Source organism: Peromyscus eremicus, chromosome 4, assembly GCF_949786415.1.
Source record: "Peromyscus eremicus chromosome 4, PerEre_H2_v1, whole genome shotgun sequence".
In the NCBI taxonomy this organism is placed as follows: Eukaryota; Metazoa; Chordata; class Mammalia; order Rodentia; family Cricetidae; genus Peromyscus; species Peromyscus eremicus.
In genome coordinates, this window is record NC_081419.1 from 91,122,441 (window position 1) to 91,266,619 (window position 144,179).

At 44.1% G+C, this 144,179-nt stretch overlaps 2 protein-coding genes across 2 annotated transcripts; one reads left to right on the forward strand and one right to left on the reverse strand.

The window, feature by feature from the left end:
- The first annotated feature begins 15,967 nt into the window (after positions 1-15,967).
- On the forward strand, positions 15,968-37,799 carry Fam98b (family with sequence similarity 98 member B). Its single transcript, XM_059261123.1, has 8 exons — positions 15,968-16,099; positions 22,109-22,254; positions 23,321-23,455; positions 24,468-24,646; positions 27,527-27,607; positions 28,485-28,601; positions 33,856-34,023; positions 36,852-37,799. The coding sequence occupies exons 1-8, from the start codon at positions 16,029-16,031 to the stop codon at positions 37,251-37,253; spliced, it is 1,299 nt and encodes a 432-aa protein (XP_059117106.1). The 5' UTR covers positions 15,968-16,028; the 3' UTR covers positions 37,254-37,799.
- Positions 37,800-42,961: 5,162 nt separating this feature from the next.
- Rasgrp1 (RAS guanyl releasing protein 1) lies at positions 42,962-108,886 on the reverse strand. Its single transcript, XM_059258924.1, has 17 exons — positions 108,489-108,886; positions 103,920-104,104; positions 73,764-73,869; positions 70,056-70,118; positions 66,959-67,090; positions 64,796-64,949; positions 61,687-61,860; positions 60,680-60,796; positions 58,559-58,834; positions 56,950-57,030; positions 55,640-55,744; positions 54,401-54,510; positions 53,610-53,754; positions 51,503-51,539; positions 50,723-50,875; positions 46,076-46,458; positions 42,962-43,828 (listed from the first exon to the last, which is right to left on the reverse strand). Exons 1-17 carry the CDS (start codon positions 108,884-108,886, stop codon positions 43,694-43,696), a joined length of 2,754 nt encoding a protein of 917 aa, XP_059114907.1. The 3' UTR covers positions 42,962-43,693.
- Positions 108,887-144,179: the final 35,293 nt, after the last annotated feature.

A 144,179-nucleotide genomic window follows, 5' to 3' on the forward strand; every position in this document is an offset into this window, starting at 1 on the left:
GAAGAGGGCTTGTTCAGGGCATAGATGTCCACAGGTTCTTGTGAGCATGCGTCTGAGCTGATGCTCCACAGCCACAAGCTGCAAGAGATCGAGGAGCTGCTTAACCTCTTGTAGCAACTTGCACATGTCTTGAGACCCAGGAAACGCACCCCGTTGAACTACACACAGGCCTGTGGAGGGCTAGACTCTCTTTTGTCTTTGCAACTTAGGTCTCAGCATAAAGTCTTACGTATAGTATGTGCTTAACAAACACTAATGAATGAATTAATGAATAGGTTCTTGTGAATAGATGACACCCCCACTCAACTCTAGTTTCGCATGGGAAATCCGTTATTTCCGTTGGCTTGATAGCCCTTCTGTAGTGTCAATGTACACTCAGGAAGAGTCCTTAGATTGATTAAAAAACAACATGCTGAATAACAAACTACTACTGTTTTGCACCCTTTCTTGGGAACAAACTGAATTCTTCAGCTAGACCATGCTTGCTTAGAGGACAATGTTGTCTTAATTTCTTTTAAAAGAGATTTTGTTATTTTTATTTTATGTGTATGGGTCTTTTCTCAGCATGTATGTAAGTTCACCATGATTTTCCTGGCACCCAGGGAAGACAGATGTTGGGTCCCCTAGAACTGGAGTTACAGACGGTTGTGAGCGGCCAGCTGGATGCTGGGAACTGAACCTAGGTCCTTCGCAAGAGCAGCAAGTGCTCTTAACCACGGATGCATCTCTCCAGATCCCTCTGCTCTAATGTCTGATGAGCTCCCAGGAGCAGCAGTGCTACGGAATCTCGCAGAGGTCCTAGCTGTGTGTGACATGACTCTGCTGGCCCCGAGAGGTGATGTCTAAAGAAAGACCTAGGGTGCACACTGTACGTGGGATTTAGGGGAGACCTCACTGAACTCGAAGCTCTCTGCCAACTCAGTGGCATAAAGCTCTAAATTATCTGATGCAAAGCCTCCCGTTAGGGACAGTCAGGTCTTCGGAGCCACTTGCCATGCCGTAGCTTTTGAAAAGCTATACAAGTTTCAGTGAAGGGGTATGAATCAGCGCAACTAAGCTGCAGCCCGAGGCTCGCTCACCCCTGGGGAAAATGGTTCCTTTCTTGTGCTACAGTACCCCACAAATGCTCCTGCACTGTGGCACCCTCTTCCTACTTCTCATCGTCCCTTGCCTCCACCGTCCTGTCAGATAGGATCTCAGGTCAGGGCCAGGCTTTGCTTTTTCTGGACAAAGTGCACCCTCCGCTGTCCCCAACACCCCTCCCCCGACCCCCCCCATGTTGTCCCCATTGACTTGATCTTCTGCTCCACTTGAACCTCCACCCTGATTATGGGAGGCAGGGATGAGTGAGAAAAGAAAGAATGGCATTCTCTGGCCATGCGTGATGGTGCATGCTTATAATTCTAGCAACCTGGGAGGCTGAGGCAAGGTGGTACCTGTGCGTTTGAGGCTAGCTTGATGGATTTCTTACTAACCTGTGTGTTGTGATCCTGTGTGATTGTGGTCCCGCCTTTTAGAAATGAATGAATGAATGAATGAATGAATGAAGCCATTCTCTCTCATAAACCCTGGTCCTGGGCCTCAAGAGCTCCCTCTATCTTCCGATGAAGTCCTTTTCTGCTTCTGGACGTCTTTGTTTGCTGCTGCCTTGGAATTCTGGGAAGCAATCTGAACTAGCTAACAAAGTAAAAGGGAGTATGTGTGCTCTGAGTTCCCCAAAGGCCGTGAAAGATTCCGGGTGTCCTTATATTTTTTCCCCCACAGGGTGAGTTTCTTCGCCATTTCCCCAGAAAGATGCTTGATGGATGGCCATTGTTTCTTTGTTTCTTGGTTGCTAAGCAACAGGGGTGGTGGTAAAGGTCGGACACCAGTCCCATCAGGGCTGATTTCTACCTTCTCTTTTCTATAGTGTTCATTAAGCCCTCCATGTAAGCACAACCCTAGTGGACAGGCTCAAGAGCCAGAACATATCTATATTTATAATGAATATGTATGTAGTTTAGGGCCTGCATGGATATGCGTGTGTGTGTGTGTGTGTGTGTGTGTGTGTGTGTGTGTGTGTATGATATATTTAGCTGATATAGGTGATGTGTTTGTATGTAGCTGAACTGAGATACACATATAAAGAGCTGTAAAAGTTACTTCCTATATTTGCAGGTACATGTGCATATGTGTGTCTGTGTGTTTGTATATGAGTCTATGTGTTTGTGTATGTGTGTCTGTGTCTCTGTGTGTATTCATGCATGTGGATAGTCAGAGTGGAGGTAGGAAGTGCAGAGGTGTTGCTCCAAATGTGAAGCACCAGGATTGCCCCTGTTATATCAGAGAGGCAGGATGGTAACTGTGGAATGAAGCTAAGGAAGGTCCTTCCCCACCACCAATGAGCCTCTGAATCCGTTCAGCTACTCACTTAATCTTCACAGGGCCATGAAGAGAATTAAATGTCCGGTGCATAACACAGTTGTCTTAGTTAGTGTTTCTATTGCTGCGAAGAGACACCATGGCTACGGCAACTCTTATAAAGAAAAGCATTTAATTGGGGATGGCATACAGTTTCAGAAGTTTATTCCATATTATGGCAGGACATGTGGCATACAGACAGACATGGTGCTGTAGAAGGGGCTGAGAGTTCTACATCTTTTAAATTTTTTTAATGATTTATTTATTTTATGTTTATGGTGCTCTATCTACATGTACACCTGCATGCTAGAAGAGAACATCAGATCCCATTATAGATGGCTATGAGCCACCATGTGGTTGCTGGGAATTGAACTCAGGACCTCTGGAAGAGCTGCCGATGCTCTTAACTGCTGAGCCACCTCAGTTTCAAGCAATCTGTAATCTCTTTTCTGCCTTTGTTGACTGCGATGGTTTGAATGAGAACTCTCCCCCGTAGTCTTGGGTGTTCGAATACTTGGTTCCCAGTTGGTAGCACTGCTTGGGGAGGATTAGGAAGCGCAGTTTTGCTAGAGGAATTATGTCACGCTGTGGGATAGACTTGGAAAGTTTGGTGGGTGGTGGGGAAGGAATGACAGACTTTTGTTTTCACAGAGATAACCAGATCACTTCCTTCTGGGAAAATAAACTTGACTGGTCACATCTATGAAGTCTGATTTTGTTGTCCTTTCTGGCTGCTCATTAGTGTTCCTCACAAGTTAGATATCATAATTCACCACGTCTCTAGAGGGATTTCAGTCACGCTGCATTATCTGTGAAGATTTTTTCTAGTTGAATGAATCCAGGGGAAAGCACAACACCCAGGAGGGTGAAAGATCTCCCAGGAATTCACTGGTTCATGATGGTGATCATGATCTTCTTCATTATAAATGGTTGAAACTAACCAAAGAGAACATTGATGGTGATATGGTAGGTAGTTTGTATTCTGTGACTGTTGAGTATTGTTCATTCCATTTAAAATAAATCTGAGGGCTGGGGAGATAGCTCAGTCAGTAAAGTGTTTTCTTTGTAAGTTTAAGAACCTGAATTGGGTTCCCTGGCACCCACATGAACAGCCAGGAGGATAGCAGCATGATCCTGTAATCCCAGCACTGGGGAGGCAGAGACAGCCAAGATCACTGGGGCCAGATGGCCAGCTAGTCCAACCAATGAGACACCAGGTCTCAAAAACCTAAGGAGGAGAATGACCAAGGAAAGTAAATGATATCAGTCTCAGGTCTTCACATTCATGTACACACACATATAATGTACATCCACCCACAGGCCTTCCACATGACCATGTACATGTACACACACACACACACACACACACACACACACACACACACACAAATAAGTCTGGGATCCTCATTTTGAATCTGGATAAAAAGGATTTTTTTAGACATTGAACTGAATAATATACACTGAATGCAACACCAGTTAACAATTTAAATTAATTAAAAAGCAGTGTCTCCTCCTAACTTTATGCTATATTTTTATAATATCTCAAAGAAATACATGATGATGTCATTAGCAGTTTTCTGTTGTGGTCCGAGGCTCCGAATCAACCGAAGCAGGCATAAGAGGTTACCACAAGGCAAGATTTACATCAGGGCAGTCCAAAAGAAAAGGGGAAAGGAGGGGGGCTGATCTATCAGGACCGTAGAACATACTCGACTGCGACCCTGAATGCCAGTTGAAGCAAGTATATAAACACAAAAATCACAAACATGTTGCTGAGTTACAGTTATAATTTTCACCAATCAGGATTTAGAGATTAGAGACTTCCTTGAGTGTTCCATCATTGTCAACTGATATACAATGGAAGCTTTTCAGTCCAACCAATCGGATTCATTTGTTCCTTCTGCTGTTAGGAACAACCATAATGTTTCTAGAGAACTAAAGATGCATAACAACTATTCCTATGGTTTAGGGAGGAGGTTGGCCAGCCATTGGAAGTTCTCAGCTCCCCTAGGGCTTGGGAACTTCAATTTAATTTCACCCTGCAGGTAAAATGGAGTCTGGTTAAAATGGCAGTACTCAGGCCAAGGTGCTTTGGCCTGCTCCCTTCACCTTCCCCTCCAAGTGTCCTCAGACTAAACCTTCTTTTGTGAGCGAGACAAACATCAGAAATGTCCTTGTCAGGAAGGACAGAGCCATGGAAAGGAAAGCCAGGGCCTTGATGACACTGATGACATTGGAAGCATCCCTCAAGCTTCAATATTCTTGGTCTGTGCATTGGCTTGAGCAAACACATCCTCACTTCAGCACCAACCTTCTCAGAATGAGACTTTTGCTGCTGTGGGATGGTCTTTCTGTATGCTGTGAATATGCTTTCCTACCATTGGTTAATAAAGAAGCAGCTATGGCCTATAGCAAGGCAGAATAGAACCAGGCAGGAAATCCAAGAGAGGTATAGGGGGAAAAAAGGCAGGGTTAGAAGGAGACACTGAGTACTACCAGAGGATCAAGATGTATTGGAACACAGATAATGCCATGAAGCCATGTGGCAAAACATAGATTATAGAAATGGGTTGAATTAAATTGTAAGAGCTAGTTAATGACAAGCCTGAGCCATAGGCCAAACAGCTTGTAATTAATATAAGACTCTGTTTGTTTATTTGGACTGAACAGCTACAGGACTAGATGGGACAGAAACTTCTGTCTACACTTTACTGCCTGGAGCACAAAGACCCTAATGTGTGCTACAAGCACAGAAAAAGAATCAGCTTAAGACAAATACCGAGGTCCAGCCTAGGCTTAGCAAAGGCAGATGAATGCATGGCTTCCTGAGGCTGGAGAGATGGCTCAGCACATATTGAGCACAGAAGAGCACATACTGCTCTTCTTTGAGAGTTTGGTTCTTACGACCTACACAAGACTGCTCACAACCACCTGTAACTCCAGCCCCAGGGGATCCATTGTCTTTAGCCTCTATGGTACTGTATGTGCATAGGCCCACCTCCCCCCACATAATTTAAAATAATAAAAATAAATCTTAAAAAAGACATAGCTTCTAGGCCTTTTGGCTAAGATCAATTACTATGAAAGCCTATTGGTGCCCAAGTTGGTTAGTGATGGCTGCTATGCTATACCTGGGCTACACAAATTTTTTTTTCTTTGTTATTAACTTTTAAAGTTATCATGCAAAGGAGTGGGTTTTATTTTATTTTATTTTTTTGCTTTTATTAAGAGCTTTTCTATTTGTTTTACCTATCAACCATGGATTCCCCTGTCCTCCCTCCTCCCACCCCCCAGCATTCCCCCATAACCCACCTTCCATTCCCACCTCCTACAAGGCAAGGTCTCCCTTGGGGAGTCAGCAGAGCCTGGTACATTCAGTTGAGGCAGGTCCAAGCCCCTCCTCCCTGCACCAAGGCTGAGCAAAGTGTCTCAGCATAGGCACTAGGTTCCAAAAATGCCGGCTCATGCACTAAGGACAGGTCCTGGTCTCACTGCCCGGGGGGGCCCCCTAAACAGTTAAAGCTAAGCAACTGTCTCACTTATCCAGAGGGCCTAGTCCAGTTCCACGGGGGCTTCTCAGCTATTGGTTCACAGTTCATGTGTTTCCACTAGTTTGGCTAGTTGTCTCTGTACTTTTTCAAATCATGGCCTCGATAACTCTTGTTCATATAATCCCTCCTCACTCTCGTTGATTAGACTCCTGGAGCTCCGCCTGGGATTTGGCCGTGGATCTCTGCATCTGCTTCCATCAGTCACTGGATAGGAATGGGTTTTATTAGTGCATGTTCTTGCCTGTGTGTCATTATACTTGGCTCTCATTGTGCCCAACCTCTTCTCCATGCTACCCTGGCCCTTTGGCTGGCTCCCTTCCATTTAGCCAATAGTCTCCCTTCTGATCTCATGTCACACGTATTCCATCACCCTCTCTCCCCTCACCTTAATATGTCTCCTTTTCCTCTTACGATCACCTTTCCAGTTTCATCTTCTTGCTCCCTCCCCCACATCTAATTTTAAATCTAGGTTCTACATATGGGACAAAAAACATATAGTAATTGCGTTTCTGAACCTGGCTTATTTCACTTAGCATAATGATTTTCAGTTCCATTTATTTCCTGCAGTTCAACCATTAGAGAGCCCCAACACCTTAGCTAAGAGCCCAGTGACAGTGGAGGTGCCTCTTCGGAGGCCCCCATATTGCCTCTTCCTGTGGTCTTGTCTGTGGCAGCCAAGCTGGCTGCTACTGTGTGTTGCCAGTGTGTATCCCTCCACCATATGTGAACCTTGACAAAGCTGCTGGAGTTATTTGGAGCAAAGCATTTGGTTTGGGGTTGGGGAAGCTGGATGTACAAAGCCATGCAGTGCTGTGGAATTCTCCACATCTGGTTCATTTTTAACAATGCTGCTATGGTTACTGGGATCTGGAGACTAAATATAAATAGGGGGAGCAGGATTGCAGTTGATGACCAGGTTTGCTAAGATTTGAAAATGCCATCTGACACTCCATTTGCTCCGAGCAGGGATGAAAAGTGCGGGCATCAACTCCCACGAGAGGGAAGGACACAGAGACATTGGTTGTGCTGACAAAGCATAGCTCAACCGTCTGGTTTTGAAGGCTGGCTTGCTGGATGCTACCACATGACCTGTGACAGTGACAGATCCAAGCTGACAAGGGATACCCTTGCTGTGGGCTACAGGACTGGAGACCTCTAGCTGTACACCAAGGTCATGATGAAACATTGGAGAATCAGTTGACAGGGAGTCATGTGGAGGTCTCAGCACTTCATGAAGCCTTTTGTGGACACCCCTCCGGTGACACTGGCACTCTCTTTGTCATCACAGCTAAGTGCCATTTGGATCCCAGTGCTCCCATCGCTGCAAAACCCAGCAATGCCACCTTCATTGAGAAGGCATGCTTAGACTCTGAGACCTCCTAGGAGGCTTACAGTACTCAGCCACATGCTGTGGATGAGTGATTGATAAATAAAGTGCTGATTGGCCAGTAGCCAGGGAGGAAGTATAGGTGGGACAAGGAGAGAGGAGAATTCTGGGAAGTGGAAGGCTGAGTCAGGAGACACTGCCAGCCTCCACCATAAGGAGCAGGATGTAAAGTACCAGTAAGCCACGAGCCACATGGCAAGGTATAGATTTATAGAAATGGGTTCATTTAAGATATTAAAGACTAGATAGCAAGAAGCTTGTCATGGCCATACAGTTTATAAGTAATATAAGCTTCTGAGTGATTATTTTATAAGTAGACTGCAGGACTGCAGGGGCATGAGATACAAGACGTAAGGTGCCAGTAAGCCACAAGCCATGTGGCAACTTATAGATTAATAGAAATGGGTTAATTTAAGATACAAGAACAGATAGCAAGAAGCCTGCCATGGCCATACAGTTTATAAGTAATATAAGTCTCTGTGTGTTTACTTGGGTCCAAGCAGCTGGCTGCAGGGCTGCAAGAGCTAAACAGAAGCAGGAAAACTTCAGTTACAGCTACACTAGAAGAGAGCCAAGGCTGGAGGTCACAGACTTGGCCTTGCTTGGGGTTGGAGGTTTAATCCAGCTAAAAGAAACCTCTTTGAATAGATAGCATAAGTCTTAGCCTTAATGTATTTCCACATGACTGGCACCCACTCCTCCACCAAGGTGACCAAAAACAAAGGAAGAGCTGTACAAGAGATGTATTATATCCATTTGGACAGTTACTGGATAGTTTACTGGCCATCATGTGACTGATGCTGTAGTCACCTAGGCATTGTTTAAACATACTTACTGTTAAATGTGCTACCCAGGAATGAAATAGACCTTTGGAAAAATTGCATTTGTGTACATGTTTGATGCTATGGAATAATCCTTCTGTACACTGTGAAAATGTTAATAAAAAGCTGATTGGCTGATAGCTAGGCAGGATTTTTGGGGGCAGAGAGAATGCTGGGAGGAAAAAGGGCAGAGTCTCAGGAGGGCAAGAGAGATGCAGAGAGAAGCAAGAAGGATGTGCCCTGTTGAAAGAAGGTACTGCCACATGGCAGAGGGTAGACAAGAAATATGAGTTAATTTAAAATATAGGAGTTAGCTAGTAACCAGCCTGAGCTACCGGCTGAGCATTTATAATTAATAATAAGTCTCTGAATGGTTATTTGCGAGCGGCTGCAGAGACACAGAGAAACTTTGCCCAGTTTGGTTTTTATTTTTCCTTTAACATTGATGACTGCTGTTGAGATGAGATGGCTGAGTGGCTTTGTAAGGGATGAGTTTAAAGATTTTTGTTATATGAAACTACCAGTAGAGTTCCTTTCACAATCCCCAAACACTACAAATTATGAATTTAAAAAGTATATATTAAGAAATTGATTGCTTTCAAAACTGTTTTATTGAACTACACTGACTAACACACAATGAAGAAACACACATCAAACATGCAACTTCCTAAATTTTGACAGTTATATGTACATTCAAATGCCAATCATCTTTAAATGCTCCCTCTGCAGCTCTGTTGTCCTTATTTCACCTGATAGTCCTGCCTCTCACAGTCTCCAGGCAACAGCTGATCCCTGTCTGTCACTACAAGTTACTGTGTATTTCTTCAAATTTCTTCAAATTAATTTTTATGATGTACTCTTTTTAAAACCAATTTCTTTCACTTTTTATTAGTTTGAAATTCACCCATATTAATTTAGGTATCAGTTGATTTCTTTTATTGGTGTACTGGGCAGTTTTGTGTGTCAACTTGACACAAGCTAGAGTCACCAGAGAGGAGGAGATGCCTCCACGAGATCCAGCTGTAAGGCATTTTCTCAATTAGTGATCAATAAGAGAGGGCCCAGCCCATGGTGGGTGGTGCCATCCCTGGGCTGGTGGTCCTAGGTTCTATAAGAAAGCAGGCTGAGCAAGCCATGAGGAGCAAACCAATAAACAGCATTCCTCCAGGCCTTCAGGTTCCTGCCCTGCTTAAATGAATGCCCTGACTTCCTTTGATGATGAACAACAATGTGGAAGTGTAAGCTGAATATACCCTTCCACAACTTGCTTTTTGGTCATGTTCTCCCCCCCACACCTGGAACAAAGGAAGCTTTAATTAAGACAATTGATAGGTCATATGCTACCACCTATTATATGCTACCATTTCTTCATTCAATCTACTTATCAACGGACATTAATGCTATGAAGTCACGTCCAGTTTGAAGCAATCACAAATACTGCCATGAACATCGCACACAAGTCTTTGGACATAGTTTCCTGTAGTCTGTGTGAGTGTCTAGCTGTAGAGTGGAGATTCATATGACAGATGAATTTTCAGCATTCCGAGGAGTCGTGAGCTATCTTCTGAAGTAGTTCATAGTCACTTGCTCACATTTTTCCTGTGATGTGTAACTTTAGGCTGCTCCATTTCTGGTTTAAGTTTGATATGGCCAGTCTTTTTGAAAAGTTAGCAATTTTGAAGGTACACAATGGGCTTTCATGATTTTAATTTGCATTTGTGAGAAACAATTGAATATAGTTTTGTATGATCTGCTGACGGCTAATATTCTTCAGTGAGATGTATTTATTCAAAACTTTTTGCTATTTTGGAGACTGGACACTTTTTTATCATTGTGATTTAATAGATTTTTTAAAAAATTTAACTTCATTATTGATTCTTTGGAAGTTTCACATCATGCACCCCAATTCTGCTTATCTCCCAGTCCCCCCATCTCCTCCTCTCACCCCTGCAGAGCCCCACCACAAAAGAAAATAAAACAAAGCAAGCAAGCAAGCAAACAAACAAAAACCCTCTTCACTTCTTTCCTGCCTCTTCAACACTCTTCATTCATCATGGTGGCATTGGGAGTCATGGTGTGTCACACAGTAGACCCTTTTGTCCTACCAGCTTTACTAGCAAATGTTCATTGCCATGAGTCACTGATCTGGTTCAAGGCCTCTGGTTTCTGGTACACCATCATCACTGGATCCTCACCAGAACTCCTCTGGGAAATCCTATGGCTACCCTGAGTCTTAGGGATCCTGCAGGTTTTGTTCTATAGAACCAGTCCCTTCAAGCTCCAGCTGGTCCTAGATGGGGTACATGTTAGGGTGGGCCAACCGAAGGCCTGCCTGTGGGCCTGGGTGGTAGCTGAGCTGGTCAGTACAGGCCATTGGGGTCACCTGCCTCAGGCAAAGGGGCGGAGTCAGCTCCCCTATGCCCATGCCTTCAGGGTCAGTTCACTTTGCTTGTGGTGAGGGTCATCTCTCCCGAGTGCAGGGGCCAGCTCTCCTGTGAAGGTCAGGCCATCTCTTGCTGCAGTGTCCAGTGAGAGGCAATGGCAGCTTTCCCTGGGCCAGTGAAGGGCGGGACTGGCTCAGCATGGCCCTCTGATATCATCTCCCATGGTTCCTAAGGCCTCCAAGGTGACATGGGTCATAGACATCAACACAGACCCCAGCTGCAGCTGGTCCAAGGACCCAGACATGGCCCCAGGCAGCAGCTAGGCCTGGTTGACATCCTAGCTCCAAGTGGTAGCCCTGGCCACTAAGATCAGGATGGTTCTGGCAGCAGCATGGCCCCTGGATACCAACAAGGCCATAGGTTGTGGCCCAGGCCCCAGGCTCATGTAGCCTTTGGTGGCAACATGGGCCATGGACATCAATACAGACCTCAGCTGTGGTAGGGCCATGGACCCAGACAGTCCTTGCCAGCAACCTGGGTCTGGTTGTCACCATAGTTCCAGGTGGTGCCCCAGACCACTGGAATCAGCATGCCTCTCAATGGCACAGGAGTCATGCACATCAACACAGAACCTGGCTGCTGTAGGACCAGGAACCCAGAAATGGCCGTTGGCAGCAGCTCAGCCTGGACATCACCAAGCCCCATGTGACAAGCAGGTCTCCAACATCAGCCTACTCCTCACCATCTTCCTCTTCATTTCTTCCTTTCTGCCTCTTTCCACAGCACATGAACCATTCCACTTCTCTTTCCCATTTCTCCACCACATATTTGCTTCTTATAATGAGGCTCATGGATGTCTTCCTCAGGCCATGGCCTTGAGGACCCTGGCTGGCCTGTGGCTAGCTAGTCCCCATCTGAGCAGAACTGCATGGGAGTAGAGGCGTGGATGTCTTCTATTAATAATTCTTTATATATTCTGGATACAGGCCTTTTAAAAAATTAGTCTTTGGTTTGCTTTTCATTTTGTTTTCTTTTTCTTTTCTTTTTTTTTTTTTTTGGTTTTTCAATACAGGGTCTCTCTGTGTAGCCTTGGCTGTTCTGGAACTCATTCTGTAAATCATGATGGCCTTCAGTTTACAGAGATCCACCTGCTTCTGTCTCTCAAGTGCTGGAATTAAAGGCATGCACAACCAAAGTCCAGCTCATTTTCTTAATAGTCTGAAGAGCAAAAATAAATTTTGATAAAGCACAGCTTATCTGTGTTTGCTTTCCTGAATTGTGCATTTAGTGATATATCTTGGGAATCTTTGCCTAATTTAAGATCTCTAAGACTCTCCTTATGTTTTTTTACAAGGTTTTGATTTTTGGCTACATTTAGGTCTCTGAGTCACTTTAAATTTAGATTTGATATATGATCAAACTATAGATTTCTGGATAGTTTAACTGGAGGGATAAATCTTAAGAGAATATTGTGGCAGAGACAATTCAGTGTCTTCTCAATTATGTATTATTCTTCCTAAGCACACAGGAAGAGTGTATCTCTCAGTTTCCTTACACATAGGTAAATATGATTGAGTCTCAATCTACACTAGCAGTTCTCAACCTGTGGGTCTCAACACCTTTGGGGTTGAATGACCCTTTCACAGGGGTTACATATCAGATATCATACATATTTGATATTTACACAATGATTCATAGCAGTAGCAAAATGACAGTTATGAAGTAGCAATGAAATAGTTTTATGGTTGGGGGTTACCACAACATGAGGAACTATGTTAAGGGGTTGCAGTATTAAGAAGGTTGAGAACCAGCCGGGCGATGGTGGCGCACGCCTTTAATCCCAGCACTCGGGAGGCAGAGCCAGGCGGATCTCTGTAAGTTCGAGGCCAGCCTGGTCTACTGAGTGAGATCCAGGAAAGGCGCAAAGCTACACAGAGAAACCTTGTCTCGTAAAAACCAAAAAAAAAAAAAAAAAAAAAAGAAGGTTGAGAACCACTGGTCTATACAATATTGGGAGAGATAATGTGCCATCTTCTAAATTTCACCATGCAACTCTTTGCATAATTATGCACACTCCTCATATATCTTTTTAGGCTGATCTCAGCTGCCACATATCCAAAATAGCAGAACCACAAAAGGATTTCAAATCTTGTACTAGCACACAAAACACCGTTATTTTAGTATTTACTGCTGCATAATAAATTACCCCAAACTTGAGTGATTCAAATAACAATATTCATTATCTCTTTGATTATGAGTTGCCTGGGCTTAGCTAATTGGTTCTTGCTTTGGACCTTGCACAATTACTGGCATTTGTGGACTAGGACTATAGTTGATCATCTGATGGCTCAGCTGGAGATACTCAAGATGATGGCTATGTCCTGGGATCTTATCTGGGTTCACCAAGCAGTATGTTGACACTTGGTCTCTACACATGGCCCCAGAATCTCAGCCTTGTGGTTGGGTTTCTAGAGGAGGCATCCCATTCCTGGTAGCCTGTTTTATATATATGTATATATAACAAAATGTATGTGTATATATATGTATATATATATATATATGCATATGGACAACTATTTAAAGACCATACCTCATAGGTTCAACATCATTTCTATCATATTCTATCGACCAATGTGGTCACAGGACCTGGGTTGAAGAGGACAATAAATATAGCTCTTGATGGGACAGTGGCAAAATCCCATTGCTGAATAGCGTATGTCATGAGTCTCTTCAGAGATACAGTATTTCATGTCATCTCATCAGAACACTCCCTTGGGTTGTTGCTTGTGCTCTGAACTTTTTTAAACATTTTGATGTTAAGTGTGAAACAAACATTTATGATCGTTACAGGTTTCTCTCCTCTTCACTTAAAAAAATAATAATGAAATCTCCCTGCTTATCTCTCCCCACCATACTTATTGTCCTACCAATTATGTTTTCTGGCTTAATGTTGTTACCCAGCTATCTTACATCGTAGTTTAACATTTTATTTTCCATTTTGCTTCCTCTTTAACAGATCCTTTGCATTGTCCTGCCTCTTCTCTCAGTTGTTTGTTGTGTTTGATGATTGTTTACTGAATATCTTAAAGATGATGCTGTACAGCCTTGATTCATTACCATAAATTATTTATTTTATAGTGATGGATGCTGTAGTTCTTTAACTCTGTTTGTTAATTTTCCTCCCAACACTCTCTACATTTTAAATTTCACATGGCATTACTATTGCTGTTTTAAACAGCCAATATTTATCTCACTTTTCTCTTCCTAGGAGTACTTTTCATCAGTTTTTACACTCTTGTGTTTTCATCTGTCATTATTTTCTTTTCACTCAAAGTACCCCGAGATTCCTCTTGACATGAATCTGCTGAAAATAATTCATGCTAAATTTGCTTCTTAGAAGATGTCTTTTTGTGTTTTTCTTTCTTCTTTCTTTCTTTTCTTTTCTTTTCTTTTTTTTTTTTTTGTTGCTGTTCATTTGTTTTGTGAGACAGTGTCCTACTTTGTAGCTCTGGCTAGCCTGGACCAACCTAGCCTTGAACTCACAAAGATATGTGGAGATATGCCTGCCTCGCCCTCTAGGGTATGAGGATTAAGGCATGTGGTGGTCTTGCTTTTCTTTTCTTTTCTTTTTTTTTTGACAGGATTTCTCTGTGTAGCTTTGGTGCCTGTCCTGGAGCTTGCTCTGTAGACCAGGCTGGTCTCGAACTCACAGAGATCCACCTGGCTCTGCCTCCTGAGTGCTGGGATTAAAAGTCTGTGCCACCACTGCCCAGTCTTTGCTTTTCTTTCTTTTTTTTTCTACTCATTCCACATACCACCCACAGATCTCACCTCCTCCCTCCTCCCATTCCCCAGCCCTCTCTTCCAAACCACCCCACATCCCCACATCCCCCAAATCAAGGTCTCCCAAGGGGAGTCCGCAGAGCTTGGCACACTGAGCCTAGGCAGGTCCAAGACCCTTCCCACTGCACCAATGCTGAGCAAGGCATCACACCGCAGGCACAAGATTCCCAGAAGCCTGCCCATGTACCAGCGACAGATCCCAATCCCCCTGCCTGGGTGCCTCCAAAAAAGTTTGAGCCAAACAACCATCTTCTGTATCCAGAGGGCCTATTCCAGTCCCATGGGGCCTCCATAGCCACCAGTCCACAGTTCATGGGCTTCCACTAGTGTGGCCAGTCATCTCTGCACGTCCTCCCATCGTAATCTCCACGTCCCCCGCCTGCAGAATCTCTCGTCTCTCTCATCAGTTGGATTCCCGGAACTCAGCCTGGTACCTGGCCGTGGATCTCTGCATCTGCCTCCATCAGTCACTGGACAAAGGCTCTATGATGACAGCTAGGTTATTTGATAGACCAGTCACCAGAGTAGACAAGTCCAGGTACCCTCTGGACCACTGCCAGCAGTCCAAGGTGGGGTCATCCTTGTGGATTCCTGAGAGCCTCCCCAGCACCTTGCCTCTTCCTACTCCCATGATGTCCTCATCTATGATGGTATCTCCCTAACAGGGACTCTAGGAGGGACACATGGATGACCCAGCGAAGGAGAAGTGGATGAGATCTACATGAGCAGACTGGGTGTGTGTGTGAGGGGGGTGGCAGAGGGCAAGGAATGGGGGATGAGAACATAGGGAAATGGAAGGGTCGAGCTGGAACAGGGACAGAGTGGGAGGGCAGGGAGGGAGATAACATGTTAGGTGCTTTTATTTCTTAAGGACGTTTCTACTGAATCTGGATTTGTAGCTACTATTTGTATTTTGTTACTTATACATCCATAAATGATCAGTAATACAACACAAAATCAGAGTACATACTTGAGGTGATTCTACAGTTAGATAAAAACAACAGATCATCTTACATTTGTAATGAAATAATACTCTTGATTTCTTATTAACGCCAGAGCACTGCTGCATAGATTGGCTCAATGGGCTTATTTACACACATGCTGTTACTTTCTACTGGAGATAATTATAGTTTCTTTTCAGAATTTTTTTTGTAAGAAAAAGTGAGATGTATGTGTATAGGGGGGGCATTGGAAAGTTGACTCATTGGTTAAGAATGCTCTTCTAGAGGATGTGATCTGACGCCCTCTGCTGGCCTCCAGGGCACCAGCACACACATGGCACCCATACACACCATACATAAAAATTAAAACTCTAAGGAGGGGGAGTGTTCAACAACTAGGGTTGAATCATGATACTAAAAAGATTGACTTTGACACGTGGATAAGACCTAACACAAAGATGCCCTTTTATTATGAACATATGCTTATTTTTCATTATTATTATTATTATTATTATTATTATTTTAAATGTCTATTGTTACAAACATCCTTTTTAGGTTGCACCAAGCACGCATTGTTTCCAGGCCTGGGACCCACGTGCTCCTCCACGGTCATCATGGCTACCTGCCCCGGAACCTTGGCGTGATGACGCTGGTTTCCGGCGGGATTTTTAGAGGGACGAACAGTTTGGGGCCAAGCGACCATGAGAGGGCCGGAGCTCGGGCCCGAAACTAGCATGGAGGGGGACGTCCTGGACACCCTGGAGGCCCTGGGGTGAGTGTTCTCGCGGACCCCGCTTCCCAGCGGGGGGGATGTACGCCGGCCCTGCGCGTGGCCGCTGCGGCTCGGGCGCGCGCCTCCCCGGCCCGGCCGTGCGGGGCCGTGCACAGGCCTCTGCGCTCCAGCTAACCGGGACCCAGTGAGCCGGCGGGACGAGCGGCCGCGGCTCGGGCAGGCCGGGCTGGCGCGGGCCTGGGTCCCGCTGCCCTGCCCATCACCTTCACCCCGCAGCCGGCTGTCCCCCGGCCTCCGGGGCCTTCGGTGTGGACGTAGAACTCGCGCGCGCCGCGCCGCACCGCACCGCACCGCAGTCGCCTCTGGACCGTTGTTGTCTCACGCCACTCACTCTTTGGCTTCCTCGGGGCTCAGGAGGACTCACTCCAGCTTCTTAGATGGGGGACGGTCTTTAGTTGAGTGAGAGCCCCAACATTTGAACCTTCCCTCTCCCTAATGCGTGTTTGTGTGGCAGGCAGGGAGATAGGGCAGTTCTCAGCCTGCTGTTAGCTGTTGCAGTTTATCATTCTGAGCGCTAGATGCTATGAGGGAGGATCCCAGGCGTGGCGGTGGTGAGAGGATCTGCACACGCAGTGTTACTCTCTCCCATCCTGGTTTTCTTCACAGCCCTGCTCTTTTTCCACGTTTTGTCTTGTGAACTTTACCGAGCTCCCGGAAAACAGGTGTTGTGTCAGCCTTCTTCACTGATGGATTCCTGGCAACATACTAGAGTGGGGTCTGTCACAGGGAAGTGTGACCGATTGGGTAAATGAATGAAGCAGAAGTTCAAAGGAGGGTGCATACATGTAAGCAAAGGGCCAAACGGTTGAGGGTTGATAACAAACCTCTGACCCCACGTTGGCGCCGTCTACACAATCGTTTGCCTCCTTGCACGCAGCTTCTTTTTATGGTAACTGTTCCTAAAAGAAGCTTGCAACCTGCCCCGTGGTGTGCTTTTGTTCCCTCAAACTTCATTGTCCTAGCAAGTGTCCCTTTTTGGTTTTCCGAGACAGGGTTTCTCTGTGTGGTTTTGGTGCCGGTTCTGGATCTTGCGCTGTAGACCAGGCTGGCCTCGAACTCACAGAGATCCTCTTGACTCTGCCTCCCGATTAAAGGCGTGTGCCACCACCGCCCGGTTCACAACTGTCACTTTTATTGCACTCTGATAATGCATACTTTGCTGTTACCCAGCAGAATAGAACCTTGCATTTACATGATCTTGAGTAAAATGTTTGTTAAATGAAATAACAACCAGGGAATTCCAGGGCCATTTGTACTTCTGTGAAATTCTCTTACCTAGCCTGGGGATGTAATTATATACTAAGTTAAAGTAGCTGGAAGTGTTTAGGCTCCAGTTTGACTCCCAGGTCTGACATTTGAAAATTTTGGGATCTTGTAAGGCGTTTATGAAATGGGAAGACATTGGTTTTTATCCTCCTTTGATTCCTTCAACTTACTGTTCCTACTATAGGGTTTAAGAAAGTGAAATTTGTTGTAATGTTGGCATTTGCTGAGGAACATTAGTTTACATTCAATATGAGAAGTAAAAGAGCTTGCACACTTTAGAACTGTTGGGTTTTTTTGGAATGGCCAAGGACAAGATTTTGAAGTTTGAAAACTCCCTCTATGATGGTGAAATGTGGAAAATGTTACTGATTATATATGTTGTAATTGATCACTGTCTTTTCAGATCTCCATGAAGATTGTGAATAATGTATTTGCTATTGTGTTGAAACCATTTAGTTTATCAGTGAAAGTGCTTTAGGTTGCCATGTACGCTAAGGATTGAATGGACTGACTTAAATAGGAAAACTGTGAAGGCCAATGCAGAGATGCAGCGGTTACAAAAGAAAACCAGTTAGGAATCAGTTTCCTCTTCCATGAAATGAGTATCCTCAAGCAGATGATTTCATGCTTCTTTAGTTATAGTGGTCTATGATTTTATGAACAGCCCAGTTCAGCTAGTTGGACTGGTTGTACATGGCAACCATGCACATAGCTGATGAAAAGGTTCTGGTCTGGTGTACACTACCGACTCCCCGAGTCATCGTTTTCAGAGGTATAGTGTAATGTTGCAGATGTTACAGAGCTTCACAGTCGAGGGTGAGGGCCACAGTTTAGTTCAAACATTTACAGAGCATGGCTTGTCTTGGACACTGTTCTGAGGAGTCAGTGGTGAGCAAAACAGACTGGTGCCTGGCTTTATGGAGCTCACAGTTAAGTGCAAAGACACACGTGGTTGTCCGTTTATACACTATAATAATAAGTACTTCAGAGGAGAGAGCTGGCTGATGTAACAGGAGGCTTATGGGGTTTGTTTTTCTCCCCAAAGTCAGTGTTTTGGTGATTTGATCAGTTTTTATTGAATCTCTTAATTGGGATTTCAGTGAAAAATGACTTATAACCACCGATATATAACTTAGATAATCGCTTTATTGTAGAAATGAGTGTAAGTGGGAAAATGAATGTTTACTCTTAAGTCTCAGTGAGAGGCTTTGTAAGGCCTGGAGTGGCATGTAGAGGAGCAGCCTTTAGCTGGTGCAGTGTCCCAGCCCCAGCTCTGCCTGGTCCTGGCTGCATCATCTGAGTTAGGCTGCTTGTTTTATTTAGTTACAGATGTGGACAGAGGTCAAGAGTTTATGGAGAGTGTTTGGGGTCACATCTGGGCTTAAATCTGAAAGCCATCTCTTATCTGTTGGTATTATAGAATTAGACTAATACAGACTTCAAAGCAGTGCTACAAAGATTAAGTGATTTATAAATATGCATGTCTAGGCCTGTGCCTGATTTGCTATTTAAATCTCATTAAGGCTTAACTTCTTTATCTGCAAAATATAGATTTGAAAATATTCTTCACGAAATACAACTCATTTTTTACTCAATAGGTAGTAAAATACAGAAGTTTGGCAACTTTGATGAGTTATGGAGGAATGGGTATTATTGATACCTTGATGATAAAACTGCAGTAGAGACAATTTATAATTTATTATCAGTAACTGTTGGATTTATATACCTACTTTATACAGCTATATACTCAAGGCTGCATAACAAGTTCTCTGTAGAAAAGGCTTACAAGAAGAAAAAACTTAAGAAGCCCTGAAGATTATGTCTGCAGAAATGTCTGAAGTAAGCCTGTGTGTGTGTAAGGGAGCTTCCAAACAGCATGTAGCAGCTACTTTTTATCCCAAAGAGAAAAAGAAGTATGTTGTGTGGTGGTATTTTACTTGTACTGAAATGTGATTTTAATTGTATGTTAATAAATAAAGTTGCCTGGGGGTCAGAGTTTTAGAGCCATAGCAAGTGCGTGGCGGTGGTGGCGCACGCCTTTAAGGACCTGGAGGGCGGTACATACAGGCAATGACAAGGCAGTCACATGTTTAGGTTTACAACCAATGAGAAGGCAGAACAGCTAGACTATAAAAAGGCATACACACATGAAGTAGGCCCCTTTTTCGGAGAGCTCTCTTGGCTGAAGCAGGATAGCTAAAGCAGGAAGGGTAAGGCTCTTAGTTCTGACCTCTTGGCTTTCTTCTCTGAATTGGCTCTGTGTTTCTTATTTAATAAGACAGTTGGTTACATCTACAATGTTGATTTTTATGTTAAAAATAGTTGCAAGACAGCCCCAAATATTAATAAATATGTTTAACTATGGGGTGGGAGTTGAGTAGAGGAGATAAGATTCAGATGGCAAACTAGGATTGTGGGGGCACACACCTATAGTTCCAGCACTCAGGAGGCAGAAGTAGGAGCATTGAGAGTTGATCATCCTGGACTTCAGTGAGTTCAAGGCCAGTCTGACCTATATATACACTGAGGCCCTGTTTAAAAACAGACAAAAACACGCTAAGCTAGATTTGTGTGGATGTACCTCATTTTGTAAGGTAGACTTTAAACTATATGTTCTATATAATTATACAGGAAAATTATAAATAAAAGTGAAATGAAAACAAAAAGAAATTCCTAAAAATTTAAAAGCAAAACAGAACTGTGGTTATCAAACTGTTGATTAGATGAATTGTCTGGGAATGAACTCATTGTATTTTGAATTAAAGATAACCCCCTAATATAGAAATATCTGACTGGATTGTCAGGAAAGTAAGGAACATAAGACTGATTGGCCATGTGAGTGTGCTTCTACTAGCCAGAGAGAGCAATTTAAATCTCAGAGTGAAAACTGGGTAGTTTCCACTACGTTGAGTGTGCTATAATACTTGTGCATGTATGATGCTGAAGAAAACCTTAGTTGCAGAAAGAGTAAGTATAGAAAATTGATATCTAATACATTTGAAGTAATATATAAGGCATTTTGAAAATTTAGTGTCTTGGCTAATACAACTTGTGGAAATATTTTAAATGATAACTATGAAATAAATAGTATAGGTTAAGATCTCATAGGTCCTTTTAGCTTTATTTTATACACTGGAAATTTGCGTTTATGCTTTTTTTCACTATAGTTCTTACTATTGAGACATACAAGGCTATTAAGACTGTTTGGTATTGTGTCATTTATAATATTTTAAATTGCTAAAAAAATGTCAAAGGGCCAAATACTAGTTACATAGAGTAAGACTAATCAGTAAATTGTCAGCTGTTCCACTCTGCCCTGAAAGCAGCTGCGATCACAAATCAGTGTAGTAAATGTCTATATTCTGATAAAGTAATGTATGAAAACAGGCAGCAGGGCTGGCAGAGAGGACTAGAGGCTCCCCTCCCCCCAGAGAAAGTAAGAGATTAAAAAAAAAAGAACTTAAAAGTAAACAAGACAAATTAAGAGTTCTTTTTGCCCTTCCCTTTCCTCCCTCCAGCAACTCTCATATCCCACAACCCTCAAATTGATAGCCTCTTTTCTTTATTGTTGTTAGACATATATCTCTCTCAATTTACACACTAATGTATAAATACATCCTGCTGAGTCCATTTTTGTTTGTATATAGTTTCAGGGCTGACCACTTTGTATTGGATAACCAGTCAGAGTGTTCATCCCTGGGAGAGGCCAGTTCTCTCAGTAGTCTCTCGTAGACTGCAGTTCTTAGTCTAGGGTGGGGCCCATGAGATTTTTTCTCCCTTCTGCAAGCATGTCTGCTGGTATCTTCTGTTCAGGTCTTATTTATGCAGCCATTTCTAAGAGAAGCAGAGTTCCCTGTATCCTGGCTCTCATACTCCGTGTGCGCTCTCTTCCTTGATGCTCCTGAGCCATAGATACAGGAGTTCTGCTGCAGATGCACCTAGTCGGGCCGGGCTCCTCACAATCCAGTGCTCTCTGCATGTGTCCAGTTGTGGTTTTCTGTGCTGATCTCCATTTGCTGTAGAGAGAAGCTCCATCTATCTGTGGGAATAAGGGTAAGATTTAGAAGGTAGTTAAGGAATTATGCTGGTCTAACAAAGTGATACAGGTTCTCTTCTAAGACTGTGACCCGACAGGCCCCAACTGGCTAGGTTTTGAGTAGCAGGCATGCTTTTCTTCCTATTGAGCAGGCCTTAAGTTCACTTAGATGGCTGGCTGTTGGTTACTGTAAACATGAGTTTGTAGCTTATGGATATCTTGTCATGGTGGTCACTATTGTGGTTCACAGGTGTCGCAGCAGGGTAGGACTATTGATTGCTTCCCTCCCTTGGCAGCTTGTATGGTACTTTCTGGTTCCATGGGAGCTAGATTGTAGGAAGGAGGCTTTGGCTTAGATTCAGTTCAAATAATCCAAGTTCTATGTCTTCAGTGTGTCTTCAGCAGTAGGGGCTTACTTTCAACCTCTGAGAGGCATCCAAAGGCAATAGCAACAGCCTATATTGTTTAGGGAGTCATCTGGCCTACCCTGGGACTATGGATCTGAACATAGGGTTCTCAGTGGAAGAAATAAAAATGGTGAGGACATAACCCCCAAAATGTTCATCATCCCTAGCAATTAGGGAAATGCAAATTAAAACAACTTTGAAACTTCATCACACTCGTTGGAATGGCTAATATCAAAACAACTTTTCTTCGTTTTTAAACTTTTGTTTCTTCCTTTCCAGGTATAAGGGTCCCCTGTTAGAAGAGCAGGCACTCTCCAAGGCAGCAGAGGGTGGACTGTCTTCACCTGAGTTTTCGGAGCTCTGCGTTTGGTTAGGCTCACAAATAAAGTCCTTATGCAGCCTGGAAGAAAGCATCACTTCAGCTGGTACTGCCGCCCGGTCTACCCTGCCCGGTCTACCCCTCCCTCTTCTAGGAAAGCACCTTTGATAGTGCAGAAATCGTAGCTTTATCAGTAGTGCCACCACTACATGAGGGAAAATCATTGACGTGATGAACCTCAGTACTGGCTGTTAAAGTCTGGTTTCATTTGTATAGTAATCCAAAGTTGGTTCTTAAATTTGCTCCATAACTGTAAGCCATCACAGCCTATCTGGAAAAGGTGGTGTGAATTGGCTATTTTAAAAACTGGAGCTTTTCACTGTGACTCGTTTTGAATTTTTAGAAATATGTATACTCTTCAATTTAAATATTACTCTCAAGTCTTTGTCTTAGGACATAGATTCACATGGAAATATTGTGATTATAAACCTCTTAGTACCTTATACTGTTCTTTCAATTCATCATCATCTGGTTACTGGGGTCTTCCTGCATCTGGTAGAATTTCAGATAGTGTGATAAAATGAGAAATGAGTAATTATTGGGTATTCATTGAGGAAAAAAGTAGCCTTTTTTCCAAAGCTATTTTTTTTTGAGTAATTGCTTTTTTTTAATCATACATGACAGAATTCATTTGAAACAAAATAAAATAATCTACATTTAAAGCATGATACAGGTTCCTCATAATTATATTAAAGATGGCAGTGAAGCTAAATTTCATGATTACATTCATTATCTGAGTATAGAGAAGCAGTAGAATTGGACAGTTGCCCTGGAACCAGTTAATAACTGTTGCTCTGATAATGCTTTTGAATATTCTGGTTGCTAACACTCAAAGTGTCTGGCTTATCTGATTTCCTGGAGACTCCATTTGAAGAGACTTATGAAAGATTTAAATGTAGAAATATCCTATGAGCATGCCCTTCATGTTCTTAAACTTAGATGTCACTTTCTGTGTGTATACATTGTGTGCTTGCTTTCACCCAAGCCTTGCAGTTCTAAAGATGAAAGTGAAAATATATAGATTGAATGTAAAATGGAAATAACTGTGATGAATTTTACAGTGGTGGATTATGTGGTAAACGCTCAATGAATCCGTATGACTTCTTTTAAAGGGAGGGATGACCTAGAGAGCTTCCAGCTTGAGATAAGTGGATTTTTAAAAGAGATGGCCTGTCCGTACTCGGTCCTCGTATCAGGAGATATTAAAGAGCGCCTCACGAAGAAGGATGACTGCTTGAAACTTCTCTGTAAGTTGTCTTCCCTGGGACATTTCAGCGCATGTGTTCAACGTACCTTTGTTATTCCCAGATCAGAAGCTGTACTCTTTGATCATTGAGACATCAGATAGCTTACACACTGAAAAGGCCTTTGTGTTGGACGAAAAGGATTGTACCGTCTCAGACGTTCTCACACAAACTCTACTAGCCCACATTAACACTCACAGTGTGGTCAGGAAATCCCTGTGTTTGTGCTTTCTACTGTATTTTTAGCAAGTTTTCCTTTGCCTGACTCATCTCTGTTTATGATGAAATGGTTAACTTCATCGTCTCTGAAGTCTTAATTTTTTTTTTTTTTTTAAGATTTACTTATTTATTATGTATGCAGTGTTCTGCCTGCATGTGTTCCTGCATGCCAGAAGAGGGCACCAAATATCATTATAGATGGTTGTGAGTCACCATGTGGTGTATGGGAATTGAACTCAGGACCTCTGGAAGAGCAGTCAGTGCTCTTCTGAGCCATCTCTCCAGCCCAGTCTTACTTAATTTTTTAAATTCTTTGGGAAATTAAGCTGTTGTGAAGATCTTTACATCTTCTCTGTAGTGATGGGCACTGGTTGACAGTTTAGAAACATTTCTTGATCACCTCTACTCTTAAACCAGGAACTGCCCTAGGCACTAGGATACATCACAGAGAATCAGATAAAATGTAGTTTATGCCTATAGGTTCTTGAGTGAGGCTTGTTTTTGTCAGGAAGGTTTGGAGTATATATCGGTTTGTATTCCTACAGCTGCTCTAAGGGTCCCCCTTGGAATGTGTATTTTGTTGAACTTTGTGCTATTTTGAGAATTCAGTGAACAGTGGCTATTTGTCATTCAAGTTTGAGGTGTTCTTTAGCTGCTGTTCTCATTGGTTCTTTGTAAGTTAGTCTTTATTTTGATATTGTTAATACTTGTTTATGTAAATTAGTTCAGATCTTTTTTTTTCAAGAAATTCTCATGTATGTATTAATGTTATTTTTCTGATTTTTTTTTGTTACAGTGTTTTTAAGTACAGAACTTCAAGCTTTACAGATATTACAGAAGAAGAAACATAAAAATTCTCAGTTAGATAAAAACAGTGAAATTTGCCAGGAAGTTCAAGCTGTGTGTGATGCCCTTGGAGTCCCCAAGTCAAACACTTCTGACATTCCACTCCTACTGAGCCAGGTGGAATCAAAGGTATTTTATATATGTATGTGTATATGTATATATACACACACACACACACACACATATATATATACATATATACACATATATATTTTATCAAAAAATCAACTAAATGCTAACATGTCAATGCTGTATTCCAGTTGTGATTATAGATGATCCATTTCAAGAGAAACTTGTCTTACTAGAGGTTTATATTGGTGGTAGAGCCTTTGGCCTATCATACAGAAGGTCCTGGATTCCCTCCCCAGCACCAAAACAAAAATACTCCCCCCAAAGTTTTATGTGTAAGCTAAGTTTTTTATTCATATTTAATATACATATAATTTAATTTATAATATTCAAGAATCATATCTTGATGAATGAGTCCTAAGGGTTTGCCAAAGTTTTCCATGATAAAAATCACTTTTCAGATTCAAAGATTGCTTTCCTAGCTATGGTTGTAATACATTATAATGAAAGAAGTGGCTATTTTGCAAGGTGAAGGACACTTACCTCGCCACACCCCACGGGATGTTCACACTCTGCTTTCTTTGGCAGTGAGCAAGCATCCTTTCTTGATTGTTTAGTAAGTGTATATTGTTGTGTGGCAAATGAATAAATAAGTGCATTGAGAGGGCAGTTAAAAGCAACTATGATCTTGTACCCCCTGCATCTTTCCTTACCATTTTTCCTTACCATGCCATCTGGGCTGTCTACCTAAAACACCTTCCCTGCCATTCAGTTCCTCTCAGAAGTGAAAATGTCTGTGTTTTATTTTTGCTACATATGATGTTCCTACAGGATACTCTGTTATGATTGTAAAAGATACTTTTTACTTTCTAACTTAAGCTGTTCACTAATGTGACAGCAAATCCATGTCATTTACTGTTCCGAATATTTACATGTTATGATAATGGGTGTTTTTATTGCTTGCAACCTCCACAGGAGGAAACTGAGGTACTGTTTTGCAGTATGGTAGATCTGATGTTTGAGTGTAACAGATCTTTCTCTTTGTCCTGCCAGCTAGCTCCCAAATAATAACACAGAGACTTATTATTAATTATGAAAGCTCAGCTGTAGCTTAGGTTTGTTTTGAGCTAGCTCTTTTAACTTAAATTAACCCATTTCCAGTCATCTGTGTTTTGTCGTGTACCGCCCATCCTGCTTCTTCCATGTCTCCTGGCATCTCTTGTGCACCTAGATTAATCTCTACTTCCTCTCTCTCTGCCCGGAAGTCCTCCTATACCTCCTGCCTAGCTATTGGCTGTTCAGCTCTTTATTAAACCAATCACACAGCATATCTTCACACAGTGTACTAATATCCCACAATATTTGAGTGTAGGCAGTCAGCTCTCAGAGCTGCTACTCTTGGCTCAGTCTATAACAAGTTTTTTACATCTAATTGCATTTTAGAAATCTAAGAAATTATAAATGTATGTACATTTAGCCAGGCAGTGGTGGCACACGCCTTTAATCCCCATACTTGGGAGGCAGAGGCAGGCAGATCTCTGTGAGTTCGAGGCTAGCCTGGTCTACAAAGCTAGTTTTAGGATAGGCTCCAAAGCTACACAGAGAAACCCTGTCTTGGAAAAACCAAAAACAAAACAATAAAAAAATGTATGTACATTTAGTGTCCTCTTGAGTGAGAGATGATAGCTGACCCCTAGTTGTTAAGATATGTAAAGTAACCCTGTAGGTAGTTTCGGTGTTTGGGAAGCTTACAGAAACAGCATGTTTTAAGAAAATAAATGAACTTAGAAATGATGCCACATCCTGTGCACTAACTGTGTGGTAGAAGTAGACGCTCTGAAGACGAGAAGGTTTATGATTTGGGGCAGTGCTGCACAGACTCCTTCTGAACTAGTGTTTAAGTATAACTATAAGATCCAATCTGCATTTCAAAATCTACTCATATTAAATGTACGTTAGTCTATTTTCTATGTTGTATAGCCATTATTACAATTATTGCCTAACTTAAGAGCATTCTTAACACCAAAACCCCTGTTCCTGTTTAGAGTCATTTCTTATTACCATCCCAGTTTTTAAGGTGCTTGTGAATTTTTTTGTTTGAATTTGTTTTATATTCATTTACTTTGTTTTCCCTGCATGCATGTATGTGCACCATGTGCATGCCTGTTGGATCTGTGGAATTGGGGTTACAGATGATTGTGAGCCACCATATGGTTGCCGATCATCAAGCCCAGGTCCTCTGAAAGAGCAGTGAGTGCTCTTAATCATTGAGCTGTCTCTTCAGCCTGATTTTGAATTCTGAAAGAAATATTACTGCTTATTTGCTGTGGTTATTGTATAATAAGACACCAAACCACTCTCTAGTTAGGAGGGCAAGCCTAACTTAGAATTTACTCTGCAGTCAATTTTTTCAGGCTAAATTACTAGTATTGGAATGATCTGTGATGATACTAAAGCAAAAGTGATTGTCTAATATCCTGTTTTCAAAATAAAAAAGATATCCTAACTCAGTGGCTTTGTAAAAGTAATTAGAATGTCTGTGTCAGGACTGACATAAGAGAGCTTGTCTCCTGTTGTCTTGTGGAACAGTGAAATCAGAATAAGTACAAATTATGGTATTTATCAAGGAGAAAAATTGACGAACTTGTTAGATGTCACTGTTTCTCACTTGAGAGTTTAGCAAGAAGTAAAGAGTGCCGTCTTGAGAGGAAATCCCACAGTGATTGTGTATTTGAATGGATGTAACTGGCATTTTTTGTGTATGGGGGATTTGCACTGCCATGACCCTCTTTCCTGCTGGGCGAAGATGTGCCTTAGTGGTTTCACTTTAGCATGTTTATTATTTACTGTTCAAAACAGCACATCAAATAAGAATAAGATGATTTTAAATTATATATGTATGTATTTTTTTTAAAAATAATCTTTCGTATTTACTTTTAGGTGAAGGATATTCTCTCTAAAGTCCAGAAAAACCATGTGGGAAAACCACTGCTAAAGGTTGATTTAAGTTCAGAACAGGCAGTAAGTGTTCCTTTTACTAATTCTATAAATAAATTAAAGCATGACTGTACTGTTTCGTTTTTAACATTTGTTACTGTAAGGAACTACTCGAGGTAGGCTACTGTTGGGAAGAGGCCTAGCTCCCAGCTTTAAAGAGACAAGTTAAACTGCAAGGTGCCAGCTCTGACAAGGGCCGCTTTGGCTGTACTTCCTGGTGGGTGGCAAGGCTGGTGTGTGTGCACAAAGAAGATGCCAGATGAAAAGTCATGGGGTTGGCGTCCCTAAGTCCTTTTCAGGGTCGTCCCTACAGTGGGCCTAAACTTCTCCCAGGGCCCCATTTCACACAGGCTCTCTGTACTCTTTCCTGTCCCTCTGCCACCTGCAGACCAGACCACCAACACAGGAACCTTTGAGGGGACGACCAACATCCAGTCCTTTGTGCTGGTTTCCTTCTGTGAATGGACATTTAGTATTCTAGAGAATTAGACAGATATTCTAGAGTAATCTATCATAACACTTTAATCGAGTTAGTGATTTAAAATATCTACCTATCCAAGAGTATTTATAGTGGCCAATATGTTAGCAGAGCTGGGATTTGAAAGGGGAGTTTGTGAGGCCAGCAAGACGGCAGTTATTGGTATATTATTTCCTTCATGTGCACTGCTTAGCAAATTGATGTTTTACTTAAATAAATGTACCTAATGAAAGATAAGCTCTCTTAATAGCTTCTGAACACTATAAATGCTTTATAATTGTTATTTAAATATTTTCCATAGTCTCATAGGATCATAAAATGATCATTAAGTATAGTATTATTTAAAGTACAGTAATTTTCAAATTTCTTCTCTGAGCAAGATCAAAGAACCTGATCTTGTGGTTTCATCCTCAAATTCTCTAGGAAAAACTGGAAAGAATTAATGATGCTCTTTCCTGTGAATATGAATGCCGCCGGCGGATGTTAATGAAACGATTGGATGTGACCGTGCAGTCCTTTGGGTGGTCTGATAGAGCGAAGGTGAGGCTGCTTTCCCGCTGGTGTCCTGTAGGTGGTAGTGTTGGGCAGCTCCTGCTGCTCTCTGCTCTTAGTACCTAGGCCACTTGGATGCTTTCATTCTCTTCTGGGCCACGTGTTCAGCTGACCACTCCTCTTACATGTAATGATTATAGTCTCCTCCAGGTTCATGTTTGCTGAGGACAGTTTTCTCCTGACTTTCATCTTTGATTTTAACTCGCACAGTTTGATTTATTTTAGTACAAAATGAGTATTTCTGTGAGCTGACTGAGGTAGAGGTAGTGAGTAACTAATGAAGGAAACAGTATAGAAATAGGTTTAGGTAGTACTAATGCTGGAATAGGTTTCTTGAGTTTCTTAGGCTAGCTTATTGTGGCATGTCTTCTCATTGAAAGGAGTTGTGGGGTGGAGCCATTCCCAACTAGAGGCTTTCCAGATAGCTTGGTGCCTTTCCTCTTTCCCTAGTGCCAGTGTGGGGGTCTCTGCTCCTCCCTCATCATAGTGTAATGATAGTGTAATGAAAGTGAATACTTTCCAAACAGTAAATGGGGCAATTGCAGGACTGTCCTTCCTTCAAGGACTGCTGTCCCATGTATGACAATCATTGATTGCCCTGTTCTGTGATGTCCCATGTATGACAATCATTGATTGCCCTGTTCTGTGATGTCCCATGTATGACAATCATTGATTGCCCTGTTCTGTGATGTTCCATGTATGACAATCATTGATTGCCCTGTGCGTCTAGCAGTTTTTAGTTGATACCCTTCAGAGGGTGAATCTGCTGTCAGTTATTCAACTTTGACCGATATTACATTGCTATTATTATTTGGTGCAGTTGAGCAGTTCCTCCTGTGTTATATTACTTGGTGTCACATACCACTATGGTTTGATGTCCCTCAAGGTTCATATTCTAGAAGCTGGTTCCCACCACGGTGGTCAGTGGAGTCTAGTGGAAGACAGGCCATCTGCCCTCCTGAGTGCTCTGTCCTGGCCTTGAGGTTTGGCCTTACAGGAGGGAATTAGTGCTTGTTTAGAGTGCAGCTGTCATGGACCGACCCCTCTGTAACAGTCTTTTTTCTTTCCGTGTCTTCTCTCTAGTCATTATTCTCCTCTGGTCTTTGTTGTTCCTTGCCTTCTGCAGGGCTTGGGATTGGCTGCTGTGTGCTTTTCAGGAGGCTGGAGATGCACCGTTAGGTTGCTGATTTGATACCTTTCAGATTTCTTACTGCGAGAGGACTGCCTTAGAGCCCCAGGGGTTCTGAGAAGTTGTGGTCTCATTGTCACTTGTCACTAGGAATTCTAAATCTCCCTGTATTTCTTAGATGATCCACTGCGACTCAAAAATGTATTGTTTTGTCTCCAAATATTTTTGTGGTTTCTCTTGTTGATTTCTAATTTTATTCCACTGTGTTCTAATAGGACATAAAGGATTATCTCTCTCTTGCTTTTTTCTGTTTTCTTTTGTATTTGTTGAGACTTGGATTTGTGTCCTATGATAGGTTTGATTTTGGAAAAGGTTCTATCTACTGCTGAAAAAAAATATTCCTTGTCTGTTAGGTGGAATATTCTGTATGTATCTGTACGTCTAGTTGATCCATACTGAATTTTAGATCTGAATGTCTTTACTTGCTTTCCATTTGGAAGCTCTATCTACATACAAGAGTGGAATATCGAAGCCCCCCCCCCCCCATTATTGTGTCAGGACTTATGTGGCCTTTTATGCCTTTTGGTGTTTGTTTGTATGAAATTAGGGCCTCCAATATATTCATTGCATAAATATTTACAATTATTGTATCTTCTTGAAAAATTGTTCACTTTATTAATATGTAATGTCTTTTTTTATGTCTTCTAATTCGTCTTGGTTTGTTTTGTGGACTATTTGTTTACACTGTAAAGATGTGTGTCTGCCTAAGGCACCTTCTGATTGGTTTAATAAAGAGCTAAATGGCGAATAGCTAGGCAGGAGAGGATAGGTGGGACTTCCAGGGAGAGAGAGGACTCTGAGAAGAAGAGAGGTGGGGACGGCAGTGAGGCTGTGAAGAAGTTGGACATATGGCACAGAGCAGAGGTGACCAAGCCACGTGGCAGAATGTAGATTAACAGAGACGGGTTAAGTTCTAAGAGCTAGTTGGAAAAAGCCTAAGCTTAGGCCAAGTTTTCATAATTAATAGTCCCTGTGTCATTATTTGTAGGCTGGTGGTCCCACTACAGGTTCGAAGTTTACTTTATCTGATATAAGGATAACTATGCCTGCTTATTTACAGTTTCCATTTGCTTGGTAATTTGTTTTCTATTTTCATATATTTGCTGGCTAAGTGTCAGTTGGAGATAATATAGAGTTGTTTCTTCTTTTTGAATCCAGTCTGTTAGTCTGAATCTTTTTAGTGGTGAATTGAGGCCATTTACATTTTAGGTTATTATAGACAGGGACTTACTATTTCCTATACATATTCTTGGTGTAAGCTCTGGGGTAAGCTCTGGAACCACAGAAGTATTGGCTTTCAGCTCTAGTGAGCACTGCAGAACTTAAAACCTCACAACCACACTGACCTTAGAGACCACTGGAGCCAAAGCTCAAACCCTGCCTGGGTCTCTGAGGCTGCTGCAGCTGGAAATGTGGTCCCATGGTGCTCCTAGATCCCTCTGGAGCATCTTTCCCAGGTACTCTCTGGACCCACTGGAGCAGAAGGCCTGTACCTGTGATATTTTCTGATCCCTTGGAAGTTAGAAGTCTGGGTGCACAGTACTCTCTGGATCCTCAGGAGCAAGGAGCTCTGTCTTTTTGAAGATTGTATTAAATTTACCATATGATGCTACAATTTGCTTAACTCTAATTTTATACCTTTCCCTATATTATTTAACATCAGCAATTTTTATAACTTTCATAATTTACTGTAAATTTCAATGTATTATGGTGGATTCCTAAAATGGTATTTACTACATGAAAGGTTATTAGTTTTAATACTTGAAGCTTCTGTATATGGGTTGTCATGTCTTACTTTATCTTCTGGAGGTATCACCAACTTTCTTGCTAACTTGATAGATAAAAAGATTAACTTACTGATTTGCTTCTTCTTATCAGGAAAATTGTTTTCCATAGGCCCATTAGTCATTTGAATTTCCTGTTTTCTGTTTGTGCCTTGATGCTGTTTCCTGTGTCTTCCTGGGTTCCTTTTGATTGAACTTTTTTGTTAAGGAAGTTCACATATCACTTTAAGAATATTTCCTCAATTGTCTGATGATTCTATTTTAAACCCTTTGATGTATAATATATGGAAACTTTAACCTGTACAATGTGATAAGTTTTAAAATTGAAGATAAAACTTAGACAGCTCTGCTCTCTGGGAAGTCTTTGGTGAATGTGTGCCTCAGCACTGACGTCATCACTGATTTTCTGCTGAGTGTCTATCATCTCATGTCACACCATGGAAAAGAATCTTTCCTTTTTGCTCAGTAATCTGTGATGCTTCTCAGATTATTTTTACATTCATTTATTTATGAGACTCTAAATATCCATTTTCTGTCTTGCTTCATCGATTTTTTTTCCTTCCAAGTTTCAGTTAATCAGAGAGGTAAGGCAGCGGATGTCCTGTGTGTTGTGGCCAGGGTGCTTTTCCTGCATTAGTGTGTGGTACAGCTGGGATTTCTCACTGTGTCTTAGAGACTTCAGTTCCCTCCCTCCCTCCCTTTCTCCCTCCCTCCCTCCTTCCCTCCCTCTCTCCCTCCTTCCTTCCCTCTCTCCCTCCCTCCCTCTCTCATGGATTCATCCATCCCTCTTATTTCTGTAACTTAAGAAAGCTGCAGATGGGGGTGATAAAACAAACAATTCTGGAAGGGTGTTTTGAGGATTAATAACTCCTAAGTTGAAAGCAGTGTAGTGCATTTAATAAGTGTAAATGTTAGCTTTAAAAATGATAAATTCAGCTGGGTGTGGTAGCTCACACCTTTAATCCTGGTACTCAGGAGGCAGAGGCAGGTGGATCTTTGTGAGTTTGAGGCCAGCCTGATCTATAGAGCAAGTTCCAGGAGAGCCAGGGCTACACAGAGAAACCCTGCTTGAAAAAAAAAAATAAAAACAAAGAAACAAAAAGATAAATTCATATTACATATTATTAGTATATGGTAGGACTCTTCTTTAAAAATATTTAAGTCATTCTTCCATACTTAAGTTCTGGATTAACGTTACATTTTTATTTTTTTATATTCTTGTCTTTCTTAAAACCATCCCCAATAGGCTACAGTTGCTCTGAATGTGTAAGCTAAACTGAAGGAAACTGACAACAGCCTGTAGCTAGAGTTTTCCTGCCTTGCCCACAGTCAGGACAAATCTCTGTCACTCGCCAGTCCCACAGCTGCTCAGACCCAACCAAGTAAACACAGAGACTTATATTGCTTAAACTATTTGGCCTAATGGCTCAGGCTTCTAGCTATCTAGTTCTTACATCTTAAATTAATCCATTTCTATAAATCTATACCTTGCCACATGGCTCGTGGCTTACCGGCGTCTTCACATGCTGTTTGTCATGGCGGCGGCTGGCAGTGTCTCTGACTCAGCCTTCCACTTCCCAGAATTCTTCTCCTCCTTGTCCCACCTATACTTCCTCCTGCCTGACTACTGGCCAATCAGTGTTTTATTTACTAACCAATCAGAGCAACACATTTGCCATATAGAACATCCCACAGCACTTCTCCTTTTCTTTTCTTTTTTTTTTTTTTTCCAAAAGGAAGGTTTTAACCTTAACAAAGTAAAATTACATATAATTTGGGAATTTGGGCGTAGCTTCTCTTACTACTTCCTGCTGGAGGGGGGCACTGTATCTTATGGGGACACAAAGAAAATTTTAGGATTATGGAATAGTCCATGAGGCTGTATTGTCTGAGCCAGTTGCCTTCAAACCATTCTGGATGTTGGATCATCTGGGCCATGGTGTCATCGGAGACCTTTCAGAGACAGCCAGCATCCCCATCCAGACATTTGATAGTCCTCACCATTTCTTCAAGTTTGGCTTTTGTTTCTGCAAGATTTATTGCCTGTTGGTATTGGGTTAACATGAATTGTATTATTTTGTTCTATTTATCTGTATTATTTCTTTCTATTTATTTGACTACATACATTGCATCAGGTATTGGATGCTTTCTCTCTTCTCTATTTCCCTGCTTGTATATTGTAAATTTTCTTCTTTCTAAAGATTGTGATCACTACTGCTTTTCATTTGGATTCACTTCTGCTAATTTCCCCCTTCTCACCATCACTTAGGCAAAAACAGATAACATAGCAAGAATTTACCAGCCCAAGCGGTATGCTTTGTCGCCCAAGACAACAGTCACGTTGGCACATCTGCTTGCTGCCCGGGAAGATCTGTCTAAGATCATTAGGACAAGCAGTGGCATCAGCCGGGAGAAGACCGTGTGTGCCATTAATAAGGTCAGTTTTTCTTTCAGCTTGGTGGAGAATGTTACAACTTTCTGCTTTGCTATTTTTGCAGGTTTTAGTCCATTTTTTTGTTCGTGCCCTGATGGATGAGAAAAGAGTGGCAGAGGGCTTACATCCATCTACATTTAATTATCACTTGTGTGCGCCTTTCAGTTTTTGTAGTCATGAAGTAAATCAAAGCTTTCTGAATCAGAGGAGTTGAGGAGTGCTTTTCCCAGTAGCCTTATCAAGTGTTTGCTCTGTCTGTTTGATTTATTAGCATCTGTTTCAACCCTTATGACAGTGGTCTGCATGAAGTTCAGGGTGTCTGTGATTTTGATTGTGTAATGGTGGAGCTGTCACTGTCAGCTTGAGTCGAAAGTTTTCTGTATCTAGAGCGTCCACAGGCAATTATGTGACTAAAGAAAGAAAAAAATCAAAAGCACTGATGCAGGTAGTTGATTTGAGGCAGGATTCCTGGCCAGAGGCCTTAGGTTTCCCCTTCTCCTCCCCTCCTGCATGCTAGGTAAGTGCTCTACCAAACCCACATTGCTGTCCCTCAGAATGGTTGTTTAAAGTCCGTCTTTTCTGAGATTTCACTCATAGCTTGGTCGTTTGAGGGAGAGCTTGGGAGCTGTTTGGGGGCAGCATCTCTATGTATTTAGCCGAAGTTTTATGAGAATAATAGCTAAGAAAGGGTGTTAGTGGTGGTGGTGGCGGTGGTGGTAGTATGTGTGTGTGTGTACGTGTGATTTGGTAATTAGGACTTTATTGCTGAGAGTTAAAGATTCTTATATGTGGAAATTTGTTGCAGAGTGAGAATGTATTATTATTATTATTATTATTACTAGTAGTAATAGTAGTAGTAGTAGTAGTAGTAGCAGTAGTACTAGTGTTACTGTGTAACCCTGGCTGACCTGGAACTCACTATGCAGACCAGGCTGACCTTGTACTCATGGAGACTGGCCTGCTTCTGGCTCCCACGTACTGGGATGAAAAGCATATGCCATCATATTTAGGACATAACTTCTATGCATTCAAATAATTTTTTAAATTTATGGTTAATTATATCAACCCCCTTACCTTTCCTCCCCCCAGTCCCTCCCATTCAACACCCCCTCTCACACACACCCCTTCATTGCTTAGACCCTTGCGCCTCGTCTCTCTCTCAAATTTCTGGCCTCTTTTTCTGTGTGTTTCTTTAGAAGTGACATTGCAATCTACCTGATTCTTTGGCTGCTTTGCTTGAGGGGTGAATATTTTTGCCTTGTCTCCTTGAAACTGTTGGAGTCCCCTGGGCTGAGCCAGGGCTGTGGCGGAGGTTGACACCCTCCATAGTTACCTGTGATTTTTCACCCTGGCATGAGTGTGCAGTGTAGCTTATATCTGTAGAAGGGTGGAAACTATCCTTCCAAGTGTTGCCAAAAGCATGGCTAAGGAGATTGGTGTTTGTGTGCATCCTCTCTCTAAGGGTTTGCTCGTCCTCATTCAAAACACTTGGAAAGAAATGCTTGGGTTTTTAATGACATTTAATAAAGATTTAAATTGTAATTTTTAAAAAATATAGATTTAAAAAATATATTTATTTATTTCGAATAGCCACATAATGATCTTAGGATGAGACCAGTGTTAAAACACAGAATTTGTTTTGTGTATACCTTATACACATACTTTCGAGGTAATTTTGTGCCATATTTTTTTGTGTGCCTGTGCTTCTACTTTGTAAACATTTCATGCCTTGGATTTAGAGTTAGATTGTCTATGCTGTAATATTATAGTAAGTCCATTACTGATCTTAAGTTTCTCCAGAGAAAGGAGTAGATCAGAAGAATCCTCTCTCTGTCACTTGTTATGTGACAAACTTTGTCTGGGGACACTCTCCCCAGATTTGGAGCCCGGGCAGATCAAAATATGGATACCATCAATGTCCAGCCAGTGAGTTTTATTGGGGTTACTTATAGGAGCAGAAATACCTCAGCCAGCTGTATCACCACAGCCCACCCTTGCATGGTGACAGCTCACAAAAGATGGGACCTGGAGCACACTGCACAGCCTGCAGGCCGCTCAACAGGTAGTGGGCGTGGTTTGAGTCCCTTCCAGCACTTCAGCTGGTCTTCATTTCTTCACGCAGTGTTGCTGGTCTCAGCTTCTCCCGGGCAGCGGGGCTTCTCTCTCAGAATGCTCTGTGTAGCTCCGCTGCTCTGAGAGAGAGGCTCAGCATTCTGTTCTGTTTACATAGTGAATCTGGTCAGTTTTAGGGACTTCCTGAACTATTTTGAGTTGCTTACTTCCTGTATTAGTGAGCTTCCTGCAGGATGGAATGCTTTCCTTTGGGAGGAAACTACCACAAAACTGCTGTAACTTGGGATTGCTGTTACATTCAAAGGGAGCTGTGTGTTAGGTACTCTTTACACACTGATGGACTAAAGTGCATTGAGGAGTGCAGACTTCCGGCTGACCCATTGCCAGATCAACCCTTGTGGAAGTCGACTAACAGAGGTTATATAGTTTTATCTGTGAAACATTTTACTAAAATAGTTCTTAATGTGACAGATACCATGTTTGCCATAAATTTTGCTAAACAAATTTAAATGAGAGAAAAGTAACAAGACTTCAACTGTAGGGAATACTGCTTTAGTTTGTTTAAAAATAATACTGTACTCCTAGGAATTTGTTAAACATCGCACATATTTTCAGTATTAATTCATTCCATGTTCAACTGTTTTATGTTCAAAGATTTGGCTTTATTTAGAAATAATAACTTTAATATCATCTAAATCATTTATGTAAATTTTAACTTTGAAAAATAGAAACTTAATGAAAGCTCTTTTTTTACACAGGTGCTTATGGGAAGGGTACCTGACAGGGGAGGACGGCCGAATGAAATTGAACCACCGCCCCCTGAAATGCCCCCTTGGCAGAAGAGACAAGAAGGCGGAGGGAGGGGTGGTTGGGGAGGTGGAGGTGGAGGTGGTGGCAGAGGAGGTGGTGGGGGTGGAAGAGGTGGATGGGGTGGTGGAGGAGGATGGGGCGGGGGTGGAGGTGGGGGAGGGGGAGGAGGGTGGGGAGGAGGTGGTGGGGGAGGGGGTGGTAGAGGAGGTTTCCAAGGCAGGGGAGATTATGGTGGCAGGGGAGATTATGGTGGAAGAGGGGGCTATGGTGGGAGAGGGGGCTATGGTGGGAGAGGTTATGGAGATCCATATGGAGGGGGAGGTGGTGGTGGTGGGTATAGAAGATACTAAAAACTGCAGGATTAGAGGGCACTGCTTCTTACTAGATACAATGTAGAGATAGTGTTCCGAGGAGCATACTTGAACGTCACCCTGAGGGAGACCATGGTAGTGTCTCTAAGGATGGCATTCTTGAATACAGAAGGCCATTTTATACTACCAGGTGATCCTGCAACATGTTTTCCATATTCTGTGTACTCAAGCATGCTGTGTCTTTTTAAAAAGTAAAAAAATGAGAAAAAAAAAACCCAAAAACTATTTTTAAAAATGTAAATATTTATTACCAGCAACTTGGAAAATGGAATGTATTTTATTGTCATGATTGAATTTAGACTGTAAACTGGTATTTTGTTCAAGATTGAGACACACTAATGACTCCAGCTGTAACAGAAAGGAATCTAGACTCTTGTTTGTACTTCTGTGGATCTGTCCTATAGTGTTAATTCTATTTTACAAAACAGAGAAAGTCTCTAATATTTGTGCTTAGTAGGCAGTTGTTATTTTTTAATAGGATGAAATTCCTTTGGTTAGATTTTTATTAAATTTCTGTTAACTGAAGCCAAAGTCTTCTTTATTTCACTATGTATGCGTGGCCTGTCTTCCAGTTGGATATGAAACCCTTGTGATGGACTGAATAGCTAAGTTGAAGGTTGTGAGAACCGAAGATGGTGGGTACCCACAATGAGAGTGTTTTCTGGACACAGGGCGGTTACACATACGGATCCATAGCAGCTGTGACAGCGTGCACAAGCCTTACTTATGCAAGAGCAGGCCAGACAGAGTCCCAGCGTGGAGTGGGGAGGGGCTCACGAAGGCCCACCCCCTAGCTGAGGAGCTGTTGGCAGTTGATTACTGCTAGAGAGGGCGAGCCAGCTTCCTTCAGGGATGTGGGATGTGAGAGGCTGCCCATGTTCTAGTAGATGACAAACCCATGCACCTGGAGGCAGCACCGTGTGGACTCAAAGAACAAGAACAAAAACAGGAGCACATGAGTTTGAGAAGGAAAAGTGTGTGGTGGGGGCAGGAGAGGATTGTAGGGGCCATGGATTTAATCAAAACACAATATGCATGTGTAAAATTCTCAATAAAAGAAAAAAAGATCAAAATTACTTTAAAGGAACAAAGATACATACTGAGTTTACTTGATGCTGTGAAAAATATCTTGTTCCTACTAAGTAGCCTTGCTTTAGACACCAAGTCAGGCTGTGTCACGGGGCTCAGGGTGTCATCTCTAGCTTCAGTATATCAGCGGTTGTGTTAAGGTATCCTTTGGGAGATTCCAGCTTAGGGGTAGATATATGTGATTTGTTAACTGGAGCAGTCAAAGGCTTGGCAACCAGGACTTGTGACTTCACATTCTCAGGGCCAGCTCACCCACACCCCCATGTAATCAGGGTCAGCTCTACTGTGCTGCCCAGGCGAAGTATAGGCGAAGTCTCCTGAGTGCTGCAGCCGGTAAAGGGCACGACCTCAGGGCCAGCTTCCCACCTGTCACAGGTGCCAAGGGGGAAAGCAGAGCATCTCTACCTTGCCCATGCCACCTTATGAGATGAGGGCCAGGGCCAGATCTCCCATGTTTACATTCTTGGGGCCAGCCCACTGGCACTCCTATCAACAGGATCAGCTCTATTGTGCTGCCCAGGTAGGTGCAGGGCCTGTTCTCCCAATTGCTGCAGCTGGTGAGGCCTGGGACAAGTCCACTGCTTGTCACAGGTTTCAAGGTGGGGAGGGCATCTTTCCCTCATCCATACTACCACATGGCAGATGAAGTTGGTAGGGCCAGCTCTCACACCCTCAGGGCAATCTCACCCTCCCCTCACTCCTCGCCAGCAGAGTCAGCTCTCCTGTTCTGCCCAGGCTAGGTGCAGGACCCACTCTCCCAAGTGCTGCACTTGGTGAGGGGCAGGGCCAGTTCTCCCTAGTGTTGCAGCCTGTGAGGGGCTGGGCCAATTCTGCAGCCCTCTCATCCTTCAGTGGTAATAGGAGCCATGGACATTAACACAGACTGGCTGCAACAGGGCTCTGGACCCAGACAATAGCCTTGGTAGCAGCCCAGACCTGAACTGATATCACCATGGCCCTGGGTGGCACACAAGCCACCCACCTTAGCCTGCTTCTCATCACCTTCACCTCTTCAGGTCTGCCTCTCCACAGGACATGAACCACCCTGTCTCTTCCTCTCTCCCATACCCCACCATATATTTGCTCACCATAATCGTGCCGAGGCCACAACCTGCAGGCGTGTAGTCTCCTGCCGGTGCCATCCACTTTTAAGGTAGGGTTCTCTTTCCAGCTAAACCTGACGTTACACTGTTACAGACACACCCAGAACTGTTCCTCCTAGGGTTTCTAAATCCAGTGTGGTGGACAGTGGAGCTATGCCATCGCAGCCGCTCACTCCCGCAAACTCTCAATGCAGGCTCCAGGTCACAGTTGTCTGGAACAACCAACTTGTTATCTGTGGACAACACACAGCTGGCTTTTGATTGGCAAGTATGTACCGTTTTATCGTATAGTAGACTGTGATGAAATTTAAAATAATCTTCAACATGCAAAAGTAAATACTGTATGTGCCGCAGTCACAGATGTGTTTTCAAGCCAACCCTTTGAAGAATGTGGGGTAGAAAAACTGTTGGTCACTTGTAAACTTAGAATTTTTTGTGTCTGTATTTAATGGTTTTTTTTTCCATGTGTAGTAATTGAAACAGTATAAAATATACTTGTATATGAGGAAAATATTGTGGAATAGACAACAAAAGTTTGTAGAAAAATTTCACATTTCTTCCTTTTCATGAACATTAGTTGCTGTCAGTAAGGGATGATTTACAGCTAATCTTTCTTTCTCTTCATCCATCCATCCATCCATCCATCCATCCATCCATCCATCCATCTATCTGAGAAAGGCTCTTGCTGTGCAGCCTAGGCTGTTCTTAAACTTGACTTTCAAACTTGGCATCCTCCTGCCTCAGCCCTCTGAGTTCTGAGATTGCAGGCCTGTACCACCGTGTCTGTTCTTTACCTGTAACCCTAAAGATTTATGTTAACTATGACAGAGACGTTAGTTTCTTCCTGTTGCACTCTTCCTGTTCCTTTCGTGAGTGCTGTTGGGGTTGTCCCTGCCACCATCGGCAGTCTTTCCTCATCGGCACCTCTGACATCACAGCCAAGTGGAGCCAGCTCTGTGTGCCCAGCCTGTGAACGTCACTGCAGAGAGAAGCCCTCTTGTCCGCAGCCTACCTAATAGCTCAGGAGGAATTATGATAGTCTTTGCTCAGAACTTGTTTGCAGACTGTTTGCTCTTTGACGCCTGTGCTGGCACTATGGTGACTTGGGGCATTTGTGGTGGGAGGTCATCACATGAGAGTGTTATAAATGGGTTGAGTACATGGAGACAGATGATGAATGGCATTCCACTGATCACTAAAACCTAATACCTTTTTGGATACTTTCTCTTTGTTTCTTGGTTTTTAAAATTTCATGCTTTTTCTATTTTTACACTTTCTGTCCCCCCCCTTTTTTCCATGTCTTTGTCCAGCTTGTAGCACCTATGAGCACCTGTGGACAGGATGTTACTAGAAATTTCTGAATTGGTAACTGAGCTTTCCTCTGGGCTGAGAACGTCAGTGCTCTCTGAGCCCGTGAACTGAGTCAAAGGGAAGCAGCTGTAGCTGTTTCCTTGTGCTCCATAGATTTAGAAAAAGTTGTCTCGTTAAAAAGAAAATACATAGCATCTAATTCAAAAACGTTTACCGGCACTTGTGGCAAACAGCGAGCCTAATGTCAAAAGAATTTATAGACAGAAAATGTCTATTTACCATGTGAGGAAGACAGAGCTTACAGTGAGACCTGCAGATTGGGAATGAGGGTGGATAAGAAGAATTTTCACCTTTCCTTCAGGGTCAGCTTGTTAGAGTAATTTCATAGGAAATACTGTGAGTTGCCTTTGTTTTTTTCCTCTTATCCCCCCAAGAAAACTGTTTAATAGAATGGAGTAGTTTTGCTTTGAATTCCAGGAAAAATTCAAATGAAACACATGAAGTTAACACAAGACCTTGAAGTTATAGGGATCCAAATGTCTTTTATCATATAAATATCAGACAAGGAAACTTACAGTAGGTATCAAAAATTTTACAGTCTGTACACTTTTTTCCTTGCAGCGTTTGCATTATACATCTTTAGACAGAATTTCACAAGTGGTCAGTAAGGGGGTGGGTGAGTCAGTCAACAGAGGAGATGGGAAGAGACATCGCTGTTAGTGACAGCGTCTGCCCTTGTTTTGGCAGACACACGTCTGCCCAAACACTTGTAGCAGGATGGTAAACAACACTTGGTATGATAAGCAGAACTTTGTTCGGGGTTGTGTCAGCAGATCCCACCCGCTCCTACAGCTCTGCGGAACAGCACCAGCGCAGACTCCAGACATCTTTTGTCCTTGCTGGACTGTAAGAATTGTGTTGAAATTGCCGCCTCCTGCTGTCTTTCCTGTTGATACTGCAGGACATAAGATCATCTAGCCATGATCATCACTGACCTAGGCCCTCTGAATTCCTATATTACAGGCTATTTACATAAAAACTCCTTGGGAGATATTTATTGGGCATGAGGAATAAGAAAAAGACAGTGTTTAAAAAAAATTGAGCTATACACGTGTACTGGTGCATAGCAGAGGAAATTATCCATAGTGAACAATATGAATTTTGAGGTCTGTCATTACTCATATTTTGAGGTCTGTTATTACTCATAATTGTTCCATGTAATTGTTCCATTATAATATTACACCTGCTAGAGGTGTATGTACCAGGTGGTAGCTATGCTTTGAGAATTTCTGAGTTTGGATTTAGAATAAGGATGACATTGTGTGTAAAGTGGTTCATTAAGGTCGAGTGAAACTTTGACCACAAGTCAGTTCTTTGTCGCTAAAACTCCACAAAGGTACACAGATGGGCAGTGGTCTTTCATCAGATAAACTTAAGTGATCTGAGTACTTTAGCGGGCAGCACCATACAGTTCACACTCCTCTGGAGACTCAGTGCTGTTGGCTGTAGGTTTGGAACTCGTTTTGTGAGATGGCACTCTCGGAAGTTGTTCACCCTGTGTATAGATTACAAGTTAGCATGGCACCAGACCTCCCAAGCATGGAAGCAAAGTCTTCCCAAAAGGTCACGTTCAGATGAAATGCTTTTGAAAGCTAAAAAGCTGACAAGAAAGTTTATGAATAGCTTCCCAGGCAACAAGTCAAACCCATTGATTTTTTAACTTTCATGATAAATACTCAGAGACTGTTACTCATGGTTTTGCAAAACAATACAATTTACATCATTAGCAGTTTGTCTTCTAATGAACAGAACTGTATTTGTCAATTTGTAAATTACTAAAAGGTATTTGATTCACGTCTGCATTCTCTAAAGGAGAAAGTCCAAGCTACATGCATGCCTGATACTGTATATACATATTCTATACATATGTACACGCTGCCAGCTGTTAAAGCCCTCACATCCATTAGCTTATTTCTAGATAGTCAAAGTGAAAACAGTTTAAGCACAAATTCAGTTCAAAAGAAAACCTCATGATAGTTTACTTAAAAAGAGAAATTTGAGCATGAAGAATTAAACACTGTCCACAGACCATTTCTTTTAAAAAGTCACAGATTCTTAAGTGTACCCACTAGAGAATATATGGACAAACACGTTTATGTCATTTGTCTTAGCTAATTAGGCATGGTAATTGCTGTTTGCGGATGGTGAGTTTTAGTTTGTATTTCATGATCACTAAGACCTAGGGCTATGAGTTGACCTGCAATTGGATAATGTCAAGTTCAATTAAAAAGCCCTGGATTTAAAACCAGGCTACATGTCTAAGAGTTCACTTCTAGGTAGATAAGCTGATGTGCCTACCAGCAAGGGAGGAAGTGGGGGTTGGGGTGGGGCAAGTGAGGAAGGACAGGGAGGGAGGCTCTTGATCAGATCTGAGGTAGTGAGGTAGGGATCAGTGTCACAAACAATGCAGGCATGTCCAAGTCACCACTTTCAGGGTATTGTTTCCATGATGAGCAGACTTGGGTAGAAGTTTGCAGAAACCCTGGGGAAGGCAGCACATTGGTTCTTCAGGGACTTTTCTTCTACGAATCAGTAAAGCAGGCTGCCTGAGACACTATGAGGAAACTATGGTCTTATTTTAGCACACGGTTTGGTATTGGTTCCAGTAAAGAAAGCAAAGGGTTTTAATATGAATGCTCAAAGCTTTACCAAACTTGAACTTCCCATTGAGTCCACTGACTGAAAACCAATGACTCACATTAAGAATATTTTAGGTAAGAAACAGTGACGCCAGCAACAGAGGCTGGCTTTCCCCCTTTCCAGACTTCATCTGAAGTTGCCCGAACCTCTGCAGTCAATTTTTGAAGTGAGATCCCAGGATACTTGTCCACAGATTCTCTTCCTTGAATTTCTGGATTAAGAACAATCACCCCGATCCATCTGTGCTAAGACATGATTGCTTTTCTCAAGCTGAAGGGATTCTATTTTCTTCTGTGCATACTTCAGTTGGATCTTCAGGGCATCATTATCTGCTTTCAGGGTATTTATTTCCTAAAGAGAAATGAGAATAGGGCATGTTAATAGAGAGGCGGTGAGTGGGAAATCACGTACAGCATCAAGAGTATTCGATTTGATTGGCATCGCCTATTCACTGTGGTTAAGAATTAAAAACTATTTTCAAAGTAGTTATTTAGCTGTGAGTATAAAATAACACTTTATCATGGACATGTGCAAATAGCAATTACTCTTTGTTATCGTATCACAGATGTGAGTGGCTAGCAGACAGAATAGTCCATTCTTGGGAAGTGAGTGGAGGAAGACACAACCTTTGGATAGTGTGTAGCGGGCATCGTAACTTAGCAGAAAGTAGTCTGTGGTCTGGTCTGCTCTGAACAATAAAAGCAGTACGTCAAAACTCTGTGAAATGAGATGTTATAGTTAATTAAACCTAGGTTCACAACCCCCAATAGTGATAACTAGTATGCCTTTTTGATGGAAGACTTTGTCTCACCCCAAATGGGGCTTTAGTGTTCTGTTGGCAGCAGATTCACTGTGCAGCCATTGGGTAATTTCCAGGCTTCTGGTGTCGAGGAAAATATCCTCATGTCAGACTGACCTACATGGGCATCAGAAAACATAGCTGCAGTGTCTGATTAACTGGGCCCCCTCTGGGTTCTCAGACTGACTTACCTAGTGCTCTCTACCAGCTTACGTGAGATCGAGTGCTTGCCGTGAGCCTGACACTGCTATGTGATAATAGAATGCTGTCTGATAATAGGGCAGCTTAATCCTCATGCACACCGGGGAAATAGGTGTTGGCTGTAAACTTTCGAGGGGCAGAAAGTGCAAACACATACATAGTTCTAGAGCCCAGGCATATCTGACCCAAATGTCTTATAGTTTCCATTTTTATTTGGTTCCGTGCTGATTCAGTTATGGCATGAACTAAAATAACACATTGTTTTAATGTGTATTACAATACACAGCTGTAATCAGCTGTCCTTATTGCATGCTATTTTCAATACTAGTTTAACTGGACTCGTTCCTTGTGGCGAGGACTATTGGACTAAAGACCTGTCATTGCAGGTCCCTAATAGAAAAGCAGGGCACATAATTGTTCTCTAAAATGCTTGTGGAGAATTCCTCAGGTCTCTGTGATGCAGGTAAGAAAAAAGAGAAGCAGCTAATAAAAACATCAAGGTTTATGGCCTTGGCAGCTGGGTGGGAATTATTCTGTCACAGGTTACCCATAGCATTTTTCACAACTATTTTGCTACCTTTGATAGGCATGTCAGATTTGAAACCTCAGCATGGACTCCTAGCCCTGTATTTTACAGAGGACCAACCAGGTTACAGTGTTTAACAACTGGCATAAGAAATTTCTGGGATTAGATCCCTGAACTTCGGAGGCAGAAGCAGGCAGATCTCTGAGTTTGAGGCCAGCCTGGTCTACAGAGTGAGTTCCAGGACAGCCAGAACTACACAGAGAAACCCTGTCTTGAAAAACCAAAACTAAAACAAACAGCAATAAACAAAATAAAACAAAACAAAACAAAAAAGAAATGTCTTAGTCTCAGACCCAAGTCCTCTACTTTATCATGTTCCCTTTTCACGATTTCTTTTATTGTTCTAAAGGGTAACTTTCAGCAGTTTCTCTTTCTAAGGTAACCAAAGTGTGGCTACCTTCTGACTAACTTGTTTGCTAACATGCATTTTAAAGGTACTTTGAGTAAGAGACATGTTTTCTTCCAGAAAATCTGTGGCTCTTTGTCCCGTGTTCCTCCTGATACCATCCATGCTCTTCATTCCAGTCACCAAATCAAGTCACAGACATTGCCTAGCACATAGCTCTCTGACTTTCCTGGGGGCCCCGCAGGGAAGGAACCTTGCTGGTAACAATGATGAGCATCCTGGAACCTGGGGGGGCGGCTTCACTGTATACTACTCAGACAAGCACATTAAGCTAGGTGGATGGTGGGTTATGTACTGACGGGCCTGCAAACTTATGCAAATCTTGATGTCTGAGGGAAAAGGGCATGAAAACATTCCTTAGGAAAAATAAACACCATTCAAGCTAATGTCTCCTCTCTTCCTTGACACTAAAATGGCTTACATTACCTACATTTGGCAACTTTCTTCCTTTTTTTTTTTTTTTTTTTTTTTTTTTTTTTTTGTCTGCTTACTTAACTTGCTAGGAATCAACTTGATTTGGATCTTCGCTCTTATGCTTTTTCCCTATTGGATTCTACTTCAGCAGGAGAGCTAAAAAAGGGAGGGGGGCGGTGAGAAGGGCAGCACCTGTTCCAGTTCTTGGTAGGTCCGGAGCCTGAGGTGAAGCTCCTGTTTGGGTTTTATAAGCGATTCTTTGTTCTCCCACTTGACGAACGCCCGCTTTCGGAGCAGCACTGGGCTGGGGCATGGGGACGGGGCACTGGGGAGCACATAAAGGGCATCCTGCGCAGGCTTCCGTGGGGAGGACAACACAAAGTGACCGGCAGGCGTCTCGCCGCCAACCCACGGGAACGATTCTGTCTGGGTGGTCTTGTGGGCAACAGTCCTCTTCAGCCGAACTGAGATCTTCTGTGAGGACACGCCCAGGAGCATGATGGTCTGATCCTTGCTTTCCTCACTGTGGTCCACAGCCTCCCCATTTTGGAATATAAAAGATCCTTCGTCAGGTGCTGTGGAGAGATACATTTGTTAGTCCTCTCAGACAATGATGAACTCAAGATTCTCAACATTTGTTTCAAACGAGACCTTCCCTATTTCTGGAGTTCCACTTCCAAGTACCTTCTGTTTTGGGACTTGCCTTGTCAGAAAGGAGTAGAAGCAGAAACGTAGGGTTTCAGAGTCAGGATTCACCCACACCGAGGAAAGAACATCTTTTCCTTTTTTACCTTTTTAAATATGATTTTTTAAATGTGCATGATGTTCTGCCTGTATTACATATGCGTGTGTGTGTATGTATGTATGTACACCACATGCATGCAGTGCCCTTGGAGGTCAGAATAGGGTTTCTGGTCCTGTAGAACTGGAGTTACAGGTGGTTGTGAGATATCATGTGGGTGCTGGGAACTGAATCCAGGTTTCTGCAAGAGCAACAAGTGCTCTGAACCTCTGAGCCATCCCCTAAGCCCCCAAAGCATCCTTTTCTGTTTGCACAAAAGTTACCTGGATAGTTACTGTTCCTGTAAGTAAGTTAGAATCCTTGCCTCAATGTAGCAAGGTTTCCTAAGCACTTCTAAAGATAGCAGGATAAACATATAGACAGAATGTTCTGTAAATGCTTTCTGCGGACTCCAGGGCAAGAGCTATTACTCAGAGTTTGATCCAGGTAACGGGAGTGCTACCTAAGCAGATAGAGAGTGGGAACTCTTTTTGGGACTCACTTGTATGATTGACACAGATTAATGGTGAGGTGGCAGGATTAGTTTTGTGGAGTGTGTTCTAAAATGTTTCACACTTATTTGATTCTGCAGGGGTCAGAACAAACCAGCCATCTGATTTTTCTTTTAGCCAATATTGCTGCCTGAGACTCAGCCTGGAAATATTAACTATAAGGAGTAATTTCCTGAGAAAGTAGAGGATTAGAGGATGCATTTGAGATGAGTGGTAAGATAAACTGGAGGTCATCCAAGTTTACCTTTTGCAGAGATTTAGCACTAATTTTGAGCTCCATGCAAAGTAATTAGGGTCTATACACCATTTATGAATAAATACATTTTGGATTCTGTTTATTTCATTAGATGGAGATGAAAAATATCCTACTTTCCAGGGCTTGGAGAATGAAGTGATTTTATGTATGAGAAAGGTTTTTCTAATTTTGATATACATTTATATTAAAATGATACATTTTTCTTATTGCTGAATTTAAAAAGGGATTCTTTTGTGTCTGTTTACAGAGGTATGTGCCTGTGTGTTTCATGCTTGGAGGTTAGAAGGCATAGGGCATCCTCTATTACTTTCCACCCATTCTCTATATTCTTTACCCTTCCTTTTTCATGTGACAATGTCCATCCTGTACATTGCAGGACCTTCAGCAAATTTGACTCAAACATACTGAAATACTCCACAGAACCAAGGCTGGTTCACAGGGCCACTTCCTGTTGACCAGTTCAGTGGACTATCTTTCAAATCCCAGAGGTATGAATAAGCTGGTGTTCTGACCCGCAGAGCAGACCAAACAGACAACAGGTCCTTTCTCCAGATGTCTTCTGAGTACAGCACCCCTGAGGTTCAGAAGACAACATGCATTCTTCCCCAAAGCTGGCTACTGGACAGATCTTAAGTTAGTTGTCTAGTTAGGTAAAAGCCTATGAAGGATGTGCAATTCCCCACTAGCCAGACTCGCCAGCATCCCACTGACAAGTTTGCCAGGGCACTCTTGATTTCATGCTGTACAGAGAAACTCCCTTTCCTGTGGCTGGAGCCGAGGCATCAGGCATCAAGGTGCCTTATTCTCATACCACACCCACCCCAGGTCTCTAAGTCTTACCTTTCCCTATTCTGCTGCTGTTTTCTCATTCTATCTAAAAATGTGTTATATACCTGTTAAACAAGTTGTAAACTTTAGTGTGTGTGTGTGAGAGTGTGTGTGTGTGTGTGTGTGTGTGTGTGTGTGTGTGTTCACCATGGCCTGTGTGTGAAGGTCAGAGGACAACTCTGGATTCAGTTCTCTCCTTCCATTTTTTAAAAATGATTTTTAAAAATTATTCATTGGTGTTTTGCCTGCATATATATGTGTGTGTGTGTGTGTGTGTGTGTGTGTGTGTGTGTGTGTTTGTGTGTGTGTGTGTGTGTAAGGATGTCAGGTCCCCTGGAACTGGAGTTAAAGACAGTTGAGAGCTGCCATGTTGGTGCTGGGAAATGAACCCGGGTCCTCTGGAAGAGCAGCTAATGCTCCCAACCACTGAACCATCTCTTCAGGCCTGTGGGAGACCTGCTCCCATTTTTCCCCCACAGGGTACTCTTGAGGAGGGTGAAGTGAGAAATATTTAGATTGAAGGATAGAGGGGAGAGAAACAGATAGAAACACAGGATAGCCTCGGGAGGGCCTGGATCATTTTCCACCGGCCCCTTCTGTCTCTTCTAAAGGGCTATTTATAGGAATGCCAAGGGGTGGAGCAAAGACCACCCCCTAGCTCAGCCATGTGCAGACCCTTCCAGTCACCTAGTAACCACGCACATGGTCACGCAATCCTCTAAATGCCGCCCTGCTGGTAGAGCAAGCTCAGATCTCACTAGGAAACCTTTGTGGGCCTCCACACAGGCCCCTCTCCTTCCACCTTTTTGTGGGTCCCAGGGATTGAATTGGGGCCACCCATCTTGCACAGCATCTTCACCTCCAGAGCCATCTCACCCGTGGAGAAGCAGGTGCCAGGTGCTTCTGTTCAGCCATCTTGAACCCCTCCTCTCCCTTTCCTGACTTTAACACAGTTACACTTTAAACAAACCAAACTTCCCAAAGTATGCCCCCTCTATTGTTGAGGTAGAACTCCAGATGTACAGAAATCCAGAGAATGAATCTTGAGGACTCTACCCCTCTGTTGTAAGAGCTCCTTGTTTTGGAACAGGGACAATGCACAGTCTTCCGCCTGGCATTTACAACACGCCTGACTGGCTTCTACTTGCTTTTCTACTTCACTTCTCACCTCCGCCTTCACTTCCACCACAGCACCTCACTCATCCCAACAGCACTGCCTACAGCCTTTCCGCCTTTTGCTCCATCCGTCATCTTCTCGGGAGTATTCCTCATCTTCCTCATGACGTGGCACCACCTTCCCTTTGAAACTTGGCTGAAATTCCACCTTCTCCAAGAAGGCTTCCCCAGCAGCCCGGCACTGTGACCCCCCTCTGATGTACACATCTGTCATCTGTGTCCCCACCGCCTACTCGGCCTTCACTGGCTTCCAACCTGCTCCATGTCGGGATGCTGTCATTTCTCCCAGCTGGAGACATTCTCTCTACTTCTTTGCCCTCCAGACCTGGGGAGTCTCCGGTCTATTTGCTTCAAATTATTTCCAAGTCACTCTTTACTTGCATTTTGCCATATGCAGAGTTAGCTGTGACAATTCTGGCTTAGCCTCAGGTTGTCCCCGAATGATTTGGTTAATCTCCAAGCCGATCTCCAGAGTTTCTCCTTTTTTTTTTTGTATTTACTTTTCTGATTTTAGCATTTTAGTCATTTTTCTTCACCTGACCTCTCAAGGTTCTCAGTCCAGGGCAGGGTGTTAATTTAATGGGTGGGGATCCTCTTCTGGAAGAAAACCAGGGATGATGCACAGTCATTGAGCCAGTACATAGCCTTGCCAGTAGGGAAGCCTATTTCCTGCTGCCGGCCCTAAGTGCCAGTCACATTGTGTTGGAGGCTCCTTTCTCAGGTGTTAGCAATGAGTCTGATTCCGGTCACTTTCGTGCATAGTGGTCTCTGCTAAACTGCAGAAATTAAATTCTCAGCAGTGTCTGCCTCCTTCTGGAAACAGAGTCAAGAAGACCTGTGGTTTCAGCTTCTACTAATACTGTTTCAGCTTCTGCTGATAGTATGTTCTCCAGACATTTCTGAGCTATGGAGACGTTAGTCTTCACTTCTGAACACAGCTATTCATTTTACATACTATGTTACTTTCAGACTGCATGTTATGCATGCTATACATTCATTCTCGCTATCTCTCCCCCTCCCTATCCTTGGTCTGGGTTTAAGGATAGAGGAAGAGAATTAACATGGGATGCTGCACTTGGTGTAGGTGCCCAGAAGCACCTGATGACTTTTCTTTTTAGTCTAATTTCCGCTCTGTTACAGCACTCAGAGAGTTAAAATCCATGATGAGTCAGCCATGGCATAGCAATTGAGGTCAAGGCTAAGTGGAAATAAGAATCACGGGGTGATTTTTCTTACCCGCCAAACTTGACCCTTACCCATAGCAAACGTCCCTAGTGCCTGCTTACCATGGAGCAGATCTTTGGTTCCCAGTGGGCAAAGGTTGGACATTGGCACCACAGAGCTGATGTTCTCCATGGACACTGCTGGACTCTTGACTCGCTTCTTGCACTCGAACACTACCAGATCTTTGCACTGTTTGTGGCAGTTCATCCCGCAGTCTGTGGACAAGACACTCTGCTCAGAAGTCTTTCACTCACTTCTCCAGTGACTCTCTCACAACCAAACTCATGCACTGCCCTCTTGTCAAACTCAGTTGGTCTAGCCTCTGGAGCTAGGCCACCTGACATTCCTAAGGGATCTAGGAAAGACCACCTCCTGATTCTTAACCTCCTTGGTAAGTCCCAGAGCTTGTCATTACTGCATCAATGAGTTTCAGAACTCAGCAGCATCTCATCATGAAGAGAAGAGATGCCAGCCTGGAAAATTAGGTCCTGAGGTATCTGCTGAAAAAAGAAAACCTGACTGGTCCTGTAGTAACCTTACCCAGGGAGATTCCCTTTCCTTGAGCATCTGTCTTTCCATGTTTCTACAAGGAGCACAGCCATCCATATTTCCAGAGCAACTGAGACAAAGAGAGGGTCTTGTGGAGGGAAACTACCTGACTGGTCTCATAGGCATCCCTCATCTTGGCTTAGGATGCTCTTTGGAAACCAGTTTGGACACGAGGCTCTGAACTCAGCGAAGAAAGTTTAGACTGAATGGACAGCTACTATGCACAAAAAATGTAATCAAGGAGAGCTCTTCAGACAAGGGAAGTGACCCCATTCCTCAAAGCTGAGACTTACCTTTACAGCGATATCCTTGCTTGATCACTCCCCAGAGCTACGAGCCAAAGAAAACAATATGGCACAAGTCATTTATCTGTCTGGTGTGAGGCTGTACCTTGGCATTCATTCTCTATCTTCATTCTACTGTCTATCAATGGGTAGACCCTGGTAGCATTCATTCTCTATCTTTGTTCTACTGTCCTTCAATGAGTAGATCCTGGTAGCATTCATTCTCTATCTTCGTTCTATGGTCTATCAATGGGTAGACCCTGGCAGCATTCATTCTCTATCTTTGTTCTACTGTCCTTCAATGAGTAGATCCTGGTAGCATTCATTCTCTATCTTCGTTCTACTGTCTATCAATGGGTAAACCCTGGTAGCATTTATTCTCTTTGTTCTACTGTCCATCAATGGGTAGACCCTGTTAGCATTTATTCTCTATCTTTGTTCTACTGTCTATCATTGGGTAGACCCTGGTAGCATTTATTCTCTATCTTTGTTCTACTGTCCTTCAATGAGTAGATCCTGGCAGCATTCATTCTCTATCTTTGTTCTACTGTCTATCAATGGGTAGACCCTGGTAGTATTTATTCTCTATCTTTGTTTTACTGTCCATCAATGGGTAGACCCTGGTAGCCTTAATTATCTTCATCCTACTGTCTGTCAATGGGTAGACCCTGGTAGTATTTATTCTCTATCTTTGTTCTACTGTCTATCAATGGGTAGACCCTGGTAACATTTATTCTCTATCTTTGTTCTACTGTCCATCAATGGGTAGACTCTGGTAGCCTTAATTATCTTCATCCTACTGTCTATCAATGGGTAGACCCTGGTAGCATTCATTCTCTATCTTTGTTCTACTGTCAATGGGTAGACCCTGGTAGCATTCATTCTCTATCTTTGTTCTACTGTCCTTCAATGGGTAGACCCTGGTAGCATTTATTCTCTATCTTTGTTCTACTGTCCTTCAATGAGTAGATCCTGGCAGCATTCATTCTCTATCTTTATTCTACTGTCTATCAATGGGTAGACCCTGGTAGCATTTATTCTCTATCTTTGTTCTACTGTCTGTCAATGGGTAGACCCTGGTGGCTCTCTCACATCCTAGTCCTCTGGCAAGAAGCCACTGGTCAGAGACAAGTGCTACCTATGCAAGAGCTCTGTATGGTCCAGCACTCTGCAGGCTTGATGTGGATGAGCCCGGACCAATAGGCACCCTGAGGACTGAGTGTGTAGTCCTGGGTCATGAACTTGGGTTTTGAGGAAACTATTAGTTGGGTTGGGACAGAGGGCAAACAGCACTGAGGTAATCTCTGAGATAAGATATTTAAAAAATCTATTTATTTTTGGAGAGTTTCCCTCACGTATATAATGCATTCTAATAATACTCATTCCTCTACCCCATCCTCCTTTATCCTTCTCATTCCTACCAACCCTCACTCCTCTCAAGAAGTCTCCCTCCCAATGCCATATCTTTTTAGTTTTTGTTCTGTGACATACTGAATTTAACCACGGCTACCCTGTGGGGTGTGGAGTGACCCACTGGAACACCTGTAACTTAATTTCTTTTGAAGGGGGAAGAAAGACATCTCCTATTTCTTATTTTCTAACATTTGAAACAGCATATAACACTTTTAAAACGTATATCCAAATTCCACATTTTTGTACCATTTATCCCAGACCTTTAATGCACCAGGGAAGAAAAAAGGCAGGAAGAAATTAGATTGTATGGGCCAAGCCCATACAATCGAGGACTATGTTTTCTGGGTGTTCTCTTGAGTTCTGAGCTGGAGTGATTATATAAGGATTTTGAGGCTGTGCCTATCTTTTTATTTATTTATTTATTTATTTATTTATTTATTTATTTATTTATTTATTTATGGTTATTTGAGACAGGGTTTCTCTGTGTAGTTTTGGTGCCTGTCCTGGATCTCACTTTGTAGACCAGGCTGGCCTCGAACTCACAGAGATCCTCCTGCCTCTGCCTCCCGAGTGCTGGGATTAAAGGCGTGCGCCACCACCGCCGGGCTCTGTCTTATTTATTTAAACTGTCCTGTACACTTACCCCCCCCCCCCGCCCCGCACCCACACCAAGTTCCCCTCTGATACTCTAAGAACAACTTACGAAGCCAGCACAATTGTCACAGAAGGTGGGCTTCAGGTAGGTGGTCTCCTGAAAGTTGTGAGGAAAACCCAGGCCCAGCTTGGAGTAGATGGAGCTGGCCCTCATGAAGTAGGCTGTGATCTCGTCCCTGCTGATGAGGCCTTCCCTGAAGCAAATGACAGGTAAGGAGGTGAGTAGAGGAAGGGCGATTTCCAGCCTTTGGCGCTAACCTTTCCTTTTGTCCTTCCTATGGCTGCTTCCTTGGGTTCTCCTCAGAGTAAGGACATGGGATAGCATGGAGTGAGGAAGCGAGGCATTCTGACTGCCCGGCACACCTGGCAAATGGCCAAACAGATCAGTGTGTTCAAGACTTGAAAGGGAAGTGGTGTGGAATGTGTGTATAGGAAAGCAAAGACCTCATGCCTGGGTCTGGCTTGAGACAGGAAGGACACTTGTAGAACCCACTGGCCATGCACTGGTTTTCTGTTGAGAACTAGGATAAAGCTTTTAGAGCCCCGAGGAAAATGCAGGAAGCGTTGCTCTAACTGTGAGTTATTTCCATGATTTGTAATACCAAAGCAGGAAGGAAGGCCAAATGTTTTCTCCTAAGCTGGTGGCATTGGGAGTCTTCATGTGAGAACTATTCAGAGAGTGCATGGGTTTTATGGTTTGCTGCAGTCCGGACTAAAGGAGCGAGGCCTTCACTTGATGGTGGCTCTTTCTTCCAGGCTTATAAATCACAGAAGCCTGGCAGCACATGCGTTTGCAAGTCCCTCAGGGACCCCTTACGTAGTCGCACACACCATCCTCACCTGTCTTTGTCCATCACACAGAAGGAAAATGGAAAGCTAGCAGCAATCTTTTCAAACTCCTCCTGAGAGATGTAGCCATCCTGGTCGAGATCATAGTTCTTGAAGACAGACTGAAGAAAAAGAAAGAGTTTCTTTCGTTTACTGAAGGAAACCTATCATCTCTCCCTTTAGCTAAATGACAAGGGGAGCGATACGTAAAAGATTGGTAACCGCCTAAATAAGAGCAGCCCTGAGACAAACTCCCTAAACTGTGGCACTGGCACAGCCCGGGACATCCCAGGACTCTGCTGCCCCAGCCACTCCAGGGTGCCCAGGTGCTCCCAACCTGTAAATAGCAACTGTACCACACACTGGCTACTGCGCTGGGTAGAGGATGGGCGAGTTCTCCCTCCACTCTCTTCTCCCTGCAGGGCGCTGTTCACCTCTCCGGGAAGCTCAAGGCCTAACCCAATTGGAAGTGCTCTCTTCCTTGTGCTGGGGATGATCCTTCTGTATGCTGTGAGTATGGATTACTCTCATTGGTTAATAATAAAGCTGTTTGGCCTATAGCAAGGCAGGATAAAGTTAGGTGGGAAAATCAAACTGACGACTGGGATGAAGAAGGGTGGGGCTGGGGAGACACAAGCAAGCTGCCCAAGAAGCAAGATGCCAGAGGACCAGTAAAGCCACGGGCCACGTGGCAATATGTAGATTAATAGAAATGGGCTAATTTAAATGTAATAACTAGCTAACACTAAACCTGAGCTATTGGCCCAGCATTTTGTACTTAATATAAAAGCTTTCGCGTGTTTATTTGGGACCAAGTGGTTGGAACAGGAAAACTCTGCCTCCTTTTACATCCTTGATCCCTGTACTCCTTATTGTTCTGTATAAAGACAACACAGAAACACATCCCCTTCCTGTGCAGTTAGCCAGACCAAGCAGTGCCAAGTTTCCCGTTCTCCATGTTTGCATTATTATATGCTGACACTTGCCACATATTAACCAATAACTTCTAATCACATGTTCCCCTGCAAGGGTCTTTAAGCAAGGCAAACCCACCCCATTGGAGACCAGCGTGTTGACATTATTTCCTCCGAAACATTCTATGGCCACAATGTGTGGAGTGAAGCAGCTTTGTGTTCCCAAGGGAATGAGGCCCAGCATTCTCACCTTTACGTCTCTATCATCCTGGCCCCCTCTCCTCCCCACAATTAAAGCAGGTATACCATGGTTTTGTCTGCTGAAATGGGTACTTACATCCACCATCCTCTGGACATGTTTGCTGATGGTCTTCGGGTCAGGTTTGGGAGACACTCCAGAGGCCCAGTCCACTACAACCGGTGGCTTCGAAGGTGTTAGTGGCTACAATGGAATAGGGAAACCCTCGTGACTAACACAGGGTGACAGGGTGATTTCCTTTCCTGACATCTGACTGCGTGCCGTGGAAGAAGAGCGTACACACAGTCGGAATCTGTCTGCATTAGCTGGGCTCACAGCTGTCTAAAGTGCTCCTGTGTGACCCCCAGCTGCAGATCATTTCTCTTCTCAATGGGCCTGACTTCCAGACCCCTGTCCATGAAATCTCTTGTCAGACCTCTCAACAGAGGCGAATGTGAATCATGCCAATTGCCTCTGTACTCCAGTCACATTTTAGTAGAGATGGATGAGAAAAAACTAATCAAGACAGCAAGATGCACAAGGAAGAAATGCAGTCTGCACATGCTGAGAGAGAATCTATTGCTGATCATTTGAAACTTGGCCCCATTTAAAATTCCCATGGAAAAAAAGTTGCTGACCCTTCTTCTGAAATGCCTCTAATGCCCTGGACGTGGACCCTCCTGACCATTCTATAGAGCCAATGTGACTTAGCGACCTGAAATCAACAACAACAAAACGTTTTCTTGTGTGTAGGCAACTCCCTTCCCTCAAGTCCTTGTTTGCGGAGTTGGGAAGCTTTCCAGGAGATGGGAATAATCCTGCTGCTTACTTGTCAGTAAGAGAGGCAGGCTCAGATAGCCTGTAATGGACCTACTGTGTGCAAAGCCAGGGCTTGGTGCTTTTTTGAGCCCTGTTGGGCATAGGCGGTCAAAAGATCCAGCACCTTCCTGTCGCAGAGCATCACAGGCCAATGAAGTTTCTTCTTTGGACCGTGGCAGAAAGTTTCACAAATTTTGCTCTTTAGTGTGAGTATTGTTGCCATCACCCAGTCTTAGAAAAGGGACGTGGGGACGCTGACGGGGGGTGGGGTGGGTGGGTGGGGGGAGGCAGCACTGTGTCTCATGACGCTGCCTCCTCTCATTTGTAAGCCCCCTGACAAATTTAGCCCACTCCCCCTTAGGCATACAGTCACATCCTGTTCACACAGCGGTCCCTTCGTCTAAACAACAAGCTGTTTATGGCTAAGGACTATGTGTCACACGTATGTGGAGAAGCTTTCTGTGTGCTTTGCATACAGCTGAGCACACAGCACAAACATATGCTTAGTAAGCAACTGAAGGCCAGCTTCTTGAGAAGGAATCAAGCTTTCAAAACCCTGCCATATTGGAGCGCCAGGATGAGAAACTCACCGGGGCTCTGTGGTTCCTTGGTTCGCGGGCATAGGAAAGCTCATAGATTTCATCTTCGGTGTAGTAGAGATCCAGGGATAACTGCAGGGGAAACAGAACATGGTTAATTGCTAGGACACTCTACCTCTTCCATAACTGAGGGTTTTTTTCTTGGTTGCATTTGTTTATCCAGTGGTTCATCTTCTTGGTGCTTAGCAGGGATTTTGTTTGTTTCTTTAGATTTATTTGTTTTATTTTATGTTTGAGTGCTCTGTCTGCATGTGTGTATGTGTAGCATGGCGTGCTTTATGCCTGAAGAGGTCAGAAGAAGGCATTAGATTCCCTAGAGCTGGATTACTGATGGTTGTGAATCACCAGGTGGATGCAGGAAATTGAACCCTGGTCCTCTGTTAGAGCAGCAAGTGTCCTCAACCACTGAGCCACCTCTCCAGACTCAGCAGTTTGTTTTTAAAACACTAGGTGGGGGCCAGTAAGATGTCTCAGCAGGTAAAATCACTTGCTGTGGGAGGCTGGAGACCTGAGCTCAATTCCTGGAACCCACATAAAGCTGGAAGAAGAGAAATGGCTTGCTCGCGCCCGCGCGCGCCGCGCGCGCACACACACACTCACACACAAATAAAAAATTAAATTCAGAAAGTTTGGCTGCTATTTCGGTAGGGAAAACATCAACCCGTTCTTGTTAAAGTGTTCTTAAATACTGACGAAGTTCTAAGATGTTCTTTAATTGTGGTTTACTATCTGTGCATCTATATAAAATTGACATTGGTGTCTGAGGCCAGAGACTTGCCAAAGTCACTTGATTAAAGAAAAAGGGTTAGAACTCCCAAACTGCTCCCAAGCTGTGGGTGAACCCTGTGGCTCCATCAACATGCTCTGTGAGGTAGGAAGATACCATGGCCACCATTCTTTCCACTATGGACAGAGAAGCAAGTTTCAACTTGTGTAATTTTAGGATAAGAGGTTTGAATCACCCCAAGACTGGCCCCTCAGAGTTCACAGGGGAGGAACAGGCTTGGAGAGTACAGGCCCACATTCATGCAGCTGGCACACTGAAGCATCACAGATTTGGAAGGAAGTGCAGCTGATTTCACCCCACACCCACGACAAACCCCGATCTCCACTCTCCACACCTACCCTTGGCTAGGATGTGTCCAGGCACAGAGATCTAAGCTGAAACTAGCAGAACCCAAAGAGTCACTCATTTTCTTCTTGTTTTGCTTTGTTTGGCTGTTTTTTCCCCCTTTTTACTGTAGTTTATGAGAGTACCCTGTCTCCATTTGTGACCAAGGCTTGCATCTGATTTGCTACCAACTCCGCCTTGAGAGCTTAGGAACAGCTTTTGTAGGAGTAGGAGCACACCCTTTGAAATCTGCAAGGCACAGTGCTTAAAAGAAAGCCTCCTGGGTCCCCTTCCCCAACCCAAGTCTAAATTGAGGCCTCTTTTACATAATAAATGTCAGCTTCTCTGGGAAGTTGACCTTTGTGCCTCTATATCCCATCCATGAAGAGGAGATGGCAGTTCTACTCTAGTTAGTATATGGGAAGAGAAGTAGAATGGCCCCTGGTACATAGCTGGTACTTAGTAATTATTCTTCCATGTAAATCTCACCGTTAGCAGGTGCACCAAGTCCTTGTTGGCATCCAATGGTGGGGCCACCTCTTGCAGCTGGACCAATTCATTGATATGATTGTAAAGGGCCAGGAGCTTTTGGACGTTCACCTTCCCATCCTCCAGATAGTCGGGCATGGCTTCATATAGAGAAATGAGGTCCTTGAGGTGCACCCCCAGGATGGGGATTTTGAAGTGGGTACACTCCCCGTAGGCTCGTCTGTAGTTGTCATAGTTTCTGCATGAAGACAGCAGTTCAGTCATCTCACCCAGAACCTACAAAGCAGAACGGAAGGGTCACAGACACCTGTGGGGCCTAGTGTGCTGCCCACACCGGCCACCTTGCTTACTCTCAGGTCCACTATGATTTCAGCCCATCCCTAATGTGTTGGACAGTGGGTGATGCATCCCATTTGTAGCTATTACAACTCTCAAATTCAAACTCCAGCTACGTCAAATGTCAGAGCAGAGTCCTAAACCAAGTATGTCTTCCTCAATATCACTACATAGTTTCATCTGAAAAAGTGTTATCATTTTATATTAATCTGATTTATTTTTAGAACTAATATAAGCACTTGACACAACAATTAAAGGTACAGGAGTACACAGTAAATAAGTGCCTTCGTGACCCCAAGCCATAAGCTGCCTTCCCTGGTGTCCTTGAAAGCTTCCGGAAGTAGGGTGTGGAATAATGTCTGGCATGTGAGGTCAGCAGGAGCTGCCTTTGCTGCTGCTCCTGGGAAGCTATGGATTTTATTTGGGGAGCTGCAGTAATGTAGTGCAGGTTACTACTCTGTGGCTCAAGATTCTCAAAATAAGCCTATGCCTAAAGGAGCAGCCAGAGACAGTCTTTTCAAACACACCGGGTTGACGTTGGCTACAGAACCCCACTCCTCAAGTGTGATGATAACAGCTTTTCAGAAGCGGAGATGTGGAGCAACTTCGCCCATCGCGTTCTCACATATAATAACCATATTAGACACGATGCCAAATTCTTTTAATAAAATTGTATCTGTCAAGAACTATCATACAGTAAGGAAGTAGAGGCTTGGACCGTGCCCGCTCAGTCACTCTGAGACAGCAAGAGACCCCCCACCCCACCCTTTTGTCAAATGCTGCTGGCAAGTGTGAGCTATGTGAACTCCCAAGGTAAGATGAACAGTGGAATGTAGGATATATTAAGTTTTGTTAGTGTTTCCATGGTTTCTGATACATAAGCGATCTTTTCAGTGTGGTCTCAGCAGAACTGTTAGGAAATGAAAAGGTGACTAAAGATGTTTCTGGGTACCCAGCCATAGGGAAAGGGTTTCTCACAGGTCCAGCATGGTTAATGGAAGGGATAACTAAGAGGGATTCCTTGAAAAGAGGATGAAGACATGGGATAAATAGATAGGGATACTGAGACTCATGGATCTTTCCCTAATAAGAGCCCCCCCCCCCTCCAGCTCCAGTTTAGGATGTTTGTGGTTTGTGGATAGGAAAGTCCCCTGACAGCCATCATTAGCCAGCCCATGCCAGGCACGGCTCACGACATCATGGTGGATGGTGGGCGGTACTTACACTAGCAGCGCTCTGCCATAGAGATTAAAGCATGTCCTGTGACATCTAACTAAGAATGTAGGACAGTGCACGAGACACATAAGGACAATCATCCCGTGTCAAACATAAGACTGCAGCAAATGGCTGGGGGTGTAGCTCGGTGACCAGGCTCTTCTCAACAATACTGTACCTAAAGAGGGCGTTTCCAACTCTGGAAATTCAAGTGCCTGGAAAGTCTGCAAGAGTTCTGGTAAGCTAGTGCTCCAGGCTGTCACTGCACTTGGCACACACTATGAGCAACTGAACTTCTGTTTGTTTGGGGAACATATTCTTAATCGAAGAGAACTGGGCAACGGAGTTGATGACCAGGACAGCAACTGAACATTTGATGTCTTGTAGACACAAGGAAAGGGGTCTGGCAGAGAGGGGCACAGTGACGTTGAGGCCAGGTGGAATCTCACACACACTCTCAGGTCTGTGACTCACCCAGCCTGATTTCCTTAGGGTATGCCTCACTGGTCCCTAACTTTGTTGACAAGGGATGTGTAGTCTTAAGGGCCCCAGAGAAGACAGCTCACTGACCTTATTGATCTCATGTGGGACATGTGAGCTTGTCTCCTTGAGCCTGGAGATGGAGCTGTGGCACAGTCCCCCTATCACAGCCATCAGCGTGTTGAAGTTCTGTAGCTGGTGGAGCTTCTGTGACACAGGACAGATGACAGCACAGTCACTGTACATGTCGTTACATGGCGGTGCTTAGAAGCTGACATCTCTATACTGCACATTTTCCATAGACTAACAGCCAGGAGCTGCAGTTTCCTCCCTTCTCATTGACCTCCAGACCCGATCTGAGATCAGCATGGAGACCATTTGCCCCTCTTCTGTGGTATCTGATCTGTGGACTACCATCTAAACTGTTGGTTTCCAAGAATCATTGAGTACATGCTTAACGAAGACTTCTGGACCCAACCCTGTAAGTTCCGGTTCCCTAGACTGGGGGTAGGCTTAGAGAGTTTGACTCATCTGTCTCTAATGAGTATCAGAGCAGGTAGGCCATTTCCAAATTGGAGAAACACTGGTGTAGAGCATCCCAAGTTGGAAAATATAATAAACACTATCTTATTGCCTTGATCCTATTGCCAGGGTTATTACTGAGGCTAAGATATTATTCTACTGTGAGATGCTTACACCAGTAAAGGATAATAGCCAGGGAAGAGAAGTTAGAATCTCTGTCCCTCAAACACTGAATATGCCAATCAGCATAGCCCCAACCCAAGGACCTATGATAACTCAAGCTGGTCTGGCTCTGCCCGTCTGTTTGCCATATGGCTAGTTATGAGAAAATAATGTGTCTCCTGAAAAAGCATTAAAGCGTTGAGTCCTGATCTTGAGATGGCCCATGTGGCCTTCCACATTGCTCTTGGGTGAGAAAGCAGAAGAGTTGCACGTCTAGACCAGGAGGCAACAGAAGATGCTCAAACCCCATTGTGGGTCAGAGGGGGCATAACTCGCACAGGCTAGGCTCAGGGTGAAAGGGCTAAGTCATTTACCTCATGGCCTGGGATGATTGTCTCCATCTGGCCACTCACCTGAGCCACGTGGATGAACTTGATGAAGACCTCTGCCCGGAGCTGCGGGGTGGGACGGCTGAGAACCATCAGTTGTACCCACTGGGAGATGCCATTGCACAGGGCAATGGACCGCTCCATGGTGGGGTTCTCCTTCACGCAGCTATTTACAAGGTAATTTTGATAATCAGAGAACTGGAGGGAAAAAAGACAACCATCAGGTATTCTTGGAGTTCTGAGGGACACATCAGCTCTGCTCAGTGGTGGCTGGGAACCAGTATGGGCAAACAAGCCTGTGACTACCTCCCTGGCACGTGTGTTCCCAGGTTCAAAAGCATGATGTGTGAGAGCTCCATCAGGACCTCTCTATATGAAGTCCATTAGGCACACAAGGATGAGTACACATCAATTAACCCAAATAGCATACTTGAGTAGATGGTGTTCCCTCTCTTCTGAATAGAGCATAGCATAGTAGAAAATGTTTGTTAGTTCCAGCGGTGAATCTCCAGTTTGTGAACAGAATTCTCCTTCTAGGACCTTCCTCTTTCCACCTGCTGTCTACAAAAAGCTGTGATCATAAAACCTCCTATTTGGAACATGAGCCTGCTCTAAACTCAAGACAACACACGGTATGGGAGCAGTTCTCTTCTTCACAGTCCTGCACAAATGTGAAGTGGTGCTAATAGGAAAGCCATGCTAGCACTGGCCTGTCTGAACCACCTTGAGCAGGGGCCAAGTGAGAAGGGCACCTGGGACACAGCTAAATAAATACACAGTGACCATGTTTGCCCAACCTGTCAGTAGCGTTAGCTATGGGTAACAATGGGGCTGTGTGTGTGTGAAGCTGAAATATTCTGGACTGTCTGCTTTAAGTGGTGATTATAGCTGACATGTCCCTGCTGCAAGTCTCTCAGTTTCAACGGTAAAGAAGAACCTAGTCTCCAGGGATACGCCTATGGGAAGCTCTGGTGCTGTACTGAACTCTGCACTTTGAAAGCCAGTGCGGGCAGCTGAAATGGCTAGTAGCATGTGAGCGAAGCGTCAGGACCAAGCTAAGTGCCTATGTATGCCTTGCCGGTCTACCTTTCTAGTGCTGCAGAGATGCTGGGAATCCCAGCCAGATGAAGACTGGCCACTCCAACTAGCCTCTACTGACACCTGTTAGACTTGTAGAGTGGTGGAAAAGAAACTTGAGAGAGAGAGAGAAAGAGAGAGAGACAGAGACAGAGACAGAGACACAGAGAGAGACAGAGAGAGAGAGACAGAGAGAGAGACAGAGAGAGAGAGAATATGAATGCCTGCCTTGTCTAAATAAAACAGATGCCCAGATGCCCACTAACCAATCTCCACCCCCTGGTGCTGTGACTGCTGGTGGGTGGACACATCTGAGTGGAACAAAAGCACTCTTCAGAAGAGCAATGAGATGGCCACAGAAAGCCACGTTCTTCCTGGATCTGAGAGGAAGTGGTCACCCTCATTCTAGTGAATGCAGTATATTCCTTCTCACTAGAAATACATCCAATCTCCTGTTCTCTTTAAAAGAGAGGATTTAATATAACTTCCCCACAAAGAGTGAAACAAATCACAGCAGAGATACATTTCCCCAGTGTTGGAGGGAAAATTATTATTTGCAAAAACTGCCTAGGAAAAATAAAAGCAAATAAGGAACCCCCCAAAATAGCCTTCTGCGAAGGGGCCATGCCACTCAAAAGGCACAAGGTTGAAGCTTGTTTGTAAACAGAGCACTATTCAACTCGGAGATACTGGCTCGGGGTCACTCTCCCTCACTGTTACTTCTGCCTTCCCGCAGCTGAGTACTGGCACCAAGCAGACATCCTGCAGGCCCGCCAGCTCTGCCAGCTTCTCCAGCAGAGTTCTGATTTCCAGGGTGATAATGGCCTCTTTTCAGAGGCTTTCAGCTCTGTCTAGCCCTGGGACAGGGCAAGTAGACTAAACAGATAACCCGAAGCTGGAGCCTCACATTGGGGGCCCAGCACTCTGCCTGAGGGGTGCCCACGAGGAAACTGGGTAGTTAGCACGGGGGAGTGTTTAGAGCCAGCTCCAAGGGGAAGCTCCCGGATCTCTGGTTGGGCGATGGCAGTCAGGACATCAATGAAGTTGGTGCTGAGTGACTGGGAGACATGAGCTCCAACTCTAGTAAACTGTGCAGACCTTGCTCAAGTCAACCCTCTGGCCCTCCATCCTACACCTGGGGGATACAGGTCATTGAAAGGCAGGCAGCACAGTACTGGCTGGTGTCAGAGCAAAACTGAACCAGTGCCTGTGGGTGGGAGGGGGCCTGGGTGGAGTAGGTGCGCCAGGTTTCAGGAAAGCACATTGGCCAGTGACAGCATGTTACATCTAGCAGCGTGGCAAGTTCCCTTGGGTGGCGGACAAGTGCTCTTGTGTGGAATAGTGTTCTCGGGTTCCCTGCAGAGTTAGTTGTGAGGACTGTAGTGAGGACAGGATGTGCTGGGATCTCTCCCTGTTACTGATGGTTAAATGAATCCTCTCCCTTCACCTCTCTTCACCTTTGCCCTGCTTGGCTATTCCAACAGTGTGAGCTCGGTCAGCAGTTTGCTTCTAGAATGCTGGCCATGTGGGCACCATTTTAGGAATTCAGGTATGTTTTAGAAAGATTGGTCATATTTGTTTTACTTTTAGGACTTCCCAGGGCTATTCAAAGCCTACGCTGGAATCTAACTCATAGGGAATCTAGTCCCATTTTTTCTTTTCTTCTTGTTTTTTTTTTTGTTTTTTTTTAAATTATAAAACAATTTTCTAAAAGTCTAATGATTTTCAGGGGTGAAGGGCACGCGAACCCTCATTTGCAGGCATGCATACAGGATATCGTGTGTACCCCCAGTGCCATATCTTGATAGGCTGAGTGAATGCTAGAGTGGTATGTAGGCACAGAGGGTGTGACATGGGGAAGCAGAGTATGGGCAGCCAAAGGAATTCTGATGGCATTGGGTTTCCAGATCCCACGATGCCTGCTAGGGAAGTCTCCCGGCACCATGGGCAGGGAGAGGGGTCATGCTGGGTCAAGAGGGTAACTGGCTGTGGGCGTTCTCTGCTCATGTTCGCAAGTTTCCCAGAGTAGGTTTCCTCTTGCCCCTGGGCTACGTACAGATATCCTTCGGAAGGACTTGAACTCAAGGTAGGTGAGGTGTTCAGACAGTTCTTCAGGTTCCAGATGGTCAAACAGCAGGGAGACTTTCCGCTTCTTGCTGGTGTTTGACTTTATCCTTTGAGTCAGTTTCCTGGACCAGTCTCGAGAATTACTTTTGTGGGTGAATGAGAAAAGGAGAAGAATAAGCTACTACTGCTTTGCATGAGTAGTAAGCACACTGGCGTGACCCACAAGAATTCCCAAGGTGCAGTTGGCTAGCTCCCCTTGGCGTAAATGATGCATTAATTGAGTTTCTCCCAGCCAACTTTTCCCCCATAATAACAGTTCAAAGAAATGGGCCTTCTGCATGCAGCAGGAGGGACAGACAGGAGGACTGGGAAAGGGCACTTTTAGGCATTGGTCCTGGCCCTTCCTCTGGCCTTACTATGTCTACTCTTTCGATGCCTCTGTGTGTTCTTTCCTTCCTGTTAGGGTTATGGGACCGTTGGTGGAAATCATAAGAGGAGGGCAGTTTTCATGTCAGACGAGCTCAGAGAAAAACAGCAGACACTCTGCTGCAAGGAATCATTGGTAGGAGCGTGTGGTCACCCTGGGCAGAAACAAGTCACTTTCCTCCAGTGGCCCCAGTTACGAAAATGACCATATAACCTAGCTGAGCCGAGAATGACCCAGTGACTCCTCAGCGTCCTCACAGCGCACCCCAGACTCTCTCAGCCTCTGGTTTGCGCTAAGCAGAGGAAAGCAGCTAGTGTCGGGAGGCAGTGGGCACAAGCTTGGGTTTCTAAACCAGCATTTCTGACAGCCTCGGCTCAGGACGTAAGGATTCCTTGATTTCAAGTTTGGGAAAGGCTACAAAAGGCTACAAATTCTGTAGACCTCTTCTTCTCTGTATTCAAGACTTTCGAACGTATGACAAAGGAAAGCATAACTTGCAATTCCTTAAATACATCAAGTCAGTATCCTCAACTAACATTTTCTAAAGAATGAATGGTGAAAGAATTCTCTCCATTACTTGGGAGAGAAAATTCAGCTAGAAAATATCGGGACAGAAGACTAAGGTTTTCAAGAGGCTTCAGGCTCTAGGTTTTTTGTTTTTTTTTTTTTTATCTTTAAAATGAAAAGATTGTTACTTTGAAAAATAAATCTCTTTTATCTATCAAGTTGTATAAGTCCAAGCAGAGAAGTATAGAGGACCCAAATGGATGAACAGATTGATTTGGGATTGTGGGGTGCGGCTTTGAAATCAGATCTTTATGCATGGGTGACAGAGCCCAGATCAGTCACAGGCCCCAGGTCAGTCACAGAGCCCAGGTCAGTCACAGACCCCGGGTCAGTCACAGACCCCAGGCCAGTCACAGAGGCCAGGCCAGTCACAGACCCCAGGTCAGTCACAGAGCCCAGGCCAGTCACAGACCCCAGGCCAGTCACAGAGCCCGGGCCAGTCACAGAGCCCAGGTCAGTCACAGAGCCTGGGCCAGTCACAGAGCCCGGGCCAGTCACAGAGCCCAGGTCAGTCACAGACCCCAGGTCAGTCACAGACCCTAGGCAAAAACAGGATTTTGGGTCTCTCCAATATGCTGCAGTTCTACAACTCTGTATTTGGGGAATTTGTATTATTGCAAAATAATTAACCACACATAAAAACCCCAACATGTAATATGTGTGCCCTCCTTCCCCAAATTAAGAAGGGCTCATTTTCCAGAGTGAGCCAACTGTGTGAATAAGGAACTCAAAGAATGATGTGAAATATCCCTGAGTTCCTTCTCAGCGCTGGGACTCCAGTGGTCTTTCACAGACATCTACGTGTGTTCTAACTCTCTGCTTGGGACATTTTGCAACAGTGCCTGGTCCATTAAGTTCAGGGGTGCCCATTGAACCAACGACGACGAATGAGGCCCTAGTCCAGACATTGAGCTCTCGTTTTCTCATGGGCTGGATACCTTCTAGCAAGGTCTGGCTGCCTTCTGCTGTTTACTCCAAGCCCTGCAGCTTCCTCAATGGGGGCCTCTCTGCTTCCCTAGTAAATGTCAAGTTATCTTTGTGTGGGGCTCTCTGAAGCTGCCTGTCTGAACTTCTTAGAAGTGGGGGGAATGAGAGGCCCAGCACCCCAGCTCGGGTGACCGGAGGGAGGTGGCTTCAAAGACCCACCAGAACACTCACATTTGTGTCGTGTCAATGAGGCGGCAGTGGGACTCCTCACCATTGGCTTTCACCAGGTCCTGAAACTCTTCCATAGTGCTGGTCAAGCTGGCATCCATTTTGAACATGATCCAGAATTCTGTTATCCAATACCTACAAGGAGGCAGTTAGAAAGGACACTGAGCCCAGGGCTTCACAGTTAGGCAGATTCCCAAAGGAATTTGAAGCTACAAAAAGCATGCAGAAGAAGACAGAGGGTGATTTGTCTGTAGTAAAAGATCTGGGGGTAAAGGGTTCCCGAGGGAACAAAACCACCTCGCAGGCTTCAGTGTCTCCACACACAAATGCTTTGATGGGACAAGGAGTATCATATCAAAGAACCCAGACAGGATATAGACACGACCATGTAGACAAGCAAATATTCAAAAATGGGGTGTGTAAAGTATGTTTTATCACGTTACTACAACTATGAAAAACAATGTATATCAAAAACTTGTAAAAATTAGAAAGAATTTTTTACAACAGAAAGCTAATCAAAAGATATACATTATAAGCTGGGCAGTGATGGTACATACCTTTATCTTATCACTTGGGAGGCAGAAGCAGGCAGATCTTCGTGAGTTTGAGGCCAGCCTGGTCTACAAAACCAGTTCTAGGACAGCTACCTGTCTCAAAAAACAAAACAAAACAAAAAAACAAACCAAAAAACCCAAACAAACAAACAACCCCTCCCCCAAGATACATAGTATAAAAGCATTCTATATACACACACATATTGTTTTTGTTTGTTTGTTTGTTGTTTTTTGGTTTGTTTTTGAGACAGGGTTTCTCTGTATAGTTCTGGCTGTCCTGAAACTCACTCTGTAGATGAAGCTGGCCGCAAATTCAGAGATCTGCCTGCCTCTGCCTCCTGAGTCCTGGGATTGAAGGTGTGCAAAAGCAAGGGGATGGGAACACGAGCAGAAATGGATGAAAAGGAACAAAATATAATGATACTCATGTTTGAAAATGCATAAGGAAACCCATCAACTGCCTGCTAACTTGAAAAATTAGTAAAAACTACTAAAAACAAAAAGTTCATAAAGGATATATACAAAATAGGTAGCTTTGAGTGTTTATTATATTATTTTTAGAATTTTCAAAATGTTCAATGAACTATATTACCACAATAATTAAGAATAAAAATAAAGAATTGTCTTTGTATCCTTCTCTTGTGTCATTTGATACAAATTGTCATAAGACTAAAAGGAAAAAGGATGGGGATCTTAAGCACAAGAACATCAGAGGAAATTCACTGTGTTGGGTTGAGTTTCCTATATTAAGGCCTTTGCTCTTTTGGTCTGCCAGAGGCAGGCTACAGAGTCAGAGGCAGGCTACAGTGTCAGAGGCAGCCATCAGTGTCAGAGGCAGGCTACAGTGTCAGAGGCAGCCATCAGTGTCAGAGGCAGGCTACAGTGTCAGAGGCAGGCTACAGAGTCAGAGGCAGGCTACAGTGTCAGAGGCAGCCATCAGTGTCAGAGGCAGCCATCAGTGTCAGAGGCAGGCTACAGTGTCAGAGGCAGCCATCAGTGTCAGAGGCAGGCTACAGTGTCAGAGGCAGGCTACAGTGTCAGAGGCAGCCATCAGTGTCAGAGGCAGGCTACAGTGTCAGAGGCAGGCTACAGTGTCAGAGGCAGCCATCAGTGTCAGAGGCAGGCTACAGAGTCAGAGGCAGCCATCAGTGTCAGAGGCAGGCTACAGTGTCAGAGGCAGGCTACAGTGTCAGAGGCAGCCATCAGTGTCAGAGGCAGGCTACAGAGTCAGAGGCAGCCATCAGTGTCAGAGGCAGGCTACAGAGTCAGAGGCAGCCATCAGTGTCAGAGGCAGGCTACAGTGTCAGAGGCAGGTTACAGAGTCAGAGGCAGCCATCAGTGTCAGAGGCAGCCATCAGTGTCAGAGGCAGGTTACAGAGTCAGAGGCAGCCATCAGTGTCAGAGGCAGCCATCAGTGTCAGAGGCAGCCATCAGTGTCAGAGGCAGCCATCAGTGTCAGAGGCAGGCTACAGTGTCAGAGGCAGGCTACAGAGTCAGAGGCAGCCATCAGTGTCAGAGGCAGGCTACAGAGTCAGAGGCAGCCATCAGTGTCAGAGGCAGCCATCAGTGTCAGAGGTAGGCTACAGTGTCAGAGGCAGGCTACAGTGTCAGAGGCAGCCATCAGTGTCAGAGGCAGCCATCAGTGTCAGAGGCAGCCATCAGTGTCAGAGGCAGCCATCAGTGTCAGAGGCAGCCATCAGTGTCAGAGGCAGCCATCAGTGTCAGAGGCAGGCTACAGTGTCAGAGGCAGGCTACAGAGTCAGAGGCAGGCTACAGTGTCAGAGGCAGGCTACAGTGTCAGAGGCAGGCTACAGAGTCAGAGGCAGGCTACAGTGTCAGAGGCAGGCTACAGTGTCAGAGGCAGGCTACAGAGTCAGAGGCAGGCTACAGTGTCAGAGGCAGGCTACAGTGTCAGAGGCAGCCATCAGTGTCAGAGGCAGGTTACAGAGTCAGAGGCAGCCATCAGTGTCAGAGGCAGGTTACAGAGTCAGAGGCAGCCATCAGTGTCAGAGGCAGCCATCAGAGTCAGAGGCAGCCATCAGTGTCAGAGGCAGCCATCAGTGTCAGAGGCAGCCATCAGTGTCAGAGGCAGGCTACAGTGTCAGAGGCAGCCATCAGTGTCAGAGGCAGGCTACAGTGTCAGAGGCAGGCTACAGTGTCAGAGGCAGGCTACAGAGTCAGAGGCAGGCTACAGTGTCAGAGGCAGGCTACAGTGTCAGAGGCAGGCTACAGTGTCAGAGGCAGGCTACAGTGTCAGAGGCAGGCTACAGTGTCAGAGGCAGGCTACAGTGTCAGAGGCAGCCATCAGTGTCAGAGGCAGGTTACAGTGTCAGAGGCAGGCTACAGTGTCAGAGGCAGGCTACAGTGTCAGAGGCAGCCATCAGTGTCAGAGGCAGCCATCAGTGTCAGAGGCAGGCTACAGTGTCAGAGGCAGCCTACAGAAGGCTGGGAGGGAGAGGCTGGGAGGACCAGAAAGAGCAGAAGTCCAGAGAGCAGCTTTTCATCTAACCCCACTCTACATAGTCTCCAAATCACACAGACATTACCTGACAAAATAGCAGATCTTCAGGCAAATTCCCGGAGAATTCTTCTCCAAGGCATCCTTATATGTAAGGTGTGGTTAAGGGAAATGGAAGGTGTATTACAGAAACCATAAACCTCCTATCTTTGGAAGTATTTACAAATCAACCCCTGAAACATGGACAAATGACCTCTGGCCTGTGCCCAAGAGACTAGGAGTCCAACTGAATGAGTAAGTTAGAAAGAGATCCCCTTCATCTTTTAAAAATTTTCCAGTGACTGATTTGTGCAGTAACTATTTGGGCAGTGATTTAGGAAAATATATATCCATATAGCTTCAAATGTGTTGATAATTAAGAACAGTAACATGAACATTTTCTCCTACATACATACACATATACATATATACACATACATATATGTATATATGTACACATACATATATTAGGCATCATTTGATCAACCTTGTGCACTGCATGGCAAGGCAAACAAAATCATGGAATAATCCAAATATGCAACTAAAGAATACTTTAACAGCCTTTATAATTCTGAATATTTTGAAAGAACAAAAAAACCATACGTTTACGTTTACGTGTCTTTTGAGATATAAGGAAAGAATATTTGCATACTGAAGCATCTGATGAGAACTCTAGTCCAATGGTAAGTGTGGGTAGGTCCTACCATCTTTCTTCTGTTGACAGATTGAAGAGCAAGCTACCTGGTTACTTACCCCACAAAGCCGTGGCCTCTTTCTCTTTTAACAACTGAGGCATGATTAACTGCGATGTAGGGGTCAGTGAATTACAGTTGGGCCAATGGTGGGTCTAGTAATAACCAGTCCAAGTCACATGACTGGGGCGGAAGCTATCTTCCCTCAGTAGGTGAGAGTGTATTCCCCTTTGGAAAACCAAGTTAAATACAGAAAAGGCAGAGCTCATCAGGACCCTGGTGCTGTGTTTACTATGAAAGCCTGTGTGCATTTTGAATGATTTTGAGCATCTTAGACCCACAGACTTGAAACTTCAATGTGGACTATTTTGATTAAGCACAGTAGACATGTGTTTTAAGCTGAAAATCTCACTGATTCTATGGTCAGCTTTAGAACACCCAAGATAATGTTAGTCCATTCGAGTGACTCGACAACTCGAGAAAAAAAAAAAAAACCCTAAAATGTAAATCTTAAAGATGAGCAAACTAAACTTGAAAACACAAAGGGTTATGCTAAAATTTGTAATTTTAATACATATAGGACTAATTTGAAAATTATATATGAATATATTTGTTTCTTATTAAATCTGTTCTTGAAATTAGAGCACCCCCCCCCACACACAAATCACAACCCTCTTCAACACAAAACACAATCAAAATCAAAGTGTGTCCAGGCTACCAGTGGCAATGGATGAAGGGAAAGGTTCAGAAGCCAAGAACATAGAATGGCCACACATTTCTCTGTTACAATAAAAAAAAATGTGTAACATCAACATAAATGGCACAAGACACGTTCTTGAGAAATACTTTTGGGGTTCTATGTTTTTACAATTTTTTTTTAACTTGTTAAAATGTTTATCCCTCCTTAGTAAAAGGGAAGGACACACACACACACACACACACACACACACACACACACACACACACCCTCTCTTTTGAAAGAGCTAAGTGGAAATGTCAACTCAAAGGAGTTGGTTTGTTTACAGTGCAGCCTCCTCCCTAGCCTGCTGATGTCTGGTGCATAGGAGCTGCATTCTGTGCAGACCTCAGCAGCAGCCCTCTGACTACCAGGAGGCTTCCAAGCATCCTTCAGAAGGAGGAAGTTTCCCCAGTCCTCAGCTGTTGTGCCTTGGCAAAGGCAACCTGCTCAAGGCTGCTGCTTCTGTTTTAGGCAGTGGTACTGTTGCCTGCAACTGAAAATACAGGGGCCAATGCAGGGTTAAAGAAATTGACATGCTACATGGGGTTAAGGAAACAAACAAACAACACACAGAAACAAACAAACACAGGAAGCAAGCTAACAAATATATTTGAATACCTTAAAATGTTAGCGGGACAAACTGGTCCAGACCTTCAAGAAAACAGTTTATGATAGAGAAATGTAAACTTGAAAGTCATCCTGGGTCCATAGAGTGGTGGAGGAATCATTGTGTGAAACCACCCACAAAAGGTTGCTGAGTGGGAAGACCCAGATGGACCCTGTGTGCACGTGTGCTCAGGCGAGAGGTCACATGAGGACCTGGGAAGGACACGGGAAGCTATAGTCCAGGAGTCCTGGGGAAAAGGCCTCAGAGGCCTGGGCTGTCCAGTGCTTCTGGGAGGTATGAGCTAGGATGGAGCAGAGCCCCCTGGGCCTGGCAGCTGAGAGGCCACAGCGACACCAGAGGGAAGTCTGAACCTTTCCGTGGGAGCCGCGGTTGCGCTGCAGAGCGAGTGGGAGTAGAGATTGGAGGTTGTGAAGGCAGACTATTTCAGAAGGTTTCACATCCAATTTCTAATCCTACAGTCGAATAAAGGGGAAACAGGGTTAAGAGTTTATTTTTAAATGCGGGACATTTGAATGGCTGGGGAGCAGGTGCCACTGAAAGGCTGTGTGAGCACACAGGGGAGAGGGGGTGGAGTGTGTGGGATGTGGCGGGGCGGGCCATGGAGGGGTTGCTGCAGGAACAGCACCCAGTGGTGTCCCAAAGGAGGCCACTTAAGTACATTTAGTCCTTTGGCCAGCACATTTTTAGGGAGGAGTGTTTAATTGCTGGCATTATTCAAAATTACGGGTGCATGGAGTCAGAAACAGCAGAGTGAACTGGTTTGAAATTCTCTGCAGAGGAGGCACCTACTTTCTCCAGGCATGTCTCATTAGGTGGCTCTCTCCCATGCTCTACCCTTCTCATGCCCCTGGGAGACTGGTCTCTGAGATGAAAGATACAGCTTCATGGAGGAGGTTTAGAGGAGGGAGTCAGTCTGTCCTGCTGTTTCTGTCAGTCTGTCCTGCCATTTCGTTTCCCCTTTTCTTCCCCAAGTTGTAGTGTATCTTTTGTTTTGTTTTGTTTTCTGGGAAAGGATTTGCACAGTCACATGTCCTGACTCAGCCCCAGGAACCTAGGCCTCAGGTGCTAACTGTCTCATGTCTCCCTCAGCACTTTTCTCTTGGGGACCACAGCTCACAACATCACCGGCATTCTGAAGGAAAAGGTGGGCACTTTCTACACCCTGCCACAGGAGGCCTACATCTAGCAAGGTCTAACAGTCACAGTCAGTGCCACAGCCTAGAGGAAGAAGGCAGTGCACATCATGTGGCTGAAGAACACATATAAAGTGCATCAAGAAAGACATCACTCAAGACTCACAACCGCCATGGTCAGTCTGTAGGATGAATATGATTTGTGGCTAATGTATAAGGAAATTGTTTTTACTAGCAAGAAATAGTAATGTTGTCTGCATCTGTTTGTTGGTTTCTTTGACCATCTACCACTCAGAGAAATCAGCATAAACAACATTGTCCCACCTAAAAGAAGCCACACACACACACACACACACACACACACACACACACAGGTTCACACATACAGGTTCATACACACACGGGTATACATACACACACAGGTATACATACACCAGTGTGCACGCACACACACAACTATACCCTTAAGAGGACAGATGGAGCCATTTACTGCTCAGGTTTATTCCTAACCAATCAAAATAAAAGCACACTTGAAGCTGCAGCCTAAGCTGGTGCCCAAGGATATAGGCTCATGAGTTTTTGCAGCAGCTCGGCCGAGGAGATGATGATTCGGTGCATGGTGAGCACGACTTGTAACAGTTGATTACTTCGACACAGGTTTCCATCTGCATCTGAAAATGCAAAGAGCAGCATGTGAGTCCCTCTGAGAGAAGCGGTGGGGCCCCTGACCATCCTTCAGGACTCCAGAGGACAGCCCAGGACTGTTCAAACACAGATCTCTTCTGGCTGCCTGGTGCTTCAGGTCATCCCTCCTGGCTTTGCCATTCTCCTGTAACCCTCTCCTATCTCCAGGTACCCATTAATCCAGCAGCCCCAAAGGTGATAGAGTCCACATCTAAACTGAAAGCAGAGGCAGCTCTATGTTTTACAGAACCCAAAGTTTATGCAATTTGTGGTTGAGAGGGACTTCTTTAGGGTCAGAGTGGGAAGTCACAGGGTCAATAGACAGTTGAAATAAATATCTTTCAGAGTTTTTACAAAGGCACATGGCTAGTTGGATGTGTTTCTAGGGCTCTCTCCTGGCCTTGTAAGGAGCTCATGCAAATGAAGAGCCTGAAGTACAAGCTGTCCCAATTCTAAGGCCTGTGGTGAAATAAAAGAGGGATGGTTGGAATAAACATTAGAGGTGAAGAGTGGCAGTGGATTTTTGAGGGTAGATTTTGCAATGATTTGCAAAAGGCACCATTTGCATTTTCCAAATCCCACTAAGTAGCAATTGCAAGCTGTGTTATGTATAATAGCGTTGGGTGTAAAGATGCCCTTAGGAGTGGTTTCCATGGTATGAAATGTCAAGGGCCGTGCTGCACTTGTCCCCACCATATCTACTCTCTGACCTTCACCATGAATCACATTTGTTGGGATAATCCTTTTTATATACTGTGTGAAGATGGGTCTCTGTCTCACTTTACCTGACTAAGGCACCTTCTGATTGGTTCAATAAAGAGCTGAATGGCCAATAGCTGGCAGAAGAGGATAGGTGGGACTTCCAGGGTGAAAGAGGAACTCTGGGAAAGAATTGGAGGTGTGGGAGATTCGCCAGCTAGACACAGAGGGAGTTGGACATATGGTACTGAGGAGAGGTAGTGAGCAACATGGCAGACATAGATTAATATAAATGGATTAATTTAAGTTTTAAGAGCTAGTTGTGAACAAGCCTAAGCTAAGGCCAAGCTTTCATAATTAATAAAAGGTCTCCAGGTCATTATTAGAAAGCTGGTGATCCAAAGAAGGACCTGTTCTACACATTAGTCAGGATCACTTGCCAGCTGGATTCTAGTTGACTGTAGTCTTTTGAAACAATCAGCAGAAGATGAGAGGAGAAAGAAGTCAGGCTATTTCTTTCTCATCCCTCTCTGCTTTGACCCATTTCCCACCTCCTGGATGAGTTGTCACAGTGCTTGGTCCTTCCCTCATGGCTACGATGCTCACTAGGATCTCAGTCTTGTTATCTCCTGACTCAGTAGACCTAAGGATGGGAATTATTGCTGGTGGTTGGACAGTTCTGGTGTAACATCTCTCAATCCCACTCTCATCTCCATAAGTAGTCCCATCTATCTATGTATCTATCTATGCATCTATCTATGTATCTGTCTATGTATCTATCTATGTATCTACCTATGTATCTATGTATATATCTATGTATCTATGTTATCTATCTATGTATGTATCTCTGTATCTCTCTCTCTCTCTCTCTCTCTCTATCTATCTATGTATCTATCTATGTATCTATGTATCTATCTGCCATCTATAATGCCTTCTAAAATACATTGTAAAAGGTGATCATTTACATTCTTTTTCAAGTTTAGTGAGTTGTAAATGAAGGACATAGTCTCAGAAGTCCTGAATACCCAAAAGCTGACCTAAAGTCACATGTCATTGAGAAAACTTGAGTGTTTATTAGCTGTTTACAGCCCTCACTGCCTGTCTCCCCTCACTGTAGAAGTCCATGGCTCCTCTCTGTTCCTGTCTCCTCTTTTCAAGGACCACTAAGCTTGTCTACCCTGGTGAGACTGCAACAACAATAATTTTCCCTGCTTGTTTTTGCCCACTGACATTAATTGTGCTCCTGCATCTCCTACTTAAACCAAAAGTAAATCGATCCTGGATCTCTGTATTTCTGTTTTCCTCTTCCTCAAGATCTCAGGGTCACCCTTGGTATCCTCTCAGTCACTTTTCAGCCATTCTGTTTCAGTTTCTGTCTCCACTAGTCTGTTTGTTGGATAGTTGGTTCTACAAGATCTCTTACTTAGCCTAGGTTAGTCTTGAATTAGAGATTCTCTTGCCTCAGCCTCCCAACTGCTGGGATCCTAAGCACGAGCTACCACGGCTAGCCCAGGTATCTAATTGTCAGGGTTATCGATCAGCTGCACACTTCCAATCATTCCCCTGTCCTCATCTTGCATTATGATTCAGTTAACCTCCATCCAACCAAAGCCAAGCTGATGAGTCTCCTCCTGGAAGACATTCTTCTCTTGGCTCCATCTCTCCACTCTGTATCACGTCTCTCTCAGGCTCCTCTTCTGTCTCCTCTCCCTCTGCTAAGCTCTTAAATGTCAGCTTGTGCTACACTTTAGTCCTCCCACTGCTTTCTGCTAACATTTTGTAGAATTTAAAAGTTCTTAAATTTTAAATTGAAAAAGTGAACTCTTTCCCTAGATGAAGTAATCCAGGTTCTGACTGAGACGCCATCTCTATGCTGATATCTGCCAACTTCTATTTTCAGCCTTGACCACAAACTTAGTACGCTCAGCAGCTTAGTCTCCTTAGAGGCATAAGTTCAAATGCACTCATCCAGACAGAACTTTTGACTTCTCTGGTTCATTTCTCCTCCACTCTTCCTCATCTCCAGAAATGAGCCACCAACTGCCCCCCTGAGTTACCCCCCCCAAAAAAAATAAACTAGAGCTCACATGCAGTCCTTCACTTTTCCTGCACCTGGTCCATCAGTGAGTCTTGATTTTATTTCCAAAATACACTGGGGACCTGCCCGCCTCTGGTTTTGCTATCTCTCCAGAACAACCACCATGATGCAACAATCTTACTGGCCTGCCTCTTTCCACTCTTATTTATCCGCAATCTCTTCTCCACACAGCTCCTGAAGCCTGGAAAATCAGGTCACATTCTTAGTACATTCCAATGAGTTGCATTGCCTCTATTGTGGCTGGCGGAGCCCCACACGCCTAGCCTCTTTGAATATGGCCCTTTATTTTGAAATGTTTTGCCCTTCTCTATACCTCTGTTTCCACTTCAAACACTCTGAGGCTGTTGCTAGATCATGGCCTTTGCATTTGCTATGGCCCTTGATGTTATCTTTCTTCCATTGGATCTTTCATAACACATCAGCCTCATCCCATGAGAGGTCTTCCTCTGACTATCCAATGTAGCCATTACTCTGCTTGAATTTCTTCATTGCACATATGATCTGGTTGTCCCATAGGTCTTTAAAAATGTTTAACTTTCTCACCAGGTGGTGGTGGCCCACGCCTTTAACCCCATCACTCGGGAGGCAGAGCCAGGTGAATCTCTGTGAGTTCGAGGCCAGCATGGTCTATAGAGTAAGATCCAGGACACGTACCAAAACAACACAGAGAAACTCTGTCTCGAAAAACCAAAAACCAAAACAAAAAAAAATGCTTAACTTCCTAAATATTCAATAGAATACAAATCTTCTGGGACCTGAGCCTTGCGAATTTCCCTCCACAATCTATTTTCAGGGTCTAGACTAGTACTGACACATGGTGAGTAGCCAATGAGCACGGGCTGAACAACATCATAAACTGTGTCCAATAGGAATCCCCTGACTTCCTGTGTCTCTTTGGTAATAATTCAGCTTGCTTTTGTCATTAGCCATTTCACTCACTTGGTGTAGTACACATACTTATTTTCTTCTTAGCCAGCTCTTTTTTAACTTGAAAGTTGCAGATTGGTAAAGCATTTTAATGAAACGTTCATTTAACTTGATTATGGTTTTGTAACCTCACCCATAAATTCCTTTAAACTTATATTCTGACAGATAGAATTAGAATTGCTTTCTATATGTATGTTTTATGGCCCACATAATTTCTGTGTAATTGCCCCTTGACACAAAAATGCTGTGTAACAAATTATCTTAAAAACATTCGCTTTTGCTCAAGAGCTATGCTTTGGCTATGTGCAGGCTGGTACAGATACCTTTGCTGGGGGCCCAATTCAATAAGTCTCACAGCTTCCTTGAACCACTAAGCTAATGTGAGCATATGCTTCTCATGATGATGGATCCTGAGAGCTCCATGGAAATATCCAACAGCCTCTTAAACCTATGCTTGGGAGTGGTCTGCTGTCGCTCATGTCTCGTTCTCTTGGTTAAAGCAGGCCATGCTTTCGAATCTGAAGTTGAAGGGCAGGAATTTCAAGTCACATGGGAAGCATTAGACATACAGAGAAAAAAAATTGAGGACAACAATGCAACAAAACCAATGAGGGCTGCAGGGAGTAACTCTTCAATGCAACATCTGACAATGTGATTTTACAACATGCTTTTCTTTGTAGATGTAGTAGTGTTCGTATCCCTCAACACAGTGGTGAGAGACAGGAGACTATATGGACTATGCTTGTGAGGTGCACACATTCGTATGTCCACACAAATTTATTCAGGATGTACTGCCCCTAAGACTTGCTATCCCTGCATCTCCTTCTGGCTGGCAAACACTTTCCCATGGAGGCTTACATAGGAAGGAAAGGGTCCCAGGAGTATCCTCAGTGAGATCAAACAAAGTCTTTGAAAGGATTCACAGATCTAAAAGGGCTCACCATGGAGAAGACTAGGGAGACACTGAAACTGTTCAAGTATTTGATAATTACTTGCTGGAACAAGTTTAGATTTGTTCAGTGGGATCATAAAAGGCAGCATCTGAGTTGATGGACAGACACTGTGGGAAACAGCATTTGGCTTAACGTGTGGCAGAAAAGCCAGACTGATATACTCACCCAGTGCTGAAAGCCTTCCCATCACAAAGGACTTAGAGCTAGAGACCATATTGAATGCGCATGCTGCATAGCGATTCCCATTTTCTGAAGGCCTCTGTAGGACCGAGGCTGTGCTAAGCATGGTAAAGTGATTTCTTATTCTCAGAACAACCCAGCAATGTTTGCATAGTTCACAGTTTGCAGGAGAGGAAATCCAAGAGAAGAGAGGTTGGGTAATATGTTCTAGGTCAAAAGATAATGGGGCATAGAGGGAAAGATCTGGCTCAATCTGCTTAATTCCAGAACCCGTGTGCTTTCCTCCATACCTGGCTGTGTGCTGTGTGGCCGTCTGTCAGGCCCAGGCACTCATGGATTAAATGGGAAGCTGACTCCAGTGAGCTTTAAGAACAATGTGTCTGGCTCCTCTGGCTCCAGGTTCTAGAATGCTGCTAGAAAGCCCAGTTGGAGCCAATCCACATACGGAAGAATGACCTTTGTAACCTGGTGATTTCTAGAAGTCTCATCAGTCATGTTTGCTCCATCTGAACTTGACTGTTGTCTTTAAGATGCCAGGGAGTTCTGCCTAAGATTCACAAGCATCTTCACACTCCACTCCCGCCCCCCACCTCTTCTACAGTCTCAGTGACACACCCACACGGTGGCTTGTGAATCCCACATGCTTTCTGTGGGGGTGAGTGCTGGCAAATGGTAAGTCCAGGAGGGGGTGACTCACTCACTAAGGAAGGCAGAGATGATGTGAGGCGAAAAGCAGAGAGGAGCACTTTTCTCTACACCTAGACAGAGCTTCTCATATTTTCCCTTCCTGGTTTTCCTTTTTCAATGGGATTGGCTTAGTGCAGTCTCTCACTCTCACCCGACCACTGTCTCTGCCCCGCGTGACCTTTGATGCCGAGATGACCTCACTGAGGGAGCATTCCCTTCCTGTCCTCATCCCATGGAACAAACACACTTCTTCAAGATGCTGGCCAAGGGGGATCTAACTACCTTCCAGGGTGCTAGATTTTATTTTGATATAATTGCTGTAAGCCAATTTAAATATTTCAATGAATATTCCATTTTGTTTTCATCTTTAGGCTTTTAAAAATGCAGGGTGTCATATGAAAAATTCTAATAAGCAAAATGTGCAATGTATAATAAAATGTGCATAATTTTTCACTACCATCTGCTGCTGCTTATTCTTATAAGGGCTGAAACCTAGTGGAGTGCAAGATGTCACGCTAATATTCTCTGCAACTTGACTCATAGACTGATGGATACATACTTCCCGGGAAATATACTTGATGAAACACATCTAACCTGTGGACCCTTTGCTTGATAGAGGGAACAAAAAGCCATGTGGGCTCTGGAGTGATCTGTCCATGAGCTGACAATCTACTTTTCACCATTGGTTCCAATACCGGCAAAAGCTCTCCTTTACAGAATCCCGGATACTTGATTGTCTTCTATCTGCATTTTCTATCTCACACACCTTTTCCTTCTAAAAGCTCTGCAGGTCATCTAGCATCTACTTGTACCAATAAAGACACATAACTCTCAAACTGTTCAATGTATCAACTTTTTATTCTGTTTCAATTTTAAAAATTGATGCCTAATGGTGCCAATCCTGGCAGGGTGCTTATTTAACGTGTACAGTTAAAGGTCCCAAGTTCAGTACTTAGCACTGCAAAAACACGTTTTTAACCTTAATAACCAATATTGATTATGAAACTATCCCTAGATAGTCCTAGGTACCAGCAGATGTCAGATGAGCAGAGGACGGGCAGCCACGGAAGAGTTCCAAATCTAGCTGAAGAATGAACCACAGGCAGTGGACCTAATAATTTTAGGCACCCCATGTTAGGAAGAGAAATCACAGAGACCTTGCTGAATGGTGGGAGGGCTAGGAGAAGGGAGAGACGACCCTACATATATGCGATGATTGAGGGAGGACTTCATGAGGCTTCTGGCAAGGTGACCTGAAACATCAAAGTCCAGCTGTGTCTGTGTCTTCTCACAGACACTCTTCCTCCTTTTTATTTTTGGCTTAGATTTAAATAAGCTTTAGCTTCTGATGGATGAACTGCTTCCTTGTGGTCTGAATCCCGTGAGAAAAGCCAGCAGAGGCTGCAATCCATGTTCCCCACCTTGCTGACAGGGGATGGGGTGGCTTTCCAGTGAGACTTGTCTGAGGGACAACACGAAAATGCAACACTGCAAAGTTGACATGAAGCACACAGGCACATGACCGACACCAGAGAGAAAGTCTAACACACAGCCTTTTGGTCCCCCTTTGTTTTGGTTTCCATGGAAACATCTTGATGTGTGAAAGATGTGGAGGGTACCAAAGGCAGAATGTCAGAAACTGGTGTACTGAGCATGAGTAAGCATGGGGGTGGAGGTGCCTTGCATACCAGGAAGTAACGTGTGTGCTCCATCCAGGGGTCGGGGAAGCTAGGATCAGAAATCCATGGGCAAGGCTGAACCTGTCAAAGGAGATCAGTATCCCAGAAATGAAGGCAGACTGGATCCAGGCAGAACCTAAAGGCACACTCAGAACTCTGAACATCTAACAATAGGGTGAGTGCTTCAGAGAAACCTACTTGACAGCAAGACAAGAGCCTTCTCTACACTCTGGAAAGTACACCCCCAAACTCCCTGGGTTTTGTGTGTTGGGTTCAGGGATTTTTAATGCCGACAGTGGAAACGGAGACAGCAAGCCCATGTGAAGAAGGAATGTGGTTACACATACCTTCAACCTTCACAGCTTTTACTGCCTTGGCAGCTTAAAATGTATAGTCCATGTCACCTTAATTTTTATTTTATTTTTTAAATTCTCAGCCTTTCAAGACTTGAGAGGAAAAGAATAGCATGGAGAAACCCAGTGATATGCTAGTGACTGGGACCCAGGACAAGCTTGCCAATCAGCATGGCTGCTCTCAAGAGCTCTTCTGGGGATGACGGGTCTGTGGTGTTTCTGTGTTTCTGCTGTGGAACTATTCTCCTTATGGACTGTCTCGAGGAAACAACATAAAGCCACAGCTGAGAAGTGGAGCCTGGAAGAGGTGCTGACAGTCAGCTCTAAGCATAGGCAATCCAGGCACCCTCAGCAGACCTGTGAGGTTAAAGAGCTCATGCTTACTAGGGTCCTCTTCTAGTCTCCTTATCTTCATTGACTCTTATTCTCTGGGATGACCATGGACTTGATATTAAGGTTAAGAAATGCAGGCAACATGCCTTAGTTGAGGTCATGGGGCTGGGGAATTGAATACCAGGCAGGAAGGGCCTTTTGTCCTCAGCACTGAGCTCTTTCCTTGGCACCTGCTACTCTTTGGGGTAGTAAAGTCTCAGGAAAAGTTGCCCATGCTACAAGGATATTCCCACTAGTGCCTCCCTCTTCTCCCCTGCCTAAGGATCGCTACACACACAGAGATTCACTCTTCTTTGAGTCATCACTACAGAACATGCTCTGGAGATTTCCCCAGAAATCCTAACCTGTATGTAGATCTACCCACCGTTGTTTATGAGCACATGAGGCAGTTACTACTGGTACCATTTGCCTGGGTCATCCAGTATGCAGACAGCCTATGAGCCAATGGCCACTGGGTAAAAATGGTGGCTGTCCTAAGCTATTAGTACCCTGCTTGGCCAGAAGTGCTCTCTATTCCTATTGCAAACCAGGAACCAACAAACACATTTCTCTCTGTCTCTCTCTGAGCATACTTTCCTTCTTAGACATGAAGCTCAACATAAAGAATGACCTATATTTTTTAGGTGAGTGATTGCAGTCTATAAATGTCTAACCAAGTGCATGGATTGCCTAAAGTGAGAAGGGGCTTTTTAGCTGTGTGACGTCTCTGCTGCACAAAACAGCTTGCCCAAGTCTGGACTTGCTACATCTGTGGAACCAAGGACCTGAGAAGTCATGAAGGAAGTTGCCCATAGAAATTCTGCAAAGTAGACACAGTTCTGAGAATAAGTAGGCAGAGTGAAAGACTGGGCCAGGGTGGAAGTGGGCCAGGTGGGAAGAGCCAGTGAGCAGACTCTGGTGTAATGCAATGACGTCAGACTCTAAAAGCCACCATTGGAAGACCATGCCAGCTTCTACTCCTAGCATCCATCAAACTGTAGAATTACCTGGCCAATAAGTGTACTGCAGTTTGATTTGATTTAAAGGAAGCTTCTTTTGACACATGGCACATAGGCCATGACCTATCCCACTGTAGTCCCACAGGAATGCACCTAGGCAGGAAAGAGAGCAATAGGCTAGGTCCCAGCTTCTCAGAGGGACCTGGAGAACTGCTGGAAAGTGTCCTGTGGGAGGCTGGGCACTCATCAAAGGACCTGAAGAAGACAGAAATACAAACAACTGGGCAGGACACGGCAGGTGGAACTCTTACCTTGCTCATTGTAACTTATTCCTCTTACTTCTTTCTTGTCTATTAAATTCTAGGCATCTCCAACACAAAACAGATTCCATATTTGTGTGTGTGTGTGTGCATGTGTTTTGTTTTGTTATTCTTTATCTTACTTTTTTTTGTTTGTTTTGATTTTTTTTATAGAGAATATAAAGTTTGTGGGTGGGTTGGGAGGTGGGGAAGATCTGTAAGGAGGTGGGGGAAGGGAAAGAATATGATCAAAACACATTTTATACAGGAAAAAAATTATTATAAAAAATCATGTAATTATGGCTTTTCCTAAATAAAATAATAAAATAAAACTCTGGACTTGAGGACGGGGACAGCAGGTCAAGGAGGTACTAAAAAGGGGAACTTTCTGCATACCCACACAGTGAAATATTGCAAAGCCCATCTGTGAATTACTGGCTCGCCATAACCTCAGTCTTCTTCAGAAATGTTTTCTGTGTGTAACTTGAATTTATCAGATCAACAAGCCTAGATAATAGACAACCTCAGTCTAGTGCAGGGCAGCCGTACAGTAATCAGGCATGCTGGTTTTAACTAGAGAGGTGCCAAATGCCACCTTACCACCCCAAATAGTTCTAGAGAAAAGACCAGCGCAACACCATGTAAGGCAAAAATCACTGAGCACAGTCTACCATAGTCAGAAACTCGTCTGAAAGACCCTCTCCCTTTGTAAACCATCAGCGATAGATTACATCTCACTGAGTATTTACAGATGCTTTGTAAACTGTGAAGTACCGTGATAATGGTGAGTGGTCCCTATTTCTCTGGCCAGATTTAGGACATTATTTTGTTCTCATCACCTTTTGTCGCTTTTATCGCTCCTTGACTATTCTGGATCAGGGCTGTGAATCTTCAGAGAACACTTAATCTGCAAGCCCAAGAGTGACTGTGCACTGTGGTCTGTCACACCATCTGGGCCACTGACACTGTACTTAGCTTGCTCTCAAACAAGCCTCCATCGCAGTTAGTTCTTGCCTCCCAGGAGTCTTCCTAGAGCTAGGTTTTACCTGCACCTTCCCCTCAGCACCTCAGAACTTAAGAGCTGCTAGGAAGAAGGCTTCATGAGGATGTGGGCAGCAGCTCTGAATGGGGGAACCACATGGGTGGGTGGGAGTCTCTTCCATAGAAAGGAAGACATTGGCCACTATTCAGTTAGCCAAGAACCCAGTGAGAATGTGGTTCACAACGTTCTGAGTAATGAACCAATGCCATGTGACTGCATTATGCAAACTGCTGAAACACAAAACTGAACATCACAAAGCTTTCTCCACCCATGCAGGTAGAGACTCAGAGAAACCCTGGGCATTGTTGGAAGAAAGTCAGCTCTAGCCTTTCCTTTTTGCTTTCTGGTTGTTGCTGCTGTTGCGGACATTCCTGGACTTCTTCCTGTGTTCCCAGGGCCGGGCTGACACAGCCCTTCCATATTAGCCCTGCGAAGTCCAATAAGTGGTGTTAACGCTGTCCGGCAAAGGGACTGAAATTAGGGGACCCTGTCACCTGCTCAGGTTTATACGGTTTGTCAGCAGTAGACACAGGATTCTGTCCCAGACTGTATAGCCCTGAGAGGGTGCTGACCATTTCTGAGCCCCAGTTTGCTTATTTTCAGAGTCTGACAGTGTCTCACTCTAACTCCTCCCAGCAGAGACACAATCAAGAGAGAAGGCAGACATTTGGGGGGGGGTACTCAAGGATTGAGTCCAAACTGATGTCTCTTTGATCTGTGGGTCTCAAGCATAGACGTGTCCTGACAGTTGTCACATGAGCACATGAAATCCTCACTGAGCTGTTGAAGCATGATCAGCCTGCCCTGGCTACAGCCAATAGCCACGTTCTCCTTTGGTGCTGTCTCCTCCAAGGTTCACAAAGCCTCTGGGTGGCTGATATTATTCTCACTATTTATAGGTGAAGAATGGTGGTGATGAGATGTGACCTGCCTGAAATGAGATGACTGGTGAGTGACAGCATGGGGATTTAAATTCATGGCCAGAGTTGTGAGACAAAAGAATATCCTTTGGCCCAACACTTGACGGTTTCTGAAGCTGGCTCATAAAGGAGCATATCAACAAGATGGATGATGGCTACTGTGGCCAGATGTGGCCTGTGCACATTCCAGAGATTCTCAACTGCTGTGCACACAGTGCATGTTTCCATGAAGGAACACACTCAAGAGAGCTACAAATAACTTGCCAATGGTCCCATTGCTACAAAGTGTTGGCACAATACTGTCCAAATAATAATTGTTATTCTAATTCTAGGATTTTAACTTATTTATATTTATTATAATTCTTGGTTGCCTTTTAGATGGGACTTCCTCAAGGCTAAGGAGAAGAGTTATGTGTACTCTTCTGTCAATTCCCAAGGATTTCTAGTACCCTGCTGTATACACAACAGTGAGACTTTTTTTTTTAACAGAAATCCAAAGGTACAAGAAGACACATTGACTGCAAATGACCAATGAACATAAAAAAGCAATCAGTGCTTAATGGGAAAGAGTTAATGTCTTCAGGAGAAGGAAGTGGCTAATGATTTGTATTTCCACAGTTTAGAGATGGGAGGGAATATGGGGAGGAAATGACGTGGTGAGGCTCAAACACTCTTCTTAAGGGAGAACACATTGGAAAAGGAGACAGAGAACTGTAAAGACAAAGGAACTAAGGTGGAACCTTAGATTGTTTACATTGGTGTCAATCCACTCACAGATCTAGGCAGAGCATCCCAGTGTCATGCAGGAAGTCAGGACACCTGATATGTCCAGACATCATTCAGGATCCTGAATTTTAAGGTCAAAATGCAATAGCGAATGGAATTCTTAAGTGAGCCAATTTACAGTAATGTTCAAAGAGTCTTCCTAGGTTTAAAGTTTTGATGAGATTGCTCAAAACTCGTCTGCTGAAAATATTTAGCCTTTAGCCTAAAAAGGGAAGAGGCCCGGCTTGAAAAAGATAACACAACGAGGAGAGAGAGATCGAATGGTTGATTCCAAGTTCCCACAAGCGTGTGGTGTCCTGATTTGTTGCTCAACAGTTGCTCTTGGGAGGTGGCTCAGAGTGAAGTGGAGCAGTGGTCAGGATGCACTAAAGGTCAAGGAGCCAAGCCCACACTGGGTGCTGGAGGACAGCCTGCAGCCCCACATCTGCAAACCACCTTCTGCTGCCCAAGGACTTTCACATGCATTACCTCATGTGACCAGAGCAGTCTTGTGAGGGGGAGGGTAGGGACCATATTCATCTGGAATATGCACAGAATCAGGCCTGATACTCAGGCTGTCCCAAAAGGCATTTATTCAGGTTGATAGGGACCTGGGCTGTCCCAGTCACTACGTGATTTGAACATCACCTCTAGTTAAATAACAACCCTCAAATAGTAATAGCCCACCACTGAGTAACAGAGATGAAGTTCCGTGCTTGGAACTAGTCAAAAGCTCTTTGTTCAAAAAAGCTGTGCTAGGTGCTATGGGGCTATGGGTATAATGAAGATCCTGCCATCCCAGAAAGCTGAGCATCAGGGCCTTCAGTGAACTGCAAACAAAACACTAAGGCTGTTCAGAAGAAGGGAAAGCCAGACTTGACAAGAAGCAATGGCAAGACCTTCAGAAGGACAGTGACATTGGAGACTGGCCTTGAAGTAGCGGCCAGGTTTTGACAGAGTAAGATGGAGGTAAGCGTGTTGGGGAATAAGTGATTTCTATGTTTGGAGACAACAGAGATAAAATATGTGTGGGAAAGGAAACCCAAGCTGGTTGGATTAGGAAGTTTTGATACGGAAGGAGTGATAGATGGGTAGGAAGGAGGATCAGGGTCATGGTGTTGGGGACCTCACATACTAGTCTGAGAAGGAGTCCTTGCTTTGATCTATGTCTTGAAGGCTGAAAAATCAGAATGTCCTCCAAGCGAAGCAAGCAGCAACCTCTGACCTAGTGTTCTGTTAACATGGATGGTCTGACGCTATGGCTTCATGGTAAAGTATTTGCCTAGCATGTGCCAGGCCTTGGGTTGGCTCCTCAGTACTGTAAAACAAAACAAAAGAAACAAAAAACCCAAAAGGCTGTGTACTTTGCAGCCTGAGCCCTGAGGTTCTTAGCAAGGTATTTATTTATTTATTTATTTATTGCTTGTTTGTTTGTTTATTGTCATGAGTGTGTCATATGCATATGCTGATGTGGGTGCAGGTGGAGGCCGGAGACCGCTGACATCAGGAGTCCTCAATCACTCTCCACCTTGTTTTGCTGAGGCAAGATCTCCCACAGAACCTGGAACTCAGTGATTCCACTAGGCTAGCTGGCCAGTGAGCCCAGGGGTCCTCCTTTCCACCTTGGACTGAGGTTACAGACTTGCATGGCCACATCTGGCTTTTTAGACCCAGGTCCTCACACTTGCGTTGCTAGCGCTTCACCATCCGAAACATCCCTCAAGCCTGAGAAGAGTCATTTGTAAAGAATCCAGACTTCATTTCAAATTCTGCACATCGACCTTCCCTGGACTGCATAGCTCCTGAGAAGACAGTCATCAAGGGAGGCTGAAGAGCGTGTGAGCATTCCCACATGCATGTACTGTCGTAACTAGGAAAACAAAAGATGGCTTTTGCTGAATTTTGTTGTTTAGAGCTAATTTTGTTGTTTAGAAGGCTCTGTCACTTGAAGTTGGGACTCTTGGTCCCTTGGTGTTCATACCTTCCTCTGCCTTGAAGCTTGGCCTTTACAAGATGAGGAAGCATAATCCCGAAGGCTACAGAAAACTAAAAGACCTAGCCTCTCCCCTGCATCTGCAAGAGCTGGGGCATTCATTTCCTAGTGGGAGAAATTCATACCCCCAAAGATGTACAAAGGCAGCCCGGGTGGAGCTTAAAGTCGGCAAGGCTTTGGCTTCACCCGCCTGGTAAAGTGGAGTAAATGTGGTTACTTCATTTACAGTTGCTTGGTAAGCACCCTCCCCACCCCACCCCCACCCCCGGCACCTCCACGCCTAATCTACAGAAAATGACCACAAGTCCCAATAGATGACACTACAATGGTACCCTCACTTGGTACATTTTTTTTCTCTTCTTCTTTCACCTTCCAGCACTAAAACACCCGCTCACCTGTGCAGAGTGAAGGGAAGGCGTGTCTATGATCCAGGTATTAGAGACTTAATGCTCCAGAAAACACACACACAGTCACCACAATGAAAAACAGCTTAAAACAACAAAGAAAACATTCAAAATAGGTAGCAATTGGGACCAATTAGTGGGTGAAATTTACTTTCCTGGTGACAAAGTAATGAGAATATTCTGTGGGCTACTACTCAGTCACCATGTCAAGATACCCCAGTGTGCTGGCTGGTTTTATGCCAACTTGACACAGCTTAGAGTCACTAGAGAGGAAGGAGCAACTGAGAAGATGCCTCCTTAAGACCAGACTGCAAGCAAGCCTGCAGTACATTTTCTTAATTGATGGGGTAGGTACAGCCCATTGTGGGTGGGGTCACCCCTGGACTGGTAGTCTTGGGTTCTATAAGAAAGCAGGCTGAACAAGCCATGGAGAGCAAGCCAGTAAGCAGCACCTCTCCATGACCTCTGCATCAGCTCCTGCCTCCAGGTTCCTACCCTGCTTGATTTTGGTGATCAAACTATTACATGTGAGTGAAATAAGCCCTTTCCTCCCCAAGTTATGTTTGCTCATGGCGTTTCATCACAGCAATAGTAACCCTAACTAAGACACCCGGGGACAAAGACAAGAGTTTTTAATTTTGAAAGCCCTGCAGTGGAGATGTGAAGATCAGTCAAGTTTGGTTGGGCCTATCTGAACTGTTTATTTAGTTCATGCCTTAACCCTTGGATGGGTCTACATACTACTATTAAGTGGCCCCACAAAGAGCTTAGCAGCTTCAGAAATCAGTGGAATAAACTGAAGGGAAGTACTTATGTGGGTGACATTTTTAGCAATGCTGCAGACACTGTGGTAGGGCCTGGCCAGTTCTAATTGGAAAAACACAATAGGAAACACATCAGAAATCGGTTTGGTGTGAGTCAGAGAGCCATGGTAGAAAGTAACTCACCTGCCTGGGTCAGGGGTGGGGTGAGTGAAGTTTATCTCAGTGGTAGAGATACACTTGCCTAGCATGTATGTACAACATCCTGGGTTCGATCCCCAAAACCAACCAACCAAAACCCTAAAAGTAATTAATTGCAGGGAGAGTGCTATTGTATGTTAACATTATCAAATGTTTCTGTCAGAGGTATATATTACCAAGAGCCTTCTCCCACTGTGTGGCTTGTATATTCATTTCTTCAACAATACCTATTGAGTAGAACTTTTTGATTTCTATGAAGTCCAATTTGTTAAATACATTATTTAGGGTTACTTCATATCCTGTTTAGAAATAACTCCTCAAGTCTTGCATGAACACTCACCTATATTTCCTCTTAGGAACCTTATTGTAATCAAATATGTTGGATCATCTCAAGTTATTTTTCGCGTGTGGCATGAATTTATGTACATATGTCTGTACATGCATGTGTATGTGTGCATGTGTGTGAATGTGTGCATGTGTGTGGGTGTGTGAGCATGCAAGCATGTGTGTATGGGTGCATGCACATGCGAGTGTGTGTGTGTGTGTGTGTGTGTGATTTGTCCCATCAGCATTTGTTGAAAGGACACCCATTCTTATAGACTTGCTTTGGTGTCTTTGAGGAGGAGCAATTGACCATGCATGCGTTCATCCCTGAAACTGCTATTCTGTGCCTCTGATCTATTTGTTTTTTTTTTCCTGTGCTTGTTTATCTTAATTAAACTGCAGCTTTACAATAACTCATGAGGACAGGTAGTATAATGTTTCTCAACTTTATCCCAGCTGTCCTACATCCTTTCATGTGCCTGTGAGCCCTGGTTATATCACTTGAAACCTGAGTTGATTTTCGTCCAGTCCTTTCCCTGTGAAATCAGGTCCTGTGTTTGACTTCACTGATCTTTCCTTTTTCAGCATTCAACGTACAATTAAACCCATCTAGTGAATTTTTTCCTTTTGATACTTTTTATTTTTCAGTTCTAGAATTTTCACTTGGCTCCCTTTGTTTCTCTCTGTTGAAGTTCCCCATCTGTTCATCTTACTTTGAATTCTCCAACATATTTTTAAGAGCTGTTTAAAATTCTCTGTCTGCTAATTCCAACACTGCATCATCTCTGCATCTCTGAGTTCACTTTTAGTGACCTCTTACTCTTATGGTTATGAGTCACGTTTTCCTGCTTTATTTATTCATTTTAATTTAAAAAACCAGGGTCTTTCTCCCTCCCTCCATACCCCCTTCTTTGTGTCTGTCTATCTGTTTCCTTCTGTATTCTAGGTTGACCTAGAACTTTCTGTGTACCCCAGGCTGCCTCCAACTTATGGCAATCCTTCTGCCTCAGCCTCTCCAGTTCTAGAACTATAATTGTGAGCCACCATATCTGGCTCTATTCTATAGATTGTCTTATAATTTTTTGTTATGTGCCTAACAGTGTGGCCACAATACTGAGAATCTGGGCTCCTTTATGGTGGCATTCAGTTTACTGAAGCCTAAGACTGATCTTGTCAAGGCTTGGACTTAGGTTTTGTGAGAGTGAGTGAAGAATACCCCAATCTAACTCTTTATGTCCCCTTTGTGTGCCCCAAGTGCTGTCTCTCCACTCTTAGGTCAGAACTGCAGATATTCTCTGACTATTAGGCCCCCTTGACTCCCACAGCTGCAGTAACTATTCAGTGCCTTGGAATGATAGTCAGAACAGCTCAGTATTTGGTGAAGACTCAGGGAGACCCCCTCTCTCTTCTACATCGCTTCACAAATCCCTACCATCTGTAGAAGTCCCGAACATGTCCTCTTTCACTGGGCTCCAGACCTTGTTCTATGGTTTAAGTGGTTCCAGACAGCTGGCCAAGGTGACTTGAGAATTCATCTCCCGTGTTTCATTGAATTCTCAGTCTCCATTCTGGACTGTTTTCTAATACATGAAAACAGTTGCTTTAATCCAGTATTCAACATTCTGAACTGGATTCCTATTTTGATGTCTATACTTTTGTAAACGGGAGGTCCCAATTCTTGGTCCATTTACTGGTAAACACACTTACTCTTTATGTGATACCAGAAGCCCTTGCACGCCTATACAACATCACATCATCAAGACACGCACATGCTTGACAGTACTAGATGTCTTGTTGCTGCAACACACCCACCTTCCCTTGGGAAACAAAATGCTGCCTCCCCAAGTGACTCCACCCCCGTGACCACAGGTGACTGGTTCCAGCAGTTGCCACCAGATCCAATCTGAACCAGTCAAAATTCTCAGGCTTTTGTTAAGTTGAACATAGGACGAAAAACCATGAAATCTCCGAGGGTCCAAGACACATGATAATACCGTGATTCCCATCCACAGAGAGAAGTATTCAGTGAGGAGAGAGGGCTGATGTGAAAGTGTATGTGGGAAGGAGATGCTAATCTCCTAGGACGCCTCAGGCCCTGCTTTCGAGGCTCCCAGGGCCTGCAGGCATCCTGTCCCTCCCTGGGCTGCAGGTATATGGAACATCCTCTCACCTCTAATAGCTTCCATAAGGAAGTCATAACATTTTCATAATATTTTGAAAATTGAGAAACTTTTGCAGCACATAAATATAGCTCAACTTTATGTCAAATTTAAATGACAAAATGACCTCCTGGGTCTATACATACTAGGCTAGGGGGTTCACTATGGCAATATCCAGTATCTTTTTTTTCTTTAAACACAATACCTTAAAAAAACAAACAAACACAAAATTACTATAGTTCAACACTGGGACTGGACCTCAGGAGACAATTGGGACTTTCAGGGTCTTTTAACTTTCTGAGACAAAACTTAATGACCGGCCCTGCATCTCACATGTTGTGACAGTCTGATGACGCATCCAGAGCTAAGTCTGCGCACAGGCATGGCTATCATATCTACGTTAAGCACGACTACTCATCAGCTCTGAGTTCATCTGGGTTTGTACACATTCTGTACCTGCCCACTAACACATACTGGGCATCAACCTTTTGACTTTGTAACAGAGTCTACAACTGTGTACCCACCAACCCATCACTGTGTGCATTTACTGAAGTTGGCTTCCACCTGACAATTTTCTCTGGCTCTTCTCCACCCTCACCCATGTGCAAGACTGGAGGGATACACTGGAAGTTGAACATCCCCTCGAAGCAGCCCATAACCATCGCCTGGGGAATGTGGGGCATAATACATTTCTCTTGGGTTCGGGATTGTTCTGCATCTTCTACCTTGGCCTCCAGAGTAGACGCCCATGTGATAAGGCAGTGAGCTGGGCAGCCTTCTCTGTTGGCACCAGCTTTTCCCAGGCCCACCTTCCAAAGCACACTACCTGTGCTCAATTCCTTGTCTCAGGATCTGCTTCTGGGACAGCTCAAACCAAGGCAAACTGATTTTCATCTCACCTAAAACAACCTTTAAAACTTTTCATCACTTTTAAGCATTTTGCAGATGAGAACAAGTACAGTAAAACAGTTTGTGGAAGGCAATGTTTGGTAAATAGCAGAGTCAGGATTAGCGTCCTAAACCCACAGAACCATGTGGCCTCTAATGGCATCCTGCTGCGATCTGTTCTCTGCCTTGCGGAGAGCTTGCTGTGCCCAGGGCACTGGCATTTCTATCACCCAGACTGTGTGTGTGTGTGTGTGGGGGGGAAATACTGCATTTTCTTACTTTAAAAAAAAAAAGAGAGAAAATAGAGCTTCTAATGGGAAAACTGAATATTAAAGTTTCTGATTTCATTTCTTTTTGAACACCCAGGAATTTATCATTTGAGTGTGGACAGGAAAACAAGCTGGTTTGACATGGGATGCCATGTACTATGTACTATAGTACTCATGTACTATGCCTAGTACAGGACATAGATATATTATATTCCTCTCTCCTCTTTATGCTAAAATGATTAATATTCACTAATTGTGCAATATAATAGGTTTCCTTTTGAAATTTCAATGCTATAACATATACAACATGTATATAACACACTATGATCATATTCATCCTTAAATTTCCTTTTCATGTCCCCATCCTTCCTTCCATCTTTCCTCTTTCCAAATAGTGCCCCTTCTTTTTCTTTTCTTTCTTTCTTTCTTTCTTTTTTTTTTTCTTTTTTTGAGATAGGGTCTCACTCCGGAGCCCTGCCTGGACTCCCTGTGTAGATCAGGCTGGCCTGCACTCAGAGATGTCTGCCTGTCTCTGCTTCCCAGGTGCTGAGGCCAAAGGTGGGCACCACTACACACCACTCCCCTTTTACTTCTCATGCTAAATGCAGAATAATGATAAATAGAGGTTGTAAGGGTGGATGTGGAAGTGAGTAAAAGGAGGATGGATTTGATCAGTGTATAATATATGTATGTATGTATGTATGTATGTATGTATGTATGGAAATATATTAACCCCATTACTGTATAACAGTTAATGTTAGTAAAAAAAAATAAAAGACTAAAAATACTTGAACAAAACAGTTGTGATTTTTTAATATCAAACTAAGTATCCCAATTTCAATATATGTAATTATACAAATATACCTAACTGTATAGCGTGAGCCTATCTGCATACATACACAGACATACATCAGATCGATCTCTTTTAATCTAGAGTCTCTTTCTCCATGTTTTCCCCTGTGACACTATGTCCATCTCAGGTTGACACTGGTGGTTGATGACAAGGTAATGGGACTCTAAGCCACTGGGCAGAGAGACAGTGAGGAGTCTACAGGAAGAACAAGTGAGAGGAGTCCACTTGTAGAGCAGAGCCAAATCACAAGTTACCCCAGAGACAGCACACCTCCTTAGCAGGAACTGAAGACAGATGGGGACCAGCAGTGTGGTTCCTGTGGCTGACCTCGGGAAAGCAATATATTAGATGCTGAATGCTTTATTGTGTAGCCTGAGTTACCCAGGACTGGAGATAAATGGCGAGGCAGGCTTGGATGAAGTAAAGTGGGAATCCAAGGTGAGAAAGAAGGACAGGGAGTATGAAAAAGTCCCTAAGATCATGCATGAAGTGAGTGAATGTAGAATTAGCCCACAGTGGATTTAAGGGTCCTCTGTAGGGTGTGACTACATGCTAACAAGTTTACACACACACACACACACACACACACACACACACACACACATACACACACATACACACACATACACACACACATACACACATACACACATATACACACACATATGCACACATACACACACATACACATACATACACACACACATACACACACACACACACACACACACACACACACACACACACAGGATAAGCAGGGGGACACCGCTTCCTGGTTTGCTTCAGTTCCTCATCAAAATGGGGCTGTTCAACAATTTATACAAACAAGTCCTAGACTGTGGCTAGACAGATCCCTGAGAGGAGACAGAATAACTCTCTGCTCTTCCCCTTGGGAATTCTCACTTTCTGCCCTTAAGGCTATCCCATTTCTGAATCTTCACATGACTTCATTCTCAACGGCGGTACTACTCCCATGATGCCCTGCACTCCTTCAGTATAAAACTAGCAGTCTGGGCTGCATCTTCCTCCTGTAGTCACTACATTCTTTTGTCCGTTTCAATCAATCGTTGATGTGCCCCCAGGTCAGGCTCCATCCTGACAGCCATTTCTGCCAAACAATATAGGCCTCTAGCAAGATCCTTGTGATCTTCCCAGGGACCTAGACCTGTTCTGGAGTAAAACCAAAGTAAACAACAGCCTTTGCAGCTGTTGCCCACCACCCAGTGGACCTCACTACAGGAGACTGACAGGGCAGATTTACGCCACTTCTAGGCTCTGCCATAAATCCCACCAGCAGCTCAGCTCCTTAAGGAAGTTATAATGAAGGCAACAGGTTTTATTCTTTGTTTTGGACAGCAAACCTTTAACTCACTTTCACCACACATAACAAAAAAGAGCTCACATCTCCCATGTTCAGTTAGTAGAAGTATTCCCCCCCTTCATTTATTCTATCGGTAATCAACCCTGGGTTATTATAATTAGCATTTAGCATTGGAAAAATAAGTACTCTTCTTTCCTGGAAATGCCTTTAATTCTTCACCAGCATCATTTTAGTTGCCAAGCAACTCTCAACATTATGTCTCGTATTTGATGGAATTATACCAGAATTTTTTAATATCAATTTTAGGATAGAATAGCAACCTTGTATGCTAGCATGTCTCTTAGGAACTACTAATATTGATCACAGGATCATAATTGGTTAAGATGTAAATTTTGAACACACAGAGGTATGGATAATTTATCATTAAACACGGAATAGGTTCACAGTATCTGTGAATGTCCAGAGGAATCAATTTAGAAGGCCAAGACACACCTGAGAATGTTTATAGGTTAATATTGTTTGTGAGGGTGGGATATGTGATTGTAATTTTTTCCTTTTGTTATTCTATATTTCTGGTTTCCCAGAATGAAGCAAATGGTTTTTTAAAGCTATTAAATTTTTAAAATATGAGTTCTGAATTTTAAATCTCTGTAGGTATAAGAACATAGGAATTAAAATTAAATAAATATATGAAATATTAACATAAACATTGTACTGTTCACAATAATTCTTCAAAAGCCAGTTATTAGTGAAATAATACTTTGAACATTTAGAAAGACTAGGTAAGTGTGTGTTAATGTTTGTGTATCTCATCACAAAAAGGCCTATTTAAGAGCAACATAGTCTCAGTCTATACTAATAATTTAGAAAAATAGGATTTAAACGTAGTTGAGTTTTTGAGTCTTCTAAGGCTATTGGTTGGTCCTGCAAGCAGTTAAAAGCACTTTATATATAAAACATTTAATATATAAAAGCACCTCATATTTCCATTCTGAAGGATTTCCCTCAAGTTCACAGTCAATTTCACATCTGAGATCACATATTTCTTCTTCCAGACATTGTTTGGTTCCCAAACTGATTTTGATGTTCTTTGACAGTATCAGGGAATCCAGGGATCTGAGTGACAAAATGACCTGTGCACAGTGTTTTGGTTTGCAGCCAAAACCAGACTGGCTTTAAGTCAGAAATAGAGCCAAGGGCTTTCTCTCCTCCATCAATAACTTGCAAACTCTGATCATTCCCAAGAGTATATGATACATATTATACACTGAATGTATTAATATGATTTTGCTTTTGGTTTAAAATGACAAGAACATATTCCCCCAAGTGGTTGGAATACAGATTTTAAGTTTAGAATTAATACAGGATTAAAAATCTAAGACACATACATAAGAACACAACTTATCCATATTGTAATAGTAAAATTAACGGAGAGATGAAAATGAGGGGAAGTCCATCCATCAGCAAATGCTATCGCAGGAGTTAACAGGCTCAAACCTCTAGCGATAGAGAGCATTGGACAGAAGCAACAAAGAGGCAAGGAGCCTGAAGGGACCTTTCATGATCAGGAGCACAACTACACACAAACTCATTAAAAATGAACAACAACAATAACAAAAACAAACAAACAAAACACTCAGCCAAAGCCTATGTGTACACACCAGTGATGTGGCCAGCACGCAGTGGAACAAAGGCCGATGAGCAACAGGGTGGAGAGCGGGCACATAACATGTGAAGGGCAAAAGTGCAGGAAATTGAGAAAAGAAGGAGAGGTTTAATCCTGGAGAGTGTTTAGAGGTGAGTTAAGATAAAAAACAAAAAAAAAAACAACAAAAAAAACCCCTACATATAAGTAGTCTGTTCAGTTCCAAATGACGAGCTCTTGGATTTAGTCTTTGTTCCACAATTCTTTAAGAAAACCCCAGCGGGGCTGATGTTTGATTTCTTCACCTCTTTAGCATATCTCATCTTGACCAAATGGAAAGTTTGTTTCTTAAGGTATGAAAGAGGCAAACACCATGGTAGCCTTATTCCTAACTGTGTGATAAAGTCCAAGATTGTTAAGTTTGAGGGTCCCTTCCCCCTAAACGTCTGTCTCTTAGCACCCTTGGTCCAGTACTGTAGACAGTGGCATGCTGTAGGAGTTTAACCATGGGCTCCGCAGGGCTGGGTCTGAGGAGGATGCACTGGAGGTAGTGTTGCTCTTCCCAAGGTGTGAATACACCAGCCAAGCCAAGCTGAGCTCCAGCCCCGCCTTGCTGCAGATGGAGCTGTGGAGGCTCTGCTCTGCCGCTAAAGCCTCTCCAGCATTTCCCCATACAGACATGATGGATGCACCCTCAGAAGCACACGGGATAGTAAACATGACCACATAGTAGAAAGTGATCATTTGGAATGCTTGTCGTTTATGAACTTACTCATCACACAGGGACAAAACTTAATCTTTAATGGTGGCTATGCTTAACAACTGGCTTGCCAAATTATAGAAAATAGAACAATTGTGATCTTGTGAGCTCAATAATCATGTAACATACTGCTATTAGCAGATAAAGGCTACTATCTACCCTTCTACACACACTTTCATATCCATAAAAAAGAAAACAAGTTTGGGCCCATCTCTCCTCTACATCTTCAGCAAGTTATCCTTATCCCCACCCATTTCTGTGATTCTCATGTTCATGGTTGGCTATTTGCTTTTTAAGACCCAATAGGCCTAAAAAGGTGCCCCCTTATCCACAACTTCAAGACTGGGGTGGCATTGAAGGTGATCCTACCTACACTGTCTTACTATTTCTCTGGTTTTTCCTTCAAAGTCCCCCAGGGTAGGAAGCCTGACTTGGTTGTATCCTAAAGTCTAGTACCAGGGCTCTGCAAAGTCCTGCAGGCGTGAGGCAGCAACCGGAAGGCCAGGGAGTGAGTTTGCCTCTGACGTGCCCTTCTCCAGGGCTCTCAGAAGTTTAGTCAGTGTCAACAGGGCAGGCCGCTTTTGGATTCATATTATTTCCCAATGAAAGCCTCAGAAAAATCTATTGGCAAACTGGTTTGTTTGGATGGTAGTTTAGGAAAAAGCATTTCTCCAGTTCCTCCCAGCTCAGCTACTCCTTGAAGACCTCTGAATCCTGGAGGCTGCATGGAGATGAGGGTGGAGACCTTATTGCAGCACAAGATCATAAAAGCTGCAAATGTAAGCCTGAGAAAACTGTCTCTGAGAGCAAGGAATAAGGCTGTGGGCACCACAGACATCTGCTTTCTGTTTATTTCCCCGAGTGTAAGATGGACAGGCTGTAAATTCTGTAGATAGCTTGCTGCAGTCGAGGATAGAGACGTTCAGGGAAATCACACAGTGGTGGTACTAGGATTCCGAGCTGCTCCCAGGCGGAGCGTATCCCTAATTAAGCCTGGCTGGATTGCTTTCATGCTCCCACGAGGCTGGCTTCCCTGAGGGCTTTACCAGTTTGTAAATTGAAAAACCTATTTGTTCCATTGCTTCTCAGAGATGTTTGTTTTTCATGGTTTCTTAGAAAGCCTGAGAACATGTCCTGGGATGTCCAAGAAGCCTGTGGGCTACAAGGCAGTGGTACTCAATATTAGCCTATGAGGGACTTTGCTCAAACGTCATAGTGAGTCCTGGGCAGACAAAAACCTCTGGGCTTGCACGTCAGGAACCTGAATCTGACATAGTCCTCTCGATGAGACTCTAATCCGGCAGAGAGAACACAAGCCTCGGAGAGCAGATCAGAGCTTTGCTGTCAGCAGCTGGCCCGGTACTGAGCTGGACCACATCCCATGTGCCCTTTCCCTCTCCTGAATTCCAGTTCCCTATCAGCTCAGAGAGCAAATTAATAACCTACAGTGATGTGGGGAAGCCCACTGGGGTCAATTCAGGTAAAGGCTCACTCCCCACTGAGCCCATGATCCGTAAGCGCTCAGTCTCTTCGTATCCTCTGTCTTCCAGTCAGCAGGAAGATTCCTTTCTCTGGGCCCTTCTACTGAGGAAAAGTACCCAGGATTCCTGAGAAACTGAGGCTCCTATTCATCACTGTTTTGAAGACTGATTGTGGCCCAGCACACAGGGAGGGCTCCTGGAGGTGATGCTACACAAGAAAGTTCAGGGTGGCGAGAATTCAACACTTTCCTTCCTCAGGCCCAAGAGTCACCAGAACACACCCTCATGAGAGGGCAGACATCCTAGGGGGCACTGGGTGACACCAGCCCAGCAGAGACACAGCATTAGCGGCATGCCGACCAAAGAATGCCAATTCTCTCCAGAGGACGAGGAAGAGCCATGCTGGGCACGTCTGTCAACCCCAGCTGTTTAGGATAGGGTGACCCTGTGATTAGCTTTTTTTTTTCCTATAAGAAACCTTGTAGATCTGGGGAGTACTCCTGGGGAGGCTTCAGAGACAGCTGAAGGGCCTGTTATCAGCAGTAGCAAAGGCTTCATATACGTGACTTTATATACACAGCTTCGTGCTTGTGGTTGCCAGTTCTAAGTACCCATCTGTGTGGTGATGTGTTGTGTGGTGTGGTATGGTGCCTGTCTGTCTCCTCTACACCTTGCTTTGGCAGACAGAGTTGAAGCTACAGAGAGTTGAGAAATAGCTGACCTTCCCCACGCTGTGGATGGGACTGTGGTTCTAACAAGCACCTGATTGCCTTCCCTCAGCTTCAATTTTAAAGACAGGCATAGTTATACCCATAATGCATTAAGGTCTACAAAGTGCTTAATACCAACTAGCTCATAGTACAGAAACTATACTTACTAGTCATAAGGTCTTCCTGGATTGGGAAACATTAGTACAATGCATGTACGTGGTAATTTAAGAATATAAATTTGACTTGACAATTAATTTCCTTCAGACATCTGACGGTATAGGGGTGGAGTCTGTGACTATTTCTTGCACTGAATGGAATTTGGTTTCTGACTGGGGAGGTCTGGCAAACACTGGCTGCAGGGTTACTCCGTGCAGCACGAAGGAAGACTCTTCTGAGAATCTGAGGCCTGTCTCGGGGAGAGAGCCACACCCGCCCCAGCTCAGGGGACACAGGGCTGCTGCAGGCAGAGGCAGAAGAAAAAGGGCAGCGTGTTTTCTATTTAGATGTGGGTACAAGGTGTGTTGTTTCAGTTCTCAGCTGCCCCACTTTTTTCTTGTTCATCCCATGGAGATAATAATACCTGACCTATTTCAGGCTTGTTTTGACTATAAAAGAAAAATCAATACATATGGAACACTAAGAAAAAAAATAACACCCCACAAATATAAGCTACTGGGATGCACTGTCCTTGGCCCTGACAGCCCACTCTGGACGCGGGAGCAGCTTGCTAGGGTGCTTGCCAGGGCACGTGTGCAATTGCTCTATGATGCTATCAGAAGTTGTCTTTCACAGAAAGGAGACATGGAAGAACTTTGTAAATTGGGATATTTGATTTTTTTTCTACTTGGCCCCAATGCTGGTAGCCCTCTTGCCAAGTGAAAAAGAATGAAAAGCTTAAGTGATCTCATAGGCCTTTAAGCTCTGCAACGGCTGGTGTGATCCACACACCTCATACATATTACATGTTCCTGGCTGTGATCATCCACCTCATTACACTCAGTGTCAGAATGGGTTAACTAGCAGTCACATGTGGGGTCTGATGAAAACAGAAGGTGGGATGGGCCCGGGCAGGGTTAAGGCAAATGAACCGACTGGAGGGGTGGTGTTTTCTAGTCACAGATCTGTAACCTCTGGGAGGGTTGTTGGGGGCCTTCCACAGTGCCCTCATTTGCATGTGTATCCTTAAAACATTGTAATCCAGCCTTCCTCTGAGAACAGTGGCAGGAAGGGGTAGACAATGGCTACTTAGTAATGCTCAGGAGACAGCTTTCAGGATGCACTTCTCAATACCCAGGAGGTTTTAAATAACATTTAGATTATCCCTTCGGTGCACTTGAGAAATGAATGGAACCTCAGTTTTCAGAAACATCTACCTGCTGCTTCTCCCTGGACGTCAGTTATCTTCCCTCACCAGCGCTGGCAGTCACACTTCCTGTGACCATGGGCATTGTCTGTCTAGCAGTAGTCGCCACCTGAGGCCATCAGGCACTTGAAGACTGGCAATTGAGGCATCCGAACTAAAGTTTACACTTGATTTCCTTGTAACTACTTAAAATATATACGACAATAGCCTCATGTGTTTAGGGGCTGCTGTGCTGGACAACAGTACACAGCCTGAGTGAAACACATCCCAGGCTGCGTGAAGACGAGGGGAGAAGGTAGGGAAAGTAAAGAAAGGTCAGTGTGAAGCTCCTCCTCACAGTAGAGAGGTCAGCTGATAACCAAGAGAAGGCAGACTCACAAAGGCATCCTCTCTAATTGTCTCCAACACACATTGGCTTTTGCTGTTTTGTCTTTTATGTAAATTCTGGGATGGGCGATTCTGCAACACATGATTATGACATTTCTGTCATAAACTCTGAGATTTTTGTCCACAGCATTCCCATGTTCCAGGGGCTGTGAGGTGGTGTCTGGTCTTTCCCAGTAAGTGCCCTTGCTCAAACTCTACATAGCAGAAGGAACTTGTTCCTGAACACCTTCATTTATTAGTGTGTGTGCGCGTGTATGTGTGTGTGTGTGTATGTGTGAGTGTGTGTATGTGTGAGTGTGTATATGTGTGTGTATGTGTGTGAGTGTGAGTGTGTGTGTATGTGTGAGTGTGTGTATGTGTGAGTGTGTGTATATGTGTATGTGTGTGTGTGTATGTGTGTGTATGTGTGAGTGTGTGTATGTGTGAGTGTGTGTATGTGTGTGTATGTGTGAGTGTGTATGTATGTGTGTGTGTATGTGTGAGTGTGTGTGTATATGTATGTGTGTGTGTGTGTGTGTGTGTGTGTGTGTATTCCTGAACAGGCTATTTCACAGGTGCTTTATAAGTGCTGATGAAGCAGGCACTTGGTCACTGTCATTTTTCTTGGGTCTCACCCAGGTATAATTAGGGACTTAATACATGCTTCTTGGTAATGACCTAAAGGACATTTAGCCTCAGTGGGGCCTACACAGCCGTTGCATTTTAAGACTCAAGTTTTCACATTAACGTCTTCCAGAAAACAATGTACCGCTGCCTTTGTAGGACTGACTGGTCATGGGGAGTGGGCTAGGATGGGTTATTTTTGAAAAGGACTCCGGAATTGACCATATATTTTTGAGGTTGAAGCCACCATTATTTGAAAGCTAAGAAAACAGTCTTGAACTCATCAGGTAGTTGGATGATTGGCAGAAAAAGAACGAAGATAATATAAATACATCTACGGTCGCAGTGTACTCAGTAGTGAAGCAAAGAATAAAGATCCTCGTTCACGCAGTAGCAATGCTATGTCCTGTGAAGGTCTAGGAAATACAACTAGCAGCCAAAGAGAAGGACAGCGTATCTAACAGCACTAGCCACCACCCTGTTCCCACTGGTTGCCACCAGCTTCTAGCTGTTTCCCTGAATGTACGTATTTTCTAAGACGATTTTTGAAACTCCAAGTTATTCAATCTGGGGCTGAAGACGTAGCTTAGTGGTAGAATACCCGTCTCAAATCAATCTTTTGGGGAAGGGTAAACCAAGGAACAGAACAAACGGCTTTTTCTTTTTCAGGGATAGACAGGTTGCCCTCAAGCCCCTGTGTGTTAAGTAAGCACTCTACCACCGAGCCACACATCGAATCCCCTCCCTCTTTCCAAAGGCAAGACATCTATAGCAAACTAATTTAAAGTAGTGATTCTCAAAGTGGGGTTCTGGAAGCAGCTGCCTCAGCCTCACCTGGGACCTTGTTAGAATGCAAATTATTGGACCCCACCCTAGCCAGACCTACTCAAGCAGAAACTCTGGGGGTGGGACCCAGCCATCTGCATTACTAAAAAAAAAAAAAAAAAAAAAAAACCAAACCTCCACATGACTGTGTGTGCAAGAATGTTGAAGAAGCACCGTTTTAAACCAAAATTGAGACAGTTGCACGCAATGAATCTCCTCAAAGTGCCAAGTCTTTCCCAAGTCTATAAATAAGGTCCGAACAAGCCCTAAATACTAACAGTCCCCACTTCTGAGAGCTGAGCACACCTCCCCTCTACTCTCCAGGAGGCTCCGGCTGGGGTGGGCTGATGCTTCAGAGCTGAGCCCCACAAACTCATCTGCTTCCCAGCAGGAGATGCAGAAACATAGAAAGGGAGACAGGGGAAAAGGATACTGAAAATCTTTGAATTAATAGATTTCACTGAAATCCATCAATTTTAATTCTGCTCGTTTTGAAGCAAACTCAATACCTAGTACTTTCAAATCATCAGCAAAAGAAAATGCTTAATTAAAAATAAATCTTTTCAGGGCATTGCTTGCTGGCGGTATAGCTCTGCATGTATTGACAGAGGGCAGCACCTGGAACATGCATGGTTGGCCTATGTGCCCACATGCTCAGTTCCTAGCTCCTTGACCCTCCCCCACACCTGACCTTGCAACCCATGAACTCTTATCTTTCCGTCACAAACACAAGCACAATTCCATACTGCAAGGGGGAATTATTGAGACCTTATTTGTCCAAATGACCTGAATGTTTTCAAATTCTGTTTGACGGTGTGAGACAGACTTATTTTTTCTACCCCGAGAAGGAAGACAGCCCTAGAGGCCAATATCATTTTCGGATATCTCCCACCACGAGACAAACCTCCATGCAAAGAAAATACCAACTCCCCTCGGTGGTAACTTTTCTCACTTCAGATTGCACCTCTCATCACGACCTCTTCCACCCACATAGTCATGTGCCATAGCAGTGCAGACTGTCTCCAACATTTCAAAGGCTCAAAAGCTATTTTTAAAGCCAAAATACAATCTAGGTTGCTCTTGTATAAGACACTTTTTAAGGAAAAGAAAGAAATAACACAGCAATTTCTATGTATGTGGGCAGTTAGCCAACTCACCAAAAGATTGAATGCAGCTGTCGATCAGATCATCCAGGCTGGCTCCTTTGGACAAATGTCCCAGGGACACCATCATTCGGAACTGGGTGATCTGGGCCAAGCTAGGCTGGGCAGGGAGAGGGCCGTTGACTGATTTGGCCTCTAGTCTTGCTTTAGGGCCAGCTCTAGAGCCATGGGGAGGTTTCCTGCCAGGAAAGAGAGGTCCAGGTTAGGATAGACGGAGCAGCTGGGGGTCTCGCTGGCAGCTCTAGGCTCTGAAGACAGAGGGAAGAGGAGCCAGGGCAATGAGTCCCTGAAGCCGGGCTGGTAGAAGGCACACCCCTTCCACTTGTCAGGCAGAAGCACTGAACGGACTGGTTGGCTGTTAAAGAGACATCTCGCCAGCAAATGACAAGGTGAGATTCCAGGGCAGCAACAGCTTTCTCCCCACTGGTGGAAGGACTACTCCATGCTGCCGTCTCTCTTTCAGAAGGGGAGAGGCAGAGGGAAAACTGTACCCTGGCAGCCCTTAGCTTCTAGCTGCTAGGCTACTGCCTTGGGGTCTGAAGGACTGGTTCAGTTGGCCTCATTTTCAGCTAGTTTCATTCATTTGATCAGTGCCTAAGATGCTGAAGGGCAGGGGGCCTCTGAAACACCTTTAAGAGCCTTGCAGGAGAACTCAAAGACTCCAGGGTGGGGAGAAAGTGGGGGTTATTATAGTGGTGGCATTTAGATTTCTCAGCCATCTCTGCTTCTCTTACAAGTCTTGGTTGGTTTTAATGAACAGTTTCATTTTTGATAACACAAGAAATCACTATGAATCATTCAGACCAGTAAACATTCTATCAGGTCTTAGCTTGGGTCCTTAACGAAGAGAAGGGTGGAGGGGTTGACTCTGAGCTGAACTGCCTGCTCTAGAACTGAGTGTAAAATAGCTGTTTGCGCCTGGAAATGGCTTAGGAGTCTGGTGCTTTTGCTTAGCTTTAGTGGGCATGACAAGCCACTCTGCAAAGTGTCTCATGTAGTATGTTTTATTTCTCTCTGTTAAAAAACACACAGAGACCCACATCTATAATCTTTGCAGGTTCAATAATGAAAGGTGTTGTTGCTGATCACTTTTGGGGCATGGACTTAGTTCTCCTTTTCCTGTTGCACCTTTGGCTAAGTTATAGTGTGCTGTCAAAGAAGGAAAGTGAAAAAACGCTCTAGAACCATAACACATATTAGAAGCATAAACCGGCATCCATTAGCCAAGTACTTATTCCATGAGTAGGACACTGCAGTAGGTCAGGGGAGACCACAGTGAGATAGACTTTGTAATTACTCTGTAAATTATACCACATGTCCAGTGCATGTTAGTTATTCTTGTATAAAAGCATCAGGAGTTCCTTCATACACACAGCTCTAGTAGGAGAACCTAAACAAGTCAGTGAGTGTAACCACATAACTTCTAGGCCAGTGTCCAAAGAGTGCAGAGGGCAAGAAGCATATTGTTCTCTGAAGAAGGAAAAGCACTTTCCAGGGACTGTGTGGAAGATGTGCCCTGACAAGGTAAAAGCTTCACCCAGAAGGGGCCAACCATACACTTATAAAAACAAACATCAAACAAACTAACCAACAAAACACCACCCTGGGCACACCTGGGTTTGGAGAAATCAGCTTGCATAAAGACAGTACTCTGAACATGGGCCACACCATACAGCCAGACTCCAGGGGAACACCCTGGTCCTACCAGTTCTGTTCTAACTTCAGAACATCAGTCTGTGGTGTACATGGGGCTCTGTTCCAAACTGAGGTGGGACCAATGAAGCTTAGTCACTCTGGTTACCGGGGAACTTGCTAGTCCAAGCCACCAATTTCCAAAAAGGATCAGGTTGGGGCTGCAGAACTCCATCGAACTCTTGGCCATCACTGATTTTTATTCAGGCCCCAAGAGTCAGATCAGTGTGTAAGAACAAAATGATAATCTAAAAACAGTAACAGCTCTCACAAAGTGAGTTTCCATTTTCAACCACACTGTGCTGGGATCTGCATTGTGTCTGAAGCTACAGCCCAGAAAGATGCTACCATTTGATGTGGAAACTGAGTCCTAAACATTCTGAGGCTGTGCATGTGGACTATCTCAGGGGACTAATACCTGGAGTCTCCCTGGCTCTATTCATCTAACTGGCATTTGGGGTGGGGGCTATATGTTTATAACCACACTGGAATTGGTGAGTAGATTGTCAAGAGACTGAAAGGGTTTATTCAATGTACAACAAAAGCCAGCTCCTTCAGAAAGATGGCTGATAATGAAAAGGCGGCATCTCAGTGCTTACTTGCTCAGCAGGTCCCTGGAATGGTCCTTAGCACCTGAGAGCTGCCCAGTCTCTACACAGTCCTTCTCCAAACATCCACAGATAAACGAGAGAGGTATGTTTGGCCTCAAGTACAGAGAAGGCCAGCAGCCAGCTTTTTTGGCACCATGCCACACTTCCTAGCTAGGCTTCCTTCCCTTCCTACAAACTGTCACAACTATCCAAACCTGGTCCAGTGCTGAGAGATTCAGGCATGAAGAAACAGGAGAGAAAGTGTTAAAAGCCGAGGGCGCCCTGTGGGCTGCAAACTCTCCTTCTGCCCAGTCTCTTGACTGCTTGCCCTGGAAAACTCTCAGATCGTGTCCCCCCGCTCTTTCTTTTTTAAAAAAAGTATTTAAAAAACTGTTTTTTGAAACAGAGTCTATGCGGTCTAGGGTGGCCTAGAACTCTCTACCTTCAGTCAGCCTTTTGGTGCTGGAACTGCAAGCATGCCTCATCCCACCTGGTTAAAAAACAACCCTACCACCCCACTAGGATGCAACGAAAGGAAATAAAAGAAATATCTTAAATTGTTTTCTTTCTTAAAAAATGCTAGGGACCACATCCAGGCTTGTCACATGCCAGGCAAGCCTCTTCACTGAACTACACCCCCTGAACTACCTGCCCCTTTCCATCTTTCCTCTCTCCCCACCTCCTAGTGGAATGGTTATAGACAAGGATTTATACCAGTGTTCTCAACCTTCCGAATGTTGCCACCCTTTAATACAGTTTCTCGTGTTGTGATGACCTCCAACCCTAAAATTATTTTGTTAATACTTCATAACTGCAATTTTGTTACTGTTGTGAGTCGTAATGTAAACATATGACATGCAGGATATCTGATACGTGACTCCAGGAGGTTCAGGACCCACAGGTTGAGATCCGCTGATTTAATACAGGGCTTTATCATAGGAAGTTTTGAGAGCATTTTATCCATCCACAGAAGGCACAGCTGTTAACTCTACAAAGGCATATTTTAAAGGGCAGTAGCCACACGTTTCTAGTTTAATTTGAGAATTAAATAAAACAAACCAACAACAAAATCTTGAAAGAAACACATTAACTTGAAGATGTTTTCTCAGTTCTACAGTGGTTAGCTTTCCCTCCCCCAACACACTCCCAAAGCCTGCTGAAGGAAGTTTGAACTGGTTTGGGGGACTTGGTCTCCAGGCACAGATATCCTCAGGACAAAGGAGGAACAGGGGAGAGTGGCGACATCGGTGATCTGCTCAGAGTTGGAAAGGTGGCTTTCGCTGGCCGCTTCTGCCAAGTGCGCCTTCCAGTCCTGCCTCACGCTGCCCACAATACAGTTAATTTGATGGACAGATCCACTGCAGGGTAGAGCAAAGGAAGGTGGAGGACATTCGGATGCACGGCCCGGCAGGGAATTAGAATGGACATAACGACAAACATAGGTCGGTCGTGGTGCGCTCACATCTGCGTCCACATGAAGGGCATTGTGAAGGGCACAACCCGATCGGCCCCAACCAAGGCGAAGCGGTGTCCAGGCAGTTGAGGGTTTCTTGTGCTTTGAGGGCAAATGTCAAATTCCTTGACCACCTAAGGCCCTTATCGCTTCCAGGAGCAGGACTGTTCATAGCCACTCTTTCTTCACTTTCTGTCATCCCAAGACTCTCCCAAACATCTCTCTAGAGTATGGGCGTAGGAGCGCAGGCTCGCAGACCTCTGATTTGGAAACTTTTTTTTTTTTTTTTTTCTCAAGGGCAGCCAAGCCCTGCCACCTCCGTTTGCAGCCATTTCTGCGGGTCACTCCAGAAAGGCCCGGAGAGACCACCAGGTGGCGCTTCCTGCTCCCTGCGCCCTCAGCAGGTGCCAGGGGCTCAGAAAGTATGCGAGTGGGAGTTCCCGGGGGTGACCTGCCGAAGAGCGTCCAGAAAGGCCCACTGTTGTGGAGCGCTGGGTAGGTGGAGGCTTGGGCCCAGACCACTCCAGATCTGGCCAGGCGACCTGTGGCCTCGCCACCCCAGCGGCCCCGACTCTGTCTTCCCTCCTGGCCCAAAGTGCTGGGCTCCGGGGGTGTCTGCCTCACGCCTATTCTCCCCCGACGTCAGTCTTGACCTGGCTCCCGGGTCTACCTCTATGGTCCACCCCGGGAAGCGATTCTCCTCGGAACGAGTCGCCTGGTCCTCCGATCCCGCTCCTTACCCACTTGGAGAGGACCGCAGGGGACACTGTTCAGCTATCCCTCCCCACTAAAGATGCCGAGCTCCCCCGAGGAGCCACAGCTACTCACCGCGGAGCCTCTCTCGCCTTGCCCAGGGTGCCCATGGCCGCGGCGCGCTGCGCTCCTGGAGCCGTCTCACCTGGAGCGGCGGGACCGGCTCGGCGGGGCGCGGCGCATCCTTCGGCCGCCGCCGGCCCTCGCAGCCCGGCGCCGGCCACTCTCGGAGCCAGGCGAGCCGACCCAGGCGCACCCGCAGGCACAAAGTTTGTGCGAGCGCGCTCCCTGCGCTCGCTCCCGCGCGCGCGCGCACACTCCCTCGCACCAACCACCTGACAGGCGCTGATGTTATCATCAGGCTGGAGGAAACGTGGGGCGCCCTCAGCTCTTCTTCGAATCCTGCCCCCATTACTCGGTAGCGCCCTGATGAGGACCTGCGCAGCCTTCGCTTCCTTCGCCCCCTCATCCATCTCTCCCAGCCCAAGGGTTAGGTCCGAGGGGTCAGAGTGAGCGGCCCTGAAACTGACCCAGCTAGAGCCTTGCAGAAGAATTGCCTCCACCCAAGGCCACGGGTCCCCTGGGGGTTGTACTGAGACCCCTTTCCGGATCTCAGGGCTGTCTTGTATGTATCAGTGGGGGTGTACAGTTGGGTCCGGGCAGGGAAGGCAGAAACCCCCTAAACCTGCGCACTTAGTTCTCTTTGGCACATTTTACAAGAGAGGACATGGGTGTGTGCACTGCATCCTAGAAGAGGTGGTGGGTGTGGAGGTGAGCTCCGGAGGAGTGATCCCTGTCGAGTGAGAGGCAGCTGCTTGGAGTAACTGTAGGTGTGGGATACCAGCGGAACCAAGCGAGGGATGGAAGGTTGGGGGAGGGGGCTTTCTGGCTGTGCCAGTGTGCCAGCAGACGTGGCCAAGAGGGGAAACCTACCAACTACCTGTCTCAGGCATGGCGATGTTAGTAATAATGGCAGCTAGTGCTGATCCAGTGCTGAGCTACTTGTTTCCCACACATTACCTCATTTAAGCCACCCCTCCAAACGCAGAGGTCACTACTTAAGGTTCAAAGAACAGTAGGTCTCATAGCCAGTAACCAGAAAAGAGAGGTGGCCCAGACTCAGTTCTGCCCGGCGCCTCTAAGTCCCTGTTGGACTGGCCTAATAACACACTCCTTATTGTTATCACATCCCATAATCTTCCCAGCCACAAAGTCCTGGACTTTAAGAACTCCTCTTGCTGTATCTCATATATTCCCTCATGTTTATGTGCCATGTTGTCCTAGAAAAAGAACTGAGGATCATTTACAAGAATACATAACCTACAAAAATAAGTAAAAATAAGTATGTGTGTGTGGGGGGGAGGCGAGGATAAGGCTGATAAAATGGGGCCCAAAATGAACATTATTCTGAAAATCATGTGCTAATGTATACGTACGCATTTGGAAAACAGAATCCAATATATACTTGCTTCAAGTGGACCAGTCAAGTCCAAGAGGGAGGCCTGTTCTAAAATTCACTCCCTTACGTATGAAAGACCCCTGCCCCGGAAAAAAATGTATTTCAAAAATCTGCAGTTCTTGTCGCAGATACTGGGAAGAAGTTTCTCCTGAGGATGCTCCTGAGCATTATTAGGTGATGACTGCCTCAGGGTCATGCAGGATGAGGGCAACAGTGTGCAGGCTGGTACCAGTGAGTGAAGTCCTGATGAAGTGGAAGTGGGGGCCTCGCCTTGCTTTTCCATAAGGATAGAATATCTGTGGCAGCTCAAGGAAGCACTCACCCGAGACCTCCCATGTTTCTTCTGTCTACTACCTGAGCAACCTGCCTTCCCTAACCTCCTAAAAATCATGCCGGCCCCACCTCCCTCTTCATCTCCTGCTGTGTGCTAGTCTCCTGGACACGTGGACCACTTCTAACTGGAGACCGAGAGTCTGCTCTTTCTGTACCCCATCTTACCCCTTTTCACTGCTGCTTCAGCCTTTCCAATCTGGTACTGTCAGTGCCTCTGTGGCAGTCAGGATCCATCCGGTCTTTCTTCCCAGACTCTGCAAGGTCAGAAGAAGTCCTCTTTTTACTCAGGGGTTCCTAATGAAGGTCCACAGACCCTTTACTCAGATGAGGGACTGAGTGTGTGACACCTTTGCAATCATATCCACTTTTTTTGTGTATGTTTTTCCTGGGGAAAGTGATTTTCCTTCCGTTGGCTTTTCTATATGATCTGCACTTCATCGAGGTGTTTTCATTTTCTTCCTTGGCTTCAACAAGACCCACAGGATTCTGTTGAGTATCTACACTTAGCATCTAATGGAGTCACATTTCCCTCTACTGCCATCTATACTTATCCCCTCCTCTCTGTCTCCAAAACCACAAACTGGCATGTTTTCCCATCGTCCCTCACCAGGACATGTGTCATAGACTTGTAACCAGCCTTCCTAATTTTGAGATTTCCTTTCTCTGATTGTTGTTATAGGTCTTTCCCATGGTTATATTATTATGCTATTTTTCAGCTTCCAGACTTTAGGGATTGATTCCCCATTACCTAGAAAACAAGGTTTGGACATCATAATCTTGTGCACTTTTATGGCTGGACCCTCCTGTCTGGTCCCTGACTTCTTAGGTTGAACTCTGATCACTTCTGATAATTGCTCCTTGCTGTATCTTATGAAGCAGTGCATTTGCTTGTAAGCTTGCTGCTGCCTCCCGTCTTGCCTTGCCTGGTAAACATACAACGTGGAGTTATACCCAGGTTATCTAGAAAATCAGGTCACCCTAGAGGGCAGACATGGATACAGGGTGTACACACCTATCTTCAGACCTGACCTGATGACCGGCCATGCTTGGGGAATCTACATAGTGTTGTCTAAGACTTAATCATCCTTTGAAGATGTAATTACTAGAGGCCTCCCTCGTGTCAGATGCTGTTCTTGCTACTCGGTGTCTGGGAGAGAACAAGACAGGCAAGGTCCTTGTGTTCATAAGCTCACATGTCCAGCATATGGACAGTAACCAAGTCAGCAAATAAATGAATATGTAAACATGCTGCAATTTTAACCCTCTCCTGTCTGGGGACTGCCAGTTCAGGGCCAGGATACCTCTATCCTCATGGAGATACGTCGAAGTGTCCCAATGGAGGCTTCCTCCTCATGGTCCCATGTCCCAGTCAAGAGCTCATGGGCCTGTAAAACAAGGCCAGTGTACAGGGACACTCAGCTCCCGAGGAGAGTGAAGAGATGAGAGTGGAATGGAGTCAGGTTATCGCATGCTTTGCTGACCATGGTTCTGTCCCCGAGGCAGGGATACTTAGCCTCATTATTTGTGTGATTGTGATGGTTGTTCTACAGTTTGTTTCTTTATTTGTTTGCTTGTGTGTATGTTTATGCATCGTGTGTCTGCCTGGTGTCTTTGGAGGAGAAGAGGGTGTTGGAGCTTGTGGAATTAGTTATGAGTACTTGTGAGCCATTGTGTGGGTGCTGGGAACCAAACTCAGGTCCTCTGCAAGAATACTAAGTGCTCCTAACCACTGAGCTGTTGCTCAGGCCTTTGATTCATGGGTTTTTATTTTATTTCTTGGCTTCTTAATTTTTTTCATATAATATATTTTGATTATATTCTTTCCCCTCCCCCAACTCATTCTAGAACCTACCACACTCTACCCACCTAAATTCGTGTTCTTTCTCTCCACTAAAAAAGAAAACAAAAAGACAAGAAATAACAAAACAAAGAAGCACACAAAAACCATGGTGTTTATTTTTGTGTTGGCCATCTACTCCTGAGCTTGGGGCCTGCTCTGGAGTGTGGTTATTATACTCAGGGCACTCTGCTGGCGAAAATTGCTCTTCCTTCTCCCGGGAGGTATCAATTGCAAATAGCTTCTTGGTTGGGGTCAGTGTTTGTACCCACTTCCCCTTCTCTGTCCTGAGATTTTTCTCTCGCTTGAACTTGTGCAGGTTTCTGTGGCTGTCACGGTCTCCATGGGTTCCTATGTGCATGAGCTTTGCTGTGTCTGGAAGACACTCTTTCTTTGGAGTTATCACTATCCCTGGTTCTTACAGTCTTTTCACCTCTTTCACATAGATCCCTGAGCCGTGAAAGGAGGACTCTGATAAAAAGACTGGATTTAGAGCCGAGTGCTCCAAAGTGTCTCACTCTCTGCATGTTGTCACTTGCAGACCCATAGGTTTGTAAGCACAGTACATTCTCTGCTGTGGCTCACCTCAGACCAAGGCTAGGAGGGCATCTCTGTGTGAGAGGTTCTCCTTTGCTTCTGTCTTCAGACCTGGGCTTAGAGTTGGACATTGTCCTTGTGTCCATCAGAGGCCTCCCAGGAAGTCTCTGTCTGGAGGAGGGCTTGGGGAGCTCCAATGAGCAGAGATGTCTTCTCCAAAGAAGAGTTTTGTTTGATAGTTTGTATTTAAACAGATCCCATGTAGCCCAATCTGGCCTTAAATTTGCTATGTAGCTGAGGATGACCTTGAACTTTGAACTTCTGATCCTCCTGCCTCCATTTCCAGAGTGCTGGCATTACAGGCACCAACCAATACACCTGGTTCATGCAGTGCTGGTTTATCCGGAGCTCATTCATGCTAGACAATCATTCTACCAACTCATCTATTCCCAAGTCTTCAATGGGAGTTTTATGAAGGCCATTACATTGTATTTTGTTAGACCACTCCAAGTCAGATCCTAAATGTGGAAACCTGTTCTTGTTTTTAGCTGCTTTGAAGATTGCTGTCTGATTCTGTGAATTTCTTTACCAGAGTCTGGCAAATTGTATTTATTTATCCCACAGAGCACATAGGCAGAAACAGTGTCTCTAAATAGTCTCAGCTTTGATTTGAGTATCTTTTAGGATGCTAACACGATAAACACATGATAATGCAATACACTGTACTACAATATGAAGAATAGAATACTATATATAATATGATACCATACCATACCATAGCATACCATATCATAGAAAAGGTCTCATGATGTCTATTTCTGGAGAGAGAGAACTTCCTGGAGAGGAAGAAGAGATGAGGGCTGGAAGCTGACTTCTGCTTTAGCAGGCACACACACCTCTGTACAGGTACGGGTACGGGTACGAGGATGTGGGAGAAGTGCCCCTCATGATACTAACACGGAAAATCCACCTTGTTCAAGTAGCAAATAGTATCACCTTTTCTTACCAATGAATGAATTCACTGGTTGAAAGTATGAGTTGAGAGTCAGACTAATTTGGCTCTCATCCCTGAGATGTCTTAGCTAAGTGACTTTAAGTAAGTTAACATATTTTTCTAAGCCTGTTCATAAAAACGAGTTCAAAAGAGTTTGAAAGAATCAGAGCATACAACATGAACTTTGTCCCGGATGTGGTACTGTTAGTGCTTTGACTGCTTCCTCTGTACCCAGGGTGGGTGCTGCCAGAGTGGATGTTCCAACACTCTGCCAAGCACTGTGTTTATGCCCGTGGACACCTACTCCCACTTGTTGGCTAAGGAAGGAAGGTCCAGGCTAGTGGCACAAAGGGTCAGAACAGTGTCCTGAGCCAGAAGGGAGAGGAGAACCAAGGGGTCGGGTGGGGGATGCTAAAGAAAAGGAACCTGCAGAGGTTAGGGAGAGCCAGTGCTGAATCACAATATCGGGGGACGCACCCTACACACACACACACACACACACACACACACACACACACACACACACACTGCCTGGTATCAGTCTGCTTCTTCCGGCCTTGGCGAAGGCTAGAAGGTTTTGCATCTTCAAGATCCTTCTCCAACTCCTCCGGTCCTCCCTCCTTGTCGGGTGTGATTCAATTAGCACACACCCTGGGGTTTGCTACTGGGTGCCTGGGACAACTAGGACTGGAGAGAGGGCTGAAGGGATTAAAATTCCACACTGGGCCTCTTTCCAGAGGCTGACGGTACAATCTAACAGCAATGATTCCAACGTTAAACCAGTTTGGCCACACGAATACTATTTTTAAAGCTCGTATTGTATACCTCACGGAACTCATTCTGCTTAATCACTTAACACCTGCAAAGACACACGAGCAAAAGCTGGAAAAAACCAGTTTATAGAAAGATTCAAGTGGCCAGCATCAGCCAAAGGATGTGGTTTTCTGGGTAAAAACAAAACAAAACGAAAAGAAAACTCCAAACTGCTCAATTCAATATACATTTAAAAAGTACATGATAAACACAGTGTTGAAACAAAAACTCCTGGCAATTTGTAGACCAACTTGCATGTGAACAGCAGAGAAAAGCATTGCAAATTAACATGGGAGAAATTTCTCAGACTTGCTTCATTAGCAGGTGTATCCTTAAGCTCTATAAGGGAATGTTTCCTTTAAGGTGAAGCCACCCTTGTGTGTGTGTGTGTGTGTGTGTGTGTGTGTGTGTGTGTGTGTGTGTGTGTGCTGTCTATATACTATATTCATGTGTGCGTGTGTCCATGTGCTCACGTGTGGTGGCCAGAAGAGGATGTCAGGTGTCCTGTTGTATCCCCCTCCACCTTATTCCCTCAAGCCAGAGTTTCTCCCTGCTCCTGCTGCTTTTCTTCTTGGCCAGAGAGTTCCTGGATCCTCCAATGTGAACCCCGAAGCACTGGCCATACAGGTATATATGCGCCTGTGCACAGCTTTTACCAGGGCGGTGGGGGCCAAAATTCAGGTTGTAATGCTTGGATGGTAACCCCCTGACTCAGACCCATTTCCCCACACTGCTCATTCTTCCGCTTACTCAACGAAACCTAAAGGAGCCAATTTCATACTCAAATACAATTGATTTTACTGCTTGATTTTGACATTGGCATTCTGATAGCCAATCCCACTGTTCCTGTGCCAAAGTACCTATCCTACTAGGCCTGAGAAGGTCTTTCTTGTTGTTGTTGTTTTTCAGTCTGATTCACTGTCATGAGAATAGAGGATGACGTTCTTAAGGGCAGACACTATTCCCATGAAAATACACCTTGGGTTTGAATGATGGTTTTCTATGTGCTTCTTTTGAGCCGTCTGGCTTTAGAAGTAGAAAGCGAACTCTGAGTGAGGGCAGTTGTCATGGAGTAGGTACCTGTGTTCTTTATACATAGTGAGCGTCCTACAAGTAATAGAGTCAATGCAAGGCTGGTTTGTACACATCAGAACTGCATTGTTTAGGGGGGCGAAAATGCTGAATGGCAGCTACAGTTTGACACAAGAATGAATCAAAACTAGTCTGCGTGACTGCCTAGTGTGCAACTGGTTCAAGCATTTTGTTGGAAATAACTTCTCAATATCACTCCCGCACACACACACACACACACACACACACACACACACACACACACACTTCAATGTAAAAGGAAACACTACTATTTTTGCTTGTTTTGTTTCTTTAATTGTTTTCTCCTCTACATTGTTCTAGATAGAAAATGCTAGCGACGTCTTCATTACAGCTTCCCAGTGTGGATGGAGACCAGCACTTGACCAGGTGACAACTAAGTGCTCAGTCATTGCTCTTGCTCGTTAATCAGCAGAAGACATGGCCATTGGCTGTGAGAAGTGTGATCGCTGCTGCTATGTGTGATTCACAGGAGCCTCTGAAGTGAGATCTACTCCCAGAGGAGCGCTACCCAGGCCAGATCTTAATTTGGCCCATGCAGGTGTGACCCCACTGTGCTGTTAGTTGCTGTGACATTGTTAGTTGGTATCTGGGATGGGGGTGTGAAAAGTCTGGGAGAGGCTTATGATGGGCACATGAAATAAACAAGTTCTGTATAATCAATGCTGGTAGCTGTTTAAAAAGACAACCTTGGAGAACTCAGTGTTGCTGTGGCTTTTGCCTGGGAATGGGAAGAGGAAGTAAATGGATGAGTAGACACACAGTAGGAGATAACATCACCAGTTTGTTTACCTTAAGACCTCCCCACTTGCCGGGCGGTGGTGGCGCTCGCCTTTAATCCCAGCACTCGGGAGGCAGAGCCAGGCGGATCTCTGTGAGTTCGAGGCCAGCCTGGGCTACCAAGTGAGTTCCAGGAAAAGGCACAAAGCTACACAGAGAAACCCTGTCTCGAAAAACCAAAAAAAAAAAAAAAAAAGACCTCCCCACAAAGCCTCTCCAAACTCAGTGTTCTCATTTTTTTCCATAAAAAGTCAAACCACATTTTGTAATTATATTGGCATAAAGGTGAATATAATCCAGATTGTGCTCATTATTAAATATTCTTGTTTGTGTGTATGTGTGTGTGTGCGTATGCATGCATGCATGCATGCATGTATGTGTATGACGTGTGTGGATGCATGTGTGATGTGTACGCTCTCGTGTATGAGTACAGGAGTCCTGTATGTGTGTGGAGGTCGGAGAAAAACCTTGCTTTCCAGTCCTTCCTTTCCACCTTATTTGAGACAGGGTCTCTTTGTTGTTCACTGTTGTGTAAACTGAGTTAGCTGGCTTCTGAGCTCCTGAGCTTCCAGGGATTCACCAATCTCTGTCTCTCATCTTGCCAGAGAGGGGCTGGACTAAAGACAAATGCTCACAATCTTCCTGGGGGCTCTGGGGATTTGAACTCAGGTCCTCATGCTTGGGCAGCAAATGTTTTACTCACCAAGTCATCTATCCAGCCCTAACTACCCATTTTGTCTATTTATAAAAGTAGTGAAATTGAAACACTTTTTGTGGGTGCTGTGATTGCTTTGGGTCCTTGGCCCGGAACCTGCCTGGCAGTAAGACTTGCTCCTTCCTGGAAGATTGGATGCTCTCACTTGGTCTCAGAAGAGTTGTCATCAGTGAGTTTAGAGAGGAACCACTTTCTGGTCCCCTTGGACTCACAGGAGAAATAAAGAGTAGTTAGTGGGTTATTGGGGGGAGGGGCATAAACACACACTCTTTTTCACTTTTATGTTTTTATTATCTTTAGACAGGGTCTCATGAGCCCAGGCTGGCCTTGAGTTCAGTATAGATCTTAAACTTATTATCTCCCTGCTATCATCTCCCAAATCCTAGGATGACGGGCCAGGGCCCACAAACCTGCCTTGTATCTTCTTTAAAATGTGGGCTGTAGCATAGACTTTTTGGAACAATGAATCTATTTTGTAAGACACTGCGATGTGTGTGGGGACACTAGACATCGAATAGTCATTCAAACTTATAGAACTCCAATGCAAACCATGACCTCTGGGTGATAATGACCTAGGCTCATCAGTTGTCACACATACTCTGTTTGGGAGGGGGATGCTGTACACGTGTATGTGTGAAGAAGAAATGATAATGTTCAACACAATTTTGCCTTGAACCTAAAAATTGCTCTTTAAAAATAAAATATGTTTTTTAAAAATCCCAACACTCAAAAGATTGAGGTGGGAGGATAGTGAGTTTGAGGCCAGCTTGGGGTACATGGTGAGGCCCTGACAACATATAAACAAAGAACCCATCACAATCTGAGCAAATTAGAGGCCAAAAATGTCATTAAATACTAGAGACTCTCAGAGTCCTAACTACCCTACAACTACCTGCTGTCATACCAGCTCTTAAGTGCTTGTCCTGGATTATGCATATGAGCATAAGTCTCTGTTGTTCCATGTCACACTCGAAGCTGTTATACCAGAGGACCAACCAGAAAGGACATGGCAATCCTTGACTACTGAGGAAAGTCATCCACACCATCAGGCAAAATCAATAGGAGGCAAAATCAACCAAACAATTAAACCACCAAGGTTGGCTGCATGCTGATTTGCACTGACCTGGGTGCTGTGATGGAACAGAGTATTTTAAAGTAAGTATTTACTTACTAATAATTTATTTTAAATATTTGATTGTGTCTCCTGGTTTTCTGTTTCCCTCCCCGTCATGAGGTAATGACTCCTGCACATTGGAAGCTGTTCTGAGGAAGGCATGTCTATGATCTCATTCACCCTCACAAACACTGTGTTGATTTTCAGTTGTCATGGTCCCTGCTTTGTCATGGGGGAACTTAAGGTTGGGGGGGCACGTCACTCATCTGAGCACAGCCTGTGAGAAGCAAATCAGGGACACAGGCGAACCACCCCTCTGCTATGGCATTCACTCACAACAGCTTAGATTCTGCATCCAAAACATTTGAGCTTGCCGGTCACTAGTCATTAAAAGGTACTTCATAAGGAAAAGGGAGCAGTAACTAGGTTTCAATAGATGGTTGATGAGCCCAGCAAAGTGCTAATTTCTGAACTGTCTTATCAACTAGAAGTTTCTGCCCTGAGCATCACGGAGATGAGATTCTTGGCTCGCTTACAAACTGTCCTTCGCTCTGTCTCAAGGTCCATGCATCTCTACAATCACTAAGAAGAATCACTTCTTTTAGCCTTGCCACCAAGTTTTCACTTTCACATTGTTTGAAAAGTGAAAGTAGTAGTGCTCTCGAGTGCTGTCGGCATGCTGGCTGGGGTCATGCTAGTGTAACACACCGGTTTCCACAGGGCAGGGAAGTGTGCTGTGGCATGCTGGCTGGGGTCATGCCAGTGTAACACACCAGTTTCCACAGGGCAGGGAAGTGTGCTGTCCACATGCTGGCTAGGGTCATGCCAGTGTAACACACCGGTTTCCACAGGGCAGGGAAGTGTGCTCTCGGTATGCTGGCTGGGGTCATGCCAGTGTAACACACCAGTTTCCACAGGGCAGGGAAGTGTGCTGTGGGCATGTTGGCTGGGGTCATGCCAGTGTAACACACCAGTTTCCACAGGGCAGGGAAGTGTGCTGTGGGCATGCTGGCTGGGGTCATGCCAGTGTAACACACCAGTTTCCACAGGGCAGGGAAGTGTGCTGTGGGCATGCTGGCTGGAGTCATGCCAGTGTAACACACCAGTTTCCACAGGGCAGGGAAGGAAGTGCATGCTCTCAGTCTCTGTCTCTGACTCTGTCTCTTTCTCTCTGTGCCTCCTCCTCTCTCTTCATTTTAAAAATCAGATTGGGCCAGAAACATGCTGTTGTTACCACCTCTTCCCCATGATTCTTCTCTTGAAGGCTTTGGTCTACCCTAGCAGGAAAAGGGACATTCTTAAGATGAGGTGACTTGGGTCTTAGTCCTTGGGTATTGGGCCTTTCTAATAACAACCCAAGAAGTTTTACATTTTAAGCTGTATCTATAACAGGATTTTAGCACTTGCACACCCATACCCACACACCCACATCCACCCTCATCACTCCCACACACAAAGGGGGCAAGAAGAGAGAGAGAGAGAGAGAGAGAGAGAGAGAGAGAGAGAGAGAGAGAGAGAGAGAGAGAGAGAGAGCGAGCGCATATGCATGCATATAATTTATTTTTATGACCAAATTGTTACTAGAATTGTGGTCTGGGTCTCAATGTCTACTTTAAACAGGTATGAATATTGTCTTTGAGGTGCTAACACAGTTTCAGATACTTGGCTGACCTGATCCAATTAAAAATACCCACTTAGAATTTTCTTTCCTTTGTCTCCTTATGTTTTCAGTGAAGACCATTCTTTCCCACAACTTAGTGCACTCAGTATCTTCCTCCTTGTTCCTCTGTACGTCCTGCTTGCAGCTTCTGACTCGGATCTGACACCCAGGAGAGGGGAGCCCTCCATCCACTGCCGACCCAGGAGAGGGGAGCCCTCCATCCACTGCCGACCCAGGAGAGGGGAGCCCTCCATCCACTGCCGAGGTGCCTACATGAGACTTAAGCCAGAGGCTCTCTTCATTGCCATTCATCCTGACAGTGCCTCGATGCGCTTTTGCCCTTTAGGGAACTTGTGGCTCATTTTTCACTTTTATTTTCTATCTAGTGAGGACACCTGGCCCCTCAGCCAGCTATGCAAGCACACACCAAATCTTTCTCTGCACCACAGCCTCTTCAAAGTGCAATCATGTGGAAGAGCGTCCTGGGACAATTGCACACTGGCAGGACAGCAGAGAGGAGACTACCGGCGGCAGGCGAAGTGCCTATTTTTTAAGCTTTGCTAAACAGAGGCATGACATGTCCAGGGTCCCAGGAAATGAATTAACTGTGTCTCACGTTAAGTAATCTGGTGAAAAATTACCTCTCTAGCTAAGGCTTGTGTTTTTGCTGTAGTGTCTTGAAGGCAGGGGTAGTTTGAACTGCCTGGAATGAACAACTGTCTCAGTATTTTAAACGCTGTTAACTTTCCTAAGGGGGCAACCGTCTCAGACCTGGGACAGGTTTCTGAGAGTCAGGAGTGACTCTCCGAGAATTGGATTTTCAGGTCTTGATGTCTCTGGCAGGGGTGGCTCTATCTGAACAGTAAGTGATTGTTGGGTCACTTGAGTAGGACCAAAGTGAAAGGAAAAACCACGTCAAAGAAGTATCTAAAACAAAAGCCCTTTCAGTCCTGGGATTCAGACGTTCACGTTGCACTAAACCAACACTGCTTATTTGCATAGAGAAAGCACTGACAACCGCCATTCGGAATCCAGGAAGAGCTGCACTTTCACGGACAGGCCAGCCACCATCTAAAGATGTCTAGTACTCACTGTTGCGCCTATAGCCCATCCAGAAAGGGAGGGGCAACTCTTTTCTTGTTCTCTGCCATTATTCTGATCTTGGACTCTATGAGGGCCAAGACTGCAGTTACAGTAACATAGCAAACAGAGAAAGGAGATATTCTAGGAGGGAACTATGCCAGCGGAAAGTCTGCCAACAGCACCTCCCTTGTTCTTAAGTAGGTGTAAGCCAGATCTCAGTATGAATGTGAAGACTACAGGAAGGTCATATTAATCCTCATGTTGACCTTAAGAAATGAATCCATCACGAGTGTAACAAGGGGCATTGTTGGCATCCCGAGGGTGCTGGAGCCCCATGAACAATAAACTGGGGTTAGTGTGTGTGTGTGGGGGAGGGGGGTGGATTTGTGGTCATGAGCATTCTCTGGAAACACAGTGACTAGACCCTTGCAACTGGAGAATGACTGTCAGGGAAATTCCAGGCTTCCATGTGTGAGGATGGGGGAATCCCTCATCTTCCCAGAGATGTGTGTACATGGTGAGGTAGTTCCTATTATAAGAGGACTTCCCTTCCCTGTCCAATAGGCACAAGAATCCTTCAGCAGGCTCAGAGATAGGTGCCCTGTAGAGTGAGTCATTGACAGGTTCTGCCTTGCATCATGTCTTCAAAATCCAGCTTGGCCTTCCGACCAACAGAATATCTTGTTTTACCTGTGGAGATTATGTCATAGGTGGGAAAGGGCCACCTGGCTTCAGCCCCTTTGTTCCTGGTTTCTAGCAGGGATCTGAGGTGCCTGACTTCATAATTGATGCACATTCTATAGTTGAATTTTCACACATTGACTTTGTGTTTAGTTATTTTGTCTCATTAAAAAAAGGCAGGAAGTCAGGTCATTCTTTAAAAAAACTGGCTTGTGGAAATTTCCTACATCTTAGACACAATTTCCATGGGGCTTCTTGCTCAGGTTTGTGTCTGGCCTTCTAGCCAGGGAAGAAAAGTGCTCAGCTGGGCCCAGAAGAAAAGTTCTAATGCTGACCTTAAATATGTCATTCACTCAGGGGCTTAGAAAAATATGCTGAAAACACCAATTTTAAAAACTTTGAATTTAGATGTGAACAGTCTTCTGAATTTTGTGTCTTGTTTGGCTGAGAAAGCAATGTGTAAGAACGATGGTCAGGACTGAGGTTAATTTCTGGAGTGGCAGCTAGTCCCAGGCTACGGCCTTTCTCCTCCCATCCTTGGGAGACACCCCAACCAGGACAGCCCCACACTAGTTACAAAAGGGTAAGGAAGAGACCAAGGGCCATCAGACATGAGTTCAAAAGTTGATTCAGCTTCTATCTAAGGATTTTATATACAGAACGTCGGTTCATTATTTCTCCTCCTCCTCCTTCTCCTCTTCTTCCTCATCACACTGGGTAAGGCCCTCACCTCTGACACCTGGGGCTTCTTAGCTGGGTTCAGTCAGTAGCACTGCTCATCTATCACCCAGCTAAATTTCCACTGTGCTCCATGCTTTTCAGTTAGATAGGCAACATTTATCCACATTCAACATTTGGGAGCCTGGGGGTTCCAGAAGAATGAAGAGAAGCTCACTACATTTAAAAGTATCTGTATGAGGTAAGGGTTTAAGTCCAAGTGCATGATTGCTGGAGCAAATCATGACCTACTAAGAAGAAAACCACCTTGAAGGATTCATATACTTTGAAAATGCTACCAATTACAGGTAAGTTTAGCAAAGTGGACCACATAGCATTCTGAAAGAATACTCAACTAGTGCACATCCCAGGAAATTAAAACAATATCATAGAACTCCATATCCTTGAAGATATTCACTTTTAAAAATGTGACATTATGTTTCTTTTTGCCAAGAAATTTAACCAGATGTCACAAAGTTAGGAGGCTTGGAATGACTATGTGGCTCATGAATTTTTGACAACCTCCTGAGGACTTCTGGTGTTTGGTATGATGTTCCTACATGTGGGTCTGTTCAGGTGTATGTGTGTGTGTGTGTGTGTGTGTGTGTGTGTGTGTGTGTGTGTGTTTATATGTATTGGTGAGTGCATGGATACATAAATGTGCATGCTATGATAAATTTTTAGTGTCAAAAGAACTTAAGGAAGCAGGGTAGGGAAATAAACAAGGTCCATAGCCCTAGCAAAGGGTGATGAACCTTGGAACATAAGAAGCTTCACAGTGTGGAAAACTGAAGGAGGAGTAGGGGCCAAGATAACACATCACAAATAGATAATTTGCAAAATAAAAATTGGAACCCAGGAACACAGAGTTTCTGAGATAGAAAGTTATTTCTCCATTTGCATACTGTTTTTCATTTTCTGTTAGTGGGTAAAAAATACCTTCAGATTTGTGTCTTAGAACAAAAACAATCTGTATTTTTTCTTGACTTCTCAAACAACAACAACAAAATCCAATACAATTCAGCTAGTGTCTAGAGCACAGCTATGCTTTGGGTTACCTTGGGCTTTGGCTAATAGAACCTTTCAACATACACAACATGTTTCTGCTTTGACTCTATTTAATCTTTGGTGCTCTAAGAGGAGAATATGCTTTAAAAATTCTATAATGATTGGTATTTCACACTTCTGCAGCTAATTTTAGGTATTAATATCTGATCCCCCTAATTGCACCTTCTCTGTGGTTATTCTAAGGGATGTGAAGTGGGTCATGTGTACAGCTGTGTGGAACACAAGGAGCCCACTGGGGCTAAGGAGCAATGAGGTCATGGACACAAAACTCAATTCTTTATAGAGTAGCCAAGTTTAGGTATTTTGTTATAGTAACATGCAACAGACTAATTCAGTCTTATTTCTTTTAATTAGAACTGTAGTCTAGTATAATTGTTACAAACTATATGGAGCTGTTGAATACTTAAAATATGGCTAGTATAATAGATATAAATCTAAAATATAAATAGATATAAATCTAAAATATAAATGCAATATGCACACCAAATCCTGAAGATCTAGCATGAAGTAATAAATGATAGATATCTTGACATATTTTAAATTTTAACTACATGTTGAAATATTTTGAGTATAATTTAATTAAATGTGATATACTATTGTATAACACAAATTGCTAAATGGTCTTATTAGTAAAAAACCTGGGGTTAGACACTGGGGTGAAAGCTGAAAATCAGCGAGCAAGCCAACCACAAGTTCTTACCTCTATGAAATCCTCAGTCTCAAGAAGGTGAGTTCCTATTTCCTCACACCTTATATACCTTTCTGTGTCCTGCCACATTACTTCCTAGGATTAAAGGCAAACACATGAGATCTCAAGTCCTGGGATTAAAGGTGTGTGCCACCACTGCCTAGCTCTGTTTCCAGTGTGGCCTTGAGCTCACAGAGACCCAGACAAATCTCCATCTCTCGAGTGATAGGATTAAGGGTGTGTGCCACCACTGTCTGGCCTCTATGTCTAATTTAGTGGCTGCCTCTGTCCTCTGATCCCCAGATAAGTTTATTAGGGTATACAATATATTGGGCTACACAATATATCACCACACTGTTGAAATTCATCTCAGCTCATTTATTTTTAATAGAATCTCCAGAAGATTAAAAATTACACCATCTCTCTCTTGAGTATGGTTGTTTCTAGAATATGCCTCCCCTATTTTCCTCCATGACCATGAGACTATGGAGTGCTTATGAAAGTTGCATTTATTGGATGGAGAAAGGTGAGAAAAAGCCCCAAAGAAGGGTCATTTCCAGGAAGGGCCTGGATGAAATATTCTGGTAGGTAACTCTGCATGGCCTCTGCAGCAGGGGCTGTAAAATCCCCTGTGTTGTGGTTTCCTCAGGGGAGGCCAGTCCATTGCCTTAACTTTGTTGAGACTTCCTTCCTACAGACGTGAAAAGAAGAACTGTTTGTCACTGTAGTGTCTGAGACTCATTTTCACTTTCATGTAATAGCTTGACTTTTCTTCCACAGCCACCCTTGTGCATTCCCTGTGTGTGTGTGTGTGTGTGTGTGTGTGTGTGTGTGTGTGTGTGTGTCTGAGACAGTCTCGTGTAGACAGGATGACCTTGAACTTGCTATGAAGTTGAGGAAGACCCTGAACTCCTTATCTTCCTGCTTCTTCCCCAGTGTTGGTACAGGCAACATCCTTGACTCCTTTTCTGTTTTGTTTTGTTTTTTAATCTCTTTCTGTGCTTGCTCACTTCTAGATTCCTTCTCTCAGTCTGTATTTTGGGAGTACCAAAGTTTCTGAGTGCTGTCCTAACCGTATCTCCAGACCCCCTGAACATCAAGGTCCTAAACGATAAAGGCAGTATTTCAGACCCCATGCTTGTCACCTTTGACTCAGTCCCACCCCCCACCAAGCTACTGGTGAGATTGCAGTTCACCCTTCCAGGACCTTTATAAATTCCAGCCCATCTCCCTTCCAGGACCTTCCTATAATGCTTCACTAGGATTTTCTTTTTGAAAATGTTTCCATCTTATTACAAAAGTTACTGTGTGTTCATTTGACTAAAGGCAGAAAATATAGTTAAGGAAAAGTCATTCTTGGTGCCATCCTAGTCATTAACAATGGGGCAGGTTGGCTGTTTCTAGAATGAACGTCTTACCTTTTGGATGAGTTTCCTCAGTGTGATAACCTGGTACCCCAAATTGCATAACTTAAAGCAATACCAATGTGTTACTTTGCTGATCCAGAGCTTGGAAGCTGAAATGTGCAGTGTAGAACAAGGATCAAGACAGCTAACAGTGCTCCCCACCAGTGACTGCAGGAGAAAAACAGTACTCCCCACCAGTGATTACAGGAGAGAAGCAGTGCTCCCCACCAGTGACTGCAGGAGAAAAATAGTGCTCCCCACCAGTGGTTACAGGAGAGAATCAGTGCTCCCCACCAGTGACTGCAGGTGAAGGAAACAGATTGTTTGACACTTTCGGCCATCGGCATTCCTTGGAGTAAAGGAAAGAAGCTGCCAGCATCTTGTGGCTATTGTTCCTTCTTCCAGCTGCGTAAGTAGACTCCAACTTCTACCTCTGTGGTCATATAACCTATCATATATCACTTTTGGAGAGCTGTTATCTGTCTATCATAATTTTCCAACCCCAAGACACATTCCCTTATTGGTTATGTAATACCGAGTAGAGGTATTTACACTCATACAAGTGCTTAGTGTTGCAAAGTGAAGAACAGTAAGAAGTTTTTTTTTTTTTTTTTTTTTTGTTTTGTTGTTTTGTTTTTTGCTGTTGTTTTTCAGGTGGGAGAGGAAAACAAAACCAGAGAAGAAGAAGATCCCTTCTTGCTGACGAACAGGATTTGATGCCTGTTAGACAGAAGTTGATGGCCAGAAGTGGAAGAAACCATTCAAAGAAGCAGATGAGACTCTGGGTACATTCATGAACAGTTCAGGATCAGAAAAAAAGAATGTGGCTCAGAGTCACCAGTGAAGAATCCTGCAGTTCTGGTGTACCAGAAATGGAGACAGGGAGGTGGCAGCACTACAGCATGGAGATATTTATTCATACAGCAGCAGCAGCAGCAACAGCAGCAACAGCAGCAGCAGCAACAGCAGGAGATATCATGCAGGAAAGAGAGTTGGCAGATGAGAAAAGGGCCACCAGGCCAATGCCACAGGCCAGCTGCCGACCATTGTGGACAGGATGGTGCCCCAGTTAGACACTCCAAGAATGCCCTTCAATGACATTGATGGAGACAATTAGCTACAGAACAAATGTGTATGTGTTGTGTTCCACTTAGCAATCTATTGTGAACATTTTCCCAAGTAAGCGCCCCGTCTTCCATGCTATCTGGGATTTCCCAGTGTTCCATGTCTGGGAACATGGTGCATGTTCAGCCACTTCTCTTTCTTGCCTATGATTCCTATTTCCTTCTCTACTGTAAAGTGCAGCGGGATGATGCTCTTGAAGCTTTCATAGATCTAGTGTGATTTTCTTAGGAGAACTTACTGGAAGTGTGCAGGATTCATTCTGAGGAAGGGAATACACTAGTGACCTTTAGATTTCTCTCTAGGCAGAAAACCTGGGAATGTATGAGTCAAAGGTGGACTCGTTCTGGTAGAGTGGAGCTGGCCCATTTGTTTCTGTCTCCCCACCCTCTCTGCCCAGTGCCTCTGGGGAACCTTCCCATCTCATAGGGCCACACTTTACAAACCTCAGGACCAGCTACATTCTATTCTGTTGGTTTGCTTGCTCTTAGTTGCTCTGATTGAACCTTAGACTGTCTGGCCGCATCTGGCTGCTGGGTCTTTTGTAGATCGTTATCTCTGGGTCCTCACTGCACCTCCTTCCTGAGTGGTCAGTAGGTACTTGCTATTTTTGGAAATTAGCCATTGCACAACACATCAGAAGAAGGCAGGATCCTGCATATAGAGTTGAAAGGGAAGAATGGACCACACCTTGTTGAGGGAGATGGGTCTGAGCCTGCACGAAGCTGATGGATTTGGAGAATTCCCATGACTCAGGGGTTGGGAAACAGACAGTAAATTATGTTTAAATGCCATTTTAATATATAAGTGATTTTGAAAATAAAATAGTTACTTTTCCCATCACGGTAATAAAATATCTTGCAAAAGTAACTTAAGGGAGTTTTATTTTGATTTCAGTCCATCATGGCAGGAAAGTCAATGTAGCAGGAGCTTCAGGCAGCTGATCACATCATACTCACATTCATAAAGCAGAGAGAAAGATCAACACTGGTCCTCAACTAATTTTCTCAGTCCAAGATCTCAGTCCAGGCAATGGCACTGCTCACATTTAGGGTGAGCCTTCTCACATCAGTTAACCCAGTCTATAGACTTCCTCCCAGATACGCCCAGATATTTATTGGTCTCCTAGATAATTCTAGACCCGTGATTCTCAACCTTCCTAAAGCTGTGACCCTCAACCATAAAATTATTTTGTTTTGTAATTTTCTACGGTTATGAGTCATAATGTAAGTACTTGATATGCAGACCTGAAAGCATCCCGACTCACACTGAGAACCACTGTTTTAGACCCTTTCAAGTTGAGAGTCAATATCAACTGTCACCAAAAAACCAAGCTTCTGTTTGCGGACATGAGAGATAGGATCCAGAGAAGGCAAAACACTCACCATTGGTCACACAGCAACTGGTGACATAATCACATACCGCACAATCTTAGACAGATATTCTGTGCTTTGATTATTTTTTTTTTTTACTCCTTTTCATTTTCTATAGTGGAGAAAGAAGAAGAAATAACTAACATTCAAAACAGTGACTGTGTGCAGACAATGAGCAAGATGTCTTTCTTATTCTTTTTTTAAACTTCTGTCAGCATCAAGCACTATTTTCCATGTGGACTTTTCTGCTGAGGTTCAGTCCTGGGTCCAAGGGAACTTGCAATGATCACAGTCAGCACTGATTTCACTCCAGTGTTTTCCAGACTGACTATTTTACTAACCTTTCTAATGTCAGATGGCAGAGACATCTAGGAAGAAATTTCCAGACTAGATAAAGTAAATGATGACGAACAAGATGCAGACCCTGTTAACAGTCAAGGTTCTGCATGGCTTGGTAGTGAATCAATTCTGTTTAAAAGCATCACTGCCCAAACCTGCCCAGAGTGTGTCCTGGAAGGTGTTTTCTTGGTGTTAAAGTTGGTGCTGCATAAATAGTTGAGACACAAAGAGAAACCCTCTTTTCCCAGACTCCCCTGGGGAAGACCATCTGGGTCTGCTAGTGTTCTGTGACTGGGAATTCTTTTGCAGGAATATGACTTTGGCTGGCATAATATAGGTGTGGGGACATGACCTTAGAAGGGGCATGAAGGCCAGGCGGTGGTGGCGCACGCCTTTAATCCCAGCACTTGGGAGGCAGAGCCAGGCGGATCTCTGTGAGTTCGAGGCCAGCCTGGACTACCAAGTGAGTTCCAGGAAAGGCGCAAAGCTACACAGAGAAACCTTGTCTCGAAAAACCAAAAAAAAAAAAAAAAAAAAAAAAAAGAAGGGGCATGAAAACTGGGGATAGGCACATAGTCCTCTGAGTTTGAACACTAGCACTCTCTATCTAAAACAAATGTATCTGGAGATACCTCTGACTCAGGGGCAAGAGAGTTAAACTCTTGAGAGTTCATAACATTGTAGATTGGGGTTCATAGGTCAGAGACAGAGAAAGACTTTAGGGAAAGGACTGAGTTTTCTAATGGGATTGGTCTTCTTTGGTGCAATGGTTTCCTGACTCGTAAAGTCTATGGAGATGTAGTACGGAGGCCTCTGAGATCCTGGGGGTGGGGCAGCATTTAAAGTCTCCCAGAGGTGAGCGTGTCAGGGCCTCTGCTTTGCTTCTCCATTCCTCCAGCTGGCAGGGTGCACAGTCGTGTTTCTTTGCCCAAGTCTTATGAAAACTACAAACTACTGCAGAGCTGGGACAGGCTGTCCTACCAACTCCCCAGTCATCGTGGCAAAAGGTCCAGACCATGTGGAATTCCCAAGGGTGCTCAATCCATGGTCTCCTTGTTCAGCCCATTAGTCACTTCTGGTCATAGAGAGATGAGGGAGAGGGTGGTTGGATGGGGACCAGAAGAAGAGGAAAGTCTCCTCATTGATGAAAGATAGTTGTGCGGAAAGACTTCCCTCTCTCGGGGTCTTTCTTCCAGTCTGCCACCAAGGCCATCACTGCTGTTAGCCCATGTTCTTATTTATTTGTGGGTTAATTTTCTAGAGCTCCAGATGCATACATTTCTTGATATTAGTGAAGGAATGGAACATCTGATTTGCATTTCAGCACAGAAAATCAGAGAGAACCAATGAATGAGAGTAGGGCTTTGAAGGGAACCAATGAATGAGAGTAGGGCTTTGAAGGGAACCAATGAATGAGAGTAGGGCTTTGAAATAAGTAAAACTGAGTTTGAATGTGTATTCTGCCTGGATTAAGTTACTCATCCCACTCGTGGCTCAGTGTTCTTAACTGAAATGGGTATAATAATGGTATGTACCATACAGAACCCAATTAAATCATATAATTTATATAAAGTAACTAATATTATGACTCCTCAAAATACAAGTTGCTGTCATTCTCGCATGCCAGGTGGTGGTATAGGCCATTTTCACCCAGTTATGTGTTCATCACAAGAATTTTATGTGGTGATATATGCTTAGCTGGCACCCAACTTATTAGGACGGTTTTGATTTTTTAGGAAGCTGTTGTTCTCCCCCATCACCCTGTCCTCAGGGAAGGTGATCCTGTCCTTAGTTCAAGGATAAGGTTGGAATGGGCTTTTATACCCATCATGACACCTGTTTCAAGTGATTAGTTCAGAAGTGATCAAGTGACATGGGTAGTTCTTGTCAGAGAGAGAGGAAGGGGAGGTATGGGGCGTTTACCCACCACCCCCACAGTTCCCCAGAGTTTTCTTGAGTGTGAGCAGCAGGAAATATTAGATAGAAGGATTTATTGTGGAGAATCTTGCGGAGATAAACAGATAGAAAATAAAGGATAGCCTCGAGAGGGCCTGGAACCTTTTCCAACGGGCCCCGACTGTCTCTGCCCCAGGGTATTTATAGAGACACCAAGGGGTGGAGCAAAAGACCTCCTCCCCCAGCACAGCCAAGTGCAGACCATCCCAGACACCTGCACTAAGGCCCGTGGTCCTAATCATCCTCTATGTGGACCTGCTGGGTAAAGCCATGAGAAACCCGAGAATGGGCTCCCACAGGAAGGATGGTTGGAAGAAGAAGATGAAGGTTTTCTTATTGAGGAAGAGAGATTTCCCTCTCTCTACCTTTTGGTGACCTGACATTAACCTGCAATTGCAATAGTTATGAAAGAAGCAAACACAGAGGGCGGAGGCTAGAACCTAGCAAGCAGAGGCAGGCTGGCTGCTTGGCACACCTGTGGCCATGCCTGGGCACTTCCTGCTACGTGTGACAGAACTTCCCATGATACAGCTCTTGAGTCATGATTTTTCTGGGACTTCAGCTGAGGAAAGTTATAACCCAGATAGTTTAGTTCTGTATCTTGCTCCCCACGTCCCAGAAGAGCAACTCAACCTCAAAGGGATTTTCATTATTTATTCCAACTCACACAGGTAGCAAGTGGCCAGCAGGTCAGTCTTAGGTACCCCCTGTGGACTCCAGCACCCGGGGCATCATAGCTTGAATGTTTGTCATTTAATTAAGTAGACAGCTTCTTGGAGACCCACAATGAGAACTGAGATGCATTGCCTCCAGGTAGTCTAATGGCTCATTCTCAAGGTGTACTGCAATATGACATGCTTCAGCAGTTTAATGATGTTCCCACCTAGGGTTCATAGTAAGTCTCATGGGTTTCTAAACAGCAAGAAGGTAATTCTCTAAAGCGAATCTCATTTCTAGGGCACACTTTACCACACTCAGTTTTGTGGTGAGTGTTGCGTGCATTATTTTATCGAGATAACAGATTTGGGCTGGATAGATAGCATTTCTTTAAAATTTATTTTTTATTAATTCTTTGCAAATTTTATACATTGTATTTTGATCATATCCATCCTTTCCCCCAAACTCCTCCCAGATTCATCCCCTTCCCATTCCATATCACCCTACTTTATATCCCTACAACAACAATAATACACTTAACTGGGGGATCTGGGAGGAAAGGCTGGGGGTAGAGTACATAGATTAAATTAGTTTGGGGAGATGGCTCAACTTTTTCTTCCCTGAGAGGTCAGGCAGTGGTAGCACACACCTTTAATCCTAGCATTCAGGAGGCAGAGATTCATCTGGATCTCTGTGCGTTCAAGGCCACACTGGGGACAGAGCCAGGCATGGTGGCACATGCCTTTAATCCCAGCACAAGGAAGGAAGGAAGATGGCAGGGCACAGAAAGGTATATAAGGTGTGAGTAAATAGGAAGTCTCTCTCTTGAAGCTAAGGATTTCATAGAAGTAAGAACGTGGCTGGCTTTTTCAGTTTCTCTGATCTTTGAGCTTACACCCCAATATCTGGCTCTGGAGTTTTTATTAATAAGACCATTTAGCAATTCATGTTACAGAATATCTCTCTTACCTTCCCTTATTTTTCTCAGTGCAGGCTGAGGCCTTCTACACATCTTCATCTGTTCAAAGTCTGGACACCAAAAGAAGAAAACACTGAGCTGTGGTCCCTTTGGAAAACACTGAGCTGTGGCCCCTTTGGAAAACACTGAGCTCTGGTCCCTTTGGAAAACATTGAGTTCTGATCCCTTTGGAAAACACTGAGCTCTGGTCCCTTTGGAAAACATTCAAGCTCCTACCTTAGGAATGAAGACCAAAGCCTCCCGTCGGCACAGCTGGACAGACTTTTGTCGCTGCCATTGCTCTACGTTTCAATCCCACAGATAATTACCTACAAACTATAGCGTGTTCTACCGGCCAAACAGACTGCTTCTGGTTGTTGCATGATCAGAACCCAAGAAAAGCTGGAATCCTATGTAGCTCAGCGGTAGAGTGTGTGTTTAACATGTACAGGGTGCTGGGTTCGATCCCAGCACAAATGAAACACTCAAACAAAAATCTCCAAATCCACAAATGTTTCCTGAAAATTATCTGCATGTCTTAAAATTGTCCACATTCTCTACCCTTCCCGCTCTTTGCAGAGAAAGAAACACAAAGTTTCTGAAGGCACTGGGCCTGTGACTTATCTCACTACTGTGATTTTCCAATGCTATTCTCCCCCTTTGCATGTTAATAGATTTGCATGCCTTTCTTCTGGTTTCATCTTTACCAGTTTGTCCCAGCAAACCTTCAAAGGGCAGAGAGCAATCCCTTTAGTCACTACACTAATTTAGAGTAAATTCCTTAGGATGACATAGTTCATAGTCACAGACGCATGGCTGGCCCCATATGCATCCTCACCTTACATAGTTCTGCACCAGCCAGCTCCAGTCCTCCATGACCTTCATGTGGGCAGACTGCAAGGTGAGTGACCTTGACTAATACAGCCAAGTAGTAGAGTAATAGGCCCAGAGCTGTGATTGTGCAATTACCCCTGGTATTGTACCCATGACAGCCAAGTGAATAGTTCACCATTCTTCCTATCCTTTGAAAAAAGACTTTTATTTTATTTAATTAACATTTTTCATTTATTTTACATTTGGGATCACAGTGTCCCCTCCCTTTTCTCCTCCTGTTCCTTCCCCCCCCCCAACTCTTATCTAGCTCCTCCCTATCCACTCCTCCTCCTTCTCCATTCAGAAAAAGGACAGCCCCCCTCCATGGGCTTGTACATAGCATGGCACATCAAATTGAGGTAATACTGAGCTCCTCCCCCTGCAAAAAGGCTGGGCCAGGTAATCCAGCATGGGGAACAGGTTCCCAAAAGCCAGTTAAGCACCAGGGATAGGTCCTGTTCTCACTGCTAGGAGCCTTATAAACAGAGCAAGCTACACACATATGCAGAGGGATTAGGTCAGTCCCATGCAGGCTGCCTAACTGTTGGTTCAGAATCCATGTTCTGTGATGTTATTTTATTTACATGTTAATAAATAAAGTTTGCCTGGAGATCAGAGGAAATAGCAATCCATTTTAAGTAAACATAGAAGTCAAGTAGTAGTAGCACGTGCACTTAATCCGATCATTTATCAGGCAGGGTCTCTGTGTGTTTAAAGCCATACTAGGGAACAGAGCCAAGCGTGGTGACACATGCCTTTAATCCTAGTACCAACCATAGAGAACTGGAGGTCTGTACAGACAGGCAGTGACAAGGAAGTAAGGTAGCTGAGCTAAGAGTCAATGAGAGGGCAGAACAGCAAGGCAATAAAAGCCTGAGTAGACAGGAAATAGCTCACTTTGGAAGCTGTGGCATGGTGAGGTAAGGTTAGCTGGTAGCTGTTCCAATTCCTCTGATATCTGTCAGATTTTCACCCCTATTTCTGGCTCCATGCTTTTTATTTAATAAGACCGCTTAGAAATTCATCTATAATTGGAACCCCTATATTGTATCTTTCTGAGGTCTTTGATGTAGTTGAAGACTAGGTAGTTATAATTATACTTTTCCTTGGTTATAATAAGAGATAAGGTAGATATGAAACCTTGGACTCATAAATAGATGATAAATAAAGTATTTTCTTTAAATTTGCCAAATATAAATAGACTAGATATTATATCTGTAATTATTGCTTGATAACTGTTCTGTTATATATAATTTTACTATGTTAAAGTTAAAACTTTCCTTTTAATTAAACAGAAAAGGGGAAATGTTGTAAGATAATGCTTTTGTACACTGGTTTAATAAAACGCTGGTTGGCCAGTAGCCAGGCAGGAAGTATAGATGGGATAAACAGACAAGGAGAATTCTGGGAAGAGGAAGGCTGAGTCAGCAGATGCCAGCCTGCCATCCAGGGAGCAGCATGTAATGGCACACAGGTAAAACCATAGAACACATGGCGACATATAGATGAACAGAAATAGGTTTATGTGTAAGAGCTAGTCAGTGGTAGGCCTGAGCTAAAGGCTGAGCAGTTTTAATTAATATAAGCCTGTGTGTGTTTACTTGGGTCTGAGTGGCTGTGGACCAGGCGGGACACAGGAAAACTTCTGGCTACAATGTTCTCTCACTAGCTCAGGTCAACTGTCTCTGAGGATTCCTCCATCATGACCTTAATTCCCCTGGCTCATACAATCCCTCCTCTTTTTCTTTAGGAGGACTCCTGGAGCTCAGCCCAGTGCTTAGCTGTGGATCTCTGCAACATAAAAAGGCTGTGTGACCCCTCCTGGATCCTCACTTATGTTTTGATTGGTGGGGTGGTGCTGTTAATCTTTCTCTTTTTAAAGTGTCTCCTACAGCACATTCAGCAACAATGGGCATCTGCTAAAATGACTCTACAGGTGTTAATGGCTTTTAGACATCCAACTCGTAGCCCTTCACAAGAGTTTATGCATGCCTTGCTTTCCAAAATTTGAAATTCAAAAGGCTACTGTCTGATCCTCCCCACCCAGGGTGACTGCCCACAGAAGGCTGATAGTCAATGATGGGTAAGAGTTGGTTTATTTGGCAAGCCAACCTAAGTCAGGCACAGTCCAGTTGCTGAGGCCCCCTGAGGCAGTCTCAACAAGGCTGGAGCACAGAACTCTGACTCCTGCTGAGGGCCCACATAATAAAATAAAAAGGGTAGATGTGTAGTAGGACAGGCCCATAGGGTTGAGGAAATTGGCTCAAACAAGTTGCCAAGGCATGCACACAGTGTACTTCCTTATGAGCCAACCTGGGGTCTGCCTGATCATGTGGAGTCTGCCTGAGGGCTTAGCAATAGGTGCTGTCATTGTGCCCAGCCAATGAGGGACAACCATACAATGTCCCCAGATTGAGACAAAGCCTGGGAGGAGGGCATATAAGACTTTGCCCATTACTGAATAAATGAGTCTGCCTGACTCCTAGTGTCTTTGCTATTGACACTGTGCCTTCTCTGCATCTCCTTCCATCAGTTACTAGATAAAGGCTCTCTGATGATAATTAGGGTAGCCACCAATCTGATTACAATGGCCAGTTTTAGAACCCTTCGTCACTATTGCTAGGAGTCTTAGCTGGGGTCATCCTTGTGGATTCCTGGGAGTTTCCCTGGCACCAGGTTTCTTCTTAACCCAGAAATGCACACCCCCATACACATCAAGAGGTCTCTTTCATTATTCTTCTCCTCTGGGGCTGTGAATTGTAGGTTGGTTATCCTGTGCTTTACCCTAATATCCACTTATGAGCGAGTATATACCATGTTTGTCTTTATGCATCTGGATTACCTCACTCAGAATGACTTTTTCTAGTTCCATCCATTTGCCTATAAATTTCATGAGGTCATTATTTTTACAGATGAGTAATATCCCATTGTGTAAATGTACCACATTTTCATTATCCATTCTTTGGTCAAGGGGCATCTAGGTTGTTTCCAGGTTCTGGCTATTATGAATAATGCTGCTATGAACATAGTTGAGCAAGTATCCTTGTGATATGATTGAGCATCCTTTGGGTATATGTCCAAGATTGGTATGCCTGGGTCTTGAGGTAGATTGATTCCCACTTTTCTAAGAAATGCCATATTGATTTTCAAAGTGGCTGTACCAGTTTGCACTCCCACCAGCAGTGGAGGAGTGTTCTCCTTACTCCACATCCTCTCCAATATAAGCTAACATCAGTGTTTTTGATCTTAGCTATTCTGACAGGTATGAGATGGCATCTCAGAGTCATTTTGATTTATATTTCCCTGATGACTAGGGATGTTGAACAATTCTTTAAATGTATTTTTGTTATTTGAGATTCTTCTGTTGAGAATTCTCTGTTTAGATCTCTACCCCATTTTAAAAATTTGATTATTTGGTATTTTGATGTCTAGTTTCTTGAGTTCTTTATATATTTTGGTGATAAGCCCTCTCAGTTGTGAGGTAGTGAAGATCTTTTCCCATTCTGTAGGCTGCTGTTCTGTCTTATTGACAGTGTCCTTTGCCTTACAGAAGCTTTTCAGTTTCATGAGGTCCCATTTATTAACTGTTGATCTCAGTGTCTGTGCTACTGGTGTTATATTCAGGAAGCAGTTTCCAGGGCACTCAAGGCTAGTTCTCACTTTCTCTTCTATCAGGTTCAGTGTAACTAGATTTATGTTGAGGCCTTTGATCTGTTTGGACTTGAGTTTTGTGCAGGGCGATAGATATGGATCTATTTGCATTCTTCTACATGCCAATATCCAGTTATACCAGTGCCATTTGCTGAAGATGCTATTCTTCCTATCTTAAGAAGTGATCATAGCAGAGGAAACAAAAATGAAAGGAAGATAATTAACACTCACTTTGGTTAACAAACACCAGCTTCTGCTTCAAATCCTGAATATACCATTACTATTTGAGTTCTTAATCTGTGTTGGCCAAAATGTCATAACATATTTTAATTAGTGTAATCCTCAAGGCAATAATAGTAAGTATATAGGAGAGGAAATACAATTTTCTTTCTGTTCTTCTTAATGGAATTCTCTGTAAGAAAAGACCAATTAACAAGAGAAACACACACAAAAGTTTTCTGGTATACATTACTAGATTTGGGAGAAGGTCCAGAGAAATTAGTCAGTCTCCAGAGAATACATCAAGGAAGCTTCAGACTCGAGCACTGTTAATATGTGGGACAAAGGCAAATGGGGGGGGGGGGTGAAAGAAGATGGCCAAGAAGGCAGAGGTGACTTGTGCAGGTAGGACCAGGCCCAGTGTCTTCTCTGTTGATCACATCTCTAGGAATGTGTCCATACTTCTCTTCTTGGTGCAAGGATGAAAACTCCTTTCAAATGTCTAATACACTGGGACAACTTCTCAGCTCCTCCTGTGTCTGCATTTCAACCATCTGCAAGTAACCAAGCAGCCCAAACAAACAAACAAACAAACATGTTGAGGGGTACTGTGTTTCTGGCATCCTTTAGCCGTATTGGGTTGCTATGTCTTGTGTCTCAACAGATATTAATATTTCATAAAGCTGGGGTACAGAAAGAGTTAAGTGTTTTAGCCAGGTTATAAGTTAGAAAATCAGAATTTAATTCCTGGAGTTCTGGGTCTAGAACACAAATTTAATCACCACCCTATGGGGCCTTAATAGGCAAAATATTTCATGAGAAGAAACAGATGGTTTGAAAATGGTAAACAGATGGTAGAAGGCACAACATTTTCCCTAAGCTGGTTTCATCTTTCTACCTTATCTGTGCCGGAAAGGCAGTGGGGCAGGTTGGGCAAAGCCCACCCTCCAGGAAGGGCTTCTGGAGACCACTCTAACATGTTCAGACTAGTTTTTAAGACCTGTGGGAGATAATAACATGCACTCTCCTTTTCTATGTTTGGTCTAAAATGTAATGACTTACATACTATGGAATGCAGACACATCATAAGCTGACTTAAGTCTTTAGGAATGGGAATAGGACTCTCTCTTTCACCCCTTCCCATGCTAGGAATTGAACTCAGGACTTCATGAATGATAGTAAGTGCTGTATCACTGAGCTATATTCCAGTCTGGTGATGCACATTTTTCAGCAGCTTCCCAGGTTATTCTTGTGTGTGTGGCCTTTGTGTCTCCTTTCTGCTCTGTGTATCATGACAACAGGAGATTTGCCACTGTGGGGTGTCCTTGTCTGCTCCGTCTGTAGGGAGGCTGCAGGGACAGGATTGTGGAGTCAGGTATTGGAAGATAAGGGTTCACTCTCCATTCCTTGCTTCCCACCCCGATTTCTCTTGTAAAGTAGGGTAAGAAGAGACCAAACACAAAGGACTGGGATGAAATCGATGCCTAAGAGACATCCATCCATGCATGATGAAAGCCTGTTCTGGGCTTTATTCTACGTTCATTAGAGTTGATAATATTGCAGAGAACAGTGGGGATCAAAAGGGTAAAAAATACTAAACAATGTAAATAATCATAATTACCTTTTGCTCTCTTTGAGCTTCACACAGCCTCTATTTATGACTTCGCTCTAGCACAGTCATGCAGTCATGGCCCTCACAGTGTTTTCTGCACCCAGGTGGCTCAGTTGATCTCATTGTATAGATCCAGCACAGCTCTAGTTCTTCAGGCAACCTCCACTGATTCCTGAAAGATGGTCGGTCCTATCTTAGTGCCCTGGCAAGGTACACTTGAAAACTACGTTTAAAGTTGCCTCCCTTTGAAAGTCAGCATCATTTAGGATCTGGTTTAAATTTAGGGTCATAGTTAGGAGCAGAGGAGCAAGAATAGATTTTACTATTAGTTATTGCACAGTGCAATTGCTACAGTTTGAGAATAATATCTTGAATAACATGAAAATCACAAATTTTCCAGTTTTCCAAGCATGCTATCCCAAAACATTGCACCTAGGCATTTTGAAAACTACAGAAGCAAGAAAGGCAATCTTGTCTTCTCTTTGTCTTTCTCCCTCCAAGTAGGTCAAAAGCACATTCCCAATGCAGGAGAGCCTCCTCTCCTCCCAGTCCTGGAACCCAGAGGAAAGAGACATCTTTATCTCTGAAGACACAGGAACACAGAAGAATGTGAGCCAACAGGTCTTGCTACATTTAGCCTCACTTTGGCAATCCATCCTACCTCCTTCATCCAAGAACACAAGTCATCCTTGCAGGCTCTTCTTACTCCACCCTGGTAGTTAAAATCCTTAAGAAGGAGTCCCTCACTCTGTAATGTGTAGAAAGTCAGACTTGCTCTTTCTCTGAGCAAGGTGGAGGTACAGGAGATGACAGTGGCTTCCCAGAGGAATGCTCAGAGGTCCCTAGTATTGATATGTTGTTCCCACCGACCAAAACAGTAGAGTGGGTGCTCCCATTACTCAGCCCTCAGCCAGTGGTTTTCCCTTGGAGGAACTATGAAAGAGACTATCTGTTTGGTAACGTGGGCTAAGGAGAGTGGAGGCAGGAGGGTTGGAAAAGGAGCCCCCTCCTTTCTTGTCCCAGGGAGAGCACTACTCCACTTCTACTCATTACTTCTACTCAGGAGACTCTTTATAGCATAAGATGGTCCCTGTGATGAAGAGATACTTGCTCAAGAAGTTGGACATTCTCTGCTTCTGGATAAGAAGAGAGACTGGCCTATGCCCTGGAGGACAAGTTGTCTGTAAACGCCTGGATTGTCTTTTGGGAGAACTGCTCTGCTGTTGATAATCCCAAAGATTCAAGGAAAAAGACCACTGACCCAAATCATTATGGCCAGGTTAATTAAAGCAAGCAATTCATCAGAGTAAGCCTTGTTTATTCATGTACACGGGCTGCCTCCTCCTAAAGGCGGGGTTTAAGAGGTCAGCACTGGATGTGGGGAAGGCAAGGATTTTATAGCTCAGGAGTGGGGGTCACCAAATGGGGGATTTGGCAGGTGGGTTACAGAAGCAGAACGTAATGAGGTAGTCATAACAAGGTAGCCATAACAACAAGTGGTTATAATAACCTTTGAAACAAAGGCAGGGTTGCAAGAGGGTCCTAACAACTTTTTGAAACAAAGACATGGTTGCTATTTGTGGAATAGGCAGTACAGAACCATTTGTAGTTAAGGTTACAGGTGGGGCATAGCCCAATCCTTGAGAAACAGGTTTAATGATAAACAGAAGTGAATCTAGTTTGTCTTTATTATAAGATGGCTTTCAAGCCCAAGATGGAGGCAGGCTGGTTCATCACAGTAACAGAGAGACCTGGGAAGGAGAGAGACTTTTATGGGGCCTCCACCATCTTGGATCATGTGAGAAGGAAAACACTAATTTGCTAAAGGGTAGCCAATGTGCCAAGTCTTGACTCCTTCTTATCTTAGAATGAGGCTAAGGACCAGGAGAAACTTGTTGAAATCACTGCTTTAGGAAGCGCATAGGTAGAGAGGAGTATGTGTTTCTCTCAGTGGGTGTCAGGGAAGAAAAGCAGTATACTTCAAAACTTATTAACTTTGGACACTTTCTTCACCCAAAGTTAAGGTCATGGTTGAGGCCCCTGTAGTGGAAGACAGATAAACAAGAGGACAGTGCACAAACTCACTTAAGGTTTGTTTGTTTATTTATATATTTGCTATTTTCCCCCAAGAGCCTTTAAAAAGAAAGAACCAAAGAGACAAGGGAAAATAGTCTTATGCTTAGATTGGACATTTCTGGAGTGAGAGTCTATGAAATCTACCAGGAACAGGTCAGCGGCCCCACTCAGTGACTTTAATACAGATATGTGGGATGGAGAGGATTCATACTGAGCTCTCTTAGAGAAGAGGCTTTACTAGTCAACTGGGAAGTGGCAGCCACTGGTAAGAAGCAGTGAACTTGGGTGATGCCAAAAAGGCTCACCCTGTTGGCGTGGAGGATTTCAACTGGTTGGTTGGTTCACGCTGGGTGAAGGTTTCTAGGAAAGCACACTAGCTGCTTTCCCCTTTTCCTCGGTGCCCGGAACCTTTGTTCTTGCAAGCACAGGTGAAACTCTGAGCTCCTTCCACCTTCCACTTGAAACTCTGAGCTCCAGAAACAGCAAGAATTTCTCCTTGAAGACGGAGAGTGTCTTTCCTGGGAAAAGTCACAGGTGGGGGTCAGGGGAGGAATATGTTCCTTCTGAAATCAGGGACAGAGCTCTGGACAAATGAAAAGTTATCGAGGTAGAAAGGGAAGCCATAAGGCCACTGGGAGGCGGGAGGCGGGAGGCAGGAGTTTTGCTCTGTGTCTCTGCCTTCTTCAGCCCAGCTTCAGCTCTCTTCCTATGCGCTGCCCTTGCAGCTCCAGGAATCATATGTAGAATTATTATGTCTAGAAATCACTTTGGGCCTAAAAAGAAGGACTAGGTAAGGAAAGATTTGTGTGACTGTGTAAATGTTTTTAACAGTCAAAAATATTTTCCCGATAATTTTGCTATGCAATATTAACAAACGACACAACCCAAAAAGCTATCATTAAGTAAGTTTTGAGGAATACATACTCAAGTTTCTTTGTGGTAGGATTGCTTAGAGCCCCTAATAAGCTAATGTGCCTCATAAGTCAAGATGAGGAACGTGGTGAGGCCCAGCTCCCAAGCTTACCCAGGAGCACACTTGGAAAGAACCAACTATTTCTCAAACAGTTTCTTTTGTTATGTGGGGGCTCCTTCCACAGTTTGCACAACACACTGTGGAGAGACAGCGTGGGACAGTCAAGGACCCCAAGAGTCAAAGGACCTGGGTCCTAATAATACATCCTTGCTGCCTACAGTAAATAATAACAACTTGGTAAGTACTGGCTTTCCATTGTTGGCAAGACAATAGTCAGGGGTATCTAATGAGAAATTTAAACAACATCTAGATGTTGTTAGGCTTTTTAATTAAAAAAATTTATAGGGGCAGTGTAGTTTGTGGGCACCTGTGTGCGAGATGTTTGTATGTATGTATGTATGTGTGTATGTATGTATGTATGTGGTGTGTGTGTGTGTGTGTGTGTGTGTGTGTATGTGTGTGTGTACATGTGTGGGCATGTGCATGCCATACCATGCAGGTCAAAGGAAAACTTTTGAGTGTTGAGTATCACCATCCACCTTGTTTAAGGCAGGGTCTCATTGTTTCTTCCAGTTTGCTGTGCGCTCAAGGCTAGCTGCCCCATGAGCTTCTGAGTGATCTCCAGTCTCTGGCTCCCAGGGAAATTCCCCTGTCTATGCCTCTTATCTCGCCGTAAGAGTGCTAGGGTTACAGATGTGTGTCACCACATCTACCTCTTCAAAGGGATTTGGGAATCTGAACTCAGGTTGTTAAGCTTGCATAACAAGCACTTTTACCCATAAGTCAAGTGGTTGTGATTATGATAGCATAGAGCAGAGCCTGAGAAATCCCTTGTATGTGTGAACAGTGGCTCAGGCAGCATTGTCTCTCTGTGCTTCATTTGCTCTGTATCGAATCCACAAACTCGCATTCCTATTTCAAACAAGTCATTGCTTGAGTAGATTCTAGAAGAACCATGCTCAGATTCATCACAATCTTCTTGAAATATTTAAATTCTTCAGGTTGGTTTGGTGGCATTACTTAGTGGCAGCATGCCAATATACAGTTTACTTTGTTATTTATGATCATTAATGAGCTGTCTCCTTGCCATATGAGAACATGAGGCTCCAGGAGCAGAGTTAGCTGCAGAACATTCTTACTCATCATTTCTGTGAACACAATTTCCTTCCATAAGACTCAGTTTTAATGATTTATCTCCTAAAGACAAAATTTAGTCTCACTTTGGGCCACTTTGGAAGAACTTGGAACATTTCAGACCAGAGTCATGCACTTTGACCTGCCTAATGGAGGCAGCAAGCTGTGTTGTCCAGGGATGCATTTCCAGAATTGTTTCAGTTTGTTGGTTGTTGAGGCACACTTTCTGTAATGCATGGGTCAGTACCACAAAGCCAAGTGGGAGTCAAGGGCAGAGCAAACTGGTAAAGCAGAGAAAAGTGATCTGTAGTACAACTTGCATAATGATCATAATACCATTCACAGAAGTTCCTGTGTCAGACTCTGTTCTATGCATTTGACATAAATTATCTCCTTTAAAACTCAAAATAGAAATGTGGGGGAGTACCATTATTAGCCTGAATCTACATGTGAGAAAAGCAGTAGGCTGACATTGTCTACTGCAGAGTTTGGCTTCAGGGATCTCAAGTAATGTCCTGGTATAATGGACTTGCTGCCTGTAGGCATGTACCAATCAGAGTTCTGGGGGCCCCCTGCCCATAGCTATGGTTGATTGGGTCCTGGATGAACATCTGACTCAAAGTAGCCAATTCATTTGCTAATCTCATTCGGCCAGATTTTAATTAGAAGTCAGAAAGATGAGGGTCTCTTGAAGAGCTGCAGAGATAGGGGAGCTATTCTGGATGAGGGTTAGGTACATGAGAAGGTAGTAGTAGGACCTGGCTTCTTGAGAAGGGCAAAGAAAAGAAAGACCTATGATCCCAAGAAATGGAGGTGGAGAGGTTAAACACTTCAGCTATGGACCCTGTAATTTGTGAACTTGGATGAAGGATCCAGTGTCTTTGGAGCTCCCCCTTCTCATCTTTGAACTGGGAATGGTGACATTCCTGTCAGGTGACCAGCAGGGAACACTCACAACACGGTAGCTACTATCATCCTTAGCAATCTTTCTGCTGGTTTTCCAATTATCCTACAGCTTGGACTTATCCACTGTCTTTTCTACGGTGCTATTGCCTTCAAACTCCCCAATGGTTCTTCTTTCACTTGAGAGTTTCCGTAGAATGCAAGGCCTCGTGCATCCTAGCTAAATGTTGCACCATCGAAGCCCCTTCCTCCTTAATCATCTCCCTTTCAGAGATCTTCATAGGCATGTGTAGGCTTTGATATTCATAAAATCATAACATAAGGAAGAAAATAGTGTGTGTCCCTGCTACCTTACTCCCTTCCTTTTCATGAAGAGTGCTGTAGCATCAATGATTTATTGTGTGTTCATTGTGTCCGTGATACTGCAGAGGACGTTGTGTGTGGAGGCATGTAAGCCTTGTCCCTGGTGAGAGGTGTGAGGATGCATCAGTAGAAAAAACACATGCAGCGAACTAATAATAACTGATAAACAAGAAAATATTACACATCAAGCATGGAGTACTTTTTATAGACCAGTGGCTCCTAAATGAAGGTATGTGGGAATGCCACAAAACAACAGCAGCAGAAGACAGCGAGCCTTACTCCCCAAACTTCAGAGGGTGATGACAGAGAGTTTTGTTCTGTAGTCAAATTTCATAACTACCGCTGCAGATGAAACATTATAGTTAGGATTTCTGGAATCAAGCTGGAAATCAGCCTTGGATTTTAGAAGATGCAAGATGGAGAGGACAAAGTGGGGCGCGTTCCAGATGGGGTCTAGGTGCTCTCCATGGCATGTGTCAGGGGTGGGAATGAAGTGATGGGGACTGTGAAATAGGAACATGAATCCAAAAGGAAGGATGGAGCCATGCCTCAGGCATGCATT

Excerpts from the sequence above, each read along its gene's own strand:
- Fam98b (XM_059261123.1), top strand. The coding sequence starts at position 16,029 with ATGAGAGGGCCGGAGCTCGGGCCCGAAACTAGCATGGAGGGGGACGTC. Across the intron at positions 24,647-27,526 it reads TGAGCCAGGTGGAATCAAAG|GTGAAGGATATTCTCTCTAA; the intron begins GTATTTTATATA and ends ATTTACTTTTAG. Across the intron at positions 28,602-33,855 it reads GGTGGTCTGATAGAGCGAAG|GCAAAAACAGATAACATAGC; the intron begins GTGAGGCTGCTT and ends ACCATCACTTAG.
- Rasgrp1 (XM_059258924.1), bottom strand. The coding sequence starts at position 108,886 with ATGGATGAGGGGGCGAAGGAAGCGAAGGCTGCGCAGGTCCTCATCAGG. Across the intron at positions 55,745-56,949 it reads CAAGGAACCACAGAGCCCCG|CCACTAACACCTTCGAAGCC; the intron begins GTGAGTTTCTCA and ends ATTCCATTGTAG. Across the intron at positions 50,876-51,502 it reads GCAAGGATATCGCTGTAAAG|ACTGCGGGATGAACTGCCAC; the intron begins GTAAGTCTCAGC and ends TCTTGTCCACAG.